Source organism: Lissotriton helveticus, chromosome 6 (genome assembly GCF_964261635.1).
Source record: "Lissotriton helveticus chromosome 6, aLisHel1.1, whole genome shotgun sequence".
Lineage (NCBI taxonomy): Eukaryota > Metazoa > Chordata > Amphibia > Caudata > Salamandridae > Lissotriton > Lissotriton helveticus.
This window is the reverse complement of record NC_136067.1, coordinates 1,625,489,317-1,625,633,495: the sequence shown is the minus strand read 5'-3', so window position 1 is coordinate 1,625,633,495 and position 144,179 is coordinate 1,625,489,317. Positions and strand designations below refer to the sequence as shown.

The 144,179-nt window shown below is 46.3% G+C and overlaps 1 protein-coding gene across 1 annotated transcript in view; it reads left to right on the top strand.

Annotated features, from left to right (window-relative positions):
- Positions 1–946, top strand: part of FOXRED1 (FAD dependent oxidoreductase domain containing 1) — a 2,228-nt gene extending 1,282 nt beyond the window's left edge. Inside the window, exon 1 of the mRNA XM_078649449.1 lies at positions 1–946. This exon is cut by the window's left edge and continues 1,282 nt beyond it. Coding sequence (XP_078505575.1) covers positions 1–240 — 240 coding nt within the window. The 3' untranslated portion in view covers positions 241–946.
- The last annotated feature ends 143,233 nt before the right edge of the window (positions 947–144,179 follow it).

The following is a 144,179-nucleotide window of genomic DNA, read 5'->3' as shown; positions in this document are numbered from 1 at the left end:
GCTGGTTACTACGATTACAATACTCATGACCAGAACGCCATCCTTGGGGTGCACCCTTTGGTAAATAATATGTACCTTGCCACAGGGTTCAGTGGACATGGCCTGCAGCAGTCTCCAGCAGTGGGCAGAGCCATTGCAGAACTTATCCTGAAGGGGAACTACACGTCTCTGAATCTCAGTGCCTTTGCATTCACAAGGTTCATCAAGGGGGAAAAAGCATTGGAAATAAACATCGTGTGATGGCACAAGGAGTGAACAAGTTGTAGGAGTCAGCGAAAAAATACCAAAAGAGATCTGGCCAAATCCTACTTCATCTGATAACCAATGTTTACCAGCTGGCTAGCTGCCCTTCATGGTACACTGATGGACAGAGAAGTGTACCATAGCCTAGCTTTCGACTACAAGCCAATCAAAAACAAAATCGCATGTACATTCAAGTTGTTACTGGGAATTAATTTTGAAATTTGCAATACCACAGAGGTATAGGAATTTATGACGGAGGGATTACTTCTGTAAGTCCAGATTGGCTTGAGTTGATGAATTATTTTAATCTTGAGTTTAAAATAATATAAACGACATTAAGATTGCAGTAAGGTGAATTTATATGAAGTGATAGTGATGCACCGATTTTTTATTAATTGATAATGACACTGTTTTAATGATGTTTTTGTAGTGTGATTATTTTGTAAATCTTGTTCCACTAAGACAAGCAACACTGTAGATTGTAGGTGACACAAGTCTCTTATTAGGAAACCATTAAGAGATCTACATCAACAGCGTAATATGGCAGAAGACCAGATAGTCTTCCATGCTAGGAATCGGACAGCTCCATTTAATCACATACATTTCTGCTGCAGCCCCATGTCCCCTGCACAATATACTGACGCTTCTTGTTTAAATTATATTTGGACTCGGTATGAAATCTTAAAAAAATGGAATACTGCAAGTAGTTCTCAAATAGTATTTTTTTATTACTTTGTTGACTGACTTAGAGAAGACCAAATGAAAAAGTATGTCACACTAGTAACCAGAGAGGTACCCTATGTGTACAATACACTCATGCTTCCTGAAGCTTAACCCCAAAATACATAAGAAATTACTGCAACTCTGTAGATGGTGGTCCTGAATTTATAAATGGGGTTGTTCACCCCTTGAGATATTACTATCGGAGATAATGCAACATCGTTTGTTGGGACAAGTATTATTTGACCCCCTTAGCTTTACTTTGAAGTTTATTAGCCTCAGAACAGAGCTAGTGCCTCTTTTAAATTCTAGCTGCAAAATATTTGTAATTGATTGTTTGAAAATTCTATTTGTATTGTATAGCATTAGTAATTGTGTAACATTTGCATTATTTTTATAGTGCTTCGTACCCCTGGCGAGTTAGTCAAGTGTTCTGTTTGCATCAGGTTCATGAGCACCCTTCGGAGTTCATTGCTGTTTATGGATTGGAATTTAGAGGGCATTTTGGTTGAGGTGCATGAGGTTTGATGACCTGGTAGGTGCACAGTACGCTAAGTATCACTGCACATAAGCATGGGTGTTGCATAGAGTTTGAAACCAGAAACAGCCATGCTAGCAGGTTCTTACCATCTTTGGGTTAGGCATCACCCTACATAGAAACAACTGCTGATATGCATCATTGGGGCCAATTGTGGTATATGCAGCTCACCATTTACCATCTGAGGAGGAAAACTCTTAGATGTGCTCTTAAACTACCAAGGAACATTATATTGAGTATGTTAAGAAGTTTCTCAAAATCAAGAGGGAAGGAAGAGCAAGATATTTTAACGAGGTCTTACTCCCAAGCTCCTCCCAAGAAACGGATCATATCAAAATAGGGGTAGTTCCTCCTTCGCCAAAATGGTCACAGAGAGGTTGATCCAAGTGGCTGGTAGTCCTGTCCCCGGAAGACTTGAAAGTTAGATCTTGGTGCCCTCACACCTGTTAGGGTGTCATGCTTCATCATTCCGCACTCCTCGTCAGGCCGGCGCTGCAATGCCTGACAGATCTGGGGGCTCTACGTTGGAGATCTTTTGATGCGAAGGTGCCGTGTAGATGAGTGCAAGTGAGGGAGCGAACTAACCGTGTAAATAGTGGTGTGAGTGAGTGGTGACTAGAATAGGCTCTAGTATCCTAAAAGCAAATTTTATTGACGAAGGGTAGGAAAGCTTCTAGTGAAAAGTGGTCAACGTGTTTCGTGCCTCTAGAGCACAGGGATCGGGCGGCACTTCATCAGGACCAAACAACAGTAAAGTGGGCCCCCCCATCTGGGGTTTAAGGTCTCCCTTCTAGTAAGGGATGACCTAACGGTGTTCACCTCCCTACCCCTGGTTATATGCCGGTCTATGGTTCCACCTCAAGAGAGGCAGACTAATGCTCCTTAGGAAAGATGGAGGGTCCTGTTAAATTTGAGGGACGCTTGGATGACGGGACTCATTAGTCTCACCTATCCTCATCCATCATACGTACGATTGCCCAATCCCTGGGCTCTAGAGGCACGAAACATGTTGCCCACCTTTTACTAGAAGCTATCCTGGTCCTTGACCACCACAGAATAGCACCATTGTTTTTACCTAGACCCGGTGCCCTTCGTCTATAAAATAAGCTTTTAGGATACCGGAGCCTATTTTAGCCACCACTCACTCACACCACTAGTTACACGGTTCGTTAGCTCCCTCACTTGCACTCATCTACACGGCACCTTCGGATCAAAAGATCTCCGACAAAGAGCCCCCAGGCACATCAGGCATTGCAGCACCGGCCTGACGAGGAGCACCCAATGATGAAGCATGACACCCTAACAGATGTGTGAGGGCACCAAGATCTGACTTTCAGGTCTTCCTGAGACAGGAATACAGTCTATAAAGAAGTGACAGGAGAGAGCAGCAATAGAGCGACCGACTTAGTTAAAAAAAATACCAGCTAGCTGTTCTAATTTGCAACTAGAGTGAGTCACCTGAATATTTTTTAGCAGTTTGTTATATATCCAAACCCTATGTGCTACCAACTCTATCCAATAAAAACAGTTGTAAGAGGTTGTTAGATTGGGAGCTCTGCGCCCGACGACCAGTACAGGTACGCAGCACACCAGGGTCAGGGTTGTAACACCTCACACACTGGATCCTCACTCCCAGCCTGTGCTCAGGGAGCAAAAGCATCATTGCTGCATGAGCACAACATTTCTTAGAGAGTTCCTGATACCAAAGGTATTAGAATTCTGGACAAAAACAACACTCTCGAAATAACTGAAAGGACAAGGAACTAACTGTATTAGTTCTTGACCCACAGTCACCGGGTGTGAAGCCGAATATGGTACTGCCACGAATGGCATACAAAACATACCCACTGACCATGATCGCTTACCACCTAAACGCAAAAGGAGGCAAGAACAAATGTTGATTTTTTGAGCTAAGTGAGGCCCTTAGAAAGTGTCCTGGGTCTCACAAAGGATCCATTTCCCCTTTAGATTTGTGTGCCCCCTTCTGTATTTAGGTATGTGCTGCTAGGGAGGATGGACCAATATTTTGTTAGACCACTCACTCCCGTGTTGTGATAAGGATTGCTGACCACTTCCAATCTTTGTGTTGTATGTTGGGGTTTGTAGACAACTTAATTTTTGCTTATTCACTTACTACGCAAACTTAGGCCCAAATGTATTTTGGGGCTAGAATGTCACAAGAGAAAATTTAGAGTGAAATTTCCCCTGAGTAGAAAATAAAGATCCTAAGGACATCATGCAAGACACTATATTTGGTGGTCTGCTGAAGGCCAAAACCCCAAGCCAAACTCATCTAAAATGAGGAACTATTAACAAAGGTAGGACCCCAAACACAAGGTAGAACAGAACATGTTGTGAAGCATTGAAGAGATGCACCTGTGCCCAAGATCATATAAAGCCCATTGAGTTAGTCACTGAGCTTCAGACTCTATCCTCTGAGCAACAGGGAGCCAATGTAGTAGTTGTCGAGCTTCGGAGACATGATCAAACATACGTAGATCAAAGAAAAGTCTTAATACCAAATTCTGTGACATGAAGTTTCTTTTCAGTCCCATTGGCCAGTCCCAGATAGCCTACATTAGCATAGTCCCCCTGCTCCCACAAGTTGGACTAGCAGATATTGAGATTTCAATGGAAAGACCTTCTTAAGAAGCCTCATCTGGTAAAAGAAGGCAGGAACTAGTGGGTTAATATGATCCCCAGTATGCATACATTGTCACACTGGAATCCTTGGTCAGAGGGTAAGTGACAAATCCATCTGTTTGAGCTAAAAAGCGAGCCCACAGTCACTCTTGCCCAAATATTAGGCCCTTTATCTCGCTGGCATTGAGCATCACACATTATTACTAATTGAAGCATGGATAGCTATTAAGCAAGATTGGACAGTGTGCTGAAGCTCGTATGGAATCCTTTCATAACCCAAGATCAGCTGTGTGTAATCTGCGCAAAACTTCAGCTTCATACCGAAAATTATACGATGCCACTAAAAGGTCACATATAAACAATTAATAATTTGGGTGGCTCCACACAACACAGTCATTGGTTTTGAGTGGATTGAGGGGTGTGCGGAAACTCTGATGGTGGCCTGTTGAAGCGCAAAATCGTCTGTGTGTTGTCTCCATAAGACATATACTGCACGCCAAATAATATTATTATACCAGTGAAAGTTCACATATAAACACTTAATGATATGAGGGGCAGGGAACATCTTATTTCAGACTTCCTTCCATGTCATGATCTATACTTCCTCAGCCTGAGATTAACGCTCATGATGGGCAGGTGTGTAGCCTGAATATTACTCAGTATAGCTTTAGGAGAACAGAATGAAGTGCTAGATGTTTCGATCTGAGACACACATTTAGCTGCAGAAGGGCACCCTTCCCAAGTGACCATGAAGACAGTGAAAACAGAGATGACCAATCAAATACTCTCCTTTCCTTGAGGCCATACGAGAGCCTGAGGCATGGTCAAAAGGTTACAACTCATGTACCATGGTACCCATCTGGGCCACTTAACCTCATTAGACAGTTCCCTGAAATCAAAGAGAATACCTAGAAGTTTAGGGAGGAGCTACAAACCTGTTTTGAATGTAAATATCCAAACTGGGACAATATCACTCAGATGCTGAGAGTTTTGATGCCTGATGAAATCCAAAATAGAGTAAAAGATAAAGCCAACTGGCAGCTGTGGTACCCCAAAAGTAGAGGTGCACTGGTCTCTACTAGAGATGCACTGCACAGTGCAATAACCGAGGCAAGTTCCTCCAAAACCGATTAAATGAAAATCAATAATTGCAAACAAAATGAATCACCTGCAGACTGCATTGACTGAAAGATATTTGATTGCCATTCTGGTATTGCACTTGCTTCTAAGACTGCCTAAAAACTATGAGGGCAGCTTTCCCTCAAAGTCTGGTGTCAAAGGCACAGGAGTAATTTCAAAATATTTGTGTTAGTTGGCAAACTAAACATTTGTCAGAATTTGTGAAGTCATAAACGTAGAATAGTCCCACCTGCGTGCTGGGCCCCAAGGGCACTTTTACATATATATAGGTATACATAATCTTCTGACCCTGGAGGTAGAGATCCCACTGTTGATCAGCACTGTTAACACCTCAAAAAGTCTTTGACAGGACAGCTAAAACTGTATTTTTCTGTAGAATGCTACACTGTTGTAAATAACATATAAACTACATTCCAGCATGTAGTGTATAAATGCTCTATGAAGTGAAAAGTGTGATGTAACTGTAAAGAACATTGAAGGGAAAAGTGCCTTTCAGGTCAAAAGTGCATTATTTGCAATCAGCATACAATGTAACGTTAGGAGGGCCAACAGCTTCCATTACCCAGCATGCACTGTACCAGCAGTTTGCCTCACAGCCTCCCTTTTCATTACAGGTTTTACAGAAGAATATGAAATGCCATAGTGTGAATTACATTGAAAACCAGGCAGGAGAGAGGTTATTTATGACTTCAGTGATAATAACTATGATGCAGAATCAGGATTAAAAGTAAGTTCCATTTTCTTCTACAGTGTAGGATTTTTACTGATCGTCAGAAACGTAGAAGAGAGTAGGAAGCATATCCCAACATTAAGGTAGTCAATGTAAGAGAAAACACTGTATGCAATTAAGGCATGTTGTAAAACTGCAATTAGTGTTTTATGTGCCAATAATGCAAAATATGCAATGTATCTTGACCCACCACTGAGTCAGCTCTAGAATTCTTTTTAAAAAAATATATTTTTATTAAGATCCTAAAACTGTGATAAAATACATCCATACAAAGTGATCATACACCCAGATACAAGTATCGAACGACAATGAAGAGCTGCACATGGCATAAATACGATAAACAAATCTAAACAGCTTCTTTGAAATTTAAGCCACCAAAAGAACATAAGTGCTAAATATGCAAAACAGAAAAAATGTATATATTACTCAGGTTTAAAGTCTAACCCTCTGGTTCATCTACTAACCGGCCCCAAAGTTTGTTGAATTTCCCTATCCTCCCATTACGCGCAAGGATGAAGGGAACATGGCGGCTGGTTAGTTTCCGAGCCAAGAGCTTGGTACTCTTCCTCTGGCTCCGGCCACGTGGGCGCTCAATTCCGGACTCGCTTACCTGAACCAGCATCCCGTCCTCGCTCCGTCTCCTGGCTTGTTTTCTGCGGACAGGAGTGTAGCTTTCCCAGCCTCGGCTCCATAACGGTGTGCTCAGCTTTCTGGCAGATGCCGACCAGGACTCACCACCTAGTGTTTTCTCCTTCAGGCGGGAGCAGCTGCTCCAGGCAGCAGCTGAAGTGCGCAGGGAGAGGCACGCTGCCTTTCAGGTTTCCTTCCGGGGCGCGCCTGAGCAGATCAGTTTCTGCAAGGTGCCCCTGCCTCTGCCTGGGACTTAGAAGCCCATCAAAAGCAAAGTAAATTGGGAAAACGGCTCCCCCGGGCCGCAATGGTGAACTTGCTGCCTTTTTGTTGCACATGAGCCCAAGACGGGCTTGACGTGGAGGCAAGGAGTCTGGGGCCTCTTTTGCATTCCTGGAGGCCAGCAAAGGAGAAAAGGAAGAGAAGAAGAAACTTGCGAAGGAGGGGCTTGAGTCATTTGCTCAAGTAAGTCTAGGGGTGTTCAGCTGCACTTCTGGGTGTTCATGCAGCTGGTAGTTGCATGATACAATATACAATTAGTGGAGGGTCTAAGGGGAGGATATTTAAAGACCAAGGGACATTATACCCCCATTCGTAATATAGCTAAACAACAAAAAATGTCACTGGTCTATCATTCAGCATGGGCGAGAAAACAGTAAGCTCAGTGTCTACCCAGAGTGTGTTCAAAAAGGAATAAGAAATAAATCCCATCAGCCCACCCAATGGCAGAGCTTCATCATCTGGGATTGCTGAAGAGATGGTCCAAATAAGGGGCGACACACCTGTTGGTATCGTGTGTTGCTCCAATCCAAAGGAACCACCAGTGATGGATCATACCAGAGAATATATGTTTTCTGTGGTGTGGGATCGAAAATGCAGTGTGAAAATAATCAAAAAGTGCAGTACAAAATTGGCTACCATGATATGAAGGATACATTTTATTGGGTAAATATCATGGTGTCAACATTAAAAACAGAGTTTTGGACAGTTTTAAATAATAACTGTCATCTTAAAAGTTGGAAATGGTCAACATGTTTCAGCCCTTGTAGGATATAATAGCCTACCTGGCTTTCGTCAGGACCAAAGTCACACTACTGCAAAAGCAAATAAACCAATGTGGAAAAAGTTAGCAAAAACCATACCATACATCCTACCATGTGCAGAATTTCCCATAAGGAGGATGTGTATTCAAGATAAAGGATTCTTTCCTATAAAACACACAAGTACAAAATAAAAGGGTAAATCACAGGTACACATATACATTGCGCCACATGCATCATCGCTTATACTTTGTTCATTATTGCGATCAAATATTGGTTTATAGTATATTTACTCACCCAAAGACTCTTGGGAGTATGCCTCCCCTCTCCTAGCCACTGCTCAGGGATGGAGGCCCCGCTCTAATTGTGGGTAAAAATAATGGATGACTGATTATGTCAAACCCCATCAAGTTCCCACCAGCATAACCGCTAATAACCTTGGCTTACATTCCGAGCAAAAAAGCAGCAGTATCCTACAAGTCCACCACGGGTCCATAACAAAGAACACCTTCACTCCAATTTTTACAGTTAGACTTCAGATATATAGTCACAAACGCTAAAGAGCCTGCTTTTATAAACATCATAATTATTACATAGATGGAGCCCAAGAGAAGAGAGGTATGGCATTCATCGCGTCTCCAAGAAGATTTTTATGTTTAAATTCCAAAAAGGGAGGTTCTCCATAACAGCTATTTGAAGAACAAGACGCCGCCGTACGAGCTGCCTCACCTGTCTGTCGGTACCCGTTGACTGATCCTAAGCCAAGGGGGAGGTACCTGACTGGACCCGGAAAGCAGCTCATAAGTACGGCGGTAGCCAATGAGAGCTAAGCACTCAAACACAGTATAGGCAAATGTCGGACCTGATAGGAAACACAACCCACTGTTTCCCACAGGCACAGGTGCTAGCTTGCAGACATGGCGGACCTGGTGGAAAGCCGCAACAGGACTCAATGTTGACACCCGCATGCGCACGATCAGCGGACCAGAAAGGCAACTTAATGTCAGCATGCGCATGCGCAGAGTCAGTGGGGGTGCGGACCAGAAAGGCGACTACCTTAGTGTTTTGAATACGCATGCGCGACTCAATCGGTGGTGATGCCAGGAAATGAAAGAGTAGTAGACGTTGTAAGTGACGTTGTAAACAGGGTAAGATCCGCTCTCAGAATAGTAATAGAAATAGAAACGAGCATGTTACCAAAGATGCGGACCAGAAGGGCACCCTGCTCCGGTATTACGTGTATGTGCACATAATATTAAGAAACAGTGACAGATAAACTGTATCTGAGTCTGTACACCATGCACTCGGGGTGTAGCCGAGCCCTCTAATGTAGTACAAAGCTAGAAAGCTCGTGCTCGATTAAAAGTAAAAAATTATTATATTTGTCTCGAGTGGATTATGAAGTATAAAGACCCCGGATCATTGGGAGTCCACAGCTCATTAGTCTAAAAAAGGGGGGGGGGCACTAATGTAGGTCACGTGCATGTACTTAGATGAACTTGAGTTTAAACAGCCGCATCTTTCCTTTTTTAGTCCTAAGGGATGCCGTGCTATACTTCAATAGAGGGTGCAGTCGGTATCAGTCAATATCACCATGAGCGGGCGCGTGATATGATGTGATGCTAACAGAGCAGTGAAACCACCTTCTCACGCGTCGATCTAGAAATAGATAACCCACAGTATAAGGGCAACAATATCTACAAAGTTACCCCCACCTGTTAAGCAAAGTTCGAGACGGCACATTCTTAGAAAAGAGATTATAGGTAGTATAATCAGAGAGACAAGTTTGTAACTATCCAGACATTATCGGTCTTGTCCAAATCATAATAGGGTGAGTCTCAGCAGCAGTAGTACTATTAGAGCATAACAAACAGTATTGAGACAAAAATGAGTGAGTAGATCATATATTTAAGGCTCCTGCCTTAGCCCCACCCTCTTTAACATCTATATGGCACCGTTGTCTAAGGTAGTGTAAGCCCTGTGGTTCGAAACTATTTCGTATGCCGACGACACTCAACTGTTGTTTAACATCGGCCCCAACCAGGAGGCGGATAGACTACGCTTTTCCACAGGTATCCTGGAAATCTCCAACTGGATGACCAACAACTCTCTCCAGTTGAATCCTGGAAAGACGGAAGTCATGCTGCTGGGTAAGGCAGCGGCTATCTGATCCAAGGATTGGTGGGCCTCACAGGTGGGTGCCCCTCCCGTACCTAAAGAGTGTGTTAACAATCTAGGTATTAAGATCAACCATTCTCTTTCAATGCAGGACCATGTAGCGGCTGTTGCTGGATCTTGTTACTTCAGGTTAAGACTGCTTAGGAAGATCTTCCCTTTTATCCCATTAGAGCATCGCAGAACCCTGACTCAAGCCATGGTTATCAGCCGTTTGGACTATGGCAACTCCCTTTTAGCAGAAGTTGGGCTAACATCCCATAAAAAACTACAGGTGATCCAAAATACAGCGGCCAGGCTGGTTTTGAATATGCCCGCCAGATCCTCTTTGCTACCACTACTGAGAAGGCTGCACTGGCTGCCTGTAAAGCAAAGATCCATCTTTAAAGTCTGCTGCCTGACGTTTAATGCCCTACAGGGTCAAGGCCCTAAATACTTGCAAAACAAGTTGGTAAAACATATTCCAAGCCGAACACTCAGATCTAGCTCACAATTACTACTACACGTACCCCGAATCAGACGTTACAGGTCAGGAGGAATGGCTTTCTCCTACCTGGCTCCTAAATATTGGAACAGTCTTCCTATCTCCTTGCGAGAAATTTCATCCTATCAAATTTTTAGGAAACACCTAAAAGCTTTCCTGTACTAAGGCTCCCTCCTCTCTGTTCATTTTTTCCCCTTGGGTTGTGCTCTGAGTAAGCGCCGAGATGCCTCATGGTGAGTCGTTGCGCTATACAAGAAGGTATAACATAACATAACATGGTAACCCAAGGAATTTCATCATTCAGGCCTTCTAGGTCACATTTCAATTTAAAAATCCATTTTTGTTCTTTCAGAAACAGCTATCTCGTGACATCACTCGCATGTTGAGGCACAAAGGGTCGCTCTAAGACAATCCAGCTAATTTCTTCTGGTTTATGCCTCATCTGTAAGAAACGATTGGTCAATCGAGTGGCTTGTCTGTTGAACCTAATTGTGCTCTTGTGCTCGTTTATTCTTGTTTTGACTTTCCTCGTAGTCATACCTACGTAACGTAGGGTGCACGGACAGGTGAATAAATAGATAACATTGTCACTATTACAATTCGTGTGATTCTTGAGGACCCATGGTCTATTGGTTCCTATGTCAACTGTGAGAGTCTTTTTAGTCTGGGGACAAACTGTTGCATGAGACAGCCTAACAGATATGCCTCAAGAAACAATAGTATTTGGACGGCAGAGGCCCCCAACCCACCCAAGTTCTTTTCTATGAGAAAATTGAGTGTAAGCAAGGGACTAGGAAAACTAAGTTCCAGAAATCAGCTAACACTAGTTTAGGTCCTACCCAAGCCCCACTCATAGTTACAGCACAGCTCTCTTCTGCTCCAGCCCTGCAGAAAAGGAAAGCGGAGCGAGTAAAAATAGCCCCCTCTTTGAGATCTTTCTTTAAGGTTCAGGCCAAGTCACAGAATAAAGTGCCCGACAACACTCTTCTCTCGGTCCCCCCACGAACAATTTGACTGGTTCTATGGAAGACAAGGCAACGAGTTCAGCTAATATGGAGTCCAAACTACAGAGCACAGAGGTATTATGTTACTACTGCTAATAGATTTCAAGTATTAGGTGATACTGGGACTAATGCTTGGGGGAGGGGGGACAAGATTCGATTTCTACAAGCGCAGTAACTAGCCCTAGATCAACGGAAGACACCCAGATGCAGCAGGGCCTGGTTGAGATGCTAGATGCCTTATCCACAGGAATTAGAAGCAAGTTTGCCATATCTGAGAGAAACCAAATTAAGATTCAAGAGACCTGCAAGACTCAGGAGGATAGAATGTCGGTTATCACAGAGAGAATTTACTCTATGGAAATCTCCCTGGAGACCCTTAATAGGGAGGTAGAGCTTAACCAGGCTGAAACTCAAACTAAAGAGTGGGGAGAAGGGGCTATTGGATAAAATAGAATCTTTGGAGCATAGCCCCAGGTAAACAACATTAAAATACTTAACATTCCAAAGGGCTTCAAGGGTGATAATATTCAAGGCTTTGTCATTCGCTTATTAAGATAATTCATCCCCTTTGTAGGCTCTCTGGAGTTGGAGGCGGATATCCAGAGGATTCACAAGACCCTTTCTCCAAGAACCCGACTAAGAAAAATCAGTGAAAAATCTTGGCCCACTTTAAATCCTACACTCTCAAAGACCAAACTCTCTCAGAGGTCTTGCAAGCCGTCTGTTTCACCTAAGGGGAATGGTAATTTTGTGTCCGGTCAGATATCTCTAAAATGACACTTGATTGACAGTGGGAGCTGGGAAAATTCATACCTGAGTTGCGATCGCCGGGTGCCTCAGCCCAACTGAGATTCCCGGCCCTGCTAAAAGTAATGTGGAACAACAATATGCATAGCTTTAGGGATCCTAAAGAGGCTGGTAATTTTTGTGAGCAAATAAGGGCTCTGCAGAATCATAAATAATAAATAGCCCCAAGCCGTACGGAGTAAAGAGCTCTAAAGGGTAGCAAAACAACTATACCTTTTTTGAGGAGGTTGGGGTCACTTGATGAGATAGTTATGTTTGGACTTCACTGGGTGGGGTGCAGCAGGGAAAAACAATAAAAAAAGAATTCAGTCCTCATTTATAAGTTTCTAGGCTTAGGGTTCAGAGGTACAAGGGGCATGAGTTAAATCAGCGGTGAACTTATGAAAGATCTATGTCAAGATGCCAAATTCTAGAGATCATACCTCGTTAAAAATGTTAACATGGAATGGTAACAGGATCAGAGTCGCTAGTAGAAGGAGACGGATTCTGCAATACTTGAAACAGGCTTACTCTGATGTAATGATTTTGCAAGAGACCCGTCTTTTACTCGAGTAATGGAAGGCCACCATATCTAAAGAGAAGTGGATTGATAAGTCAGTCCACACTAATCAAACATATTGCACTAAGGGAGTGGCCATAATTCTTAAAAAATCTGTAAAAGCCCTTTTGGGGGAGTGTAAAGTAGAATACAGGGGGCGGGGGGCCCTAGCCAATGTTAAATTACAGAACGTATGAAATGCGCCGGCAGGGTTCTACGGCCCAAATACTGATGATGACGATATGCCCCTGAAATCCATATATTATCAGTTATTAGAAGTTAAAACACCAATTATTCTAGGAGGCAATTTTAATGTTCTATTAAACCCTAAACTCGACAAATCTACGAGAGGGGAGAACATCGGTTCTCCAAAAATGAGACGGTTTATTGAACTATGCTGAGAGATCTAGGCCTAATTGATATATGGAGGGTTAAATCTAGGGGGCTAGCGGTAGTCAAAACTATACCTTCCAGAATAAAAAGCATGGGCATGCCTCTAGAATTGATTTCTTCCTGTTTGATGTCAGGCTGGTGAATAGAGTGAAAGGGGTGGAGCACGTCCCTGAGCACCTATCCGATCATTCAACAGTTGCTTTAGACCTGCAGCTAGAAAGGGGGTCCGCCAATAATAGTTGGACGCTTGATAGATCTCTTCTACTGGATCCAACAGTTATTACTCAATTGAAAAGAGATTCCTTGGATTTTTTTTACAGCTAACGATTCCTCAGTTCCTATCCATGTGATATACTTATAAGGCTTTCATCAGGGGCAGAATAATTAGCATTGTAGCAAACAAATTTAAAGAGTGTAGATATAGGATAAAAGTCCTGTAAAATAATATTTCAAAGGCTATGTATGAGAGAAGTTTGCAATTAGGAGAGCAGAGCCAGGTTGAGAAAGACAGCAAAGTAAAGCTAGCAAAATAAGCCTTAGCAGATCATTTAGATAATATCTTAAGGAAAAAATGGGAGGCAATTAAATTAGCCCACTATGATTATGGGGAAGGATGCAGGAAGCCTCTTGTCCGGAAATCTCACTCCTAATTTATGACAAACTTAATAAAAGAATTCATACCTAATGATTCGGGGAGGGTGTGCACTACTAACACTGCGATTGAACAAGCTTTTGTGGCTCTCTTTCACGACTTCTACACAGACGAGCTTACAGTCTCAGAGGGTCAGGTGAAGGACTATATTGATAGTTTAGCGCTTCACTCGCTCTGCGAAAACTCGGGCCTGCTGCTTAACCAGAGAATCACCTTAGAAGAGGTTCAGGTAGCTTTAAAAAGAGGCAGTGCTGCCAGGCTGGATTGATGGATTGATTGATAAAAATTTATAACGCGCAAAACAATAACCCGCAGGTATCAAGGCGCCTAACAATAACATCAAAATTGAAACCTACATCCTTACACATAGGCTTGCAGGAAGAGACGAGTTTTGAGGGCCCTTTGGAATTTCTGAAGGGAAGGTAGAGACCTGAGATCCAGAGGAAGATCATTCCACCATTTGGGGGCCAGGGTGGAGAAGGCCCTGCCTCCCCACTTGGCTCTTCGAATGCGGGGGACTGTCAGGAGCAATTTCCCGGAGGAGCGCAAGTTCCTTCCAGGGATATAGTGGGAAATGATGGACCCAACTCCCGTGTCACTATTTTTTGCAATGGCTCTATGGGTCATGCATAAAACCTTAAACCGTACTCGGTGTTCTACCGGTAGCCAATGCAACGCTTTCCTGGCCAACGTGGCCGAGGAGCGTCTAGGAGCATCCAGAGCAAATCTGGCTGTGGCATTCTGAACTACCTGTAAGCGCTGCAGGAGGCTCCTGTTTAGCCCCGCATACAGTGCATTACAGTAGTCCAGACGTGAGCCAATGAGTGCGACAGCTATTTGCTTTCTGGACTGCAAGGAGAGGTATTTCCTAATCCTTCGAAGGGTGTGGATTAGGCCCCAACAGGTGGAGATGGTTCTACTCACCTGGCTGCCCATATCCAGGGCAGGGTCTATCATCACCCCGAGGTTCTTAGCCGATGTTGTGGGGGAAGGACACACTCCTAGCGAGTCAGGCCACCAGCTGGCTGTCCAGATGTTCTCTTTCCCTCCAAACACCATCACCTCAGTCTTCTCCCCATTCAGCTTAAGTGAATTCTTGATCATCCACTGACCCACCGCCTCCATACAAGATCTAAATTTGGAGGCAGTATGTACATCTGAATGGGGGAGAGAGACGAGGATTTGGGTGTCATCCGCGTAAGAGACTACCTCCATCCCGAAAGATCTTATTAGTCTGGCTAGTGGGGTCACATAGATGTTGAATAGGGTCGGACTAAGGGCCGACCCCTGTGGGACCCCGCACCGCACAGGTCGGGATGGAGATAGGAACTCCCCCAGCTTGACTCTTTGTACCCTGCCGTCAAGGAAGGAGGTCAGTAGATCCAAGGCTGCGTCCCTCACCCCCACTTCCCTCAGCCGGGATGTAAGTACTGAGGGGGAGAGGGTATCAAAGGCCGCATGGTAAACTCAAGGAGTTCTGTATTTTCCATCATGAGGTGATCGTGCCTGTTTTGGCCAGATTGATTGATGGTATTTTCTTGGAGGAGATGTCAAGTCCAAAATCGTGGGACGAAGCGGCCGTTAGCTTAATCCTAAAACCAAACAAGGACCCTAAGAAGTGTGAGTCCTATAGACCAATCTCTTTGTTGAACTGCTATTATAAAATCTGCGTTCAGGTCCTTGTAAGGAGTATGGAGTCAGTGATTGGCCCTGTTGTTCAGTCCGACCACAAGGGTTTTATTAAGGGCTGTCAGCTCCACGACTTAATGCATGCATTGATAGGTGCAATTGACATAGCCTCAGTATACATCATGCCCCTTTCGGTTGTCCCTTTTGACCCTGCAAAAGCCTTTGGTAGGCTTAGCTGACCTTTTCTCTGTTACACAATGTATCGATTTAGTTTGAGTGAGAGGTTTGTCAATGCTGTTAGTGACATCTATTAGACACCTTCTTCTAAAAACTTGGTTAATGGGTCCCTTACTTAATCAATTCCCATAGAGCGTGGGACTAGACAGGGGTGTCCCCTCTACTTTTTGATATATGCATAAAACCGCTAGCATGTAAAATTAGGGCTGATCAAAATATTTTGCCATTTCAATGGAATGGATGGGTGAAATAAGTGGCACTTTATGTTGACGATCTGATGGTTTTTACAAGAGATTGCTTTCACTCCACTCCAGTGCTAGAACATTTGTTGTTCGATTTTGGGGAAGTCTTTTGTTATCAAATTAATGCACTGAAAACCAAGATTATGTTCTCGATTATTCAGACAAATAATCCTGTAATAAAGCAAGAGATTAGATATCTTGGAATACAGATAACTCAAAACCTTACTAGGCTGGCCCAGGTAAACCTTGATAAAAACTGAAGGAGGCTAAGGCTATGTTGAGGCTGTGGGGGGCCTACCACTCTCAATTATAGGATGCTCCAACTTGGTGAAGATGTCGATTCACCCAAAATTTGCGTTTATCTTCAATGCGATCCCGCTGATGTTTAACTCCCAAGTTAAATCTCTGCAAAGGAGATATATCAAGTTTTATTTGGTCCTGTAAAGGAGTGAGGATCGCCTGGAATAAACTAAGAAGGTCAACATTAGAAGGTGGCATCGCTGGGTCTGACTTTAGTTTCTACTGCTGGGCCTTTCTGTTGAAAAATACCAGATCTCTTTTTAGCAACTCAGCTTATTTCTCCTCATTCCATCTAGCCATGATAAATAATCTATCTTTCAGTGGCGACGGTTTCCTCTTTTAATTCGGCCGCTCAACTTTTTTTTAAGAAAGCCAAATTAATGACCTTGAGAGCGGCTAGTGAGAATTTTGAAGATCCCATATTACAGTTCTGTAGCTCCGATCTGGAATTCCAGAGGGACCCCAAATTGCCTACAAGATAAACTGGAAGCAAGAATAAAAACATGGGCTCAATTATTGCTGGACAACAAATTAGATGCCTTGGAGCTCTTGGGCATTATCACAAATTACAAAGTTTCTAGGTTCAAGTTTTATCAACTATCGAGTTGGGTACGTGGTCTAGGTCAGGGGTCTCCAACCAGTAGCTCGGGAGCTACTGTTAGCTCACCAGCACCCTCAAAGTAGCTCTCAGAGGTGAAGCCAAACCAAGCCAATCTGGGAGATTCTGTGTTTATTATAGAAGGCAGCACTGCTCATTTCACTACCCTTAAGATTTACAGACAGCCAAACCAATGGCAGGGCCTGTTGATAACACTCAAACACACACTTTGGTGGCCTATCAATCAATCAATCAGGGATTTATAGAGCGCACTACTCACCTGTGAGGATCTCAAAGCGCTGGGGGAGTGTGTGGGGGGGATTCGGGCAGCTCAGGTCTTTTGAAAAGCCAGGTCTTGAGGCTCTTCCTGAATGCTTTCAGTGTGGTGCTTCATCTGATGCGGTGGGGGAGTTTGTTCCAGGTCTTGGCCATGATGTAGGAGAAGGGTGTGCCTCCTGTTCTGGTTCTGTGGATGCAGGGGATCTCGTCAAGGCCTGGTCAGCGGAGCGGAGGTTTCTTTTGGGGGTTTAGAAGGAGATACTTTCGTTGAGGTATTGGGGTCCTGTGTTGTGGAGGGCTTCATAGGTGTGTGTGAGCAGCTTGAAGGTCACTCTTTTTTTCGACGGGAGCCAGCGGAGGTCTCGTATATGCTGGGTAATGTGGTCTTGTCGTGGGTTTCTGAGGATGAGTCTGGCTGTGGCGTTCTGGACGGTCTGAAGTTTGTGGAGTAGAGATTTGTTGATTCCGGCATAGAGGGAGTTCCCATAGTCCAGCCTGCTGGTGATGAGTGCATGGGTGACGGTCTTCCTGGATTCGGGGGGGTGGTCCATTTGAAGGTCTTGCTGAGTATGCGGAGGGTGTTGAAGCATGTGGAAGATGCAGCGTTTGCCTATAGGTCTGCCACATGAACCATCTTTATCCACTTTAAATCTACCTAAGAAAGAGATTGGCCATGTTATCCGCCCTACTCGATCAGTCGCACTGTATGTGACATCAAAGAATAGTAGCAGCAGTAACCAGGGCTGACCCACCAAAGGGTGTGACTGCAAGAACTAAAGTGAAAATGTGTTAGTTGGGAGCATGATCAACCAAAGAGCCGAGGAGAAGAGAGGCAGAGAAAATTAAAAGCATCACATTCTTTTTATGTGTGTGTGTATGACATTGTGTCCTTCCCAAATGCACAGTGTTGATTCCTTAAAGCTACTCCTAGCGTCAAGGACTGCCAAATATGTATGCTGGTCTCCATCATAAGAGTATTATCTCTGACGCAATTGTGTCCATTCATGGTATAATTGTGCCATAGCCATAATATTTTCGTCCTTGACTATTTTGGGCATACAAGTAGAATAATTGCATACTTGCTTCCATCACTGACATATTAAGAGCAGGACTGGCATGCTTTTAGCCATTCCTGACAGAGTGGCAACCGCTTCTTTCATAATAATGGCCATAACTGATATATGTTGGGCATTCAGCTGTGCAACAGTGGGAACCCTGGTTTAATGGTGGGCATTATTAGCATAACAGAGGCATTCTCAGTGTTATGGTGAGGAACCATGCCCTATGATTCCAATACCTGGGTAGTTGAAGCATAATTTGTCCATGAGAGGCATTTTTACATGGCGGTACTCAATAAAAACTAAAAGCTGATGTTTAGGGAATGTGCATTTTTTAACAATGAAAACTGATTTGATTTTTAAAGGAAACATTTTTGCTTTTTCTGAAAAGGTTTTTCTTCTGGAAAATTGAGTTTGATTGCTCAAAGTCGAAAGGGATTTTGAAAGAAAAGTATGTGTATTTTCAAAAACTAATTTGCGAATGAAGACAAAATATTGCAATTCTAAAACACATTTAAAGTTGTTAGCTGAATGATAATTCAATTTGAGTTGGGGAGACTTACTGCTGTGGTAATACCCTTTGTGGCACACAGCATGTGATGATTTGAATTTTACTTGATTACAAGCATTTAACATTATAAAATATGCTAGTAGCTCAGCAGGACTTTCCTAGAACAGAAGTAGCTCTTACTACAGAAAAGGTTGGAGACCCCTGGTCTAGGTAAAGACGGGGAAGGTAATTAAGAATGTGAAAATAAACTACTGTGGCCTCTTTATCAGTGTAAGGAGGTCTCCCAGTGGGACTGGACTCTGGTAAGGGGGGATATGCCATCATCGTCTTTGGAGGAGTCATGGAGGAGTGACCTGCCATCGACGGTATAACACACTTACGGCAAGTATTGATGCTCACTTTATGGTCAGTTGTCAAAGCCGCTCCTTTAAGAAGAAATCATGTGCTTACAGTCCACAGAGCATACTGGACTCCAAATAGGCTGTCAAAATTGAGAGTTGAAGGAACCAAATGCTGCCTAAAGTGTGCTGCGATGAATGCTGATGACATAGATATGTTTAGCCAGTGTCCTCAGATCCAGGTCTTTTGGGAAGACGTTGGTAAGGCGATTTCTAAAATTTTGGGAAGAGAGATCGAGCTAAACTTTGCTTTAGTGATTTGTGGGATACAGCCTGGGGAGGGGCCACGAGTTAAAATGACAAAACGCCTGTACAATTGTTATTTGTTATAATTTTAATGGCAAGAAGAGAGATCTGTTTAAAATGGGTCTCCCCCTTCCCCCCCAGTACTTCTGGACTGGGTTAACTCTGTCAGAAGAGTCAACAGACTTGATTGTAGATGCCTTTCAGAAAAAAGAGCTAGATTTTGGGAAGCTTGGGAGGAGTGGGCCAAAGAAACCATTTAGTTACCACAAACCCTACTGTCCACTGTTTATGTAATAAGAAATACCCCAATGGGTTAGAGGAGGTAATCCTAGGCCCCTGTTCTCCCCTCCGCCCGTCTGGTTGTCTTAAGACTGGCTCTAGAGGGACCATCGAAAGGGCTGGAAAATCTTATCTTTTGTTGATGAGCCCCTCTGCTGTCGGATCCGCATTGGAGCTCTTACCTCGTAAAGACAAAATTACTTATTGGTGAATGAGGACTGGAAAAACAAAGAACCTCCCCATTACGCATTGCATGTAGCTGCCCCTTACTTCTAAAATGTCATTTTTTGCCTCCATTCTCCTATTGTGGGGATAAACTATGTCTGCCACTTTTGAAGTAATGGAGATCTGGCTTCTGCCATTACCACGTATAACAATCTCACAAATTGACCGGTTAGAGCAGAAGCAGGATCATACCCCAGAACATTCCACCATATGGTGGGGGCTAATTTCATCTGCCTATCGTTCTCTACATATTGGAAAATTCCATTCCAAAATCTCTGAACAAGGGGGCACAGACCTATTACATGTGACCAATTTGCTGCCACCCTTGACATACATCTAAAACACTGATTTGGCATGCTAAGGGTGATTTAGGCGAGAAATTGAAGAGTCCTGTATACCATCCATTTACTAAAAAATAGCATTCAGCGTCAATTGGCACCTCTCAAAACACTGAAATCCACATTTTGTTTGTTAATTGCAACCCTTCATACTTTTCCCAATTAATAAGGTCTTTTTGTCCAAGGTAAGGGCCCTTCAGTGAGATGAATAATCTTTTCCATTCCCCAGGGCGTTTATGGTTGGAATCTTCAACCAAGGTGGAAACCACTTTTTGGACCCTGCTAATCCGGGTAACCTCTAAATCAGTGAATACCTTATTTAGGGCCCGATGTAGGTAATCCCAGATTACCGATTCTTAAATACCGAATCATACCGATTCGGTATTTAATAACAGGCAAATGGGATTTAGGTATTTTTTCTTAAATAATTACAGAATCGGTAAGTTTAGGTAATTACCGAATCGTTATTTACCGATTCGGTAATTGCCATTCATTCCTATGGGCCTGGTGGCCCATAGGAATGAATGTCAATTACCGAATCGGTAAATACCGATTCGGTAAATGGGGGAAACATTGAAGGGTGGCAGGGTGTCACTTTGACACCCTGTTGCACCCCTCAAATGTGTATGGGTGCACATGTTGCAGACATACATGCCCTAAGGGCATGTATGTCTGCAACATGGCACTGTAGGAAAAGCAAAAAAAATGCTTTTTCTAAGGTTTTCATTATTTACCACCAACTTCTAGTTGGTGGTAATTAACGAATCCTAAGATGGGAAAAGCACTCCTTTGAGTGCTCCCTACATTTCAGATTCGGTAATTTACCGATTCGGTATTTTTAAGAATCGGTAAATTACCGAATCTGAAATGAAGCCACCTACATATGAAAAGCCTAATTCCGGTCGGTAACGGCCGAAATTCGGTAATTTCGGCCATTACCGACCGGAATTACGCTTCCTACATCTGGGGGCCAGATGTAGGTAATTCTATTTTACCGACTCATAAATACCGAATTTTACAGATTCGGTATTTATGAATCGGTAAAATAGAAGGAGGGAGATTTAGGTAAATTCGGTAATTGAATTACCGAATCTGTAAAAATCGGTATTTACCGTAAATACCGATTCGGTAATGCCCATTGACTCCTATGGGCATTGAAGTCCATAGGAATCAATGGGCATTACCGAATCGGTATTTACCGATTCGGTAAATACCGATTCAAGCAAGGGTGCAGTGGGTGTCACTTTGACACCCTCTAGCACCCCAAATACAGGCATGTGTGCCATGTGGCACACAGACATGCCCTAAGGGCATGTCTGTCTGTCACATGGCATAGGTGTGCATGCACATCTGGATTCGGTATTTTACCACCCAATTGGATTGGGTGGTAAAATACCGAATCTGAAAGGCCCTTGGGACTCAGAAGAGTCCCACCTACATCTCGAAGTTACCGAATCGGTAAAAATACCGGATCAGTAAATTTACCGAATCGGTAAAATTGGCCCCCTACATCCCAAATACCCATTTACCAGTCGGTAACGGATGAAATCGGCCGTTACCGGTCGGTAAATGGCCACCTACATCTGGCCCTTAGTGTTTTAAAGTAGCTGAGAAGCAGACTTCAGAAAAACATATCCACGACTCACCAGAACGAAAATCTGCTAAGTATTTAATCCACAGTTTCGCCCATTTTTGCACTTTATCAGGTGCCATATTGATGCCAGGATTTATGACAATTTATTACAAATGAGTAACTGCATTAATATAGGGAATAGCATATCTGCTATAAAGATCCAAATGCTTCCGGAAAAAACACTTCAAACCTTTGTAGCAAACTTTTTGGGGTGGCTTTAATAGTTTTAGTACATCATGTATATCATATTCTTCAAAGATCAGCTGCATTAAATAGTTGTTAAAAAGCCATTGTGAAGTTTAGCATTAAACCATGACATGTACTGTGCAAAATATGCAAAATAATAATCCCTAAGATTAGGGCGCGCCAAACCACCTATTTTGTAGCTCTTCAGCAAGTCTGGCGGGTTTTTTTTGCCAGATAAATGATGAAAACATTGACTCTACTTGTTAAAAAAAAGCTGCTATAAAGACACACTGGATGGTTGAAAAAAGAAAAGGTAGAGAATTCCAACGTGCAAATTAGGGCTTGTATTTTTAAAAGCAGAGGGGGAAAATTAAGATTGTGCAAATCCTCAATCCGTGAAGAGAACCTGATGCCCAAGTATCTTTTTGGTGACACATTAACACAGGCGGCTATGTCTGGGTGTAATACATCAGGGTTACAACCACTTAAAATAATTTCTGTCTTCTTCCTATTAATTCTGTAACCCCCACATTTCTTCTAATTTGCAAAAATATCAAACATCTCCTGTGACCCTATATTTGTATCAAGAATTAGCATAATGCAAACAGAAGGAGATGGACGGAGCGCTGAAACTTTTTAGACACTCACCCCAATCACAGATCTGTGTTGAATCCATAATCGCTCTTGAGCTCACTTCGCCACCCCAGCTATATGCAAATCAGTCTTGACCCTGTGCCTCATGGGAACAGTCCAGCCCGAACTGCCAAGCCAGGTCTTCCGCATGTCATCCGCATATAATTTTATTTTCCCCATCTGTGCTAGAGGGGAACGGATGTTGGCACTTACCCTAATAACTTTTGCCAAAGGTTCAATGAAGAAGGCAAAGAGGAGCGGAGATAGGGGACATCCCTGCCTTGTCCCATGAAATACATGTAATTTCCCCACCTCTGAGGCGTTTATAATCATATTAGCTTCAGCATTGTGATAAATCCAGTGTCACAACCCCGTCATCCAGGATGAAATCCCAAATGTGGATAAAATACAGAACAAGGTATCCCGGATCATGAGGTCAAATGCTTTTTCAGCATCTAGTAAAAGTGCGATCGCTGGGGGCCTTATTTACTAAAAAATATTCCAGTGCTTCAGCTAAGTAGTGTATGTTTGTGCCCAATTGCTGTCCGGCGATAAAGCCATTCTGGTCCGAATTATTCAATTGGGATGCAATTAGATTGAAACTATTGGCTAATCATATTTTTATTATTTTATAATCGACATTTGATAAAGTAATTGGGTGATACAAATTTGGATCTGCACCATCTTTGCCCATTTTTTAAAAGCTTACAACATTCCCCATATGAAATGAAGCTGGAATAGGGCCCCCTTTCAGCATTGTGTTTTGGCGACGAGTAAAAAAATAGTCGATTAAAACATCTAAAAGAAAAATGTAAAAAGTTTCTTCTGAAAGGCCATCAGTCCTACAGGCTTTACAGTTTGGGAGATTCTTAACTACCTTCTCCAGTTCTTCTTTGGAAAACGGTTGAGTGATACACTCTTCCTCGGATACGATGGGTATTTTGCAATCTGCTAAAAACCTTTCCAAAAGTGCTTTATCTACAATTTGATTTTGGGTATGGCTCTGTTTATAATGTTCAAGCATAATTTTCCCCACTTTTTCCGGTTCATTACACCTCACCCCGGATACCAGGCACTTTCGACTATAATGACGGATTGTTCACGAGCCTGCCATGCTAAAAATCTCCCTGTGGAGTTGCTCGCTTCATAAACCTTTTGCTTATAGGCACTGTTTAAAACTTCACACTTTGTATAGTACACTTCAGTTAATGCCTGCTTGGCCCTCTCCAGTTCTTTCTTATTCGCCTTAGATGAATTCTGAAGGAATTTTTTGTGACCATACTGGATAGTCCTTTCTAGAGTTTGTTTTTGTAGTTTAGCCCTTTTGCTGTTCTCTGCATCCTTCTCCATCGCCAGCCCTCTAATGTAGGCTTTTAAAGCATTCCACACTAAACTTGGGGAAGTAAAGCTGTAATTTATCCACAAGAAATTATTTATCTCCTCGTTATAGATCCTAAACCAGCCTTCCTCCTATAAATACTGCTAATGAAAAACCCAACATCTTGAATGCTCTGTGACTTTTCCCAAGGATATCTCGAGAACAATCATTGAATGGTCTGAGAAACCATTAGGCAATGTCGCTGGTCTTTAAAATCCAGAGCTTTGAAGAGTAGAAAAAAATGTATACGAGAGGAGCTGCAAAATCGTCCAGAGAGACAAGTATTTATTTTCTTATTAATCTTGAGTTTTATATAGCGCTGGCTAGACCCGTAGGTATCAGAGCGCTTTACATAAGGAACAGCGAGTTGCATGTTACACATTAGTTACAGCTAACATGTTACATTTGTTAAAAGCAATCAAAACTTAGTAACCAAAGACAAAGGGCAGAGTTACAGAAAATTTTTCATGGGAGGGGGAGGGAAGGGAGAAACAGGGAGACGGGGAGAAACTGTGCCCAATATCCGGCTAGGTAGGTGATGGCTGAGGTGATGAACCAGGGCCGATCTCAATAGCTGAACCAAGCAGCTCCACCGGGCGTCGGACATAATGCTCGTACTCCGCTGTCAGGATAGTGAACAGGTGTACTCAGAGAGTGTCAGAGTACGCGTGGGGGGTTGAGAAACCATGGAACAGGGACACAAGAACAGCGAAGTTGCAATGTACGAAAATTACACATTAGTTGCACAATGATTACACAGTAAAAAACAAGTGTTACTAGTGAATAGCGGATAAGAGTAACTGATGAAAGCATAATTATTACAAAAGAATGCATAATTAGTAGGTGGCATGAACGGGGAAAATAGAAAATAAAATAAAATAAAAAAAGTAAGTATATTCAGTTCTTGTTGGAAAAGCCACCTTCTATGGATCGAATAACCCCAGAGTTTACCTATAGTTCTGTAACACCTTTGCGGTTTAATTTTACTGAGGAATCTAGTCTGGGATTTTGTATAAAAAATAAAATCCCTGCCAAGGATAATTTTACTCTGGATTTTTAAAAAGACTGGAAGAGCTCCTCATAAGATGCAATGTTGTCTTCCACTGGAGCATACAAGCTTGCAAACTTAAGACGCCTTGGTAGTATCCAACAACTCACCCAACACCAACGTCCACCTTTATCATTAGCAAAATCAGCTATTTCGGCACCAAGCCTTTGGGCTATGAAAATAGCTGTACCATAGGGTGCCTCCTGCGAAGAGGAAATCCCCTATAACCAGCTCAGGATTTAAACAATAAGAAATCCAGCAGTTTACCAGTGGGAATAAAGTAACTGAAGGATTCTCTGATTTAATCCAGGCTTCTGTTGCACGTAATTTCTTTTTATAATTAAGACCGTTAACATTAAAAGAGGCTAACTTCAAAATATTATTCAACATCTTAGCTGTCTATTCCCGGGGAGAAAAAAATAGAAGAGAAAAAATTAGGAAAAGCAGCTAAAAGTGCATAGTGTGTAATGGCATATTACCCATCTGTATACTACTGAACTAAACTGTGGCCAGTACCCATTACACCCACCTAAAGCACCCCGGATAAAGGAATAACTAAAGCATAACAAGCCTTCCCGGCTATGGCCTATAGCACCCTGCTCAATATTCCAATACATAAGGCGCGTGTGCCTGACCATTTCTTATTAAAAACCACATTGTTGAAATATGAAGCTGTTGTCATCCGAAGATATGGTCGACCCCACTCTGGCGCACCCCTAATCTACCTATGCCAAAGGAAGACTGTTTAGTGTTCTAAGACAGGTGCATGCTTGTACAAAACACACATTTGGATTTTTTTTTATCTCCCCCCACCGCACCGCTGAACCGCCCTAGACTCCCCTCCCCAAGCAATGGTGAGTGGCTCACCTTGCCACCCACACACGGCCTGCTTCACCCCTTGTGAGATAATGGCACTGTGACATTATGCCAAGACTTGGGGGCCCCTCTCCTCCAAACCCCTACAGCTTGACACCCCAGAGAGAAGAGATCCTAGAGGCCAGCATACAAAACAAACAAAAGCTTAAATAATTAGCCTATCCACCAGTACAGCTGACAGTGAAATCACACAAACCAAATATACTAAGCAGGCACATATATAAATGAAGTGAGAGATACTAGGACTTATTGGAGATCTGCTGTAAAAGCTCCTGCGTCTCTGACACATTACAAAATAGCTGGAACTGCCCTTTTACAAGCACCTTCAATTTGCTGTGGGATCATTTCCTGAGCCCCCTGATCTCTGAATAGATAAAGCATTTTTACAAATTCTTTCCAGCACCTTGCTGCAGAGGCTGACATATCAGGAAAGATACGACAAAGGGGAACCTCGGGCATGGTGAACTGTCTCTGCCCAAAAGCATTTGTTAGCACCAGCTCTTTAATGCGGAAATCCCCAAAATTTACCAGGATTGTATCAGGAAATTTTTAATTGGGAGGTAACTATGCTGGTACACAAAGTGTTCAAATGATAGTGAGGTTGCCAGAAAAATCCTGAAGGGCGTGGGTTTTTATAAATGAATCCACCCGTTGAACAGCATGTTGACCCTCACATCCCTCTAGTCCCAACGATGCGGAGATTGGAGCGATGGGAATGATTTTCCAACTCCTCCACCTTGCATTCAAGGGTAAGCTTCCGCTTGTGAATCATGTCCACCTCCTTCCACAGCGTGAAGACCTGATCCTCGAGTTTAGCCTCTTGGTAATCGGAGCTACAGTATCCTCAATCTCGAATAATCTTAACCTGCAGAGCAGTTATTTCTGTCGCCTGAGAGGTTTTGAGATCTCTAATCTTCTCAAGAACAAGGTTGAGCATGTTTTTAGCATCCCACTGCATAACCGATGTCCTGCTTCCCTGCTGAGATACTTTTCTAGGCTGATCTACTTCACATTCACATCGCCCTTCTCGTTGTCAAAGATGACCCCCTCATTAGTTTCTAATAAAGACAATGACAAAGGATCCTGTGAAGCTGGCGGTAGTGATTGAGCCGTAGTTGCTTTGTGACCATCTGAGGTGCCGAATTCAAAGAGCATGGAGTAGTAAACTGGAATCTCCCCCGGCACACAAACCCAATTTGTTTTTTGAAAATAGAGGATAGTCTTTAATTTTAGATGAACTTGCTTCATTCTCGTGAGAAGGCGTCATTAACTGTATTGCTAATAGCTGATTAAGTAGCGTTATTCCTGCTGCAGGGCTATTGATGCCTAATAGGTGAGCGATATTTTGCTCATCCGGATCTGCTTTAGGGGATTGGGATAACCCTGACAAACTAGAACTGCTTTCCTGGCTTTCAGCATTGGTAGTCATTACGAGATCTTTACGCAGGGAGGCAGAGCAGTTTGCATGAGCTGTAGCCTGTAGCACTCGCATTTTCACCCTGGGTGCCAGGACTGATGGATCCAAATTGGCAGAGGTGCCGGGCGTCTTTGAGTGACTTTGCATGCTTTACCCAATGCCTGATCTTTAACTGTCTCACGGGGTTAAGTTAGCCACAATTTCACAATGGTCTCTGGGATGGATTCACCAGAAAACACAGAACCATAATCACAGATTGCGAAAAATTGCCCTCCAAGCGACCTTCAACCGCTTAGCAACACCACGCCCTGCCTCAACAACCTACAGGACGAAACACACCCCGGCGAAAAACCTGGTGGCCGTGAGATGGTTCTGTTACGCTGGTTCACAGAGCAGAAATATAAAAATGTAGAGCTGTGACTAGAAAACGACCAGAGGACTGTCCAAACCAGAAGGCAGACTGTTCCCAACTTGCTGCCTAAATCAAATGTTGCCCAGGAGAAAATAGCACGTCTTACAAAAACTCTTGCATGCTGCCAGGCGTCTTTTATGTGGCCGCAAGTCAGAAAGAGAACAAAGCGTAACGGACCTGTGGGTATCCGGTAAGTAGCGGAGCTGCCATTACAAACCGCAACAGCCGAGTCTTAATGCAGGTAGCATCTGACGGGCGCAGGTAGAGGAACTCTGCTGATCAGCCGCGAGTCATTGTCGCAACCAGGCCAGATCTCATCTTACTGCATTCAGCTCTAGAATTTTCATCAAGCCTGTAATGTCTAGTGAAACAATGAATATATTTCCAGGTTGGTGTTTTACATATCTATGAGAGAGGGAGACATTTCTGACCCAAGTGACTGATATCACTTTTCCTCTCATGGAATGAGCTTTGGCTTTACCAGATTGAGTTTTGTTTACTAACTGATAACAGTATGTAATGCAGAATGCTATCTATTGTGCAACAGTCTGCTTGGAATAAGATAATCCAGTTCATAATGGACCATAGTTTACAAAGAGATGACAAGTTATTACTGATGGTGCTAGTCTTTTCTAAATAAACCTTTAGGGCTCTCTTTAGATCTAGAGAATGTAAAGATCTTTCTGCAGGGGGTTATGGAGTGGCGAATACATTTGGAGATAATTAGTTTGATTAAGATGGAAATCTTATATTATTTTGGGCAGAAAAGAGGTTAGTGTTCTTGATACTAAGCAAACACGAGATGATGGATGGAGCGCTGGAACTTTTAAGACACTCACCCCCAGTCACAGATCTGGGTTGAATCCATCATCGTTCTTTAGCTCACTTCGCCACCCCAGTTCAGACCCAGTCATATGCAAATCAGTCTTGACCCTGTTCCTCATGGGAACAGTCCAGCCCGAACTGCCAATCCAGGACTTCCTTGGACCAGAAACAAGGATCTTGGGACCGGTTTCGGGGTAACACCCCTCATCAGCCAGGCTAGCTTCAATCCAGAGGCAACGTGAGCAAGGGACACACATCTGGGCATACCCTTCCATCGTAGGGCGAACAAAGCAAACTCAATGAGATGATGGACAAAGCACTGTAACTTTGCAGACTTTCACCCCCACTCACAGATCTGGGTTGAATCCATCAATATTCTTTAGCTCACTTCGCCACCCCAATTCAGACCCAGCCATATGCAAATCTGTCTTGGCAATTTTGGCCCAGTCTCCAGAGATCTTTGAAGCCAAACATGTTCTATGTCCCAGGTTACAGGACATGTGAGGAGGAGTACACTTTGACACCAGCCAAGGATCCAGGACCTTCAGAACAGCACTTAGGCGTTAAGGCTCACTCCAGCAGAGACCAGCAGTAGTGTTCAGGGCAGGTCCATTTGGAACTGGTCTGCGGGGCAGTTCCAGAAAAAGGGCTCTTGCTGCCTGTTTTGTCCCTGTAGATTGAACAGGAGGTCTTCATTCTGACCCTTGTAGTCCACTTCTTTAATCCTGGGTACAAGAGAGAGATTAGGTGCATTCTTCTAGGCTCTTCTAAGGTCACACACAGCAGTTCTTCCACAGGTATAGAAAGCAGGGTACTGTGGGTGTCACATTTATGGCTGGCATCAGCCTGTGGGTGGGTAGACTTCTGTTTCCTCCCTATCCCATAGGGTAAATGTTCCAAGGAGCAATCCAACCCAGTTTTGCAGCACGTACTGTGTGCCTTAATACAAACAATCCCACAGTGTCCCTTTCTGCCTACATCCAATATGTTTAAACCCTTCTACCCTTGTTCAGAGCCTGTATTCCCACCCCAGATGTGTGGCCAGGGAATTGAGAAACACCCTCCTCTGTGATCACTCTAAATCAGTTCTGGGGAATCTGCTCTCCCACTGGGATTGGTGCCTACTTGACTGGGGGTACAAAGAAAGGCTGTGCCCATGTGCCAGCCTCCATTTGCCTGTGGCAGTATAGGCCTCTTTGAAGTTAATCAATTTCCTGGGCACAGCCCAAATGTTCATCCTGACCTGAACAGAACACCTCCCCACCCCCAAAGTCTTTGTCTCAGTTCTGGGAGCAAGTTCACACCTAGTCAATGGGGCTAATTAGCTCTTGGTTGACAGTTGGAGCGCATGGGCCTCCAGAGGCTGTAGGCCGGTAAAAGGTAAATTTCTAAAAGCACCTTTTTCAAAATATGTATTACAAATCAGACTTTAGTGAATCGGGCTTGTAGTAAATATTTTAAAAAGTCCACAAATTATATGTGTAGCCATTTCCTAGTCAGAGACAACATTATTAAATGTAATATTGTATCCCTAAGCTTTCCTACAGTGAAAATACCTTTTGGGGCCTTTCAATGTAAAAACATGTTTAACATTAAACGTTTACATGTCTTGCTTTTAAATAAAATGCACACGGCCCTATGAGTCACAAAACCCATATATTAATATTGAAAAGGAAGTTTAAGGCCTGTCAAAAGGGGTTATTTTGACAGGGCGAATTTGCAGTTTAAAATCAAGCTTCAGAGGGTAGGTCTGCAGACATGTTTGACAGCCACTAAAGTGGATTACACAGTTCACTTGTAACATTTAACTGTCAGGCCATGGGTACACTTTTGTACATATACTAGGGACTTATAGGTAAGTTAAATATTGGATTGTAAATTGCCAGTTAGGACTATGCCAATTTTATCTTGTTGAATGAGGGAGCACAGGCACTTTACCACTGGTGACCACTGAGCCCCTGCCATCTCGATTTCTTCTTTCATGGGGGCCGGTGGGTCATTGCGTAAGACAGATGGGTATGTCAACCGGGAATCTGCAGGGTCCCCAGGGTTTCCAAAGTTTCAGCCAATCTTAGGCCTCCAGTAACTTCTCAAAGAAATACCATTAGCATCACAAATGACATTCAGTTTCACAGGGGACAGGAGCATGTAGGTGAGGTGCAGTGGTTTCAATTTCTGATTAACTGTCATGAAGGATCTACTTATTTGTTGCATTATATCATGTAGTCCAGAAAGTTTCTGATCTATGCAGAGTCGATGGTGAGGTCAGGTTTGAGGCAAGATGATCAAAGAATTACATCCCTGCCTGTATAATTCAAAAAGCAGTCCACCTTAGCCCATGGCAAGGCTCTCAAGAGTGGGGGGCTTTGCTATCAAGGGCTGGTCTGCCCTTAAGATCACAAAGCTTGTGCAGACGATGTCCGACATCCAGGATCTCAACCAGGTGATTATGAAGGGTTCCAGATTATCCCTCCATCATCTTCCCAAATCAAATATTGTTTCTGCAGGACCCACCCTCGTCATCCTCCTTTCTTCACTTGAGGCAGCCAGTTACATCTGTGTGATATCTGTTAGGAGAGTTTGTAACAGGCCCTCTGTTGTGAAGATCCTAGTCTCCACCTCCATGACCCAGTATTCTATCTTCTTCAGGTCCTGTTGAAGGGGGCCACTTCGGTGACCACCTTCGTAATTCAAGCCTCAAGGGTTGTCTGAGTCACACATGGCTTGAAATACATTTTCTGGGGCAATCTGGGAATTCTTTGCCTCAGTAGTGCTTAGTGCGTGTTGAGGGCACTGGTTCTATCGCTGACTTTGCATGTTTGTATATTTTACTTTGCTATTTTGCTGCCATTGCTTGTGATGTCTGCATAATGTCTATTGTGGTGCGGTAGGTGGAGTAGGGGGAAAGGGGTCACCACCGGTGCAGTGCTAAGAAAGAACAGGAGGGAGGAAGCGAAGGGTCAGCGAAGAACCTCAGGCCCACAACAGGCAGACCCACCAGCACTCAATTGCAAGCTATTCCTGTAGCCACTATCCTCTATTGGTGAATTTTTACAGTGCTTTATTTGTGAAACAATAAGTGCCAGGGCTCTCGTCAGGAGGCCACTGCAGCTTGCACCACACATTGTGCCTGCCTTACTGCCAATGATAGCTGCAACACAACTACCAACCATCACGCTCCTACAAGTGTGACAATTTGGACTATTACAGGCCCCTAAAGCTATAAGAATGGTTTGGGCAGCAGATAATGCTAATTTTTTTTTTTTTTTTTTTTTTTTTTATGGTTTAAATCTTTTTTTTTTTTTTTTAAACTTTATTGACAGGAAGGATTAATGGTCACATAGTTGCATACAGTCGTCCCGGCAATCGGTACATAATGTGTAAATCATTAGTCTTACAATTGACGATCGGCCTTCCGGTAGCCCGGACTGCGCTACCCATGGCCTTTCGAGCTTTACATCCACAATTGTTGTTCGTCACAGTGTGCAATCACAACTTCCTGATAACCCTTCCCTCATGTATCAGTGATGTCAGCATCTCTTTGTCTGCAAAACATTATCAACAAACTTCCCAACTAACCCCCCCCCCCCCCCCCCCCCCAAGTCATCGTCGCCCCTAGTACATTCACATCTTCTAGTGTCCTGTGTCTCCACTCACACTTTGGAATACAGCCAGGTTAGTGCCACACATGTTTCATTATCCCACTATTGAGGCACCTGCCACGCCTCCATTCAGTCACTCCTCCTCCCCCTCCGAGTCTGAGTCCTCTCCTTCTGGTAGGGGTTCACATATCTCCCCTCTGTAGCTGTTCCATGCCGCCCAGACCTTGTTCCACTTACGTGGCGCTGCTCGAAGCACGTAAACTGCCCTTTCCGTCACCATTAGGACGTCCATGTTTTTGGCCCATCTACCGGCCGTGGGTACGTCTGGCGCTCCCCATTTCTGCGCTATATCCCGCTTAGCCACTGTCATAGCCAATGACGCCCAAATCAGTTCGTATCTACCCAGGTCGTTGGGGTCCCAGATGTTTAAAAGGCATTTGCGCGGTTCAGGTATTATGGAGAGTTTAAGGGCCTGGGAGATTGAGCGTAGTATCTGCCTCCAGAATTCGCGTATTCGCGGGCATTCCCATAGTGTGTGTATTAGTGTACCCTCCTCCCCACAGCCTCTCAAACAAAAGGGGTGTGGTGCTCTCTGTATTGTGTGCAGCAATGTCCTGGTATAGTATATGCGGTGTAGGATTTTTAGTTGTACCAATCTGAGCCTACTAGAAATTCCGACCTCCTTCGGGGAGGCCAGCGCCTCATTCCATTCGAAGTCGTCTGTCTCACCTAGTTCCCTCTCCCATTTTTCTTTAAGTTTTAGCGTTGGGTCTTTGAGATTGTTAAGCAATTTTTTATAAGTGAGGGAGGTGGCGCTTTGAAGCATGAATTCCGTTAGCAGTCTGTCCTCCAACGGGGAGGACTCCGGTAGAGTGGTACCTGAAGGGATTGCCTGCAGTAGTGCATGTCTAATTTGGACATATCGAAATGTCTCGGCAGGGCCAAGATTGTACTGTTGTTGTAGGTGCGGAAACGGTATTACTGTGTCATTAACCCAGAGGTCTCCCACTGTAGAAATGCCAATGGAATCCCATCGCTCAAACCCCTTACAGCCTCTCAGGTTCCCCAATGTCTTCGTGTCCCACAAGGGGGTCATTTTTGTGATTCGACCTGCCCATCCTAGACGGGCCTGTGCCATGTGCCAGAGGGTTGCCGTGTGTTTGGTCGGGCCAGTCAGGGTCTTCAGTTGTGACTTGTTGTAGAGCACAGACAGCATACAGTCCGTCCCAAGTTGCGACCAATCCGCCCGGTAGGCCGGGTCGTCTTTCGGGGCGTGAATCCAGTAGTTTATAACTTTGAGTTGGGCAGCCCAATAATATAGCTGAATGTTGGGGAGCGCTATGCCTCCCTCGTACCAGCTTTTTACAAGCTTGTCGTACGCTATACGTGCCGGACCCGTATTCCAGAGCAGGACAGTAACCAGTGCTGCAAGCTGTTGAAAGTAGCGCGGCGGCACCAGGTGGGGAGTATTTTCGAGGACATAAAGGAGCCTCGGGAGTGCCATCATCTTGTATAATGCCGCCCTTCCCAGTAGGGTCAGGGGCAGGGCCGCCCAATGTTTAACATCAGCTCGCAGGCGATCTATGGGTGGCTTCAGGTTGTGAACAAAAAAGTCTGCCTCCCCGCTTGTGATAACAATACCTAAGTATTTGAAAGAGGTCGATGTCGTAACCAGTGGGCAGTTTCCCTGTAATCTCGGCGCCGGGCCTTTTAATGTATATAAGGTGGATTTCGACCAATTTAGAGTGTATCCCGATGTTTGCCCGTGCGTGTCGCATAAGTCTAGAAGGGCTGGGATGCCGGTATCAGGTGTGGTCATGTAGATGAGCATGTCGTCCGCGTATAGCGAGACTTTGTCTTCCCATCCCTCCTCCCATTTGATTCCCGTGAATAGGGGTGTGGACCTGATCTGTATGGCCAGAGGTTCAAGCACCAGCGCGAAGAGCAGGGGGGACAGGGGGCAGCCCTGTCTAGTCCCTCTGCCCAGTGGGAAACTCGGCGAAATGTGGCCGTTGGCTACCACCTGTGCGACGGGTTTTGTATAAAGTAGTCGTACCCATGCTATGTATTTTGGCCCAAATCCCATACGCTCCAGTACCATGAAAAGATACTCCCACTCTACCAAGTCGAACGCCATTTTGGCGTCGAGAGAGAGAATCACAGCCTGCTCCGTGAGGAGGTGCGCTCGGGCCAACACTCCGTGTACTCGCCTTAGGTTCATTGCAGTGCTTCTATGGGGCATAAAGCCCGACTGATCACGGTGGATCAAGGTATGGAGGTGGGGCAGTAGGCGGGTAGCCAGAAGTTTAGCAAGTATCTTGGCCTCGATGTTCAATAATGATATCAGGCGATACGAGGTACATTCTGTCGGGGGTTTCCCCGGTTTGGGAATCGTTACAATCGTTGCTGTGCGTTGATCGAGCGGCAGCTCTAGTCTGTCCCTGCTCTCTAAGTACATGGCCAGTAGTGGAGCACTGAGGTCTGGGGCCATGGACTTGTACCACTCCACCGGTATCCCGTTAGGGCCCATTGCTTTACCGGACTGCAGCGCCTGGATCGCTAGCTGGATCTCTTCCTCCGTCGGGTCTAGTTCTAGGACGTCCCTATCCTCTTGTGCAATGTTGGGGATAGTAATGTCTGCTAGAGTTGCCGTTGCCATCTGTCGTGTGACCCTTCGTTCTGGTGTGTATATTGCCCGAAAGTGTCGCGCTAATTCGCCAACTATTTCTTCTGGGTGTACCAGTATCCGCCCTTCCTCTGTGTGAAGCCTTTGAATACCTCTCATTCCTCTCCCTCTCCTATCCAACCAGGCCAGCATACGACCCGCTTTATCACCCACATCGTACACCCTATGGCGAGTGTTTGCTATATACCCTTTCTCAGTCGTTTTGAGGTGTGCTAGGTATTGGTGTTGCCGAATCGTGAGGGTGTGTGTCGTGGACGTTGAGGGGTCTGCCATGTGGGCATTATTCGCTGTGTCGAGTGCCAGCTCCAAGGCCGTGAGGTCCCTCTGTGAGTCCCGTCTGTGTCCCGTAATCGTGGAAATGGCCGCCCCCCTGAGGACCGGTTTGTATGCCTCCCATAGGGTGGAAGGTGACACCACCGTGCCAGTGTTTTCCGCAAAATACTGCGTTGTCACCAGTTTTAGTTTTTTCCGTATCTTGGGGATTTTTAAAAAATTGGGGTAGATCGGGTAAATTCGGGCCGTTCTTTTCCCCCCGGTGTTAAGCGATAGGAGAATAGGAGAATGGTCTGAGATCCCCCTGGGTAGTGTATCCACTTTGTCTACCATATCCAGTCCCAGACCCAATGCCAAGAAGTAATCTATACGAGAAAGGCTATTATGGACCGCCGAGTAATAAGTGTATTGTGTGGTCTCAGTGTGCAAATGACGCCAGATGTCTATGAGGCCTAGTGCTTCCACAAAGTCCGACAGCGGTGCAGCATCTCGGGGCCGGGTCCTAGAGGGAAAGGCATCCTTAATTGGATCCATAATTGCGTTAAAGTCCCCCCCAACAATCGTGTCGCCATCGGGGAGATCAAGAAGGAACTTGCCCAGAGCTGGCAGGGCCACAGAGTGTAGGGCTGGGGGAACATACACTGATATTACATTAAGAGCCTTGCCCTCCCATTGTCCATGGATCGCAGCAAAGCGACCCTGGTCATCTGCCATACTGCGGGTTACAATAAAGGGGGAAGATTTTCTCACCAGTATGCCTGTTCCCCTGGAGCCGGTAGTGAAGTCTGCGTGCACCGCCATTGTATAGCCACGTCTATCTAGAGCTTTGCAGGTGGATCCCGCTAGGTGGGTTTCTTGCAGGAGGACTATATCTGGGTTCTGTCGTTTTATGGCCTGCAGAAGTAGTCCCCTCTTGATTTTGTCACCCAGGCCCCGGACATTCCACGTTAGCATGCGAAGTGGGGGAACCCTCCCGGCCGTGGAGGAGCCCTCATTGGGCGCATGATTAGGTGGCCTGGCCATGAAGCTGAAGAGGGAGTTGTGCACACGACGTGTGCAGTGGCGTAACCCATGTGCCGATCTGTGCCGCCCTGCGTTGGAGATATATAGACGTCTGGGCGATAGTGCAATGTAGGTGTGAAACGATGACTACAAACAAATTGAAACATCCCAACATGTAAACTTCAGTCCCATCCCCCCTCCCTGCTACCCTGCTCCACGGACAAACTCCCGCCCGCTTCCCCAACTGTGCAGAGTGCTTTAACCCTCCCCTAAACATCTCACTTGCTCGTGGGGTTGGTGAGTCTCCTTGGGGCACCGCCTGTGCCCACCCTACTCAGCCGCGTCCGAATCACGGCACCCGCGGCCCACACAGTCCCGAAAACAATATTGTCCAGTGTCACACCGGTTCCACTTGCCCAGAATCAAGCGGGTCTCTCTCAAGGTCCGATTCTATTTCGTCCTCGCCTCCCTGACGCGGCGGAGGGGAGGACTGACTGGGTGTCGGTCTTTCAGCACGGTTCCGTGGTCGGTCTCGCTGTGAGCGGTGTCGCTGTCCCGTCGGTCTCCAACCCTCCAGCCATTCTTGAGCCACTTCTGGTGTGTCAAAGAACCAGGTCCTTCCCTCAGCCACTATTCGTAATTTAGCAGGGAACATCATGGAGTACGACAATTCCCTGTCTCGTAGTGCCTTTTTAACCTCCGTGAAGGACTTGCGTCGCCTGGCCACCTCCGCCGTGTAGTCTGGAAAGAACGCTAAAGTCGCATTTTGAATCCGCACTGGTGGCGAGTTTCTTGCCGCTTGTAAAATTGCGTCTCTGTCTCTGAAATTAAAGAGCCGAGCCAGCACCGGTCGTGGCGCTGCCCCGGTCTTGGGCGGACCCCCCGGGACTCTGTGTGCTCTCTCTACCGAGAAGAAGTGAGACAGGCCTTTGGGCTGGAGCTTGCTTTTGATGAGGTCTTCTACATAGAGGTCCATGGCCCCTTTCCCCTCCGTCTCAGGAAGTCCAAGGATACGTACGTTGTTGCGTCTTGAACGCCCTTCCTGGTCGTCCAGCTTGTCGTGGAGGAGCTTGGTCACTTTCTGCATCCTTTCCATTGCCACTTGTAGCTCCGAGGTGTCCTCCACGAGCGATTTTGTGACCACTTCTACCTGCGAGACCCTCTCCACCATTTTGTGAAAGTCCGCTCGCAGCAGGGAGACATCCGAGGAGATGGCGCCCACCGTCGTTTTCACCTCCGAGAGCGTTCTCATGATGTCTTCCAGCGTTATTTTTGGCGTTTTTTCTGTTTCTTGGGCATTCCCTGTGGAGGATCGCCCAGTAGTCTGTTGTTGACCCTGGTGTCCATAGGCCAACTTGTCCAATTTCGCTTGCGTGGACCCACTCCTGAGGCCCTTGCCCGCCATGGTGCTGGGGTCTACGAAATCCAGTGATAGGCCCCGCGGGACCGCGCCCTGCGCTCCGTTCAGAGTCGCCGTTAGTAGGTGTCAGCCTGAGAAGCGTAGTTTGGTAGGCGGTGGACGGAGTGGCCCCCTCCGGTGTCCGCGGAAGCCTCTCTATGCGTCAGCGCGGGTGTCAGCGAGTCACTGGGACACTTCGAGTCGCTGCCCCCGATGCACTCTCCCAGGGCTGGAATGGCTCCTGTGTTCCTCACCCCCCCGTCGACAGCGTCGGTCCTGGGTCCGGGCAGCCGCTCCCCCGTTCACCGGGCCTCTGCCTCTGTGCCGGTGTCGGCAGTAGTATGCGGGTCTTAAGGGTCCCCTCTGAGGTCTATAAATGCTGCTGGCAAGGCGCCTCAAGACTGGGGCGGTAGTATTGTCCTCACCGATGGAGCCCCGTGGTGTCCCGCCGTCCGCTGGGTTCTCGCGGGGGGGGGGGGGGTTGTCGGTGCCGCTTCACGCGGCCGAGATTGGGGTCTCACTGACCTTGGTCCCGCTTGGTGGTCGCGGTAGTCCTCTCGCCACTGGATGACGCCGGGGGGTGTCAGGCTTGCTTCGGGCGTCTGGGCAGGCACCGGGGAGCTTCCGCCGTCCCCAGCCGGCTCGGCCTCACTTCCGCCGGGGCCTGGATGACACTCGAGACCGGTGTTGCTCCTCCGGTCCTAGGCCTTGACTTGTCGCACGACGTAGATCAGGCTCCGGTGCGCCGATTCTCTCACAACTTGGACCGGTGACACCGCTTGGGTCCCGGACCCGAACGCAGCCGCTTCAGGCGTGCTAGTTGTCGGATTAGTATGACGGATTTATCTGAATGCTACAGTGCCCTCGGGAGCTCTCACTCTAGGCGTCCGCCATGCTTGGCTGCTAGCCACGCCCCCCAGATAATGCTAATTTTAATGTATATTTGATTAACAATTATCTGTTGTTGTGGTCATCTCTAAATTAGCAAGACAGAGCCACCTTGCGGCAGACTGTCACAAGCGCCGGTTTTGACAACTAAGTGCCTGTGCTGAGCACCAGAAACCACCTGCTCAAATTAAGCCCTGCAGCCCACTCAGCTTAGCAGTCCTCTAAAAAAAGGGCTAAACTTAAGTATGTTCCAGTTGTTGAAGGGAATTAAAAGGGCCAGTGTACTGAGTTGAAGGAGCATAGCCCTGGGTTCCTCCGAGCTCTCCAAATGAGCGAGTGGAATATTTAGTTGCCAAAGGTAGTGGCATATACTGCACCGCAGCCTGAATCCATTTGATCATCATGTATGAGGCAACAGATCACTGTAATAAGTCTATTGGCAAGATATTTTGTGAGGACCTTTGTTTAAAATATAATTAAGGCAATAGGTAGATATAATGAGTAATCTAGAAGGTGTTTCCCTGGTTTTAGAATTACAGGAAGTAGTGTATCCCTTAAATGATATGGCAGAGAGCCTATGCCATGGGTTTCATAACACATTGTTAAATGGGGATGGTCAAGTGGGATGCATATCTCTTGAAGGCCCCAAGCACAAAGGTGTTGAGGTCTAGAGTCTTACCAGTAGATAGAGATTTAAGAGCCTGTGGTATCTTGTCAACCTGGAACTGTTAACATTTGCAGGTCTGCATTTGAGAGTACTGGGGATTATTAGGTTGTAAACAGTAGGGTTGTTACACCCAGCCAGAGATGGCAACCTAGCTGCTTATAAAGAATGGTAATATGAAGCACACACCTGCTCTATTTGTGGGGGATTTATTGGGTTATGTCCCATGGCGGTGAGAACATGTCAGATATCTTTTGGTGAGCTAATAAAGTAATTTTTAGCTTTTTCCCTTAGTTCAGATCTCTTATACTAAATGTTCAATATCAAGACAACCTTTTCCTCTCTATGGTGTTTGTAATGCCTCTCAGCTAACAACAAAGGCCTTGAAGCAAAGATCATAGCTTTCTCAGACACAGTGATAATCTGAAAGAGTACAGCGCCAATGCCCTCACCACTGGCATCAACTGACGCTATACAATATGCAATATGGCAAAATGGGGACAACAGAGGTGCTTTGCTAATGGAAGCTTTTAGTTAATTGAAAGCTTGTTTATGTTCTTCCTCAAACATAAATTCACACCTTTCTTTAGCAACTTCCTAAGACACGAAAAATGCAAAGTTTTCAAGACATCTGAAATAAAATGCACACATGCCCAAGGCGAATACTAGATTGGCCAGAGAACTTCCTCATAAAGGGGCATCCATTTGGCGCAGCAGGCACCTTGAAGATGGTACTTTGGAGGGGGGGGTTGTCCTTCGGAGGGGTCTTCTTGGGTTTGTGGGATTTTGGGTTGTGTTCAGGGGGTGGGGATGCTGTTTTTTAGGGGTGCAGTGGGAAGTGGAAGGGGTGGGTTTGTCCTTGGGAGTTTCTTTTGGTTTATTTTGATTTCGGACAGGGTTCTAGAGAGTGTTCTCCGGTGGAGTGGAAAGTGTGAGTCTGTGTGTGGGAGAGCTTTTTGGGACTTTGGGAGGGTGGGGTCGGGTTTCACAGGGGTAAGAACAAGGGCTAACAAGACATCATCACAGGGAAAACTGGTAGGATGTTCGGGGTGAAGTTCAGTTTGGAAGGAAGAGGGAGTGGAAGTGTGAGCTATGTCTGCTGTCTGCACTGTGTGTTGTGTTAATGTCTGTTGTATGAGTGACTGTGAGCATTTGCGTTTTGTGCTTGTGTGTGCTGTGAACGTGCTGGGTGTTGTGGAGCCCTCTGTGTGCGTTGCTCTGTTGTCTGGGGGTATGGTTGTGTCTGTGGAGGGGTCTGCGTATGTTGCTGTTTTGTCTGCAGGTATGGTTGTGTCTGTGGAGGGGTCTGTGTGTGTTGCTGTGGAGGGGTCCATGTGTGTTGCGGTCCTGTTAGTGGGTGTGGTTGTGTTTGTGGAGTAGTGTTGCCGTGTTGTCTTCTGGTATGGTTGTGTCTGTTGCTGTGTTTGTGGGTATGGTGTCTTTTGGAGGGGTCTGTGTGTGTTGCTGTGTTGTCTGCAGGCATGGTTGTGTCTGTGGAGGAGTCTGTGTGTTGCTGTGCTGTCTGTGGGCATGGTTGTCTGTGGAAGGGTCTGTGTGTGTTGATGTGTTGTCTTTGGGTATTGTTGTGTCTGGAGGGGTCTGTGTGTGTTGCTGTGTTATCTGTGGATATGCTGGGGTGGTAAAGGGTGTGAGTGTCTGGTGTATGCGTTCATGTTTGAGTTTTTTATGTTTTGTGTTTGTGTGTGGTGCTTGTGTCTGTTTAAGTGTGTGCTTGCTTAGGTGTGCTTGGGATAGAAATGGGAATAGGGAAATTGGATGGGTTAGGGTAGGGGCAGGAAGTGGGGTGGAGCGCAGCCGTGAGGGAGGAGGTGATAGCCTGAAAAGATTTCAGTAGGCCAGACATTGCAGAGTGAATGCCTTCTAAGTAGGCCACCATCTGGGTCAGCTGGCTGCCTTGCCCTGGATGTCTTTCAGGACTGCATTCTGACCTACAGAGATGCTCTTCAGGAGGTCAATAGCCTCCTCACTCATGGCAACAGGGCTAACGGGGGCAGGGGCTGAGGTGCCTTGATCGAAGGAGACTGCTCCCCTCAGGGGAGCGGGAACGGCCAACTCCTTGGGAAACAACAGGGAGGGTGACGATGGAACTGGGAGTGGAGGACAAGGATGAAGGTGATAATGATTCTGTGGGGCTCCACCACCACGCTGGAGTGTCCACCGGAGGATCACTCAGTAGATGAAGAGCTTGAGCTGCTGCCCTCCATGCCCTCCCCACACTCTCGCACTCTCGTGGTCACTGGGTCCTTCAGCGTCCGACATCTCCCACCCGTACCGCTGTGACCAGCTGTGTCCCCACCGACAATTGCCCCTTCTCCTTCACTTGCCCTGGATGTATCTGAAATGACATGTAACATGGGTTAATTGCAACTGCATTTCCACTCCTGGCCATCATAAATCATCAGAAAATGATTGAATAAGTTCTCATATCACACCAGTTTTATGGCTCACTCTATAGGCTTCAAATTGACATGAGCACTTGCATGCATGCTACATACCCTTCACAATGCTGGTACAACTCATGTTATAACCCCAGATAGGCCTAAATGTATTGATGGAGTTGTCTACACTCCATCCTTATGTCCAAATTAGGATAAGTTGCACCATACAACAGTCATATGTAAAATAATCAAACAATTCAGATCGATATCAAAGTGTATGTTCCAAATTCTTCTTTTATTCAAACATGTTCATTGTGAAAAATGGTTTACACAGCAGAGAAACAGCACAAGACTCCATACAGCCATATAACATTCCCAATCCTGCTTGGTACAGGTGATGACGCCAGCCAGAGATGCATATCCACAAGCCAAGACACCATTGAAGATTTTGGGTGTCCCTGATTATCTACGACATGAGGATGTGGGATCACTAGAGTCCAAACGGGCCGGCACATAACACCACTCTTTGGTTGTGTAAACTCCGATTGCCTTGTAAGGATGAGTATAGATTATTGCACCCTTAATCAGGTCCCAATTTAGAATCCGTATCCCTTATCATTAATTTCTAGTTTATTGTGCAAGTTGAAGGATGCAATAATCTATAAGAAGTTGGAGCTGTGGGATCTAGTCAGAGGGAGTGATGAATGAAGACAGTCCTTTGTGCTACATTCGGCATGTATGAATACCAGGTCATGCCTTTCAGACACTGCAACGCCCCTGCAGCCTTCCAATTCTTCATTAATGAGGTTTTGCTAGAATTTATCAATGTCTGTTGTGTGGTCTACATCAGCAACATTCCCAATCATTAACTGAATATGCAATACATGTTTGCACAATTCTTCATCAATTGCAAAATCAGACTTTGGATGCAAACAGGAAAGGATATTTCATATTACTTGAGGTGAGTTTTTAGAATATAGTCTCAGTCCAGAGGGAGTCAGTATAGACCAAAATCCATTCTTACCTGGCCCTCGCCTAACTGTACTTCAAGTACAAAATTTTCAAGGTTTGCCAATTTTTCCTTGTGATTTATCAATGATATTTCCAGTATTGTAATGCCTATTACACAACTTCTACATAAGGGGCTAAAATGTAACTGGTACTTAGAAGTCAAACCAGTTTTTCAAATCCTTAAAGATAAATTTTTGTCAGCACCTATTGTGAATCACTCGAACACTATTTACTAGTCCTTATAATGTGGAGGCGGATGTGTTGCAAACTACCTAGAAGGTGTGTGTTCCACCGAAAAAAGGACAAAGGGCAAATGCATCTTGTGGTCTTTTTTTATTATTTTTTTTAATGAAAACTCTTTCCAGAAAACAGAAATTATTCTATTATCAACTGCAAGCTTTTAGGCATTAAAGTATTTTTTGAAGAGTGACTTCAGTATTTGCTAGAAGCTACACATGATGTTACAATTTACACTGACCATAGGAACTTACAATTCCTTAAATCTGCTTGGGTCTTAATGGCAGGCAAAACGTGTTGGACCTAATTGTTCTATTATTATGATTATGTCATTGCCTATCGTCATGGAAAAGACAATGCCAAGGCTTATGCCTTAACATGCATAGGAGACTCAGACCCCAATACCATTCATACCCACTGAACGATTTCAAAGAATCATTTTAACCTTGGAGTTTCTGGACAATCTCTGTAAAACATTTGGCCAGAAAACTCAAGGACAGTGGTTGTTAGAAAATGCTCAGCTAACACAAAAATATGGATTGTATTTTTAGAGAACTGCCAGACACCCCTTCTCCATGCCAAGCTATTCAACTATGACATGACAATTTTTATTCGTCACCCATGTCCACAAAAACATTATTACTATTGAAACATAATTTATGGTGGGCACCTATGTCAAAAGATACTCATCATTAGGTATAATCATGTACTTCTTGTGCTCTAGGAAAAAAAGACACATGTTCCTATCTCCATAGACCTGTGTGACTGGTCTGACCATCCCTCCATATCATTCATTTTACCCGGGACCCGCAAGACAAAGTCGTCTCAACCGGTGATTCCCAAACGCTGGACCAGAGACACTAAGAACCTAGACTTTATGAAACTTGAGGCTCACTGCAGATCTGACCTACCCCCCCCCGCCTTGCACATAACCAAGGTTAGCAATCTCAATGAGCACTACTCATCATCGATTTCAAACATTCTGGACGACCTTGCCCTTCTAAAACTAAAAAGAACACACATCAAAGACAGAAATCCTTGGTTCACTAGCTCCCTCAACATGGAGAGGAGATCCCTACGTCAGTCTGAAATAAATTGGAGACAACACCCCTCCGCAGCGCATCTAAAACTTCTGCGCCAGGCGAGAAATGCCTACAACAAGCACATCATCAATTGCAAAAAAGAATACTTCAGATCGAAATTGGGGAACGCCAAGAATAGACCCCAAAAGCTCTTTGAACTGGTCAAATTCCAATCTAATAAACTGGCTAAAACACCGAAAGAATCCCCCAAATCACTAATATCGTCAGATGAATTCTCCTCCTTCTTCGCTGATAAAATCACGGCATTAGGAATTTAACTCAGTACCACACCTGCTCCCAACCCCCTCCTGCTCTGCCATACTCTTCCGCTCCTCTCATTCTGCCCTCTCCTAAAAACAAAGCCCGCTGGACTGACTTGAATACTATAATGAAGACTCCATCTCAAAAATCCTCTCTACCTTAAAACCAAACAACCACTTCAATGACCCGCTACCTTCCAACTGCCTCGCTGCTGCCTCCCAATCCATCGTTCCTTGCTGGACTACAATTATCAACGCCTCTCTCCAGCAGGGCTTGATCCCGGACCCTTTAAAAGCCGGCCAAGTCCTCACCATCTTGAAAAAACCTTCACTGGACCCAGCCTCCCCTGACAATTTCAGACCTATCTCCAATATCCCGCTACTAGCCAAAGTATTGGAGAAGTGTGTTCAACAGCAATTAAGCCAGCACATCAACAACTTCCACCTACTAGATGACTTCCAATCTGGATTCAGACCAGGGCACAGCACCGAAACTGCTATGCTCAATATCGTGGACGATGCCCTCCAAGCCCTAGACCAAGGCAAAACCTGCCTTCTAATCCTCCTTGATCTATCCTCCCCCTTCGATACAGTCAACCATGAAAAACTACTTGAACGCCCCAAACTCAGAATGGGTCTGGATGGCGTGGTACTAGAATGGTTCAGGTCCTTCCTCCACAAGCGCTCTCAGAGATTCCTCATCAACGGCAAACTATCAGCTCCCACCCCGGTCTCTGTCGGAGTCCCCCAAGGTTCAACCCTCTCCCCCACCCTCTTTAACCTTTAACTAGAGCCCCTCACTGAAGTTCTCCGCTCCGCCAACAGCTCCTACCATATGTATGCAGACGACACCTAAATATACATCAACATCTCCTCGCTCAATGAGATCCTCTCCCTGAACGAGACCCTGAAATTAACTGTCCTATGGCTAGCCAATAACCAACTCAAACTGAATGCAACGAAAACTGAATTTCTCCTAATCTCCCCATCAAAAGCCAACCCGGAGATTCAGATGTGGATTAAGGCCATCACATCCCTGAACTGCCCACCGACCATTGTGGACTCTGCCAAATCCCTGGGCATAATCCTCGACAGTAACCTCAATATGAGAGACCACATTAACTTGATGGCCAAAGCAGCCAGATTCCACCTGAGCTACCTCTGGAAGCTGAAACCTTTCATCGATGCACCGGACTTAAAAATGGCAGTTCAAGTACTTGTCATCTCCAGACTGGAATACGTCTGTTCCACCCTCACAGGATTACCTAAGACCTCCATAGTGCCTCTAAAAGCCTGCCTCAACGTGGCTGCCAGACTACTCACAGGTACCAGGAAGTTTGAACACATCTCTCCACACATGAAAGCACTGAACTGGCTCCCCCTGGAGACAGAATCCAGCTGAAATTGGCTTGTACTCTACACAAGGCTCTATACACAAACTCCCCTGCTTATCTGGCACAGAAATTTGTGATATCCGGAGGAAGCAGGAACTCCAGGTCCACCAGAAACCTCCTGCTCCAACCTGCCTCCTTTAAAAAAAAAAGAACCTACAACAGGGCATTCACCGGAGCAGCACCAAGAATTTGGAACTCTCTCCCACCTTCCATCAGGAAAACCCCTCATCTAGCACGCTTCAAAAATGAGACCAAAACCTTCCTCATGGGTAAATTCCTCGCCTAAGGCCTGCCCGCAACCACCTCATTGAGCGGGACTAATCTATGACTACCGCCTTCCCATATCACAAACTTCCCACAACGAGAACATTTAGAACCTTGTTTTTGCTTCTGACTCGGACGATGACTGTAACCATACATTTTGATCCTGTTTGTCCCTGCACCTTAATCATTTTGTTTGTTCTACAATGTATACTGTTTAAAGCGCTCTGATACCCTCACGGGTCATGTTTGCGCTCTTTAAAACACAAAAATAAAATAATAATAGTAGATTGCTTTGTTCCAGTCCATTACCAAAAAAGACCTGGCCACACAGTGGCTAGAGATTTTGTGGTGGAACTAGCAAAGACCAGACAGGTTTTACTGTCAGCACTGCCATTTCTGAAATTGTATTAGGTTTTATTGTCATCTTAACTACTGTGCGCCCTTTATCCAAATTATTTACTTAGTCCTGTTAAAAAAAAATCCTCCAGCAGAAGAATTGGTCCTCATGTTCATGAACAAAGTAGTACGATTGCATTTCTTGCCCTCTGTGTTGACTCCTGCTGTGACCGCCATGTGTAAATGTTTAGACATGGATGTCAAGTTATCTTCCAGCTATCATCCTGAAACTGAGGGTCAAGCTGAAAGAATGAAACAAACCATGGAGCAGTATGTATGATTCGTGTTACTTATCATTGAAGAAGATTGGCCTTCCCTTTTATGGACAGGAAAATGTGTTTATACCACCTCATCATCATCTTCAAATTTATTTATTCGATTTTACAAATAAAACTGTAAAAGACTTAAGATATCATTCAAATTAACATACAGTTATCATGGTCATCCTCTTTCAGGTTTGAAACCCCATCAGAAAATGTACAAGGTAAAAACTAACAAGGAGAGTTTAAGAGTTGTAAAAACAGCAGAGTTGGCCTGACTTGGGTAAAATTAATTGGCCTTAAAATCGGAAACAGGAACTTGTGCCGCAGATTATTGTATTTTGGGCAAAGCATAGTGACATGTAAAGTGTCTTTAGTAGTTATATTGTCACATTCACAGAGGGGCAGGTTTGAGTTTGAAAAACAACCGTGATTAGAGGGAATGAGGCTGGGAAATAGATTCAGCCTAAAATGGGTCAACAGATGACATTGATGGCGTGTCATATTGCTGGTTAAGTATGGTTCTGTATGGCTGGCCGTTTGCACTAACACTGCATGTCGCATAGAATATTTTTTTGTGCAAAGTCCTTGCGCTCTGATGCCAACTTACCCCTAAACGCTGTTGCAACCTTTTTGTCCACAGAGCGAGTTAAAACAAAGGGATTGTCATACAAATCGGACCACCCTAGGACTTGCAGATTACAAGCCACATAAGCCAGCCATGGGAGCAAAGATAATTTTTCCAATAGTAAACAATCCTGTAGAATTAACTTGCTAAAACTAAGTTCTTCCTTTAGCCAGATCGAGTTCCAGCACTTTAAGGGGCCGTTGCGTAGCTGGTCAATAAGAAAGTCTAAGCCTAGCTCCTCTCTTGGATGATTTCAGAGGGAACACTTTAAGGGACTCCTAATAGACCTCTTGTGGGCGTGGGAGTAGGGATGACCGTGACACCAGGTAACGTAGGTAATGAAGGTTTTATTTTCAGTGCACTTTTAAACACAAAAGTCTTTCTCCTCCGTTGGGTCAGTCTATCCCGGGAGAACGCGCTGGGATCCGTGGCTATGTTCTTCTCGGGTCCGTTGTAGGGTGTCGGGGAGTTGCCTCTCTCGTTGTCCGCCGGCTCCGCAACATGCAAGAGACCAACAAAAGAGGGAGGCCGTTAGTACAGATCCTCTAAGGGGAGTGCACCTAGAGGGGCCAGGGTAGTGAGGAAAGACCCAGTGTACAAGGTGCTCGTTTTCTACAGTGTACAGTGCTCCGAGAGGTGAGGACTAGGAGGTGAGGTACGGGGTTGGAAAGGGAGCTGGATGGGAAGGAAAGAGGCACAAGGAGAAAGGACGCACAGGGGTATTTACACTAATTACACACGAGCACTCCGGCTCCCCACCCAGGCTGCCCAACGCCGCCGTACCTGTGACAGCCACACTCCTCCCTCGGGAGTGTGGTACGGCGGTTCACGGGGTCGTTGGCCTCCTGGCTCTCCCTTCTTCTCTCCCTCTCCGTCTTCTCCTCGATGTTTTTCGGCTTCTTCGTTTTCTCCGCTCTGCTCCGTACACTCGCATGTCTTCTTCACCTCCGGGGTGTTCACACACACCGAATACAACACTTCCGGTCCTTTAACCAATCCGGTTTCGCTGACGTCTCCTGGGGGCGGTTTCTCCTCCTCTGTGGTAAACGCCCAGTTAAAGGGGCCGTGGTTCTCTTCCTCCTCTCCGTGGTCGCTCAGTCCGTCCTCCCACCGGTCCGTCTGGAAAGAAGGAGGTGGCGAATCAGTGTTGCGAGGACTCCACCATTCCCGTGTCTCCCGCCTTCCTGTCTCGTTACACCTCTTAAAATGTATTATCGGCTACTTGGAGAGGGGCAATCTAGTAAGTTGGTCCCCGAACAAGGCAGTTTCCAAGAAGTATTTATTCAAGAAGAAGAACAGCTTAACAGCCACAGCAGAGAACAGCATATATAACGATCCTCTTCCTTCAGTAATCGGTTCCTTCCACCCCAACATGTTCTATCATGACCTCACAGGTTCTAAATGACATAGGCATAGAATACCACACACCTCCCCCCTTTATGAAAAAAATAAAAAATAAAAAATAACAATGAAGAGAAAATAACAAAGTCCCCACCACAAGAAAAAAAACACTAAAAACAAACAAAATCCTTAAACTTCACAGGAGTATGTTTCACTCGTGAACTCCTACGTGAAGCACCAGAATCTTGAAAACAATTAGTAGAAACATTGGTAGAAACATTATCATGAACAGGATAATCAGAAATATTATCATTGGAAACATTTTCATGAACAGTAGAATCAGAAATACTATCATTGGTTGCATTATCATGAATGTTATCCTCGCACAGAGGAGAAAGATTATCAAAGACTTCATGAGTACCAGAAAAATAAGGATCATTATTTACAACATGTGGGTTCTCAGAAGACTCCAGATTAGAAGGTTGTTGCATAGGCTTAAAATCGTTGGATTTACATAAAGAAATGCGTCGAAAATTCCAAATCTTACCACCCTCAACTCTTACAGCCTTACTGAAAACTTCAGTAACAATTACAGGACTGATATGCATTATAGTAGTAGAGGGGGGAAACATGGCGGCCGCTGGCTAGGCGCGGCTCGCACGCTCGCTGATTCCTGAGCCCTTCGCTGCGAACTGGACTAATGCCGTAGCAGAAAACGCATGCTAAGAGACACTCGAGAGATACCTGTTGTGGAGCTTGTTGCGGGGATTTTGGGGAAAACTTCGATTCGTTCTGCACGAAGGTGAAGGCGGCTTTGGATGTGCCTGCCGCTTTCTCCGCTTGTCGCCGCCTCCAACTCTCCCCTCTGCTGGGGGCGGGCAGCCGTGGAGATTAGACGCGGCCGTGCGGCCGCCGCAAGGAACACACACACGGCGGCTGTAATCGGAGGCGGGAGAGGAGGAAAAGAGCTATCGAGAGCTGCTGTGTCAACCGCTTTGGAAGCTGAGAAGGCGAAGAAGACCTACGGCAAGATAGACGCTGACAAGGCTGGTTTGTCTAATCACAGGGGTCAGGGCGATTTCCCTCAAGAACCAAGTAAGCTCTTTTGTTTGTTTGGGGAGGCGCACGGCGCAGGATCGAAAAAAGAAGTGCTGGACATACAAACGAGGGTTACTAGGAGTAAAACAAAAGGTAGGGGTAAGGAGACTGTGCAGGAGGAAGAACTCCAACTCCCAGAGTGCACCTCGGGGGGAGCCAAAAAAAGTGTAGGTACAAAAAAAAAGTACTATCAGAATTAGTTAAAGATAGGCATAACACCCTAAAACAGCCTAAAAACAAGAGTAAGAGCAAAAAATCTAAAGCTCCTGGGGACATAACTCCGTCGTTGCGCTCATATTTCAGAGCTATGCCGCAAGTTTTACAGATCACACAAGACATGGCGGAAGCGTTGAAAAATCAAAATATACAGCAGGATAAACAGTCTGAAAATGGCGTGGCTGTCTTGAGATCAGATTTAACAGAGGCTACTCTGTCGGTAGGGGGGCTATCAAAAGTTCCCGTGGAAGTTTCTCAGCCTACTTTTTCTGAGACAGATACAGAGTGTACTGTAGAGAGTCTGACAATTGCACAATCAAAAGAAATATCAGAGAAAGAAACTCTAATAACAACTAAAACGGACAAGAATAAAAAGGCAACCCCTCAAAACTTAGATCCAGTGCTTGGAAGTGCGCTTGAGGCAATAGTTTCCTCTATATCAGAAATGAGAGAGGAGATAAGACAGGATTTTGTAATATCTAAAACTAACCAAGCAGAGATTAGAGCTACTTGTGAAGAGTTGGGGCAAAAAGTTGAAGGCCTTTGCGAGAGAACGGAGGCACTAGAAAGTTCAGTAGGCCTACTGACCACAAATCTGGATGCGGCTAGATCCAAAATTCATACTCTCCAAAGAGATGGAGATGACATGAGGGAAAGAATTGAAGGTTTAGAAAATTATTCTAGACGCAACAACATTCGACTCCTTAAAATACCAGAGGGGAAGGAAGGTGGAGACCTAAAGAAATATATGGTACATCTAATAAAAGATACACTCAACTTGAAAGAAACGGTTGAAGAGTTGGAAAAAGATATCCAGCGAATACATAGGGATCCGTTCCGCTTGAACCCGGCAAGAACTAAACCAAGGAAGATTCTAATTAACTTTTTGACATACGCTCTCAAGGAGAAAATTTTGAATCTTGCTCTAAAAGCTGGGTCAATAAAGGGTCCTGATTTCATGTTTGAGATACGATCAGACCTCTCAAAAACTACACTAGAGAGGCAATGGGAGCTGGGGCAACGTATGGACAAATTTAGGTCACTTGGTGCGACGGTGCAGATGAGATTCCCTGCATTCCTTCGAATTATGTACAACAACAAGATGCATAATGTCCGCTCTATCCACGACGCTGATGAACTACTTGACTCTATTAGGGACCATGCTCAAGCTCAGGCGCATAAGACAAACTAAGTAAGATAATCAATAGTCACAGGTTCAATGACAAAAAAAAAAGGATAAGAGGAAGATTAAAGGGAAAAAGAAAAAGGAAAAAAAAAGGGGGAAAAAAGGGGAAAAAAAAGAAGAGCACAAACACTTGCTTTGAGTAAGATAATCACAAGCACGAATATTTAGCATACTAAATTCACACTCTTTTTATATAGAGGCGACTTCTCACAACTATGGTTAAGACACGGCTACTTCTTCTTCTCTCTTTGAAAAATGGTAGCAGTGGAGGGGCTAAGGATAGGCTCCTGGCGGGCGGAATCTGGCTCAACACCAAGCCAGAATAAGTAAGGGGGGGTTTCCCAGGGGGAGTAGAGGGGGTGGGGGGGCAAGAAAACAAAAAATCCTCATTTACTTAAGGTTCTAGAAACCAACCTTTCTCAAAAATCAATCAACAACATGCTAAATTCGGAGAAATATCGAATTTCAAAGATAAAAATAATGGAGATGGTAAGGGACGAAACTAAAATATGACAAATTTAAATTTTATGTCCTGGAACGTCAATGGTCTGCGGGTGCGAGGAAGAAGAGACCGGATCTTACAATACTTGAGAGACTCGCAAGCACAGATCATTGTGTTGCAGGAAACTCATCTTCTGAAATCAGAGGCTACGGATATATTAAAGAAACAAAGGTGGATAGATAAATTTTGCTCCACTGACCATAATGTTAATGTAAGAGGGGTAATATTTATTTTCAAAAAATCTGTAAGAGCACAAATTCTAGATTGCAAGGAAGATAAGACAGGAAGATGGCTGATAGTTAAAGTTTCCCTTGAGGGCCAGACTATGATATTGATTGGATATTATGGTCCTAACTCTGATGACCCATCACATCTGGACGCCGTAAGGAACCAACTAATATCAGCCCAGGAGCCAATGATCTGGGTGGGAGATTTCAATATTGTTCTTGACCTAAGACTAGATAAATCGACAAAATCTAGAATCTCTTGCACCGTAAAATCAAGAGAAACTCTTAAATCAATCATGAAACATCTAGGTTTGGCGGACTTTTGGAGAGAAAGAGTGGGCAACAAGCCAGGAGTGTCCTTTAGAAATAGTTGTTTCAAACATAAATCCAGAATTGACTACGCTTTCTTTAGTTACTGTTTAAAGGACACCCTAATATCAATAGACTATCTACCGTCACACTTATCAGACCACTCTGCACTAGAATTTACTTTGAAAATAGGTAACCTAGTCAAACATCCTTCCTGGTCTTTTGATCGGACACTTCTGCTGGAGGAGGAAGAGGTCAAATTTCTGTCAGACGAGACCCTAACTTTTTTTGATATTAATAAATATTCTGCTACCCCTACAGTGGTTTGGGAGACCTTTAAGTCCTTCTTAAGAGGGCAGATTACTAACAGCTACAGTGGTTTGGGAGACCTTTAAGTCCTTCTTAAGAGGGCAGATTACTAACAGAGCCTCTTACAGGAGGAAAATATACAATGAAAAACTTAGGAAACTAGAAATGGACATGACACTTTTAGAATTAAGGTTGGACCCGAAATTAGAAACATCTGCAGAACATGAAAAACTGGCCGAATTGAAAATGCAAATGGAAAACACTTTACAAGAAAGAATAAATAAAAGGTGGGAAGTGAGTAAATCATCCCATTTTGAGTTCGAGGAAGCTGCAGGGAAAATATTGGCATGGAAAATTAAAGCTGATAAAGCCCTTAACTATATTAGAGAGATTAAGATAACAGGAGAGATTGAGATTAGATCAACCAATCAAGAAATAGGGAATGCCTTCTTTGAATTTTTTGAAGAGATCTACAAAGAAGATCTCCCCAATGACCAACAAGCAAGAGATAGGTGGTTAGATGCTATCACACTTCCAACTCTATCAATGAATCAGAGCAAATTATTAGAGGAGGAGATCTCTGTGGACGAAGTAATAAAAGCAATTCGCCACTCAAAAAAGGGAAAAGCGGCTGGGCCGGACGGTCTGCCCGGAGAAATTTACAGATCCCTTGAACATATCATAGCTCCAGAACTCATGGTACTTTTCAACGGCATTCTAATAAAGGGAGATCTGCCACCTAAATCTTGGGGAGAAGCCACCATAGTACTCATTCCTAAACCTGGAAAGTCTCCATTAGAGTGTGGGTCATATAGACCAATATCACTGCTTAACAGTGATTACAAAATATTTACAGCTATCATCTCCAAAAGACTGGCTAGTGTAATCAGTAATATTATCCACCCAGATCAAAAGGGATTTATCAAAGGGAGACAACTAGCGGAGTTAACCCATGAACTAGTGGGGGCCATAGACATTGCTACTGCCGTCTCTGCACCTCTGGCTACTTTGACCTTAGACGCAACGAAAGCGTTTGATAGAGTCAATTGGCTCTATCTAAACGACATATTAAAACAATTTAATTGTGGGGAAGGGTTTTGTAGAACAATTAAATTATTATATAATACACCCTCTGCCAGGTTAATGATTAATGGGGGTTTAACTGATGCCTTTAATATATCTAGAGGTACTAGGCAGGGCTGCCCGCTTTCCCCGCTCCTTTTTAACCTATACATCGAACCGTTCGCTCAACTTCTAAGGGACAAGGCTAATATTCCATCTTTTCGATATGGAGAGTGGGAAAAGCGTGTAGCATTATACGCAGATGATATTTTGGTTTATACATCTGACCCAGTCAAGGCACTTCCAGTTATCATTACACGCGCAGAAGAATTCGGCCAGATTTCAGGCTACGACATTAACTCCAGTAAAACGGAGATAATGGCATGGAACCTTCCAAATATTCAGCTAGGGGTAAACATTTCAACATCTATGCGTTACTTAGGAATAAGAATAACCCAGGAAGTGGACAATATTGGATCAAATAATCTAGAAAGAATACATATTGAAAGCAAAAAACTTTTAAAGTCCTGGTCTCATTTACCGCTCTCCATAACGGGTAGAGTACATTTAGTTAAAATGTGTATCCTCCCTAAGTTTACTTTTATTTTTAACACTATCCCAATCGCATTTGAACCAAAACAAATCGAAAAATCCCAAAGAGAAATTAATTATTTTATATGGAATTATAGAACAACAAGAATAGCATGGAAAAAATTAAGAAGAAGAAGGGAAAAGGGTGGATTGGCACTTCCAGACTTGCTGTACTATTCATGGGCTTTTCAGATGTCACACTCAAGAATGTTACTAAAAACGCCATCTAATCTTATTCCTAACTCCATGTATAAAGCAATATTATTGGGGGCGAACTTAACACCAGAGGGCTTTATGTTTAAATTTGGAAGTCACAAATTCTTCAAAAAAATTAAACTTAAAATGGCACAATCATGGGCTAAAAATTGGACTAACATAAGAAAAAAAATTGGCCTGTCATACTACTCTACTTATTCCCCAATTTGGGACTCACCCGGCTCACCACCTTGTTTGAAAGACAGCCTATCAAATATCATAAAACAAGCAGGTATTATAAGGTGGGGTCAATTGTTTATAGACGGGAAATTTATAGCCTGGAACGAATTATACCAACTTGTAGGAATTAGACTGTCTCGATTCAAATACATCCAATTAGACAGCCGGGCGAGATCACAGAGCCGTATAGACACCAACATTGGGAAAATTAGCACACTAGAACAAATGTTGGTAGAGCGACCCATTGGGGGGAAAGAAGTAGCTACATGGTATTGGCAGATGCTGGAGGAAAACGACGGGGAGTTTAAACTACCAGATGAGTTATGGGGACTAGCGATTGGCATTTCATGCGACGAGATATGGCAACAATCTTGTGGATTATTGTACAAAATTGTAAAACCCGCATGGTTAAGACGTAACCATCTATTTTCAATCCACCGTGCCTATATAACACCATTAAAACTGTCAAAATTCCTACCAGACCAAAAATGTAATAAATGTAACATAGTAGGAGCCAATGACATACATATGTTCATGGAATGCCCAGATTTTTCAAATTTTTGGGAAGAGGTAAAGAACACTCTAAATTCTATTCTACATACATCTTTGTCAATAACCCTTTCACTTATCATCTTTGGGCTAGAAGAGAATATCAAGGGCAAGGTGAAATCTTTCCTTTTCTATGCAATTTTATTGGCGAGAAGACAGATTTGTATACAGTGGATAGAAAAAACACCCCCATTACACTCTCGGTGGCTTTCATCCTTATATGAAACCTCCAAAATGGACCTCAAAAGAACAGCTAGTGAGCGTAATCTGGCCTTTTGGGACCTCTTAATCAACTGGAGGTGAACCCGGGTTTTTTTTTGGGGGGGGGTTCCCCGGGTCTGATGATTATGCCATCAACGCTCCTGGGCCAGGGCCAGCCTAGAACCGATTTGGTCCTACAGGTTGAAAAATACCTAGATGGAGTTAAAGATACCCTCTTTCCTTGTTTTGGGACAACTTTACCACCAGAAAACTAAATCACGTCTCAAAGTTGTACAAGCTGGTTGGTTGGTATTCCCCTTGCCGGAAAGGGAAGGCAAATGAGGACCAAAAAATTTTTTTTTTTTAAAATTACAGGACTAGACCATCTAGAAGCTCCTTTGCGAATTTGTCCACCAAATTTCACTCTCACAAAATCACCAACACTTAACTTAGGAGAATTGGTTTTCTGGACAGAATTCTGTGACACTTTCGCTTGGTATCTGCCAACACGATCTCTAACACCTTTCAGATCCAATTCCAAATAATCACTATTCTTAGCTTTCAACCACCAAGGCATGAGTTTTGAGCTCGGTTTCCTGCAACGCAACATCTCAAAAGGAGATAACCCTGTTACAGAGTTTGGAGACATACGGTAAGTGAAAAGAGTTGCTTGTAAAGCTTTCCTCCATTTCAAACCACTACGTAAAGCTAACTGACAAGACTCCTTAATTACTCTGTTTAAACGCTCCACTTGACCGTTTGCTTGAGGAAAATAATTGGAAACTCTCTTGTGCACAATACCACAGCTGGATAGAAAAGACGTAAAAACATCACTAACAAACTGCGGTCCATTATCAGAGATAATTTCTTCAGGCAAACCTTCTCTACAGAAAACCTCATTCAAAAATTCAATAATGACATCAGAATTGACCTTTTCAACAATTTTCAATTCTGGCCACTTAGAAAAATAGTCGATCAGAACTATAGCAAACATATCCTTCCCAGATTGGTAATTAAAAGGACCAATAATATCGATTCCTAACTTACGCCACGGACTCAGGACAAACTCAATGGGAGTAACGCCAACAGAAATCGGTTTTACAGTTTTATCACTTAAGGAACAAGGAGTACAATTCCTAACCCACCTGTCAATCATGCAATCCATACTAGGCCACCAGTAAAATTCTCTAATTCTCCTCTTAGTTGTGGACATCCCCATATGACCTTCATGTGCAAGATTGCAAATAGACTCTCTAATATCCTTGGGAGGAACAATTTTATCAGCTCTAAACACCATGCCAAAATTTTCCATCAATTCATCCCTAACTTTAAAGAAAGAGGCCAAATCACCACTCAATTTCCTCTCTTCAGGCCAACCTTTACTTAGAAAAGCTCTCACCTTCATCAGGACTTCATCTTGTTGCATGGCTTGTGTCCATAAGGTTTCAGAAATCAAATTGGACTGATCATTACCACAAATAATGTTTACATCACATATTGTAAAAGCAACATCACATTCCTCGGGGTGCTTTACCTCAGAACTATCGCTGATGGGAAAACGTGACATGCAATCCGCATGAACGTTAAGACGTCCTGGAACATAAACAACCACACAACGATATTCCTGCAACTTGGCAGCAAGCCTCGCTAGACGAGCAGTGAGAGTCCTACCACCATCCGCTGATAACATACTAACAAGAGGTTTATGATCTGTCCTTAATGAAAATTTTGTTCCCCAGAGAAATTGGCGGAAATGTTGGGCCGCCCAAGTACAAGCAAGTAACTCCTTTTCTATTGTAGAATAATTAAACTCTGCACCTCGAAGAGTCCTTGATGCATAAGAAACAACATTTTCTCCGAACTTATCTTTTTGCATCAAAACTGCACCTAGACCAACATTACTAGCGTCAACACACACATTACATTCTTTTGCAACGGAAAATGGTTTCAGAAAAGGAGCCTCAACAATTTTACTTTTGAGAAAGTCAAAAGAAACTTGTTGGTCTTTAGCCCATACAAATGTTGCCTGTTTCTTTAGTAAAGATCGCAGAGGATGAACAATCGTGGAATAATTTTGTACACATTTTTTTTTTTCTTTTCACACATCAGGAGGTATTGATTTATCCATATCTTGTATGTATTTTTCATTGATACATTTCCGGTCATTATGTACAACACAAGCATAGTTCAAAAAACATTATTACATATGTTAAAGCGACATTCAGTTATGTATGAAAAGGCATGCAATTTGTGTTCAAGTGAATCTTTACCTTTATCTAGCAATTAGTGTCCAATTAAAACAGAAAAGATTTATTGGACTCAAAAACATTGGAAGCAAGGAAACATTTGCAAAGACATTTGTGGCTCACTTTTTAAATGTTCAAGTTACATATTCCATAGATATTAAAGAGAACCCCTTCTTCCTTTTTTCATAATAAATTAAAATGTTCCCTTTGGGGTCCCCGGGCCCATGTCTCTTTTTGTTGTCAAGTGTAATCACCAAGGTTTCATCAGTGCGTTTTGACCCCCTATCGTACAATATACTGAGGTCATCATCAGGATAAGTACTGATCCTCAAAGAACAGGGTCTCCTCTTGTTTGGAATGAGATTTCTGAATTTTCATTCGTTATCCTTGCCATTCAATGGATATCACTGGCCCACTGTACGTTCTCCAAGCGTAGGCTCCTTGCTGCCTTGTTACCTTGATAAGCTGGCATGCCTTGTTTCGCCTTCGTTAGGATTTTACTCTGGATCTCAATTCCTCTTCTAATATAACAGGTCATCGTTGACACCGGACGCAGTTTATTGTGGACTCTGATGATCTAATGATGCTTATGATTCAGAAAAGGGGGTGGTGATGGACAGAGTATCTGAATTAAGCAGAACACTCCTACCCAGTCAAAAGATCAGGGCTTGATCCATCCCCCTTTTTTTAGCTCACTGCACCATCCCAGTTCAGAACCTGGCTACATGCAAATTAGTCTGTCCCTGGCCCAGTGCATCATGGGAACAGGGCAGACCAAACTACCAAGCCAATTCTTTACTGGAAAGGAAACAAGCTTCCGGGGACCGGTTTCTGGCATTTCAGCCGTCGTCGGCCCGGCTTGCTTGAATCCTGATGGTGCAGTGAGCAAGGGACTCACATCTGAGCATACCCTGCCACGCTTATGGTGGCCAAAACGATTCAGAAAAGGGGGTGGTGATGGACAGAGTATCTGAATTAAGCAGAACACTCCTACCCAGTCAAAAGATCAGGGCTTGATCCATCACCGTTTTTTAGCTCACTACACCAACCCAGTTCAGAACCTGGCTACATGCAAATTAGTCTGTCCCTGGCCCAGTGCATCATGGGAACAGGGCAGACCAAACTACCAAGCCAATTCTTTACTGGAAAGGAAACAAGCTTCCGGGGACCGGTTTCTGGCATTTCAGCCGTCGTCGGCCCGGCTTGCTTGAATCCTGATGGTGCAGTGAGCAAGGGACTCACATCTGAGCATACCCTGCCACGCTTATGGTGGCCAAAACGATTCAGAAAAGGGGGTGGTGATGGACAGAGTATCTGAATTAAGCAGAACACTCCTACCCAGTCAAAAGATCAGGGCTTGATCCATCACCGTTTTTTAGCTCACTGCACCATCCCAGTTCAGAACCTGGCTACATGCAAATTAGTCTGTCCCTGGCCCAGTGCATCATGGGAACAGGGCAGACCAAACTACCAAGCCAATTCTTTACTGGAAAGGAAACAAGCTTCCGGGGACCGGTTTCTGGCATTTCAGCCGTCGTTGGCCCGGCTTGCTTGAATCCTGATGGTGCAGTGAGCAAGGGACTCACATCTGAGCATACCCTGCCACGCTTATGGTGGCTAAAACGATTCAGAAAAGGGGGTGGTGATGGACAGAGTATCTGAATTAAGCAGAACACTCCTACCCAGTCAAAAGATCAGGGCTTGATCCATCACCGTTTTTTAGCTCACTGCACCATCCCAGTTCAGAACCTGGCTACATGCAAATTAGTCTGTCCCTGGCCCAGTGCATCATGGGAACAGGGCAGACCAAACTACCAAGCCAATTCTTTACTGGAAAGGAAACAAGCTTCCGGGGACCGGTTTCTGGCATTTCAGCCGTCGTCGGCCCGGCTTGCTTGAATCCTGATGGTGCAGTGAGCAAGGGACTCACATCTGAGCATAGCCTGCCACGCTGATGGTGGCCAAAACGATTCAGAAAAGGGGGGTGGCGATGGACAGAGTATCTGAATTAAGCAGAACACTCCTACCCAGTCAAAAGATCAGGGCTTGATCCATCACCGTTTTTTAGCTCACTGCACCATCCCAGTTCAGAACCTGGCTACATGCAAATTAGTCTGTCCCTGGCCCAGTGCATCATGGGAACAGGGCAGACCAAACTACCAAGCCAATTCTTTACTGGAAAGGAAACAAGCTTCCGGGGACCGGTTTCTGGCATTTCAGCCATCGTCGGCCCGGCTTGCTTGAATCCTGATGGTGCAGTGAGCAAGGGACTCACATCTGAGCATACCCTGCCACGCTTATGGTGGCCAAAACGATTCAGAAGCTTGTTTCCTTTCCAGTGAAGAATTGGCTTGGTAGTTTGGTCTGCCCTGTTCCCATGATGCACTGGGCCAGGGACAGACTAATTTGCATATAGCCAGGTTCTGAACTGGGATGGTGCAGTGAGCTAAAAAACGGTGATGGATCAAGCCCTGATCTGTTGACTGGGTAGGAGTGTTCTGATTAACTCAGATACTCTGTCCATCACCACCCCCTTTTTGAAATCTAATGATGCTTAGGCATGCACCTTCCAATGCTTCTTTCGCCGACTCCTCCAGCACAGTGACCGAGTTCCTGTAGCTCTGCAGACGGGTAGTGAAGCTGGACGTGGTTGGGGAGTTGTAGTCCTCAGTTGTCTCTGCGATGAACTCGGATACGGAGATCTGGTCCGGCATCCGATTCCACAGGGAGTCTCTTGAGGAGAAGCTGGAAAGCCTCGACGCTGAGGACCTCATGTCTCCTCTGTCACCAGCACAATATTACCAGCACGGGAACTCTCTCGGTTCTTTGTCCGAGTTTGCACGAGCGGCCCGAGTCCATTATTCCATTTTCGGCGGGGTCCCGTGTGTGCGCTCCCGGTGCAGACCGCTCTGTTCGTCCGGCGTGGGCCCCAGGCAAGGCCGTGCTCCGCAACCTCGAGTCACTGGGGCGAGCGGGGTCTCGCGCAGCGTGTCCCGGGACTGGCTGCAGCCGGAGAGAGGGCAGGAAGGAAAGTAATTTTGTACAAATTTCCCATAAAATTCGGTAAGACCTAGAAAAGATAACAACTGTTCTTTAGAAGTAGGAACAGGAGCTGAGGTAATACTTTTGACATGGTTAATTTTGGGCTTAATACCATCACTTGAGATTTCATGGCCCAAATACTCAACATTAGACTGTCTAAATTTACATTTGGAAAACTTCAAAGTTAGACCTTTACCTTGCACATTGCTTAAAACAGAACGTAGATTACAATCATGCTCTTCAAAATCTTTACCAAATATTAGGATATCGTCTTGAAACGCTATCGCACCACTACAATTGTTGAGCAGATCCTTCATCAACCGTTGAAAAACAGAGGCGGCACTAGCCAATCCGAAAGGCATCCTCACATATTGGAACATGCCTTCCGGGGTAACAAATGCAGTTAATTTTTTAGATTCTTCATGCAATTCCACTTGGTGGTATGCGCTGGCCAAATCAATTGTGGAAAATACAGTAGCACCAGATAAAGAAGAAATCAATTCATGGATATTAGGTAGAGGATGTTTATCAACCCAGATTTCTTGGTTTAAACTGCGAAGATCCACACATAAGCGGAGATCTCCTGAACTCTTAAGTGACAAAATAATGGGAGATACCCACGGGGAAGATTCAATGGGTTCAATAATTTTCTTCAAAATAAGGTCGTCCAAAATTTCTCTAAGTTTACTCCTGTAGGCTAAAGGAACATTCCTTACCCTATGTCTAACGGACACTGCATTGTCATTCAGAATTATTTTATATTTAAAGTCAGAGTATTTTCCAAGGGTATCTTTAAAGACATCAGGAAAATTCAGCTTGAGGTTATCTACAAAAAGTGAATTCTCCGCGACTTTACTTGAATTTGTTTCACCTAAACAATTTACATCCAAATCCATAAAACATACCGGAGGATTGGAATTTGGATCAAGTTTAATACCTAGATCGCGTTGATGTGGCCACCCAAGGATAGCTACTCCTTTGGTAGCTACATACACTTTTCCCTTGGTGATTCTATCTCTGATTTGGATAGTAGCCCAAAAGAAACCTTCCAGATTTATCTTTTGTCCGGTGTAACCTCCAGGTTGAATATCAGGAATTAACAAATTCCTGTTTCCCCATAAACTATTGAACAACTTCAAACCAATGATAGTATACCACGAAAAGGAATCTGTCATTAATTCAATAGACTGGTTGTCAATTAAAACAGGACAAGAGGGAAATTCTTTATGTTCAACTTCATCTACAGAGAGAATGCAATTAAAACTATGAAGAACTTCTTCTTCTTGTGAAATATAGTTGATTTTTTTAATAGAACGACACACATTGCCAAAATGTCCTTTTCTTTTGCATTTAACACAGACTCTATCCCAAGCAGGACACCCTCTGTAATTACCAAAATGGTTAGAACTTCCAGAACGATAACATGAAATATTTTTTTTTTGAAAAAAATTGTTATCAGAAAAGTTCTTATTGTCAACAAACTTCTTATCACTGTCTTTTTTAAATACACCCTTGGGATTTGAATTCATTTGGTTCTTAACTAAAGAGACCTCTGGTTCAGGAATCGGTGGTTTAGATGCAGTACCTCAAATTTCAGACACAAATAATTCTGATTGCTCAATTCCCTTGGCATTGTTGATTACGGCACTGAGAGAAGATTCTGTGCTTAACCAAAGCCTCTTTTGGATTTTCTTGCTCTTTGTACGCATCATAATCTGGTCTCTGAGAACTTGTTCATAAGAGATGGTTTCAAAAGCACAAGAACATGCTAGGGAACGTAGAGCGGAGACGTAATCCTCAATGGATTCATCTTGTTTCTGGACGCGATAATAAAACTTGAACCTCTCCATAACAGTATTAATTTTTCTGCCAAAGCGAATTTTCATCTTTCTGGTAGCCTTCTCAAAAACATCAATGTCTCCTGGATCATCAATAGGGGGAAGATTGTCAAATTCTTTGATGCCTGCACCCCCTAAACAATGTCTTAAAAGGGCTAATTTCCGCTTGGCAGAACAACCATCCTTCTCAAGTACATCAACATAAGCCACAAACATTGGGAACCATAAGTCCCACTCAATGTTAGGATCGCCAGCAATTTGTAGAAAATGAGGAGGAGCTGCAATGTTTGACATTTCGCACAAAAATGGTAAGGTCTTTTCTTAAAAAAAAATAATAATGAAGAAATACCTTGGAAAGAGTTATCAGATCCTCTGTCAGTGGAATAACAAGTAAAACTAGATTCCGAAGGAAAATACGAGTGAAAAGGTAAATATTCAAAATGAAGGCACGCACATGACGTCAGCGTGTCACTTGAGGTGAAAGATGACACCCATAATGCTTTGCGATCAACTCCCACAATGCTTAGCAAGAACGCGTCAGCGTTGCCGTGAGGGAACAATGGACGTCGCATGCAAAGAACTCAGAGACGTACTTGGAAGATTTTGAAGGATTCACTCACCAACGGCAAGGAAGGTAATGGTAAATTGAAGTATAATAAAAAAAAATGTTACCCGATCCAATGCCGAGGTAGAAAAAACAGCATGTAAAGTGAAAAATACGTCACCCGATGCAAAGTAGTTACGAAAGTTCGATTCAACTCCAGTTGAAAAGAAAGTCCAAAATGAATAGTAAGTGAACGTTGTTCTTCAAATCTTGAAATATTAAGATCCCAATCGTCGCCAAGAAGTGTGTAGTAAGTTGGTCCACGAACAAGGCAGTTTCCAAGAAGTATTTATTCAAGAAGAAGAACAGCTTAACAGCCACAGTAGAGAACAGCATATATAACGATCCTCTTCCTTCAGTAATCGGTTCCTTCCACCCCAACACGTTCTATCATGACCTCACAGGTTCTAAATGACATAGGCATAGAATACCACAGGCAACCCATCCATATCCCCATATTCCACTACCATAGCTTACTAAGGGGATGCACTTGGATGTGATTACGTCCTAGCCAACGGGAAAAATCTTTAATACTGAATGTCAATCTATTAAAGAAGAGAACATTCTGAGATATGAGTGAGTGCCACTTTATAAATAAATAAAACTCTGAATCTAATAAAAAAAACAAATACTTGAAATTGTCTACCTGACTAATGTGTTGGCTTTCGACTACATGTTTCATTGTTTTATTGTTAAGGGGGCCAAGTTTCATGACGTGTGACTTGGAAAAGTTTGTGTTTTCACGTTGCCCAAACAGATTGTTTAAAAAACAAGCAATAAGCAACCTTAACTTTAAGTCTCCTAATGGGGTAACTATCTTGTTCCGTTTTATATGAGAAGGATGAGTGAAGGTCTTGAGATGAGTCCAGAGAAGCACTTCAGATTCTGCCAAGCACTGACGTATTGCTTGGCAGAATTTGAAAGGCTGGGGACACTTTTAGCTCTGCGTCACCAATATGAAGTGAAATAGGCCAGACCAGCATAGCTGAAGAATAAATATTTATTACAGATAAGTTTCCAGCTGCCTGGAATCTGTGCCAGCCTGTTTAATAGAATGACATAACTGACACTCCAAACCTAAATAAACAGTCTTAGAAGTCAGGGAAACTGTCTGATTTTTTTTTTTATATCTTTATTGCCTTTTATTTTTTCTGTTACAGTGACAGTGCTGAAGCATTATATACAACAATCAAAGAGAATTCCTGCTTATAATCATAGCACATCCTGTATCTGCTTCTCATGATCCGACGTGCACTTACAGCATAACGTAGGGGTCAATAGCCCACACATCCTGTTGTGTCCACTTGAGGAGCGAGACGTAAGTATCATTCGTAACTTTTCTCAGTAGTGTTTATCATTGTACAAATACAACAGTGCCTATAGGGGTACATAGCTCTGCTGCATAGGTGAAAAGAGATTAGACATATGCCATAAACTGCTGTCAGGCATGCTCTTATTTCAACATTAAACCACAACTAAGAAAACAAAATAGAACTAAAAGAAAGGGAGACATCAAATATTTAAAGATATATGCGGCTGAGACATGGAATGCCGATCGAGTGTGGTCGCGTTTAGGTCTGTGTGGTCATATTGAGGGTGAGCTGTCATGCGTGCGCCATGCATGGTCATATGGGCATATGGGCATTAGAGTGTCTTTTGGCAGAAGTCATGTCCACGGGTCGTCGTTAAGGAGCGTGAGGGTGTTTCTCAGCCCAACAGCCGTGTCCGAGGGTTCCCTGGATTACAGCGTGTCTGCTACACTCAAGCGACACATGTTGTTGTATGGGCGGTGTGGCATTGGATTGTGTAAGGGCTTTGAGGACGTAATCCCAGGATTGTGCGATGGGGTACTTTCGCAGCCCGCCGTTTCCTCTCTGTGAAGGATGGTGCTTTCAGCCTGCACCCAAACCTCTAGGGATTTTATCCAGTGAGGTACGTCCGGGGGGTCTATGTGTTTCCATCTCTTAGCTATCAACCGTTTTGCGGTTATTAGGCCTAGGTCTCTGAATCTAGAGCTTACTTTGTTGGCCTTGGTCTGTTTGTAAAACCCCAGGATACAGACTTCCCCTGTGGCAGGCACCTCAGTGCCAGTGCAGTTTGTAAGTGTCTCTGTTATTGTGCTCCAGTAGGGTAGAACCAGGGGGCAGGACCACAGCATATGTAGTAGGTCAGCGCCAGGGAGATGGCATCTTGGGCACTCAGAGGTACTAATTTTGAAATATTTATTGATTTTATCTGGTGAGAGATACGCTCTATGTATCATATATGTTTATAAGAGTTTAACACACGAATTACGCGGCACATGTGCGGAGTCTTAGTAGTGGTTTTAACACATGAGTGAGCAGGGCCTGTACCAACCAGTGGACCACATGCGACCCCTCCCCCATTATATGTAAATACTGCAACAGCTGGTGCGTCGATGGCTCATTTGTCTGGTTTCCCCATGCTTGTGTCAGTGTCCGTATGATGGCTGCGTGTAGAAGGAACTGGCCCACCGGTAAGTCATTGTCCGCAGACAGGGTCGCAAAAGGTAGCAGGATACCGTCCGCATATAGGTCCCCCAGCATCTCTACTCCTGAATCAGTCCAGGTTGTTAATGTTGCGTCAGTTATAGTGTCTCTACCTCTGGGTGTCCCGAGAAGTGGCAATATCGGGGCATATGGAACCGTGTCTTTCGTGAGTGGAAGGCTCCTCCAGTGGCATCTATAGGCTAGTTCAATATGTATCTGCGACTGGCGGGGATGTTTTGCCAGTGGGTGAAACAGGCTATAAATCTGTGTTTGTGTCCATATCGATGCCTCGGTTGCCGTGTCTGTCAAATTTTTCCCGCTTAGCCACTTCGCAACCCACTGTAGTTGCGCAGCTAAGTAAAATAATTCCAAATGAGGAACTACCAAGCCTCCACATTCCGGTGGCGAATATAATTTCTGCAATGCTATCCTGGGCCGCCCTGCATTCCAGATCAGACCTCGGGTTAATCCCTCTAGCTCCCTAAATAATCGTACCGGGACATACACCGGAAGGTTGGCAAAATATTACAATAGTCGTGGTAGTACTAACATTTTGGTTAAAGTGATGAGGCTCATCACATTGAGCGGTAGGGTTTTCCCGAATTGCATCTTCGCTCTTATGAAAGAAATGGCGCGCACCAGGTTACCGTCCAATATGTCCACAGGGGAGCGGTAGATATATACATCCAGATACCTGAACGTGGTCGGGTACCAAGTAAGCGCAGTCCCGTTGAAGACTATATCCGCCATGGCTACGTCCTCGTGGAAGGAGTAAGCGCCTGATTTAGCCCAGTTCACCTTGAGGCCCGACACCTCCTCGAAGCTACGAAACAGCGCGGATATGTCCGGCGGCCCAGCATGCAGGTCTCTTATATACAGCAGCAGGTCATTCGCATATAGTGACACTGTGTGGAGACCATCCTGCAAAGGGATACCCCAATCCTCACCACCCTCTCGGAGAAGAGCTGCTAAAGGCTCCATGGCAAGAGAAAAGAGCAACAGTGACAAGGGGCATCCCTGCCTGGTACCTCGCCCAACCCTGATTGTTTCAGGAACTAGCTTACCCATGCAAACCTGTACCGTGGGGCTCCGATACAGCAGCTGCACCAGTAGTAAATATTTGTCTCCCAGTTCATATTTACGCAAGACCGCCGCCAGATAGGGCCACTCCAACAAATCAAAGGCCTTCTCTAGGTCAAGCACCAGACAGCCAGGCAATGGCCAGTTCCTTGTTGTGTTCTGCTGGACTCTAAACAGTCTACGAATATTAGGAGAGGTATTTCTGGTTGGAACAAATCGGTTCTGATTGTTGTGTACCAGAGTCGACACAAAGAGGCTATCCGTCTGGCTAGGGTGTAGGCCAGTTTTTTATAGTCTGTGTTCAACAGAGCCAATGGACGGTAAGTGCCCAACAGCTCAGGGTCTCTGCCAGGCTTTAAGAGGGAGAGCAGCGTTGCCTCATTCTGCGTAGGTATAAGCTCCGAGTCATGTAGTGCTGCTGCGTATACCCGCTGCAACTCTGGTATCAGTATAGCTGGGTAGGCTTTGTAAAATTCAGCCGGTAATCGGTCCGGGCCCGGATATTTGCCATTCGAAAGGGAGAAAATACTATCTCTCATTTTCTCTGGCAATAAGGGAGCACCCAGTTCTTCTTGTTGGTGTTCTGCTAGTAGCGGTAGCGTTAAGGTAGAGAGAAAGTCCCGTATTGTCGCATCAGTGGCTAATAGGTAGGATCTATACATTGTAGAATAATGTTCCACAAAAGAGTGGTGTATATCACTCTGGGTGTACATCGTGATGCCCAGCGTTTCCTGTGTGGATATCACAGGCACGGAGACTGCATCTTGCCGTATCAGCCACGACATTAACTTGTCAGGTCTGCCTCCCATATGGTAGGTGGTGGGTGCGTGCTGAGTGCGCCGCATAGTTCAGGTTACAAAGCCCTTCAAGCAGCCTGGAGTGTTTCTCTTTGTCTCTCTCTAAGGACCTAGCATTTCCCTCTAGCTCCTCCTCCTCGCCGCGGAGCAGTTCACATTCAAGGTGTGTGAGTTTAGCTTCCAACTGCCTCCTCATACTGGCTTGTGCACAGAGGCAATCCCCCCTGATCACTGCTTTAAAAGCGTACCATTCCGTCTGCGGCATCGCACCCTTGCCAGTATTTTCTTCAAAGTATTGAATGATATTAGTGGCCAGCAGACTACGAAAGGGTGCGTCCAACAGCATATTTGGTTGTAACCGCCAGGTTGGAATTGGCATGTGGGGATGTTCCCATGACACTTCTAATACATCTGGATTTTGGTCCGAATGTGTCCTGCCCAGGTAATAAACTGCAGTGATATGTGGGAATAGCTCTTCCGAAAGCATGTAGCAGTCCAACCGCACATGCAGATCATGGGCACCCGAGTAGTAGGAGTATACCCTGTCGTAGGGATGGCAATGTCTCAATGCGTCTCTCAGGCACCATTGTGTCGCCCAGCCAACTAATGCCTTCATGGCATTATGTGTGCTCGTACCTGGTAGGGTTGGGAAGGAACGGTACAGTGATACCTCTAGCACACTATTGTAGTCTCCACCCAAGAACATGGGGATGTCATGCCACGGCACCAAGACGCGCCATAGGTTGTCAAGAAAGGCAGCCTGTTCTGTGTTGGGAGCGTATAGTGATGCAAGTACAACCTGCTGACCATCTAGGGTGTCTCTGATTGCTAAGTTTAAACAGGACCCCTGGCCGTACCCAGATCAGTGTGCCTCGCGCAAAAGCCGAATACCCTGTGGCGTACAATTGGTCAAACCATCCGGCGGTGTAAGCGTTGAGTTTCCATGGCGACCAGGTGAGTCTCTTGTAAAAGAGCTACTTGTATATGGTGCCGTTTGAGATATGAATATATCTGATACCTGCGTGATGGCGAATGCATGCCCCTCACATTCCATGTAGCAAATTTAAGTGGAAACATAGGTCTTATAGGGTGTGAAGTGGACATGTGTCTGTAGCGACCCAGCAGACATGCATGATACACATGCCTCAGCAACGCATAACTCCCCTAGCATACTGGCTCGTGGCATGGCATAGTATATAAATCTGCTTACAACAGATGATGTCTCACAATAGATCCAAAACAAAAACATTTAGATAAATAATTCCAAAAGGGCGAATGTGCAACCAGCAATCGTCCAAACTCTCAATAGAGACAACAGTCAAAAGCGATCTGGGTGTGTGTGCTGCGTGCTAAACTTATATAACTTACAATTCGTACATCAAGTGTCTTAGAGGCTCCCCATCCACAGGCAAGGTACAGTGTGTAAAAAGAAAGCAGCCCATGTACACCGGTTCCAAAACATCTAGTAAATAAGCAGTGTGGACTGATGTGCACGTGACTACAATAGAGCATGTGTTCACATCCCGCACCTCCCTCCTACAACAGGATGTCTCCCCTTACCTCATGCGAACTTTCAGAATCTTAGCAGCATCTATCGCAAACGACTATGCCAACAGTAGCTGCATATTGCATCATACATATCACAATACCTCAAACCGTAGTTCAACCAGGGGTAGGTTCCCACATTGTTCACATTATTTGGTCAGCCATCTGCGGAGTGACATCTGGTTGTTCGGTTGAATCCTGTGAGTTCTGTAGGCCATATATCTGCTCGTCGTCGCTAGATAGGTCTCGTTGGCTAGAGTTAGATGCATCCTCAGTCACCAAGGAGACGCTGATTTCCGCTATTGCTTGCAGGGCGTCTGGTTGTCCGCTGAGAATCAAGTCAGAGTGTTTGTCCTACAGGCGGTGTACGCGCCCCCGTTGATTCCTGCTCTCTCCGGCGGCGGAAGGGTCTCCTGAGCCTCTGTAGGGTCGCTGCCGCAGCCTTATCTCAAGGTCCCGCAGTGGTGAAGGTGTCCGTCCAGCCAGTCCTCTGCCTCCTCTGGTGTGGCAAAGAAGTGGGTTTTATCGCTTGCAACCACTCGTAGACGTGCCGGGAAAAGTAGAGAATATTTCAGGTTGTTTTGCCAAAGGCGTTTTTTTCACCGCCATGAATGAGAGCCTCTGCCTCTGCACCTGGATGGTATAGTCTGGAAAGAACATTATTTTGTGATTGTCTATATGGATGTCGGGCAGCTTCCTAGTTTCCTGTAGGATGGAGTCCCTGTCCCGGTAGTTGAGGAGTAGGAGGAGCAGGGGCCGTGGGTTCGAGCCTGTGGGAGGGGGCCTCGCTGGGACTCTGTGCGCGTTCTAAGACAAAGTGTGAGGAGAGGGTCCCCTCAGGTAGTAGATCTGGGAGCCAATTTTCCATATGCGAGGTAGGGTCCCTTCCGTCCTTTCGCTCCGGCACGCCCACTAATCGTACATTGTTGCGCCGTGCTCGCCCCTCAGCATCCTCGGCGCTATCCTCCAGGAACTCCACGCGGTTCAACAAATCTTGAAGATGCTTATCCGTCTGGGTCACTTGTGGTTTTATTTCAGCAAGCGTGGTCTCCAAGACAGTGGTGCGGTCTGTGATATTCCAGTGATCTGCGTGTAGGTGAGTGAGCTCAATGGCCACTTTATCAATTTTGGATTCCAGGGAGGTGCGGGTCTGATTAATGGTTTCTTCCAGCCGCTCCACTGCAGCCAACACCACATCAAGCTTATTTGCAGTTTGGTCCGTGTGTCCCTGCTTCGCCATCTTGTCAGATTTTGGCTTGGACGGAGGTGGTATGGTCTGAGCTCCTCCCGTGCCAGCCCATGCCCTGGTACCACCCGACTTGAGCCGCAGTAGTTGTACCTCAACGTTGATCCTCACGTGGCAAGACCTCAGCGCCCCGTCTTCAGGATGAGGGCCCCACAACAGCCGCCTGTCACCCCAACAGTTCACAGATCTCGACCGCCCCGCAGTACACGACCCCGGCAGCTGGGCCTCCCGGCCTGCACAGGAACCCCCTCCGCAGCGCCGCCTCGGTGCACACCGCACAGCCCCTCAAGTTGCGCCAGATAGTGGTGTATGTCTTCGCCCCAAGGAGAGGTCACACAGTCTCAGCGTTGATGGCGTAAATATTGTTGGGGGGCAGCAACTCTCACCTATAGTCACTTCCCGGGTAGCCTGTGCGGGCCACTCCAGCTGTAGCACAACAAAGCAGAGACATGCCCATGTCAAAGGCGCAGGAACCACCAAAGTCCAAGAGATGCGTATCTCAGCACTGCCAGTGGCTGTGGTAGGCCTTGTGCCCAGTAGGGGTCTGGGTATCCATACAAGGTCAGCCTCAAGGGTCATCTGTGATGTGGGCTCGGGGCAGTAGGCAGAGTGACCTCAAAGCTCTCCCATAGGCCTCCATGCATTTCACAGAGGGGGATCAGAAGCACATCAACCACTGCTCAGGATGTCTCTGGCAACATCGCAGGTAGCATCAGAGGGGAGCTCGCAGGGTCAGAGCAGGCAGCTCATCATCAGTGGCACCCCTGCTGAATCACAAAGTTCGGTAAATGGCAAAGCAGGCGAGTCCAGTAGCAGCTGCACACACCGGCCCCCCCCTCTCCACAGTTGCAGCCAGTAGGTGGTCTAAAGGGCCTCAGGCGGTGGCAACACCAGGGCAAGTCCAAAAGAGCCCTGGGGGCACCCCAACCGCTGTAAGCAAACGACCATGGGGCAGCAGCAGTGCAAACAGTCGCGGGCGTCACGCACTGGCGGGGGGTTCATCTACTGCTGCCGTGCCGCTGAGGCAACAGCAGCTCAAATAGGTGGGATAGTGTAGTGGTCACCTCTGCAGACTCTCCCGTCCGCTGCGGCAGTCAAAGGCTGATTCCGGCGGTGCGCAGCAAGTTGCTCGAAGGTGGTCTCAGCCGCAGGCGATCAGGAAGCTGCAGAGCAGGCAGTTACAATTCTCTGCCGCAGGCGGGGATCCACTCACCGGAGATGCGCCGTGAAGGCAATGGCAGATCAGGCGGACAGGGCAGCGCCTCCCTCCATAGTGCTCCGTCTTCCAACTCGGCAGGCAGCAGTTCATTCATGTGTCGCGCACAGTATACAGCCAGGTACGTGGCCCATCAGGGGTCCCGATTTCTCGCCGCCACACAGTTATCAGTGCCCAGTCAGGTTACCGCAGGAGAAACAGCCACGCCTTGCCCCCGGCCGCCTATCCACTCCACGCCATTGCTTGCTGCCTGTGGGGCGAAGCTTAGCCCCGGACTCAATTTGTTGAAGCGAGCCGCATATGAATCTCATTTTGAACGGGCCATCCAGGCGGGACCCGAAAAATGGGGCTCGGGCAAGACGGGACTCGCAGCGGCACCTCAGATTGTTTTTCCGGTGGGGCTGCACCTGGTGAGAGTCCCCGTGGGAGGCTGCATTCGGAGAGCAGGGCCTGTTTAGGGGAGCCCCCGACGGAGCTCTACCCAGACACGTCTGCCTCCATTGCAGTCGCAGCCACCTGCAGGGAAACTGTCTGATAGCGTACACGCCCTAGTGAAATCCGCAAAAGAACTTGGACTTGGAAAGAAGAAAGTACTGAGGAAGGCGAAAGAACTGGGAAATGAGAAGACATAGATGTATGTGAATACCACAGGAACGAGTCAAACACACATTCTGCTTTCTCCATTGCATCCTAAACAGACCTGCCTTGTACTATGGCTGCCAAGTTTTCAAATAGTTTATGTGAGACATTTTCATAGATTCAATGCTCTTGTGAGTGACACAGAACTGCCATACACGTGACACGTCAAGTGACACTTTCACACGAGTAAAAACCAAGCAAAAATGTGCATTAAAAGAACTAAAATTTAAAAATAACAACCTTTTGATCAGTGAGAAGTTCTAAACGTATCTTGAAACAAATGCAAAGCTCCTGAAAAGGAAGTTCACTAATCTATAGCCTCTTTCTGGGATGACAAAACTGTAAAACAACTGCTGCACCATCATTCATTACAACTAAGACACGCCATGAGGAAGTTCACAAGGGGCCTCTAGGGCCATAATCTTAACCTGACAAAACATCAATCGTGGATCAAGAACATTCAATGGGGGGGCGTGGCCAGCAACATGGCCGAGTAAGACATGTGCCTGCGTTGCTCCGACTACTTACATTGATCCGATGACCTTAATGGCAGCCTGAAGTCCTGAAACTTGAAGTTTTGCCATCCACGGGGGTCCCTGCTCCCCCCAGACGGCAACGAGCGTTGTTCAAGAGCTGCGCCGTCCCGTTTTCAGAAGAGGTGACGATCGGACCGAAGGCCTCGGTATGCGACCCAAGATGGCGCCGACGGGGCGCTGGAGGTAGTCGCGGGGCTGCTGGTGGTACCGCTGATCACCGGACGCATCGCATCCTGAGTGGTGTTTCTCACCTGCCTGGTTGGGATCGCGGAGGCAGACTGAGGCTCCCGCGAGACGCTGCATCGGTCCCGGGGAGCCGTGGGGAGTCCGGAGGAGGAGCAGACGCAGGAGTTGGCCCGTCGGCCCATCTAGGGCCTGCCGCGTTGGAGGGGGTGGGCTGGCCCCGAGGTGAGCGGTGCGGTCTGTGGAGACCCTGGGGGAACTGAGGCTGCGACTGGCTCTGGCGTGCGGCAGCCGCCGCGTCTGCCTTCCCGGGCGGGGAGCGGAGAAGCAGTCGGGGCCCTGAACACTGAGTGCGGCCGGATGGATTCCCGGGAGTTGCGCAGTGAGAGGGGGGAACATGGAAGGCCGGCGAGTCTAGACGGGAGGAGGCCGACATACCAACGGGCTTGCAAGGAAACTTGGAGTGGCCCTTTCTCCCCCCCCCCTCGCTCATCTGTCCTTGTGGTGAGATTGGCTGTGGAGTGAGGAGGCCTTTGATTGTTGGGGAGACATCGGAGGGCGCTGCACAGGGAGGAGGCCCACATTGCACACACTTCTTGAGACTGCTAGGTTAGAGGGTGAGGGTCGGCCCCGGAGAGAGAGGCACGGACAGCTGGGGTCCTGAAGATCGCAGGGCTGCGGATGGACACGGCGTGTGGCGCTCGCCCCGTCTAACGGCTTGAGCGAGGGTCGGAGAGACAGCCAAGGCCCGGCAACTTGACGGAGTCAGGAGGTACCCGCGGTGACACGCCGCGGGTGTGGGAGAGCCGGAGGGTTGGTGCGGCTATACGGGTGGGGGCCAGCATCATTGCGGGCCTGATTTGGGAATTGGAACAGCCCGTCATCGTCCCCCCGCCCCCCTCGCTCCCCCTTCGCTCCCCTGTCATTGTAGCGTGGCTGATTGTGGAGAGAGAAGACCTCTGGTGTTTTTCGGTTGGCAACGGGGGTCGCTGCCCGGAGTGGTCAGTGTGGCGCCTGGTGGAGGTCGGGGGCAGAGGGGCCCTGCCTGCAGAGGACTTTGAATTGTGGTGTGAGGCGGAGGGATATTACGTGATACCTGGACAGCGTGGTCACTGCAGGTGTACGGCCAGCGCATAGAGCATCATGGGCAAGAAAAACACAGACCCTAAGCCCCCCAGACAGGGAACTCTGGACCGTCGCACCACGGCGACCCCATCCGGAGCTCGATCAGACACGGTCCTACTGATGGGTGCCATACAAGCGTCCCGGGAGGCCCTGGAGAATAAAATCGGAGAGGTGGGCATGGAGGTGACGCTCCTACGGCAAGACCTCTGAAATCTGGCGGAAAGAGTGACGGCCTTGGAGATTAGAATAGGGGAGGCCAAAGACACCATACTAGACTTGAAGAAAGGTATGGCGGACCTACAGTCCTCTCATAAGCAGCTTTTGTGGAAAGTGGACAATGCGGAGAACAGGGCGAGACGCAACAACCTCCGTTTTGTGGGCTTTAGAGAAGGAATTGAGGGTCAAACATGGCGGAGTTCCTGCACTCCTGGCTTCTCCGCACTTTCCCAAAAGGTACATTTTTTACTTGTTTCGTCATAGAAAGGGCGCACCGAGCACTGCTGGCAAAGCCACCGGCAGGAGCAAGGCTGCGGCCAGTCATTGCTCGCTTTCTGAGTTTTTTGGACAGAGACATGATTCTGCGGGAAGCTATAAAACTTGGGGAAATCCGCCTTGAAAATGCACAAATAATGATTTTTCCGGATTACAGCCAGGAATTGCAGAAGCAGAGGCGCTCCTTTGACTCGGTTAAGGCTAAACTGAGAGACCTCCGCATCCAGTACATGCTTCGATTTCCTGCAAAGTTAAAAGTGATTTACAAGGAGAAAACATATTTCTTTCAAAATCCGGAGGAGGCATGGCAGTGACTGGAGGAGCGCCCTCCTCTGGGGTTCCGAAGACATCAGCTACGGAACGACCCGGGGAAGGCCCGAGAGGATCACCAAAACCGCAGAGACGTGGCAGCCGAAACTTGGTGGTTACCCCATACCCCAAATCCGGATCTGTACGGAGGAGGCGGCGAAGCACTGTCTCTCTTGACTCTAATCAAACGACGGGTTACCGGTTCAGCTGACTAGCAGAAAAAGCACAGTCGGAAGGGGAGGAAGAGACTAGATGTACCTCATCCGAGGGAGAAGAATCGGAAGGGCACTCACTGCGTCCCCGAGTGGTGGCAATACACGATATGGAATAGGAAAATACACAAGGGACCCCCAGGACTCCAATTTGTGAAGATGGGACAGTAACGGCTAACCGAATATTGACTATGTGGCCAGGAGCACGCAAGTTGGACACCCCCTCCTGTTTGCCTTGTTCTTTTGGCCTGACTTTCCAACTTGTTTTTACCTGCTTGTGCCTCTGCCTTTATATGTTTCTCTTTTAGAAGTTTAGAGCGGGTTCTTCATTTTCTGGGGTTGAGACTGGGTGGGCGACAGACCTCCTTCCCCTGGACAACTATATCTCTGTCTCTAGGATGGCGATGGGACTGGAAGGGAGAGGGGGCTGGCGAGGAGGGAGTTACTGGGGTCGCTATGCATGGCTATTGGGGAGGGGAGGGGGGGAAGTTTGGGATGAGTGTTGGGGGGGTTCACTGTTACCTTTTTAAAGCATGTCGCAGACAGAAATGCTCCATACACCTGCATACCACACACCCGATGCCTGCCGGCGCAGGAGCAGGCCGGGAATGTTGCGCAAGACAGTGGTACTGCCCAAATCCTTACGTGGAACGTGAATGGCCTGGGCAATAGGATAAAAAGGGGGTTGGTTATGGCCTTTGTCAAGAGGGCAGCCCCGGATATAATCCTGCTGCAGGAGACCCATTTACATGGTTCCTGGCCAGGGGGTCGTACAAGGTGCTGGCACATGCAGGGTACACGTCGGGCTCTAGAGGGATTGGCATATTGATTAAGAAGTCCCCCCCTTTAACAGTCACACGAACATGGACGGATCCGCAAGGTACTTATGTGGGGATTACGGGAACATGGAGACGCCAGAAGATCACGATAGTTTCTGTTTACGCACCACCCAAACTCCAGGCTAGAACCCTAGCGGGAGTAACTGATATCCTTTTGAATACACCAGAAACACTACATGTGGCGGGAGGGGATTTTAATGATGTTATGTACGCCCCTCTGGACAGGTCAAGGGATTGGACAGACCCTTTGGCATTGTCCCCTTTGGCGAGGTTCATTGACACGTTAGGGCTGACGGACGGACGTCTGGAGATGGCTCCACCCGGACGCTAGAACTTACTCTTATTCTCCAGGGGCCCATAAGGTGTATTCTAGATTGGACTCGCACCCGTATTCTGAAGGCAGATATAGAACTGTAATAATTCAAGTCTTCTGATTCTTTTTAACTTGAATGTCTTGCAATACTTTTATAATGTCAACTGTAAAGTTTTTTACTCTTGTTCTACTGTATTGTACTACTTGTTAGTTTGATTTTAAATTGCTTGTATATCTTTTATGATCGAAAGATCGAAATAAAGATTGAAATGATGATTAAGATTGGACTATGTCTACCTTCCCCGCCATGCTCCTAGCACTGACGATCAGGCAGAATATCAAGAGCGGGCCGTCTCGGACCACTCGCCGCTTTTAGTAACAATAGGGACGAGACCTAGGACAGGGAGCAGGAGCTGGCGACTGACGGCATGGGATCGCCAGAATAAGGACTTGCTGCGGGGATTTAGGGCAGATGCGAAGGTGTACTTTGCGGAAAATCTAGGATCGGTACAGTCAGGGGTGACGCTATGGGAAGCTTTTAAGACTGTCATGCGTGATAGAGCCCAGAATAGGCTAGCGTGGGAGAGGAGGAGAGTGCAGGGTGACCTACACGACCTGGAGACTCGTATCTTAGAACTTGAGCGGCGGCACGTGGTAGATAGTGCGACACAGTCCCTTAGACTATTACTGGATGCACAGCAACAATACAAGGCACTGATAACGTATGAGGTCAAAACGCAGGCGCAGGCGACCTTGCATAGATTGTATGATGTGGGGGATAAGTCTGGAAAACTCTTGGCGTGGCTGAGTCGTAGAGAGCAGGAGGCGAGATGGGTGGAAAAGGTGTCAGATGCCCAGGGCCATACCAGGCGGACTGATGTCCAGATAACGCTGGCATTCGTAGCTTATTATGAGGAGTTATACAAGGCCAGGGCCCTAGGCTCGACGGCGGAGGTAGGGCAATATTTGGACAGCATTGAGGCCCTCATCTTAGCGGAGGAGGATCAGGTGAGTCTGGAGGAAGAGATAACAGTCAAGGAGGTTAGGGAGGCTTTAGCTAGACTTCGCCCGAGGAAATCTCCTGGTCCAAACTAGTTCCCCGCAGAATTTTTTTTTTAAACGGGGGACCTACTCACTAATCGCCTGCTGGCCTTGTTCGTGGGGGCGGTACAGGAGGGCACGCTGCCGCCAGATCTACGTATGGCCATAATTATACCAATCTATGAACAGGGTAAGCCGCTAGAGGAGTGCGCGTCCTATCGCACCATCTCACTTCTGAACGTGGAGGTTAAACTCCTGGCGACGATTCTGGTGCTGCGACTGAGACGCATGATTCCAGATCTGGTCCACTTGGATCAGACTGGCTTCCTGCCGGACAGGGCGACCAGGCTAAATTTGAGGAGGACCCATAACTGGCTGATGGAGGTGTGTGATCGTAGGGAGCCCTATGTGTTTCTGTCTCTGGACGCCGAAAAGGCGTTTGACGCAGTACACTGGCCCTTCCTGGAGGGAGTATTGCTTAAGTTTGGCTTCGGTCCGAAGTTTAGGAAGTGGGTGAACCTTCTCTATACTGATCCACGAGCAAGGGTTAAGGTCAATGGGTGTTATCAGCAGACTTTCCCATACAGAGAGGGACCCGGCAAGGGTGCCCTCTGTCACCTCTATTGTTTGCCCTTACCATAAAAATAGTGGCGTGTGAAATACGACATCACAGAGGGATAAAAGGGTTTAAAACTGACCGGAGCGATGCAGTCGAGGAAAACATTTCGCTAAACGTGGATGATATCCTCCTATATGTCACCCAACCAGAGGTCTCGATACCGCATCTATTCACCCTGTTGGGCCGATATGGCTCCCACTCAGGATATATGATAAACTGGCATAAGTAGGTCCTGTACAGCCCTAGGGGGGAGAGCATGGGGCCTGCCCTGCCTGGCGCACTTCGGGTAACGGATGAGGGGTTTACTTACCTGGGGATATACGTGACGAAGGACCGATCAATCTCGTACCAGAGAAATATTCAGCGAGTCCTCGCAAGTTTCGCTGGTGACGCTGCCAGATGGAAGACCCCCCCCCTTACGATTCTAGGACGTGCGGCAATGTTCAAGATGATAACCTTGCCACGGTTCTTATACGCCCTACAAAATGAGTATTTCCTCCTCCCCCAACAGGTTTTTAAAAAAGATAAATGAAGAGCTCCGGGCGTTGCTTTGGTTGGGGAAACAACCCAGGATAGCCCTAGATACACTACAGAGGAACCAATACAAGGGGGGATCTCCTTACCTAACATTGAGGCATGCTATTGGGCGGAACATTTATCGCCAATAATCGACTGGCTCTACGCCCCAGTGGACCACCCCACATATAGACTGGAGAGGGGGACAATGGCGCACTGTACGTGTCTGCACTACATATATGGAGGTAGGGGAAAAGAAAGACTACTCTCAGCAACGCGTGAGACTGTGGAGCTGTGGGAGAGGGCGACAAGGAGGACTGGCTGGGCACACAAACTGCCGAAACAAACCCCGATATGGCATTGTACATGGCTAAACGAGCTACATAAATTGAAAGGGTTTAAAAGATAGGATGACATTGGTATCTCTGTTTTGGGAGATCTGCTGAAACGGGGAGCTCTGAAGTCCTTCCAGGAGTTGAGGGTGGAATATGGATTACATCACACTCAGTACTTGAAATACGCGCAGGTACGTCATGCATGGAGGGCGGAGGGGGCGCTCTCAAGTTCGCTGCCGGAGTACGCACCACTTGAGGGCCGTCTGCTGCAGGAGCATGTCCAGACTAAACTGGTTTCCCTGACCTATAAAACTTTGATCAATAATATGCCGGATGGACTGGTGAAACTGAAAGATACGTGGGAATTAAATCTGGGGGAGATGGACACACTTGATTGGGAGACTGCCCTGATGCACCCTAGGGATGTTGCGATAAAGTCTCGGCTTCGACTCATACAATTTAAAATCCTCCATAGGGTCTATTATGATAGACATCGATTACTACGGATGGGGCGGGCCAGTGACCCAAATTGTCTGCGATGTGGGTGTGCGGAGGGAGACTTTTATCATACCATCTGGGTCTGCAGTGTGTAAAAACAGTTTCAATCGGGTCGGGGACAATCGATATTTGCCCGGCGGTATTGCCTCTGTGACCCTCTAGTTATTTAAATCAATGAAGAGGCAGGCGCTGGAGACTGGAAGGCAGGAAACAAGGTTTTTTATTCTCTCCGGAGGAGAACACAACGAAACGGACAGAAGGTATCGTTCTGAGGTGCTCTAACTTACGTTTGAGGCCTGGCCCCTTATATACAGTGTTTATGGTTTTTATTACAGTTTACATACATGTGACAAAGCTTTGATATACGGAAAGACATACCCGGAATCCCCCTTTGGGGCCCGTTCCCACACACATTTACAGTTGAAGTCCCCACCCTAATCACAACAGGTGATGAGCATCGCGCAGCTGGATAATCCGCCGATTCACGGAATGTGGGGAGTCTGATCGGATCTCATGGGGTGGGGGGCTTTGATCAACCCGGGGATTTCTTTGATGGGGGAAGCTTTCTATTGTACGGGGAGGGGCAAGGGTGGTATCGGCAGAGCTGGGTGTCGGCTTGGGAACGGGGAGGACAAAACGGGCACACGGGGAAAAAGGGGGTTTGCATCTAAGGGCCGGAGATCATGAAAGGAAAGCAGGGAGGTGTCGCGCTGGGAACAGGATGAGGGCCGGGGGCAGAGCAGCGCCGAAGAGGGGTTTATGACTCAAGGCAGGTGCAAGCAGGGGGTGGTCAGCGTGCAGGCTTAGTGAAGGCAAAGGGCTATGTCAGGAGCCAGCGGCATGCAAAAGGGTTTGTTCTGATCGGGACATCTTAAAATGGCGGGCGCGCACGACAAAAGTGTGGCATCAGGGGAAGAGGCAAGATGGCGCAGATAATGTTCACCAAAACGCACTAATTTTCCACAGTCCCCCCTTTAACATATTCAAGACATCTTGCTGGTTCATTTTCTACTCGGGTCTATTGTGGTGGGCATGAGAAAGAAACCGGTAGGAACCCTAGAAAAAGAGTTGTAAACAATACATTTTGAGGTTTCTAGTTTTTAGGAGGTGCACCTATTTGATAAACTTTGATAAATTTGTTCAGCAGGAAAGTCATAGGAATGAAATACAAAAAACGGCGAGCAGCAAGTACATATCATAACGTGAACTGGCAGGTTAATACATATCTCAGATTCGGTTTGGAGCAGGATCAATACAATGGCGGCTGGGAGAGAAATGAGGCAAAAAAAACGGTGATTGAGGATGTCAAATGTTCGAAGTTTACGAGTTCTCATTGTTCTTTGTGGTCTTTCGTTGGCGCTGTTGAGCACCGGCGGTGGAGCTACAAGTCCGGCTCTGGTCTAAGTTCTGCGTTGCAGGGCACGACCCTTTCCTCGCGTTTCTGGTCGGAAAGGTCCTTTTCGCCCTGTGTCCTTTGAGGTGATTGTCAGAAAGTTCCGATGGAAGAAGAGCGTTCAAAACAGTCCATAGGGTAGGTCAGAGGAAAAAGGGGGATGGAGCAAGGCCAAATTAGGAACAAACTAGGGGAACGAGAGACTTCAAATAGGCGGGCGTGTGACGGAATTCAGAGAGCGGGGACTTGTCGGCAGGCACTGGACGTCGAGCAGGGGCATCAGGTCGACCCTTTCTTTTCATGCTGTCGAAAACAGTGCCTCGTCCTGCAGCTCTTTTCAGTCGTGGTCTCGCCTTGGCTAATGTCGCAGGTGTCCCTTAGTCTGCAGTCAGGCCTCGTGCTCCCACATCCGGTCCTTCTCTCCTCCAACGGCAGTACCCTTAAACAAGTTTGAAAAGACAGTTTTTTAGAAAATTTGCGGATGAAGATAATCAAAAAAGTCTATTTCTCTCCCAGCTCCAGGCAAAGAATGAAAATGTCCGTCATATTTAACGTTCACAACTGGCATATGAATGACCGGTGGCGGACCTGTTGGATTTACTATGACTTTCCTTCATAATCATTTATTACAGGCATGACAGTTCATCTGATGGTAACCCACCTTCGGGAGACAAATCTGGCAAAGATATGCCGTTCTCTAGAGTTTCACATTTACACAAGGGTACAGTGAGTCGTCAACATGGTACTACACAGGTATTTTGCTGAGAGACGAACATGGCTAAACATTTCCTTTCTATCGGTGCATCCTGTTTTTCAACTACTGCGGGGTTCATTTTGATGATTTCTTTACCTTGGTCTAGTCTGTTAACCTTGTAAAACATCATTCTGGGTCCTACGTAACCTTTCACAGCCCGGTTACTTAACTAGGAAGGACAGGGGTTTTATGGGAGACAACCAGGGACATAGACAGGGGAGGTAACGGGGGTGATCGTTTTTCTGGTTTGGGTATTGCGACGATTCGGGGAGGGGAGGGTCGCGTATTCTGAGGTCCTTGTTTTATACTATAGGAGCCGTTGACATGTAGTTCCCTTATTTCGGGCCAGATTAGGGAACCTCTGTCGTCTTATCTGTCCTTTCCCTTACGGCCCAACCTGGGTTCATTGACTTCTAGCGGAAAAGGAGAGGTAATGACGCGGCCTCAGGGTGATTGTATTAAAGACAAATGTTTGTGCAAATACTGACGGTATTTGAAGCCAATCAGGTGGTGTGCTAGGGGTGGCAATCTGCCAATTTCGGGGCTAACCACTCGGAAGAGTGGTAGTGCAAAAAATAGAGAGAGAGAGATAGAGAGAGAGAGAGAGAGAGAGAGAGAGAAAGAGAGAGAGGGAGAGAGGGAGAGAGAGAGAGAGGGAGAGAGAGAGAGAGAGAGAGAGAGAGAGTGCAACGGCAGGCTAAATAGTACACGTGCAACGGAGAGGGCGGCAGTGCATTCAAGAAAGGCTATTTAGTGCATTACACAGTAAAGGGTATTCACGAGTCCACGGTAGAATCTTGTAATCATGCAGTTTGAGCATTAGACAGGGTAGAGGGGACGTGCTTTGAGAAAAGGAAAGAAGAAAAAGGAGGTACCATTTTGTCGCACTTTCTCGCATTCTCGGTCCTTTGACCAGTTGGGTCAACGCCTCAGCCACACACACACACACATTCCCTCACAGTTTCGCATCATACGTAACGTGGGTTCATTCGTCCGGTCTGGTTTAAGGGTGATCACTTTTTATCAGGTTGTGCTAATTTTTCGGGTTTGTTCGATACGTGAGTAGTTTGCAGGCGTGCTTAGACACCACCCTGCGGCGCTAGTCCGTTTCGCGTATTTAGACGTGGCAAGGTCTCAGATCTTCGCCACACCTTGGCTGTAATCTCTGATGTAACCTGCAGAGGGAGGAAAAAAAGGGGGGGGGGTGGGGGAGACAGCATTCGCGCGCATTCAAATACATGGATTCATAAGTCCTTTACTTACCTTTTACTCGTCTTTCCTCCTTGGGGCAGGGTCCCCGGGGATATGGTTTTCGGAGTCGGGGGGGGGGTAGTGTGTTCATGTAGGGCGTGTGCGGGGAAACATAAAAAGGAAACCAGGGGGGCCTAGTGCGAGGTATCTAGTCAAAGGATATATCTCACTATCGGGATCCTTAAACCTCTTTCAACGCCGTGGCGTTCTAAAGTTCTTTGGTTCTTGGGTCCCTGCTACTTTGGAACGTTGTACTTTACAATATTTACATTATTTCCTTTCACCCTCCTTTTACATTCCCTCATTTACACCATTCGTTTTACCCATCCTTGGAAGTCACGGTCTTCCTCTACGCGAGAGTTCATGAGTCAGTCGCGTACTTTTAAGACGGAGTGTCGTGTTGTCGATCCGATCCGTCCTCCAGGGCTGGGCAACCATCTTCCTTTAACCTTAAAGAGAGAGCAGAGTAGGGTGCACAGACACTTTATTTTGCAAATTCATTTCAGCATATGGATTAGGAGGGTGTGGTCGTATTTGGTCGGTCGTGGCAATGGCTAAAGTGCGTACAGTGGGGGGGTGTCGTTTGCAACAGAAAAAACATCGGAAAGTTTTACTCATTCATTTGTAAGAGACTAAAACGTCTATTAATTGGCTGGGGATTCGGGGGAATATATTTTCATAATTTAGAAACATAATCATAACAGTTGTAATCAGATTTCCTATATGCATACCGTACGTATGCATCGTAAATGAGGTTTACATCAGTTATAAAAATATAATACATTGTATATTCGTAATCATCATTTGTAACGGGGATCTTTTCATACTGTTCGTCGAGTGAGCTCTCCTTGTCTTTTCTAGCCAAGTGTACAAAGGATCACAAAAATCTCAGAACATCAAGTTTATATTAGTGCGAAGGAACACCACGAGGTGTTCGTAAGTTCCGATTGATACCAGCGCCATTTTGGGCGGGGCCGGCACAGTCCGGAAGCAGCATCAGGGGGAAATGTTTCCATTACTGGCAGTTTGGACCAGAGTCCTTTTCGGCAGTTCTAGAATTCACGCTAACAGAAGGTGTGGCAATGTCATGTTTGTTTCGTTGGCGATCGAAGCAGCCGTCCCTTACCGGAAACCTGCAAAGGCCGAAGGCTCCGCCGGGGACCTTTGTATGATCTTCAAGGCTGCGGAGATGCTGTCGGAGATGGGGGCTCGTGCTCCATGGGACAAATGTTCGAGTTGTATGGCTGGCCAAAGTTACTCTAGTGGCCGGGGCCCGCCTTCCAGCGGATCCAGACGCCATTTTGAGGCCCTACAGGGGCCACTCTCGTCGAGTTTGCAAGAATGGAAGAGACCCTTCGGAGTGAAAGGAAGAGGTCCCTGTTTTGTGAGAGCGGGACGTTCAGCTGGGGTGCAGCTGTGATGCCCCCACCTGGGGGGGCGAGGGAGACTCGTTCACATCGTCTCCTTCTCCCGGTGCACTCCATGCCGCTCCTTTTCATCGCCCCGCATGAAGGCCTCTCCACATCCGGTGTTCCCCAAGTGCCACCATTGTACGTTCGGTGCTGCGCAAATACTGGGGTGCCACCATTGTGTGTTCGGTGCTGCGCAAGTACCGGGGTGCCACCATGGTGTGTCCGGTGCTGTGGAAGTATGGGCACCATCGCCTGACTGGGGGTGTTCGGCGCCGGGCTGGGGGCTGGGAAACCTCCTACCGGTGGGGGTGGGAGAGGCTCGTCCGCGTCGCCTCTCCCTCCCAGCCCAACTTGGACAAATTGTTGTGGAGGTACGTGCAGGACATCCCGCCGTCCAGGACTGCTGCGGCTGTGACGGAAGAGAAAAGGAAGAGGTGCCTCGCTCTCCTCTTGACATGTGGCGGGACTACCTTAGTCTTTCCAGGCCCGTTGCGGCCGGCCAAGGAGACACGTGGCGGGACTACCTGCAAATGCCCAGGCTGCGGGCTCCTGTCTCTCCTCCGGCTCCCCCATACGTTAAGATTTCCTGACCAAGAGTTGGCGGCGGGGCTCGCCTTATATGGGTTGCCGTTGGTTGGGCGTAGCCGTAACCCTGCCCTACTTTGGAAGGTTCCAGAATGGGGGGGGGGCGAATGTTCTGTTTGACTTCCACTTTCTACAGTTTATCGTTATTATTCCTTGTTTGTTGTGTTAAATTAAAAGTTCAAGTTTATTAATGTTCTACGGATTTTGTTTTATCATTTCTTTCTTTCCAGGTTGCTTTTATGCTAAGTTTCTGCTAACAGGGGTCGAGTAACACGGAAACACGTGTAGAGGGGTGACGCAGATTTGTACATTACATACATACGAACTCAGACGGGGGACAGTACAAGTACGACATACAAAGACCCAAGACAAATATAAAAACAGTTATTGGTCATAATTATCTCTTTCCGTCTGTGAATTTTAAACAAGGCTGGGTTCCCGTCTTGACATTGCCCGACCTAGGAGAACTTGATCATGCCGCTGAGATTTTCCTGGCGAAATCTGTGCCATCGGGCATAATCAAACGTGGTGGTTCTGTCTGGTCTGTCTATGTAAGTCGGGTTCTTCTCTGTCTCGCGCCTTTTCTCGTACTGCCGGTCAGTCGTTCCTGTCGGCCCTTTGCCTTTACTCACGCTCAGTAGAGTCGGGCATTGGGCTTTCCAGTGTCCGACATACCTACAAAAAGCGCATTGGTCTGACCCTAAGTCTGGTCGTCCTTTGTATAGTGTCGGGGGATAAGTTGTGGGTAGCGGTGTCCTGGGGTTGTCCTGTCGGTATATTTCCCTACTTGGTTTATCCTCGTCTTTTCTCTGTCGTTTCGTAGCCTCTCTGCGCCACATACCGAGACTGTCGAGCATAATTGGCGTCGTCTTATTATTTCGAAGGGCTATTTCTAACGTTTCTATTTTATCAAAGTCGAAGGATCCTGCCAGTGGCCACTGTTTGTCTTGGCTATCTTCGGTATACCTGTGCCATAATTTATTATAAGCTATGGTGACTAACCCATAGTTTATGAACATGTCCTTATTAGGGGTGCCTTCTAGTGGAGCCATATGGTCCACCTCTAACACCCGGTCCGGGCTAAACAGGCTATTTATCAATGGGGAGAAGACAGACATGACGGCTCGTAACGAGGGACTAAAAAGTCAGCACTGCCTATCTTATCACTAGGTGCAAAGACTAGACAGAATATTTCTATTCTACGTTGTTTGCAGGCAGTGAATACCTCATGGATCCAAAAAAAACAAAAGACCAACAAAATAACAATGGGGAGAATGAGTAGGACCGCAAAGATCTGCGTCACCTACCCTTTTCACTATCTGCAAAAAGGATGGTCTCTTCCCTGCTTGCAGACAGAGAATCTCCAGGAAACAATAGTTTGTGAACAACAGTTCAGTTTCAAGCAATTATTGAGTGGGGGAGAAAAAGAACAAGCACGGCTGCTACCCTACTTATCCTCCACTGCTTGCAAAGGGAGAGAGAGCCTGTTGCTTCTCCGTTTGCAGACAGTGAATCTCTAAATAAAAATAAAACAAGGCAATACTAGTATTTTTGAACAATCAAGCAATCAAAACAAATTCTTTCGCAACTTGTCGTGGCAACACGACCTTACCCGGACCATGTGGACAGTTTCTTGTCTTCCGAATCCAGCGCCCGATCGTCCTCTTTTTCTCGTATTTCTCACGGCACTCCTGATGGTTCCCAGTCAGGACCGTAGATCACTCGAGAGAGGTCTGTTCGGAACTAGTGAAGTTCGGATGATCGGCTGCCAGACGAGGGTCTATTGGGCAAGAGCTCTCCCGATCGTTGCAGTCGTTCACTCTGTCGTCGGGACCTCTCCCACTGGATCCACGAGTCGCTGATGGGCCCCACGCTTGGGACGCCAATTGTAAAAACAGTTTCAATCGGGTCGGGGACAATCGATATTTGCCCGGCGGTATTGCCTCTGTGACCCTCTAGTTATTTAAATCAATGAAGAGGCAGGCGCTGGAGACTGGAAGGCAGGAAACAAGGTTTTTTATTCTCTCCGGAGGAGAACACAACGAAACGGACAGAAGGTATCGTTCTGAGGTGCTCTAACTTACGTTTGAGGCCTGGCCCCTTATATACAGTGTTTATGGTTTTTATTACAGTTTACATACATGTGACAAAGCTTTGATATACGGAAAGACATACCCGGAATCCCCCTTTGGGGCCCGTTCCCACACACATTTACAGTTGAAGTCCCCACCCTAATCACAACAGGTGATGAGCATCGCGCAGCTGGATAATCCGCCGATTCACGGAATGTGGGGAGTCTGATCGGATCTCATGGGGTGGGGGGCTTTGATCAACCCGGGGATTTCTTTGATGGGGGAAGCTTTCTATTGTACGGGGAGGGGCAAGGGTGGTATCGGCAGAGCTGGGTGTCGGCTTGGGAACGGGGAGGACAAAACGGGCACACGGGGAAAAAGGGGGTTTGCATCTAAGGGCCGGAGATCATGAAAGGAAAGCAGGGAGGTGTCGCGCTGGGAACAGGATGAGGGCCGGGGGCAGAGCAGCGCCGAAGAGGGGTTTATGACTCAAGGCAGGTGGAAGCAGGGGGTGGTCAGCGTGCAGGCTTAGTGAAGGCAAAGGGCTATGTCAGGAGCCAGCGGCATGCAAAAGGGTTTGTTCTGATCGGGACATCTTAAAATGGCGGGCGCGCACGACAAAAGTGTGGCATCAGGGGAAGAGGCAAGATGGCGCAGATAATGTTCACCAAAACGCACTAATTTTCCACAAGTGTTATCTAGGATTACTGGGCCAAGATATTAGGGGAGTTAAGCGACGTACTGGAAACGCACATCCTGGTGGAGCCTAAATTGGTTCTATTGGGAATAACAAATGAGGTGGATCTGAATCGCCCACACTTAATTTTCCTCTCGCTGGCTTTGGTGGTGGCCAAGAGGGATGTGGCTCGGACTTGGGGCGCTCCTTTACCCCCGCGACTAGATGAATGGAGAAGAGGCATGGATATCTACATGGCAGTGGAGAGGGTCACATACAAAGCTAGAGGTTGCCCCAAGAAGTTCAATAGAGTGTGGGGGAAATGGAGACGGTACTATGGTCTAGACGGGGGACTATGAAAGAGAGAGGACAGTCCTCCTTGCTGTCCCGACACATGTGGGGGGGTTATGGACGACTATGTGCAATGCAGCGTTAGGAGGCACATCACTGTATCCACGTGTAGTGTTTTTTACTGTGAAATTCTGGGGAGGGTGGGCGGAGGGTGGAAGGGGGGTAGGGTATGGTGGACGACCTTATGTGACATGCTTGATATGTTTATATGGTTTAAAAATGCAAATAAAAATATTTTTTTTTTAAAAAGATCATTCAATAGGCACCAAATAAGTTGTAGAGATCAGTGTGACTCCAAATATAATAACATTTAGAATGACTTGCCTCTGGTATTCAGTACCATATAACTAAAACTTCAAAGCCAGCCTAATAAGTTAATGCACATGCTGCAGACATGAGTGAAGTTCAGTTTAGAAAGAGGGCATGACTCACCTGACTAGACTAGGTGTCTCCAACTGGTCCATCGTGAGCTACCAGTACCTCAGAGTAGCTCAAAGTCTTGAGTGCATTATAAATAAGCACAGTGTTACATTTTTCTTTTAAAGTGTTTGTTTTACATTACTATCGTCAGGCTTCAGAAGGCAGGCCGGGATAATGAGCAGTGCTGGAGTCAGATTTATGACCTACGGAACAGAGGTGAAGAACTGAAGCACTGAGGTATTTAAATCTTAAACAAAAGTCACTGTCAACTCAATATGGGAGTGTGAGAAGATAATTATGTCTCTGGATGCTTTTAAATGAGAGAGAATTAAAACGAAGCGTTACCTTAATGATTACGTAAACTCTTCATTTTAATTTTCCCCCATTTTAGAGTGTCTGATTTACAAACAGCAGGCCTCTTGATCCCAGGGGCCAGTAGACATGCACCATATTTATATCTGACAAAGAGAGTAATTGTGTTTTTAAAAGGGAGAAATTTAAAGTGAAGAAAAATATTTCTATGAAACATGGAGTCAATCTTTTCTTCACTTTCAATTAAACCAATCATGTCAAATCAAACCTCTCAATAAATGGCCCACTATAAAGGCGTTATTCGATGTATGGGAGATTGTTTGCATTTATGATTGTAGCAGTATAAGGTTTATCGTAATGGCATGAAATTCACCAGTAAAACCCGGCATATCAAATCCAACAGGCTCACAAACAGCCAAAAATTCAGCCCACACTCTGACCTGTCACACCTACCCTTCGGGGACAGTACTGGCGGTGGGAAAGACAGGGACTTTGCCCCCCACCCAATACCATGTAGGTGTTTCATAAAATATGGGAGACTTTGTATATTCAAGGATGCAGCGGGTAAGATTTGTTGTAATATCTGGAAATCAACAATAAAACCCAGCGCCCCGGGCCCAACAGGCCTACAAAGAGCCAATAGAAATCATCCCTCACACTGCCCTGCACAGCTACCCCTCGAAACTGTACTGCACAGGCAGCAGGCGTGATAATGACAAGGGAAGCTGCTGTCCTCCACCTCATGTGCTCTATAGATGTTTTGCAAGGTATGGGAGATGTATACTATGTGCATATAAGCTTCCTACAGAAAGCTTTGCACTGCATAGATAGCAGTAAAACCCGGCCTACCAGATCCAACTGGCCCGCAAACAGCCAAAATAAATCAGCCCACAGTCCGACCCGTCACTCTTACACTTTAGGGACATTATTGGCAGTATGCGAGGCAAGTAAAAAGAAAGCTGCCTCCCATCACTTCGTGCATTGTATAGGTGCTTTCTAAGCACGTTATGTGTTTGAGCTTGCTGCAGGCAAGGGCCGGTTTAGTGTAATATCAGGGAAATCGGCAGTAAAGTCCGCGGCACCAGACCCAACAGGTCCACAAACAGCCAAAACCACATCAGCTTTCATTCTGTCCTGTCACACCAAACTCTTGGGACTGTACTGCACATGCAGCGGACACAGCAATGAAAAACAAAGCTGCTGCCCTTTACCTCAATGTCTGAAGGACCAATTAATACTGCATTGTCACAGCTATTTTTCTTTATATCACACACGGTGCTGATAGGCCATATGGCATGGGTGTAATTTAGGCACCTACAGCCCCCTTGCGTTGCGGGGGGCTGCGCTCCAGGGGCCCACTCTACACAGTAGTGCACCCAGTACTACACTCACTGACAGCAAAGTCCGTAACGTGCATCTGAGACAATAGTTTTAACGTTACACTTGCTGGTGTTGTCGCCTTGTCTCATAAATTAAAGGGCGCACGCGCGTACTGGCTACGTGGTGCGCAGCGCGTAGCTGCGTAGTCTTCACCCTCAGAGTGCGGCAGCACTGGGTAGGGCAGAGATGGTATTGTGATACACAATTGCAAATGCACGTGAGGCGGTCGGTGAGTCTGAGGCACTGAGAGGGACTGTGAGGCCATAGTTTAATAATTGCTAGCCGCGGTCTTCTGCTGCTGCAGCCCGCCTGTGCCTGAGACCTAAGCCGCAGGCCTCAGCCCTCAGGTGAGTCGGAGTCTCAGATGGAGACAGAGTGAGACGAGACGAATAGTAGTAGTCCCTCACTATTTCATGTTGACTTGAGTACTAATTGTAATTTCTCTACCTCTCTGCGGTGGGGCTGCTTTTATTTAGGGCCCCCAGGCTGCTTGTGTTGTGAGACTTGAGCCACTTGGCCACAGCCATATTTAATAAACCTTGTCCTCGTCGCATAATATTGGGAATGCATTTTCTGAGCATGCATTCAGCCCTGCGTACAAGGGCATTGGATTGATTGATGACTCTTTAATGGAGAGTCCATTGACTCCGGTCAGGTGCTTTCTGCACCGCCCGTGCAATGTTAAAAATGCGGGATGCGCCCGTCAGTGTGGCGGGAGCATCCTAATGGCCCCCACGGGACCGCCGCCCTTATGGCGGGCGGTCCCGTTTTACGTCGGGATGGCGGGCGGACAAAATCCGCCAGCCATCCTAATGGAGCCCTTAGTTTGCACATATTTTAAACTTATAACTAGCTACTATTTGAATTAATTCACGTGCCACTTATTTATTTATTTATTTGTGTATTTTATAAAGCGCGCAGCGGCCCCAACGGGGCATCCCGGCGCTGAAAACTCTGACAACCGGCTGAACAGGGTCGGGGTAACAGTCTAGGAGGAAAAGAGATGGGTTTTCAGGGATTTGCGAAAAGCAGGTTCTGCTTGACAGTTGCGTAGAGCTAAGGGGAGCTTGTTCCAATGTTGGGTGGCACAGACCTCGAAGGTTCTTCCGCCTGCCCGGGATCGCTTAAATCAGGGTGTTTCTAGGAACAGTAGGGAGTTGGAGCGTAGAGCCCTGGTTTTAACGTATGGACGTAAGGTGTTTTTCAGATGGGCTGATCCGCTGCCTTTGGATGCGCGGAAGGCCAGCGTCATTGCTTTGAAAACGCATCTCTTTGCGATGGGCAGCCAGTGCAATTTGCGGAGGTGAGGAGAGATGTGATGTCTAGCAGGGATTCTCTCCACCAACCTTGCGGCGGCATTTTGGACTGTCCGTAGTTTGTGACACAGGCCGGCCGTGATGCCAAGGTAAAGGGCATTGGCGTAATCAAGATGGGATATGATTAGTGCCTGGATCACAGTCTTACGGCAGTCCACCGGCAGGTAATTGATGAGCCGTTTGATTGTTCTAATTTTAGCGAAGCAGGAGGCTGCAACTGTTTATACCTGGGTGCTAAAGCTGAGATGGTTGTCCCAGCGAACTCCCAGATTTCTCACCGAGTCTTTAGGCGTGGGGGCTTGGCACAGGTCCTCTGGCCACCAAAGGCTCGAGTCCAGGGGAGAAGGTGAGTTAAAAAACAAGATCTCCGTTTTACCTGCATTAAGACGGAGGGAGTTGGCATCCATCCAATGAGAGATAGCTCTGAGGCAGGATTTCAGCGGTTCGAAAGCAGAGGCGGAGGGGGTATCGAACGTGAAAAGTAGCTGAATGTCATCAGCGTAGGATGTGGATTTAATTCCTGTCTGAGCAATCAGCTTGGCCAGGGGGGTGAAATAAACATTAAACAAAAGCGGGCTTAAAGAACAGCCCTGTGGGACTCCCCATTTGAGTGGTCTGGCTGAGGAAGTGAAGGGAGGGGTGAAAACTTGTTGAGTACGGTCGGACAGATAGGATGACAGCCATTTCAGGACAGAGCCACCCAGCCCTAAGTCCTCCAGCCTTCCCAGCAGGATCTTATGAGAGACGGTGTCAAATGCTGCTGAAAGATCCAGCAGCACTAACACCGCCCTCGACCCTCGGTCGAGCGTCCACCTCACAGAGTCAGCCATTTCGATAAGGGCCGACTCCGTGCTGTGGCCCGACCTAAAGCCATGCTGGGAGTCGTGGAGAAGCCCTTTGGACTCGATGAAGTTCGCCAGTTGGGAGTGGACCAGCCTTTCCAAGATCTTAGCTGGGGCGGGCAGGAGGGAGATGGGCCTGTAGTTACTGGGAAGGTTGGGGTCCAAGTTGGGCTTCTTCAGAATGGGGACTAAGGAGGCATGTTTCCATTTGGTAGGGAAGTTTCCTGTTCGAAGGGAATCATTCCAGATGTGATTTAGGTAGGGGTTAAGTAGGGGTGCCAGTTTTTTGTATTCCTTGGCTGGCCAAGGGTCGTTTGGCGAACCTGATTTACATTTAAGTAACTCAGTCATAGATTCAGCTTCCGATATCACTGCAAATTCAGACATGAGGGGAGGCGGCGGCGGCTGTGTGAGAGAATTGGAACGCTCGTCATCTCCTTCACTGATGGAGGTGGGAAAAAGGAATAAATGGTCTCAATTTTGTCCTCAAAAAATTGAGAAAGTTTATTGCAAAGCGCCTGTGAGGCTGGCTGAGATCGGGTCAGTGCAGTAGGATCTGTGAAAGATCTAACAATGTTGAAGATCTCTCTGGCGCCGTTGCTAGCGAGTTTGATTCGGGAGGCCAGAAAATCCCGTTTATGCTCCTCAATCAATCTCCGATATTGTTTGAGGGCAGTTTTGTAGAGAGCAGATTTGGATGCTTATTTCTAAAATATACATGCCTTTGGTTTTCTGGTTGCGAACCAATGCAAGGGGCTGCAAGACATCTTAGAAAAGGATTTGTGTATGTGGGTTTTGATGCCCCTTTGCCTGCAGAACTGTCTCTAGCCATCCTGCTACTTGCATTTACATGCCCAGCATTTTGTGATGGGATGCTATCTCCCCTCACACTTCATTTCACGCACAGTAAATTCTCAGCTCCAGTTCCATGCCAAGGCCCAGGCCTCATTCTAAGTGTTCGACCTTGTATCATGCTCCTGTGGGCCGCAGAAGTTAACAACGTTACTAATGCTGATGTAGGGGGTCTTAATAAGAAGTTGAATACAGCATGTTATCCAGATGAAGAGAGCAGCCCACAAGCGAGAGGGTCAGCATGGGAGGCTGAAAAATACGCTGAAGGTAATTCTGTCACAAAATACGCCTTTACAAAGACATAAACTAAATTGGGAAAAGGGTTCCCTGTTATAATAGTAGTGGAAACACAGCCCCCCCCCCCCTTTGTGTAAGGAGTGTTGGTGCCATCCCTGTAGGTAATAGCAAGTGCAACACCGTATTGACCTTCAAGAGGTCCCAACGATAGTAGCTTCCTGGCGTCCCACAATACATATTTAATTTGCAGAAACAGGTTATTTTTTATTACCACAGGGTTGGTCGGAAACATGCTACGTGTCTTTCCTTCTCCCTCCTGTCTATCTGGCTCCTGCTTCTAATCATAGGCCTCGCCTACCACCCCGCAGTCCTTCCTTTGCCAGGTCCCAAAAAGTTGATAGATGTCAGTGAAGTAGATCAAACTGACACTTCCTTACAAGAGTATGTTGATGTCAATTTAGGTATCTTCTTCTTTGTTGGTCCACCTCTTAATAGTAGGAACATACGCCGGCTCACCCGAGTGGTTGAAGCCGTGGTCAGTCAGACTGCAGCAGCCCTCTGCAACATTTCAGAGGAGCTCCAGGCCACCAGGCGTGTGGCTTTGCAGAACTGAATGGTTCTAGACGTCATCCTTGCTGAGCTCGGTGGTGCATGCCGTATTATAGGCGCTAGCTGTTGCGTTTATATACCTGATAATGCCCCTTCTGTTTACCAGGCTATTTCCAAGTTGCATAATACAGCTGCCGAAATACACCAGGACTCCGGCACATGGACATGGTCCAGCTGGTGCTGGAGCATCCTAACATCTTGGGGTTGGAAATTGCTGATTATAGCGGCCTGTATTGGAGGCGCTATATTGGGGTGCTGCCTTTGTATACAGTGCATGCCAATGATATGTTCCTTTTGCGCCTCTATGTACACATCCTGTCCCCCAAGAAGATAAACATACATGAGGTAAGCAAACAACTGATGTTTCGCCAGGAAGTGGATGACCTAATGAATACCGATGCAAGTAGTCTATACGATGCTACTGAAGTAAATGCACATGCAGCCGCAACACAACCACAGATTCTGCTTGCTCTCTCTTCTGACCCTAAATATACATGCATGCTTTCTCGTGTACAATCCTCATATCGGACTACCTCTTCTTACTAAACAAAATGTATTAGCATAGGCTAAAAGGAGGGACTGTTGAACGGTAAAATATTGTCCCATGTCAAGTGAGCCTACGCTACCATCCATTTTGTTTTTGTATTACGCCATTTCGTATATCCTACTTTCAGCGGTATTTCTCCAACCTGGGTGTGTTTGTACAAATTATCTGATCCCGGAGAATTGGCAGAAAAATTTTGCTTGTGGGCATAAATAAAGGCTTGACCCTGTTGGAATGTTCCAAGCACGCAGTGTGGAAATCAAAAATAATTGGCGTTAGCATGAGCTGAAGCCATCTTGTTTGTGGCATCCATTTTGTCAGATATGTAATTCTTCTGTCTTCACTGTTGCTTGCCTTTCTATTCTGCTTCTTTCATCAGCTTTAGTTAACTCCTGCTGTACTGAGACAAAGCAATGTATGAGAAAAGGTCTGTAGCTGCTAGAATGCACCTGGCTAAAGACGTAACTGTCGATCACTCTTTGCTACTGTAAGCAGTTCTGTTCCCCCTCCCATGTTGCTGACTTGGTGATCTCCATCTGCCCATGTTTGCCGGTAGTTATTCCTCTGTATCCTTGTACCTTCTATTTGTAACTACATGCTTACCAGTGCAGAAAAAGCAGTATATAAGACCTGTGTTCTGAGACTTCAATGTACTACCTCAGGCAGCACTCGAGGGTGCTGTGTGGATGGGGAAACATCCTTTACAACGCAACTGTTACTCCGCACTACCATTACGACGCAACTTTTACAACGCAAGTCATTACAACGACTTGGGCTGGGGTGCGCTCCAGGATAGGGAATAAGTTAATTTACTATCCAACACCTTCCCTACTATCCACGGGGACTGGAGTTGGAATAGTAAATTAAACTATTCACTATCCAGCACCGCCCAACGCAAGTCGTTGTAACGACTTGCGTTGTAAAAGTTGCGTCGTAATGGCATGAGTTGTAACGACGTACATCCTGTGGATGTAGTCCCACTCTTGAGTGATTAATAAACTTGTTCTTTGAATTCCAGCTTCAGTGCCAATCTCTATTGTGTTGGTCTAAGGCTCCGTGGACAGAGAAGGGTGACCACTGTGCTCATTAAAAAGCACATTTACACAGTTGGCGCCCGACGTGGGTTCTCATCGGAGACGCGGCCGCCCAAAGGAGTGGTCTTGACAGAAGATTGGAATTCTACTGAGGAGACGTCCTGCATGAGGAGACCCTTGTCATTGCAGCCAAAGTGATTTTTCCGGTTTTCTTGATCTGACTCTCCAGGTGGTGGCCGGTTCCGACTGAGGTTTCCTTTGGCTCAAGTATTTACAGTGACCAGTAGGAGGTTGGAGACTTTTGTTTGGTAAGGTCGCTGAAGCAGCACTCTTGATTTGCTTGGCCAAGATTCTGGTTTTGTTTGTTTGATGTATCCTTTGCAAATGATAAAGGCAGGTAATGTAGAGATTTTTCTCTACTTTTGAGTGTATTTGATAGGTAATATTTTACACAAAATTGATAGCAAGCCTGTTCCCAGCACACTCCGTAGGCTGTGTTGCTGTCTTGGAGGTACCAAAATGGATTTAGAAAGAAGTCAGCAGGCTCCCCCAGAGGGGACACTTAATAGGCATATGTACATTAAATACAGCATTTCTTCAATAAGGTATATTACACTGTGGAACAAATATACGAAAAAGGATCCTAATTTATGATGGGCTGTGAATGGGTCATTTGACTTTAAAAAGATTCAGTATGTAGAGCAGTGTTTGTTTAGACGTAAGAGTTGACAATATATGTTTGTGTTTGAATGTGGGAGAAAGAAGTGCAAGAGAGAGTGAGGAAAGAAGAAGCTATAGCAGAAAAAGGGCGTCATAAAACGATATATCAAAAAAGCATTGGAATTGAAAAATAAGGAAATGAGGGAAATAAAAGAAAAAGTGGAAAGGGAGCGTTGTTTAGAGGTAACTGACCAGTACCCTATTAGGCGCCCTATTATCTCCTATTTAATAAACCTCAAGATGATTCCATCTTGTTAGATAGACCTCCACCCCCTTATAAATTCCCTAGTGCCCCTAAGAATGAGGTTCTGACGAGGAGCATTTGTCTTCAGATGAAAAAATAAAGATAAGCAAGGTGGGCGGCAAACTCGCTCTACTTTGACCAAGGAAGAAAAAGATAAATTACGGGACATTGCCAGAGAGGAAGCGCGTTGGACTACTACAGCGACGGTCCTCACAGTTACAGTTCAGACTTGGGACAACTCCAAACAGTTATATTTTTTAGAAAAATTCTCTTGGGAGGTAATATATGGTTGGCGGCTTAATTCTAATGAAACAGAGCCAGATGATATAAGTTTTGATTATATACAGTTAATTGATGAGACTTTCCTTTTTTCAAACTTACCTGATATGATTAGGCGAGTGGTCAAATTTCGAGATGAAACATTGCGCTTACGGAAAGAGATAGAGTTCCTAGAAAAAATAACATTGTAGAAATAGCTCCATCTTAGACAAAGGAAGTAGATGCTTCAGTAGATGCGAACAAACCTAGTAGTAGTGAAGCTGTTATGAAACCAATCCGTGAAGCAGCACCTCTGTACATACCCCCAAAGGGAGCAGGAACAAATGAGGATAAAACCTCAGATGACACAAAGGGATATTTTATTTATAATTGGATCTATACCCCTTGGAGTAGAGCAGATGTGATGGCTCTTAAAGCTGCTTTGCCTGATCCGCGGAAAAATCTGGCCGCTTTTTATGAAGAAGTGAAGGAGCTATTAGCTCTTGCACTATGACCCTGAAAAATATTGATATGTTTTGTGGACTTATTTTACCCCCTGATATGTGGAGAACAATTCGGAAGGTAGACGATATTGCAGCTTATGGTGATACTAGGGTGCATTTAGAAGAAATAGATGTGGCTATAGAGCATGTGCAGAAACCTCAACAGGTGATATTAGATATTCCCAAAGCTAGTGTAACTAAGTTGAAAACTCTTATACCCCCGAAGAAAATAGATTGGACAACGTTAGCGTCTTGTAAACAGAAAGCAGATGTGTCAGTTTCTGATTTCTTTACGCAATTTGAAGAGACAATTCATGACTTTAGTGGGCAGTCATTGACAGATGACACGGGTAAGCATCTGTTGGTCGACAAATTTGCTAACATTTTGCCAGAAATAGCTAGTCGCCTAGAGTTCATGGACTATGTCTTACCCAGTCTCTCTTTTGACCATGGCCCAGTGTTATGAGCGTCAGGAATTGGAAGCAAAAGGCAAAGAGGATAAGAAGGTTAAGGATTTAAAGTCGAAAGTTATGTTGGCTCAAGTATATGGTCCACCATTCAGAGGTAGTGGTAGAGGCGGATGTGCAGCATATACCCCTGGTGTACCCCCTTTCTCTCAAACAACTTTGTCTTCTGATCAGTGTGCTTATTGTAAAGAGATTGAACATTGGCGTTCTGAGTGCACCCTTTTGCGAGGTCAGCAGTATCAACGGGGTAGAGAAAGCATGAGAGGACGCCCAGGGAATTCAGGACAAAGGGGAGGAATAGGAAATCGTACTAGATTTAAGACATTTGAATGCGGACCAAATTATTCTAATACCTTTGATAGAGGAAATCAATATCAAATATCAGATTTTTTGACTGATGGTCTTGGGGATTCTAATTATGTATAGGAATGCCTAGGATGGTGTAAGGAACCGGTTGAGGTGCCAGTAGATCAGAAAGGTCCTTATGTTGATGCAAATGTTTTGGGCTCTACTGATCAGCTTCTGGTTGATACAGGAGCTACACATAGTGCTCTATAAAAAAAATGGTTCCTAGGGATTCTAATTATGTATAGGAATGCCTAGGATGGGATAAGGAACCGGTTGAGGTGCCAGTAGATCAGAAAGGTCCTTATGTTGATGCAAATGTTTTGGGCTCTACTGATCAGCTTCTGGTTGATACAGGAGCTACACATAGTGCTCTATAAAAAAAATGGTTCCTAGGGCTTCCCTGTCTGGTGTAATGATAATATCGATAGGATTCGATGGGACACCTACACTTAGCCCACTGTCACAGCCACATGCATTTAGTCTTGATAAATGAACTGCAGCATTCCCATTTTTGCTTTCCCCTAACACGCCGGATAACATTGTGGGTATCGATATGCTTAAACATTTTCGTGCTACAATACGTTGTTCCCCAGAAGGTGTGCGTATTATTTTAAATGATAACTATCCAATGGTTGAGAGGTCTTGTCTCATTACAGAAGATATTGCTCTGGCATCTTTACCTAGTACTTTGTGGGCTACATCAGATACTGATGTGGGACAAATGGTTATCCCAATATTATCTCTAAAAGACTGTGAGACTTGAGAAACGCTCTATTGCCGTAAATCTGAAACGGCAATTGTTTTAAGTATCATTTTAAGTATTATTGAGCACTATGTTGCAATCCTCATAAATGTTATAAATAGGATGAAAATCCGCAGTCGAGACGGATAGTGTTAAAACTACTAATATGGAAGTCCTAAAATGTGTTCGACTTTTCGAGAAGATCGCGAGAGTATAGGACTGCACTATCGTTACTAACTCGAATGAGTCGGGTTTGTTGAATTATAACATCAATCTACAAACATGGAGGACAAAGAACTGTGGTAGAGATTCACAAAAGAGCACGAGACTTTAGAAATGTACTACTGTCACGGACCCGAAATGGCCGGGTTCTAAGAACTACGAGATTAAACTACAAATATGGTGCCCATTTTAGAAAGTGACCTAATTAAGAGGTTAATAGACGCTAATTATACAATCATTACATGGTGCCAGAGTATATATATGCTTGATGCACACAGTGGGGCCGATTAGGATGGCGGTTTTTCCGCATCCTCCGGGCCGGCGGAAGTGTCCGCCGGCCTGGAGGATGCGGAAAAACCGCTGCGGAGCCTCCAAAGACCCACCGCCAAATTAGGATGGCTGGTGGGTCTGGAATTCCGTCCGCCGCTTTTCCGCCGCGGTCGGCTTCCGACCGTGGCGGAAAAGCTATAACATGGCAGGCGGTGTCTATGAGACACCGTCCGCCATATTAGGATGTTCGTGAATACATGCTTTTCCACGGCGGCTTTTCCGCCATGGAAAAGCATACGGACATTCACTTTGGGGGCCCGTTGCGGGCCCCCTGGGTGAATAGGGGGTGGGGGTGCACATGGGGGGTACCTATGGTACCCCCCTGCATTTGCGTGCACAAAGCAGCAGGCACCGTGCGGTGCCGGCCGCTTTGTGCATGTAAATGTAAAACATGCTTTTTTAACATTGCGGCGGGTGCAGCTTGAAGCTGCACCCGCCGCAATGTTAAATATAGAGGATGTGACCGCCACCCTGGCGGTCACATCCTAATCAGCACGGAGGGAACGCCGCAGCCCCTGCGGACGTTCCCTCCTCCTCAAGGGTGGCGGACGGACGCAAGTCCGTCCGCCATCCTAATCGGCCCCAGTGTCTCCATACCACAGGAGACTGCAGATACGTCCGGAAGACACGCACGAACACACCCGCAGGTAAGGGGAATTGAGACGGTTACAAAAGTAGGACTTTCACTGTGGGGCTTAGCCCAAGGGACCAAACATGATTTATATCAGATGGGATAACCCGGCCAGAAGGATGATACAGGGTCCTTAGATAAAGCGTCTGAATCCTATCCAAGGGTGAGGCACTGTATGTTGGTGTCCTCATTAAGAGCCCGAAAAACTTGATATCGAAATGTATTAATAATTCATATTTAAGAAGGGGAACTGTGATCTACGCGTTGAGTGGAGACTTTTATACCACTACTTTTCCATCAAAATATAAGTAGTTCACCACTGGCAAAGGACTAACAACCCAGGAATGTATATCGCGGCCACATTATACGACGTGATAGATGGCCAATGATTTATAGTTAAAGCAGCGGGCTTCGTACAGGGGTGGTAGGCTTTTTTAGGCATTCAAAACTAGAACGTAATACATGCCCTTAAAACACCTTTTCATTTCCATAGGTGCCGAACGGGCCACTCAACCTCTTTGAAGGGGTAGCTCTATATCGATTGAGGTTAATTGACAAAAAAAACCTTCGTACGGCGTATCTGCACCAGTCATACGAAAAGGAGACAAAGAAGTGTTTTAAAGAAATAAAGGGGAAGATAAAGCACCCTTGCGCACAAAGTAAGTGCCATATTAAATATAGTAAGGTGACTAACTTCAGAATAGTGGGGAGACCCATGAACTAATATTAGGCTTCTGTTTATTAATACTACAGAAACTGAGGGGGTAACGGAAAACGAACTAAGGATCTAAAAATATTGAGAAGGTCCGCCACTTCAAGAGTGGAAGCCAAATACAGGCATTTAATGTAAGATTCCTAATGACCATCGTACCAGATATATGTAAAAATAGGTATATTAGCAAGCATAACACGTAGGCATTCATGAAACTAATTGTATGTATTTACTTTTAGATTGAAGAAGTCATGTTTTTAATTGTTCTGTCCTGAAGAAGGTGTTTATAAAATCGAAAAAGACACCGAAACGCGTCGACAAAAAGACCTAATTTTTATTCTATTTTTATTATATCAATTTATTATGTGCATATTGTTTGGTATTGTATGTAAAAGAAGGTACTTACAGTACTCTATTCGAATGAAATGTTGGACATGATAATTTTTTGTACTGTAAGGAATACTGTAAATTGAAGTGATTTTAATGTAATCGAATATATAAAGCCTTTCCAGAGCTTGATAAATAAGTTTAAAAAAAAATAAAATTTAGTAATGAATATGAACCTACGTGTGTTGAAATAATATGTGATCGGGTTACTAAAATCTTAGATGGTCATTTTTGGTGGGATTGATTACAATTCAATTGAGTAACACAGAAAGGAATCTTTGTTTATTACTTACATTACCCAGTCATTTCTGGTTTATCTGGGGAACTCTCTCTTTGTTGGAAACAAATGGTTATCCCACCAGTACATATTCAAGTGAAGGAAGGTGCTTCATTGCCTCGACTGCCCCAATATAAAATATCTCGGGAAGGTGAAGAAGCAGTAATACACATTGTTCAGGATTTGATCAGAGTGGGGGTTGTGGAAGAAGTCCCTTATAACATTTGTAATAGCCTTATTCTTCCTATTTTGAAAAAAGACACTGAAACAAAAATTTACAGATTCATTATTGAATGAAGTTAACAAAATCGTAGTGCCCCAATACTCAGTAGACTCTGACATCACAACACTTCTTAGTATGGTTCCTCCTACTGCCACTACATTTAGTGTCATTGGTTTGAAGAATACATTTTTCTCGATACCTATTCACCCTGACAGCCATTATTTGTTCGGCTTCACTTTGAATATTCGATCCTTCAGATTCTGTAGAGCATCACAAGGGTATACAGAGAGTCCTAGCATTTATAGCCAGGCATTAAAAAAGCCAGCATGATTATTTTCCTGTACCACAAGGGGTGGCTCTTTTTCAATATGTTGATGACATCTTGTTAGCTGCCGATACCCCTGAACAGTGTGAAGAAGGAACACTGTCCCTATTATCATTCCTTGCCTCTCATCATCGCAAAGTCTCTCGAAGGAAATTGCAATATTGTAGACAGCAGGTTGCCTACTTAGGTCACCACCTGTCTAAGGAGGGACGTGCACTCTCACCAGATCGTATTCAAACTATTTTAGACACTCCTGTGCCTCGTATTCAGAAGGATGTTCGTGCATTGATTGGCCTTACTTCTTTGTGTAGGCAGTGGATAGCTAGTTTTTCTCATATTATTAAACCCTTTTAACCCTTTTGACTAAAGACACTCCGATGCCCCTCCCATGGACCACTGAATGCCAGAATGCCTTTCAACAGATACGTCGCGCCCTTTCTTCTGCACCAGTATTAGGAACTCCAGACTATACTAAGGCCTTCACACTCTATGTACACGAAAGGGACGGTTGCGCTCTCTCAGTTTTAACACAGACACACGATGATAAGCAACGTTCTTGTGCATATTTTTCAGCTGTCCTAGCTCCACTTTCTCGTGCTTTGCCTGGGTGTTTTCGAGCAGTGGCAGCGACGGCTGTGTTTATACGTCAGAGTGAGGGAATAGTATTGTCACATAGATTGCTTGTGCTAGTACCTCATTCAGTTCATGCTTTGTTAAACCAAACGAAAACACAACATTTGACTAGTGCCCATTTGATAGGCTATGAATTGACACCTTTGGCTCCTCATATCACACTGGAAAGATGTTTGACTCTGAATTCTTCTACATTATTGCCATTCCCAGCTACTCAGTCTCAGTCACAAGAGCTACATGACTGTATCTCCCTTTCTGAAGAACAAACAAAGGGTCATGTTGACCTAAAAGATACACCTCTTTCTAGTGGGAATTGTGGGTTGATGGGTCTTGCCTGAAGTTGCCTGGTGTTACTATATCTGCTGCTTATGCAATTACAACACTTCAGACAGTAGTTGAGACAGCTCGTATCCCACAGAAGTCAGCTCAAGCTGCCGAGTTTATAGCACTGACAAGAGCATGTGACCTGAGTACAGATTTGATTGTTAACATTTGCACTGATAGCCAATACGCCTTTGGCGTGGTACAAAACTTTGCCCAACTCCGGAAAGAAAGAGGCTTTCTCACTTCACATGGGACACAAATAGTGCATGGGGAATTAGTACATAATCTCCTTACTGCCTGGACCTATCCTAAGAAAGTGGAAATTGTTAAATGTAGCGCACACAAGAAAGTGACCGATAAAATAGGAGCAGGCAATGCCTTTGCAGACTACACAGCTCGTAAGACTGCAATTGCAGCGAAGCACCACATCTAAGTATGTAGTTAAATCACAGGCTGAACGAAAGCATGATGCCAGGCAAGAAGTGCTGGACATGCAACAATCTGCTTCTGTCAATGAATTAGAGCAGTGGTCCAAGGAGGGAGCATTAGACGATGAGGGCTGTTGGAGGAATAAAGAAATGACCAAAAGGGAGCTACCCTGACCCTATCTACACCCTATGATTTGCATGGCACATGGGCTGGCACATGTTGGAGCATCCTCAATAGCAAAGCAACTTATGCAAGTATGGGATCATCCAGAGATTGTCAGTTCAGCTAAGAAACTAGTCCAGTCCTGTCTGATTTGTCTGCAGTATAAACCTGGAAAGGGAACACGAACTCTAACAGGAGGGTTTGCAATACCTACTCAACCTTTTGAGGTTCTGCAAATGGATTATATCCAGCTTGAACGCTGTAATAATCTGAAGTATGTTCTGGTAGTGGTGTGTGCCTTTAGTAAATGGGTGGAGGTATAGGCCAAGAAAAATAATACAGCTCTTAGTACCGCAAAGGTGCTCCTAAAGGAGTTTTCCCCTGATTTGGAATTTGTCGAGATTTGTGGTGTGACAACAGACCCCATTTCATTGGGCAAGTTTTTGAGTATCTCATGAAAGGGTTAGGAATCAAGCAGAAGTTTCATGCTGCTTTTTACCCACAATCAGCATGACTAGTGGAATTTTACAACTCTACCCTCAAATTAAAACTGGCAAAAATACAGGCTTCCACATCTTTGAAAAGGCCTGATGCACTGCCCTTTGCATTGCTATCTATTAGATCGATACCACATACACGATCTGGCCTCACACCGTATGAAGTGGTTTTTGGAAGGCCAAAGAATATTTGCGGGATTCCTAAGCCACGCCCTATACATGATGTACCCTATGTATTGATGAATGAGTATTTGTCTCAGTTGACTGACAGTTTGTCTTCTATTTATCAACAGGTTCGGGAAACTCTTCCAGACAGGTGGCAAGGTGAGGGCCACTGTTTGCGCCCTGGAGATTTCGTAGTGACCAAATCCTTCCAGAGAGCCAGTTCCCTAGCACCCGGATGGTGAGGCCCTGAGCAGGTGCTCTTGGCTACCAGGACTGCGGTTCGAGTGACCAACCGGAAGAACTGGGTCCATGCGACACATTGCCGGAAAGTGTTGCAAGACCTAGTGAGCCCAGCTGCGTTGGCCGATCACCGCGACATCCTGGCTACAGAAAAAAGGACAAGCTACGTCACCTGAAGGACCTGAGGAAGTCTTCCCGGACCACACGATCCCTGATACATCTCGATATCGGCTGCGATCCAGGAAGAAAACACTTTGTTGCTGAAAAAGACTGTTTGAGCCACTGTCCTGGGTGGTTTAAGACTGATTACAAAGGGGGGGTAGCCTTTTAGTGACTGCTCGTCTCAACTTCAGTGAAGAAACCAACGTCTGCCCAGGACCTTAGGGCGCCATCGGTTTTATTGTTCAACAACAAGATGAACATGCCTAAGGAGAAGAAGCAAACTGCTACAAGAGTCTGTGATCGAAAGAGTATGTTCATTTTTGGACTCACTTTGATTGTTGGTATTGCTACAATAACATGGGTTGTAGAGGGAGTAGCTCCTACTCGAAATCTGCTGACTGCTACTACCCCTGTCCCCATTGAACACCATTACTTTACTCTTCCTTATCAACAGAAGCACAGAATGTCCCACCTCAATAACACTTTTATTCAGATGTTGCACCATACACACAATGCTACTAATGTTACCAAATGCTGGGTATGTGGAATGATGCCAGCACATCAGAAAATGGGAGGAACGCCTTTTATTCCCTTGCCGTTTTAACATAACGGCTCCTCCAGAGCCTGGTTTGCATTGTTGTGGGCTTCTGAAGTTGCTAACATTACTTATGCTGATGTAGGAAGACTAAACTTTCAGTTGAATAAAGTGTGTTACCCTGACGAGGTAGGAGATCCACAAGCTAATGGAACTGTATGGGAAATGAAGGCGTATCGTTGAGGAAATTCCTCTGTGTGCTATGTTTTCCCTAACACTCGAATACCCAAGGGAAATGGGCCTTCTGTTATCGCTGTTACTAGAGCTCGAGCGGATCTCTGTGTGAGCAGTATTAGCAGTATTCCTGTGGGAAAAAGCAACTGTACTTTAGTATTGAACATTACTGGAGTAAACAATGGTAGTTTTTGGTCCTCACACAACACCTATTTCAGTTGCTGAAGTAAAGGTTAGTATCATGTATTTATTGGGTGGTCTGGAAGTGGTCATGTGTCCTTTTAGCTTCCACCTGTGTTTTGGCACCTGCATCTTACCATAAAGACTATAAACAGTATAATGACAATTCAAGAGGACATTAAACAATGATGAGGTGGATCAAACTGATACTGCACTGGAGCAGTATATTGACTTTAACTTGGGACTATTTTTTTTGTTGGTGCAGCCTTAAACAGCAGAAAGATCAGACTTTGAAACGTGTTGTAGAGGCTGTAACCAATCAGACAGCCATGGCACTTGGAAATATTACAGAAGAACTACAAATTGCGATAATTGTGGTGCTCCAAAACAGAATGGTCCTCGATGTCATCCTATCCGACTGTGGTGGAGCATGTCGCATCATTGGGAGCAGCTGCTGCGTATACATCCCTGACCACGGCCCTTCAGTTTTGAAGCGATTTCCAAGATGCACAAAATAGCCACTGAAATCCACCAGGATTCAGGGACATGGACTTTGACTGGATGGTTATGGAATATGTTTACTGTATGGGGCTGGAAATTACTGTCAGCCCTATTTATATTTGCTGCCATTCTTTTAATTTCTTGCCTATGTATTCAATGTGGCCCGATGCTCTGTTCTCTATGTATTTCTACCTGTAGCTCATGTATACCGACTAAACAAAATGCTAAGAATGTAAATGCCCACCTAGCAATTGACCAGGAAATTATTGAACTCATGAGAATAGATGTAAATGATATCTTTCATGCTCCTTCCAAATCATAGAGATGTCTTCAGCCAGTGCTAAAAGTGCAGTCTGTGGAAATCAAAATAATTGGCGTTAGCATGAGCTGAAGCAATCTTGTTTGTGGTATCCATTTTGTCAGCTATGTAATTCTTCTGTCTTCACTGTTACTTGCCTTTCTATTCTGCTTGTGTCATCAGCTTTAGTTAACTCCTTCTGTACTGAGCCAAAGCAATGTATGATAAATTGCCTGTAGCTGCTAGAATGCTGTTGTGAAGCATTTTAGAATCAAGTGTAATTTCCCGATTCATGCCCTTATATAGCTATAATTCACATTGCCCTTATATAGGCATAGAAATCCTGGCCATATTTAGGCATAACCCATCCAGTCCAAATACAAGCATGGCTACTTCCACTAGTTCCAAAAAGCCACAACGATTTCTTGGAAAACTCGACTTCAGCAGTAAGGGACGTCCCCTTACTTGAATATTGATTTGTCCTAGAAATCATGGCGTTTTCAAAGAACTACCATTCCCTTGGGGTTCTTTGGTGACGTTATTATGTCCGACTTTACATCACACTAGGCACCTTCAAGGTATAAATATGCCTACACTTGCCCCAGCAAACACACAGTGGTTCGGAGCAGCTCGACTATCTACTTGCCCGACGCAGCTCGCTACAAGCAAGTGCCGAAGGAAGCCGACCTTCCAGCTGACGCACTGACAGAGAAGCTGGCCTTTCTCTTGCTGAGAATCCAGCTCCAGTATTTCCAAGCTCCCCTCGCGGGGTGTTGGGAAATCGAGTCCCGAGACAGAGATACCAGACCTCCTTCATTCTAAAACCAAGGTACGGAGCTGATTAGACCCTAAGAGAAATCTTGGTTAGATTCTTGGCAAAGACAAACTAAACCTATGCTACACCTCACTTGCTTCTTCCCTCGTACTAGACTTAGGTTAGGTACATTGGGGTAGGCGTATTTTAGAAGGACCAGTTGAGTACTTTTAGCCTTTGTTATTTATGTATGTATTTATCTATGGTCTAGGAACCATACAATGCTTTTACAGTATTATTTTATAATACTCTTCTTACTGTGGGCATTATACTTTGCAACCAGTATTACGATTGTAGCAGTTCACTTTACTTGTCTGAGAAAGAAGAATGTTCAATAAACCCTTTTATTGAAAACGCCCGTATCTCTATTTCTGTGCACCTCTGTTGAAACAAAGCATGCACGATTGACTGAGTAAAATATCTATCTATTGTTTCCACGACTCTGAAGATCAGTTTTATTCTTGGGGAAATAAAGTTGTCATGTTTATGCGGTTGTCAAAAACTAATCCCTTCTTGTGTATTCGAGAAAGTTTCTAGTGACCTCTGAGCTAGCTGGCACTCACAATTAAGTCTAATATATTCAATAGAGACCTTGTCGACCTAAGTCCTACATCAAATCTATAGGATATATTATTCCAATGCGCAGAGCCTTTTGGGAATATAGGAACTACACTACATGGCGGCCAACCTTTGGTAAGGCACTAATTTAACACTAGATACTAGAGTAACTCAGTCGTGCTTTTCACAGAGACCCCTTTTTTCCCGTAAAATACTCTGGACGTCTGGAGTGGGTAAAAGGATAAAATATCCGCCATTACTGAGTAGGGCGAAAATCCTATGTATTAGTTTTTGGGTTGATTCAATGTTGAAGGATATAGTGTTCCAAAATATTGTGCACCTTATCTTTGTTTCCTTGAAACTTGCTCTGCAAAACTTTCAGTCAACAAAATGTTAGATAGCGACACCGAGAATGGTGGACCGGCAGGCAATAACGCAACCGGTGGGGCTGCAGCAACTGCAAACCAACCTGGTTTTAACGTTACCGGTTTCCAAGAAACCGACACGGATGCTATAAACATCCTGGAAAACTTAAGGAAAACCTTCGCTATAAAGCTTATACAAAATGGCCTGTCATCGAGAGGTGGTAGGGTAATTTTTGTCATAGAGGCACATGAATATCGGCAGACAGAGGTATTCTATTCATGGATAATCTTCCCGGAAGCAAATGCAGTATCGCATGTGTTTCACTTCTACAAAGTAGAGGATAATCCAACGGAATACACTCCTTTCAAGGACACTGAAATTCCACTAACTTAATGTAAGGCTGGGCGATCTGCGGGCCGGAAAAGCAGGCGAGGAGGCCGTATGTAGTGTGCTATTCTGTAGGTTTATTTATACAAGGAGCCAGAATCAATGTCCCAACAAAAAAAAGGAATGCAAAGAGAGTTCCGGGTTCGCAGTCCGCTCCGGGTCTTGGGTGCAGTCCTGGGTCTGGGATTCTCCAACGACAGCTCCGATGTAGGGGAGGTCCACGGAGGGCAGTAAGAGAAAGAAAGAAAGGACCGTTAGTCTTATCCTTATGCTCCAAGGCTATACCGAACACCGTCACCCGGGCCGTGAGGGGGCGGGAAGAGAAAAGATATCGTGAGGAAAGGAGGGCGTAGGGAGGCCGGAACACAAGGGGGGGGGTTGTAGAAAGGGTGTCGGGAAGGGAGGTGCGGGAACGGGGACAGGGGCCACTTCCAACAGTGCGAGTGCTATACAAATATGCTACAGTGCAAAGGACGTGATGCTAAAGAGAAGGGTGTATTTACAGGGCGTTACTAGGACTCCTAATGAGTCGGGGTAAGGAAGGCTTAAGACACTCACCCGGTCCGCCGTAACTCTCCAAGTGAGTTACGGCCGCTCTTCAGCCACCTCCTGTGGGCTCCACCACTCTTCGGTCCACACCTCTTCGTCACACGTCTGCTCTCCTACTCCAGCTCCGGTCTGAATCTCCTGCCACAAAACTCCGACGGGGTGTTCTACTCGGATCCCGCTTTTATCCTGTGCTGACTCTGCCGCCAAGGCGGGACTTCCGGGGTCGGCGGGATATACTTCCTCCGGGCTCGTGGTTCTGGTTGGCCCCTGGGGAAGAGAGAAGGGCGGAGCCTCGTGGGTTATGGCCGGATTGCCGGGTACTGTCTTCGCCCTAGGACAGGGGTTGCGCTTTCGTAGTCCCGGTGGTGGAAAAGACTGAGGTAGGTGCGGGGAAGTACAGCCCTCCTGGGGGGGCCGCGGGGGCGCCACCTCACATACCCTTCCCCTAGCTGTCCTTCTTGTATTGGATGGAGTATGAGGGTAGCGTGACAGATAATCGGCATTGCCCTGGTCTGACCCTTTCCTGTGTAGAGTCTTGAAGTGGAACGGCTGAAGGGAGAGAAACCAGCGGAGGACCCGGTCGTTCTGACCTTTGTTCCGGGCCATCCACTCCAAGGGAGCGTGATCAGTATAGAGGACAAAGTCCCTGCCCTCCAAGTAGTATCTTAGGTTGTCAATCGCCCATTTTATGGCCAGGGCTTCTTTTTCCACCACTGAGTAGTGTTTTTCCCTGGGAAACAGTTTACGACTAACATAGAGAATGGGTCTTTCGTTTCCTGAGGAGTCTTTCTGGGACAGCACCACCCCCAGCCCATGTTCGGAAGCATCTGTTTGAAGGATAAAGGGCAAGGAGAAGTCAGGGGGTATCAAAACAGGGCTTGAGGTCAAGGCGTCTTTTAGATCTGTAAACGCGTGCCAGGCTTCGGGAGAGGGGTTTCGTAACATCTTGTCAGAGCGGTTAGTCTTCTTTAGGAGATCCGTCAGGGCGGCGGCTGTCTGGGAGAAGTTGGGCACGAACCGCCGATAATATCCAAGAAGCCCTAAAAAGGCACGAAGGTCTTTCTTTGTCTGCGGAAAGGATAGGGACCTGATAGCCACGGTTTTGCTTTCCTGAGGTCTTATAAGTCCCTCCCCCAGAAGATACCCCAGGTATTTGACAGTCTTCGCCGCCAGAGTGGTTTTGGCGGGATTGATGGCGAAACCAAAAGAGCCCAGGGAAGAGACAACACTGCATAGATGTTTCACATGTTGTGGCCAGTCGTCGCTGAATATGACGATATCGTCTAGATAGGCGCCTGCGTACTGTGCATGGGGTCTTAGAACATGGTTCATTGCACGCTGAAAGGTGGCGGGTGCCCCGTGAAGACCAAAGGGCATAACCAGGAACTGGTATAACCCCTCAGGGGTGGAGAAGGCTGTCTTTCTCTTGTCTTGTTCCCTGAGGGGTATCTGCCAGTACCCTTTACAGAGGTCAAGGGTGGAAATATACTTCGCCTTCCCTATCCTCTCTATCATTTCGTCCACCCGGGGCAAGGGATAGGTATCGAATGTGGATATTTTGTTGACCTCCCGAAAGTCTATACAGAAGCGGACCGACCCGTCTGGTTTTGGGACAAGGACGATAGGGGAATTCCAGTCCCTAACTGAGGGCTCTATTATCCCCATCTTTTGCATGTCTTCTATCTCCTGCCTTATAACCGCCCGACGGGCCTCGGGTACTCTATATGGTCGCAACCGGACCACCCTTCCTGGTTCGGTTTCGATGGCATGCTCAGTAACAGTGGTTCGGCCTGGAGAAGAGGAAAAGACTCGCTGAAGGGATCCTAGGGCGTTGCGGAGTTCCTGGACTAGAGTAGGAGGTAATTCGGTGTCTACACAAGGGTCAAAAGGGAAGGGCAGAGTTTGGCTGGTTCCGGTTAACACCGGCCGGGGTCCTTCCCATTTCTTCAGCAGATTCACGTGAAAGATCTGGGAAGTACCGCGTGTGGCGTCCAGTTCTACCTCATAGGTAACCGGCGTCACCTGCTGGAGAACGGTGTAAGGGCCTTGCCACCGACCCAGAAGTTTCTGGTCGGACGAGGGCATCATGAGAAGGACCAAATCGTTGACAGCAAATACCCTGGGACGCGTGCCCCTGTCGTATTGCTTCTTCTGGCTGGTTTGGGCACTTTCGAGGTTCTGTCGGACTATGTCCCGTATCATGCCTAGGTGGGTTTTAAGGTTATCCATATATTCTGGAAGCGGCCTTGTGCGATCTGGCTCTGCTTCCCAGGCCTCCTGTGCCATGTCTAACAGGGTGCGGGGAGGTCGGCCATATAGCAGCTCATAAGGGGAGTAGCCTGTGCTGCTCTGCGTTTTACAGCGTATGGCGAACAGAGCCAGTGGCAACATATCCTCCCATCTTTTAGCTTCCAGACCCAAAAGCTTCTCGAGAGTTTGTTTGAGGATGGCGTTGTACCGTTCCACCAAACCATCGGTTTGCGGATGGTAGGCTGAGGTACGGATTTGCTTAATCCCCAGCTCAGCACAGACCCGTTTCATAAGGGCTGATACAAAAGGGGTACCCTGATCAGTCAGGATCTCTCTGGGAAACCCTACCCGAGAGAACAGGGTGATCAGGGCTTTTGCTATCGCCTGGGTGGTGGGTTGGCGCAGGGGTATGGCTTCCGGGAAGCGGGTGGCGTAGTCGACTATGACTAACGCATAACGACACCCGCTGCGGGAAGGAAGGAGGGGGCCTATGATGTCCATTCCTATCCGACTAAACGGGACGTCTATGAGAGGCAAGGGTTGTAAAGGGACTCTGGGGGGTCGGTAACGGCTGTTTTTCTGACAGACCACGCACTCTCGACAGTAGGTTTTGATCATTTGGTGTACCCCCGGCCAATAGAATTTCTCTAGCACTGCTTGGCTGGTTTTTTCATCCCCAAAGTGGCCCCCTAGAAGGTGGCTATGAGCGAGGAAGAGGACTTTGTCCTGGAAGGGGCCTGGGATAAGTAACTGTGCGTTCTGTTGAGTTCCCCCTCCCCGGTACAGCAACCCGTTTCTCTTGAAAAAGTAGGGACCTACTTGTAAGGGGTCTTCGTGGTCAAGGGCCCTTCCCCAGGCTTCCTGCAGGAGGGGATCCTCCTGTTGTGCCGCCCTGAACTCTCTATCAGTCTGCCAGGGGTGTTCTTCGGTTACCACGGGATATGCGCCGACGTACTCTTTCTTTTCTTTTCTCCTCTGACTTTTGGGTTTATGTGGTTTGGGTGTGGACTCCGGGGGAGACTGTCCCGGATAAGGCGCATCCTTCCACCATTGGGCTAGAGAGTCAGAGGTCTCCTGAAGTAGGGTGGGTAATCCCGGATAATCACTCCCCAGAATGGCTTGTTCAGGGAGAGCAGGCACGAGACCTACGGTGAGGTTGGTTCCTGGATCCTTCTGATGATGGATCCGCACTTGTGTAGTAGGGTAGTGCTTGGTGTCCCCGTGGACGCATTGGATGGCCACTACTCCCGTAGTGTGCTGGACTGGGTGGGCCAGATCTTGGGGTCTTACTACACTCTGACGGCACCCAGTGTCAGCCAGGGCCATCAGTCGTTGTCCATCCACAGAAACAGGACAGTGGAACGGCGGGGGAGCGGCCCCTGGAGGGTGACACAGGTAGTTCCGTACCAGGCCTATCTCCATTGGCTCCTCCTTCTGTGGGCACATCCGAGCGATGTGTCCAAACCCACCACATGAGTAACACTGGGGTCCTGGGTTGGGGGGTCGGAACAGGACCGGAGAGGGCAGAAGAGGAGAAGGTTCCGGTCTTCGTCCCGGTTGTGGACGAGGGGGGCGGGGGACCAATGGCGTGTGGATTCCTGTGGGTATGTTCCTCCTTTCCCCGCTGGAGCTCTTGAGCCCGGCTATAGGCAGAGGCTATCTCTATGGCGGTTTCAAGAGTGAGCCTGGAGTGTTGTCTCACCCACCGCTGGGTGGCCGGGTGCAAGGAGTTCAGGAATTGTTCCAGATATATCTTTTCAAGGATATTGTCTTTGGTGGATGTCTCGGGTCGGAGCCATCTGTTGGCGAGATCCCTGATCCGGAAGGAGAGGGCTCTTGGATTCTCCTGGGGTCTCTCCTTGGCTTGTCGCAGTTTGACCCTGTAGGTGTCATCATCGATACCCAAGCGTTCTAATATGCACCGTTTTATATCTGCATACGGGGTGGTGCCTTGAATGTTGGCCTGCTGGTAGGCCGCCTGTAGGTCGCCGGTCAAAAGGGGACCCAGGTAATGGCCCCATCGATCCACAGGCCAGTTGGCCGCTTGGGCTAGCCTTTCAAAGTTGGTGAAGAAGTAGTCCGGATCCTCACCTGGGACATACTTCTGCAAGACGACTGACGGAAAAGACGAGACCGGCCTAGGTTGTCCCAGGGCGGTAGTTAGCTTGTCCATGGTTTGCTCGTGGGCAACCCCCTGTCCCTTAAGGACGTCATGGAGCTGTCCCCTGTCGGTCTCAGCGGTCTTGAGGAATTGTTCCATAAGTTTCCCGAATAGTTCCTGGGATTCCGCCATCTGTTTCACCACGGCCTCCATGCCTCCAGCAGATCCCACTTCTGACACCAAATGTAAGGCTGGGCGATCTGCGGGCTGGAAAAGCAGGCGAGGAGGCCGTATGTAGTGTGCTATTCTGTAGGTTTATTTATAAAGGAGCCAGAATCAATGTCCCAACAAAAAAACGGAATGCAAAGAGAGTTCCGGGTTCGCAGTCCGCTCCGGGTCTTGGGTGCAGTCCTGGGTCTGGGATTCTCCAACGACAGCTCCGATGTAGGGGAGGTCCACGGAGGGCAGTAAGAGAAAGAAAGAAAGGACCGTTAGTCTTATCCTTATGCTCCAAGGCTATACCGAACACCGTCACCCGGGCCGTGAGGGGGCGGGAAGAGAAAAGATATCGTGAGGAAAGGAGGGCGTAGGGAGGCCGGAACACAAGGGGGGGGTTGTAGAAAGGGTGTCGGGAAGGGAGGTGCGGGAACGGGGACAGGGGCCACTTCCAACAGTGCGCGTGCTATACAAATATGCTACAGTGCAAAGGACGTGATGCTAAAGAGAAGGGTGTATTTACAGGGCGTTACTAGGACTCCTAATGAGTCGGGGTAAGGAAGGCTTAAGACACTCACCCGGTCCGCCGTAACTCTCCAAGTGAGTTACGGCCGCTCTTCAGCCACCTCCTGTGGGCTCCACCACTCTTCGGTCCACACCTCTTCGTCACACGTCTGCTCTCCTACTCCAGCTCCGGTCTGAATCTCCTGCCACAAAACTCCGACGGGGTGTTCTACTCGGATCCCGCTTTTATCCTGTGCTGACTCTGCCGCCAAGGCGGGACTTCCGGGGTCGGCGGGATATACTTCCTCCGGGCTCGTGGTTCTGGTTGGCCCCTGGGGAAGAGAGAAGGGCGGAGCCTCGTGGGTTATGGCCGGATTGCCGGGTACTGTCTTCGCCCTAGGACAGGGGTTGCGCTTTCGTAGTCCCGGTGGTGGAAAAGACTGAGGTAGGTGCGGGGAAGTACAGCCCTCCTGGGGGGGCCGCGGGGGCGCCACCTCACACTTACCAAGAGCATCAGCTCTGGTTTAAAGGCGCCGTACAACATCAAAATAACATTACCAGGCTTGGCCCACTAGGTAGACCAGGAGCAACATGGCTGGTACTAGCCAGCTATACACCACACCTTGCCATTGAAGAAATGTCAAGTGCGGAACTATACGTTCAACTAAAAAAAAACTAATAAAAATACATAGACAATTGGTTCAATATGTTATGTGGACTCTAACAGTCCATCCTCCTATAAGGATTCCACAACAAACCCCTCACCAGGGGAACAAAAATAAAATTACACCACAGACTATACAATCAGTCATTGGTAAGTGGCCCGCAAAAAGGGAACAAATTCCATTCTGGATAGCTCAAACAATTACTCAAATCGAAGCAGTATTTCCTGACAGTACATTTCATGAGAAACACACGATTTTAACAATCTGTGTACCTGTGGTAAATAAATAATTAAATACCGGTTCTATTTTTCAGGATACTCGTACAAACAGATAGCTCAATAAATAAGAGTCAGGATTCGAGGTATCTTGAGTTTTGCAGGTTTTAATAAAGCATAAGGGACAGGAACAGGACAACCTGTACGGGAATAGGATGGCAGCTGCCGGGGGCAGGATCTGGAATGGCTAGAGCAGCTTTAATAACAGTGCATAACATATATATACTAAAACAATTTACATTACATTCAATACAGTAGGCGTAGCAGTGGGCGGGGTTCGTAGCAGTCGCGAAAGATAAGGGTGAAAGTAGGTGTAACAAGAGGCGTGTACAGGGCGTATACATAGACATGTGATGTAAACGTAACAGAAGTGTCATGAATGGGGTGGAAACATGGAGGGGGCTACCGAAGGAGACGGGACCTCTAACCTAGTGGTGCGCGCAAACTGGCAATGACGTGTTACTAGGGAGAACTGGGGGCTATGACTTCTGCACTAGAAGAGGAGACTAAAGTCTGCGGGGTCAGAGCGACATGTACCTAAAGCCTATCTGGTATCTGGTGTTTAGAGAACATGTTGATAGAATCCAAAAGTTATCAGGGTAAAGGCTACTTGACACTAAGACTGGTGCATGCATTATTCTAAATGTATTGCGGGTCGAGGAATATTCTATGACCATTAATATAGTATTTCTCTTACATGGAGACATAAAGGCTAGACTATGACTGGAACTATTGATGCGATTCAGTAGCTTAGGAATGCAGAGAAGGAGAGCTGGACTGATAACTAGAAGCATAACATATTCTTGGCAGACAGGCAGGCAGAGCCAGGCCGAGCCGGGCACTGTGAGGCAGGAAGTAAGTGAAGGGTCAGGGATGCAGGTGGGGGCTGTATAGCTCCTCGGAGAGGTTTCAGGAGACAGGAGCTGAATCTGGTGTCCAGGCCCTTTTGAGGCCTAGAAAAACGGGTACTTCTACTGAATTAACGTGCACACTGTGAAACGTGGCAACATAAGTTTACATAGGCCTAATACTCGTAGTTTTCACGAGAACTGGAAACTGGCATACTAGAGTTGGACACAACTAGAATTGCGTCTTTAATCGATCATAAGGGAATACATATGCATATTGATCATGCACATATAACATAGGATGGGGAACACGTAGGGACACAGAACATGGCAAAATTTACTTTTCCACATTCCCTCCTTGTCACTACGTTTCCATCAGGAAACATCAATATTCATGATACCATCTATCATTTCATATAGCATCATTTGCTCGTCTCGAATTGGCTTGGAACGGGACTTAGGACTAGGACTTGGAATACAGGATGTAGCACAAATGCCGCAAATCGCAGGGCCACATTGTAAACAGAGGCAGCAACTGAATATGATCATTACTGCTATACCTAGGAATGACAATACTTTCCATCCCCAGGCAGAAATTATACTCCAGAGCCAACCGGACCATGTCCAGGTGCCTGGATTCTGGTGTATCTGATGGGCAATTTTATGAAGTCTGGTTATAGCTGAATAAACAGACGGCGCGTTATTAGGAATGAAAATGCAGCAACTAGATCCGATGACTCTACATGCTCCTCCTCTATCGGCCAGTATGACGTCAAGAACGAGACGATTTTGGAGCACAACAAATCTCATAGCAGATTGCTCTTCGGTTAAGTTACCTAGAGCAGAAGTAGTCTCATTCACTACTGCTTCAAGGGTTCTGGTTAACCTACGGATTAATTTACTATTCTGGATAGGTCCTATTAAGAAGAAGAAACCTTTATTGAAATCTTGATACTGTTCTAGAGTAGTTTCAGTTTGATCGACAATCGGGGACTCGATCTCCCTTCTATGTCTAATGTGTACTAGATGTGTGTTTCTATGATAATCGGATGGGGCTAGAAAAACTGGTGGCAGTAGGAAGGCAATATAACATGTTCCATCCCAATCGAGGGGCAGACGAACATATGCGGTCTGACCACAAACAAAATAAGAATGACGTGAGGCTTTGAAAATAGATTTCCCACTGTCACTATACTTGACAATAGTAGTACAATCACTATGTCCTACATGTGCGGAACCATTCTTTCTGACACATAATTCGCCTTTGACTGGTAGTACTGAAATAGCAGGCAAATCTGGAGTAGTATCGGACTGAACATTCAGGACCATAAAATTCGAAGAATAATTACCTAAATCATATACTTCATTTTCTAGATCTAACCCTGTTCTATGGGTGAGACCTTGCTTGTCTGGGAAACATGTACTATTCAAAAGGGACATATCAGTTGAGGATGACGTTAACGTGGACCATGCTCCACACGAACCATTATGCGAGAACGGATAAGGAAAGAGTGGCAGAACTCCCTTCGGTGTCTGGAAAGGGGGGAGTCGACCACACACCCAACAATTAGTGGCATTGCTGGTCTGGTGTGAATAGTGTAGCATTCTAATAAACGTGTTATTTCGCATAGCAAGACGATAGGATAGCTCGTGAGGAGGCAGATCACTAAATGTGTGCTCTACTGTAGCATTAGAAAACTTATTTACATGAGAAATTGGAAAACATAAATGTAATGCATAACTTGTGCAGGTAACCATTAAACTCAAAAACATAAGAAAACATAGAATAACGATACATTTGATAGAGTTTTGACTAACTCTCTCACTATGGGGGTCTATCTCATACATGTCAGAAACCTGTCTAACCGTTTCACCCGAGAGGGACTTAGACAATTAAACTGGCTGACTTATTTTACTAGACCTGAGTTTCTTTTTATACTCCTGCTGCGGAGTTTCCTCTAACAGGGGAGGCTTGGATTCAGAGTAAATTTTTAGGCAGTCCTTAGAAATGTTCTTGGCAAATGTTTTTATACGCAATCCATGGAATTTCTTGATGTGGGACAGATGGACCCATCCTTTGCGGCCCTCCAACTTGGCCGCGGTCCTTGTGGTAAGTAAGACTAGGCGTGGCTCCCTCCAGCGGGGCTCCAGCGGACTTGAACGATCAAAGTTCCGGACAAGTACAAGGTTTCCTGGAACGATTTCATGCGGTTTCACCTCGGTGTTGTCTGGAAATGCGGCGGCAACCTGTGAACGACAAGAGTGTAGGGCAGACATCAAGGAAGCTAGGTAATCTGTCAGCATATTACTGGAAACATCTGTAATACTTCGGGGTCTAGGTGTACCCCACATGTTTGGGGGGCGGCCGAATACGACCTCATACGGGGACAGACCTGATCTGGAATGTGCAACCATGCGCATATAAAATAGAGCAACTGGCAGGGCAACTAGCCAGTCTACACCTTTTTCTTTACAAACTTTGGCAATGCGGATTTTCAGAGTCTGGTTATGTCTCTCTACGAGACCGGCTGCTTCAGGATGGCGTACACAATGGAACTTCCACTGGTACCCTAACAGAAGGGACACATGTTTCATGAGTTCGGATGAGAATGGCTGGCCGTTGTCTGAATACACGACCCTAGGGAGTCCGTAACGGGGGAAGAATTCACGAACCAACTGCTTGGCAGTGGTCGCAGCTGTGTAATCTGGGACTGGATATGCTTCTGTCCACCTGGACAAAGCGCATACAACTACGAGAACATACTTGAAACCTCGACATCGCTCCATCTGAATATAATCCATCTGGAGGACTTCAAAAGGGTGGTCAGGAGGTTGGAATCCACCTTGTTCCACCGGGACACTTTTACCTGGATTGAACTGACAACATATCATACAGGTACGGACTTTCTGCTTGGCTGCAGCTCGTAAATGCTTGTTGAACCAAATGTTCTGGATACTGTCTAACATGGCTTTTTCTCCTAAATGTGCAGGACTATGTGCGGTATTAATAATGACTTGAACCATTGAGTCGGGGAGAAACCATGTGGCTTTTCCCTTCGTCAACCATCCTTGATCTGTCTGGACCCCTCCTTGTTCGGACCATTTCTTGATTTCATCGGGAGTAGCATGTGACTGGATATCTATGACATCTTGTGTGGGGTCCTTAACTGTCATACAAGTAGTCTGTTCTGGAGTGTGTGTCTGTGTCATGTTAACTGGAATGTCTGGAGTCTGGGCTGTGAGCTTGGCTGTTCGATCTGCTAGATCGTTACCTTGGGAAATGATGTCAGTGACTTTCGTATGTGCTTTGCACTTCTTAATAGCGATAGCTGTCGGTAAATGTATTGCATCCAACAGAGCTTGAATAAGAAGACCATGCTGAATCTTGGTTCCATGAGAAGTCATAAAACCTCTTTCTTGCCAGAGCACTCCAAAGTCGTGTACGACTCCGAATGCATAACGTGAATCTGTGTATATGTTTACTTTCAGGTTCTTGGCACGTATGCAGGCTTGGGTCAGAGCGACTAGCTCTGCTGCTTGAGCGGACAGGGTATCAATACGGTGTGTCTCTATAACTTCAGTTTCAGTAGTCACTGCATACGCGGCTACTAGTTCTCCTGTACTTGTTCTCATACATGAACCATCCACATAAAGTGTCAGGTCAGGATCAAGTAATGCAATATCTGTCAGGTCTTGTCTTGGCTTTGTCATGGTGTTAACTACTTCCACACAGTCATGTGTGGCCGGATTTGAAGTAACTGACGGTAACAGTGTAGCAGGATTCAGAATGTTGCAGCGTCTGATTTCTATGTGTGGCTGGAATAGTGTCAATTCATAACCTGTTAAACGTGCAATAGTCAAGTGCTGAGTCTGTGTTCGGTTTAAAAGAACTTCCACGGAGTGTGGAACTTGTACTGTCAGGGAGTGTCCTAACACTATGGAATCACTTTGTCTGATAGCTAGTGCTGTGGCTGCAACTGACTTGAGGCACGCAGGGAGAGCCTGGGCTACTGGATCTAAGGTGCTCGAAAAATAAGCACAGGGCTTGTACTGTCCTGCTTGATCTTGTGTGAGAACAGATAATGCTGTACCATCACGTTCTGTGACAAAGAGTGTAAAAGGCTTACTGTAGTTCGGTGTTGCTAGAACAGGTGCTTGACATAAGGCTTTCTTTAATTCATTAAAAACAAGTGTATGTTCCTGGGTCCAAGGGAGGACAGTCGATACGGCTGTCTCCTGTGTCGTTAACTGTATCAGTGGCTTGGCTAAAAATGCATACTGAGGAATCCATTGTCTGCAGTAAGAAGTGAGGCCGATAAAAGCTCGTACCTCTTTCTGGGTCTTGGGCTGAGGAAGACATGCTATTAACTGGATACGGTCTGGTGTCAACTGCCTACCCCTCTTGGACAGTAAGTGTCCTAAGTATACCACTTGCTGGACACAGAATTGAAGCTTCGAAGGGGACACCTTGTGCCCCATCTCGGCTAGGAAATACAGAACTGTAAGTGACGCACGTTCGCAGTCACGTTCAGAACGGGCTGTGATCAGTAGATCATCGACATACTGGAGCAGGGCAGTGTCAGTTGGCATGTGAATATTGTCTAGTTGTCTCTTGAGTGCTTGACTATAAATGCTAGGACTTTCAGTGAAACCTTGAGGAGCTCGTGTGAATTTATAGCTCCTTCCATTTAAACAGAATCCGAAAAGGAACTGGCTGTCTGGATGAATTGGGACACTGAAAAATGCGTTCTTGAGGTCTATAACAGTGAAGAACGTGGCTTCGGAATCAATGGCTGTCAATAGGGAAGAAATATCTGGAACTACTGGGTACTGGGGAATGATACATTTATTAAGTTCTCGAAGATCAATCACTAATCGATAAACTGGAGGTACATTTGGATCAGTACGTTTCATAACTGGAATGATAGGAGAATTACATACATTGGAGTCAGTTTCTACAACCACTCCTTGAACAATGAGCTCGCCAATAATTCTGGATAAGGCTGCTACAGCCTCAGGTGGCAATTTGTACTGTCGGATTCGTGGCAAAACTATACCTGGTTTCAGAGTCACACGGTGGGGTGTGATCTGCATACAACCAACATCAGTTGGACCTTGTGCCCATAGATGCTGCGGGACATTCAGTAATCTTGGATCAAAATCACGTAATACATAGTGACCTTTAAAGTCACGTAAAAACAATCGTACTCCTTCTGGGGAGCAGCAAATTACTGCACCTAATTCTTTTAATGTCTTGATGCCTAACAAATTTTCTGGACATGACTTCGTGAGTAACAAATCAGTAGTTCGGGACAATGGACCTACTTCTAGAGAAACTGGTTTCGAAATCTCGTTAACAATTGGCTTTCCTGAAAATCCAAGGGAAACATTTCTTGAGCCTGAGAGCGGAGCCCCTGGAACCTCGTCATGACTGATTGTAGTCCTACTTGCCCCTGTATCAATCAGAAACTTTCTGTCTTTCCCTAATACTTGACTGTGAACATAGGGACCCTCTTGATCTACAGGTATCTCGATGAGAGGCAAGCCTACCTCCCTCTCTAGGCTGTTTCATGAATACTGCTGGTACTCTGGATACTCAGACTGTGCGTACTGGTACATCTGCTGAGTAACATGCTGTGTTGCAGCTATAGGCTGCGGTACTGTAACTGTCTGTTGTGCATTCTGTGGTGACTGGGAAGTCTGTGAAACTTGTTCTTGTCTAGGCGGACGTGGTCTTTCTTTAGTCTTACCGGTAGCTATGTTGTGTTTCAGAACTGCACACTCGTTTATAAAATGACCTGGCTGTTTACAATAATTGCAGGTCCCTTTAACAGGAATTGCAGGATGACTGACTTGATTCGGACCCCTCTTCTGACTGTCTTGAGGAACAGATTGTGCAACTAATACTTTCATTTTCGTGTCTTTCATACGTCTCCTTTCGTGTTCTTGCTCTTCCCTGATTCTATTCTGGTGGTACTGAAGCATTTGAAGCATTTGTGACGGGGTATTAGCTTGCCAGGTACTTTCGACTTTCAGAACTCGATTTTTAACTTGTGGGCTTGAATTCTCGACTAGTTTAGTAACAAAAAGATGAGGGTATGACTCGCTACTTGTTTTCAAACCACTGTTAATAATAAAACATTTCTCGAATCTAGAATAAAAATCACTAGTATCTTCGTCTTGTTTCTGTTTACAGGCTGAGATGGCATCCCAATCTTCCTTTTTCGTGGCTAGTAATCTTGGCAAAACTTGTATCAATAACTCGGGTAATTCTTTACATTTATCTCCTATACCGGTACCTGGTACACGTGTATTATCTTCAGCTTCTAGAGCTGTCCAATCTATCTTTTTCTCTCCCACCTCCCATTCTTTTTCTTTGAGTTTTTCATATATGCCCGCAGGCAACAGGACCTTTAACATTTTAATGATATCTGGATACGTGTATTCTCCCATACGGAGCATGTCTTTTAATTCACGGTAGAACCCTGCTGGATCTTTATCGTGACAGGGAATTAATTTCTTCATCTCTAAGAGTTCCATCTTGGTAATCGGGGTATAAACAAATACTCGTTCTAGATCACCACCCGCTGTCCTAACTGGGTGTACTTCTCGTAACGGATGCTGTCTATCTATGTAGAATCGTTTACTTTCGGGGGGTGAGACATGAACAAAATGCGTATTCAGGAACGTTCGGTATTTGTGGCGCTGTTCTAGAATGATATTAATTAAATCGGTACCTAGACCTTTCCATCTGTACTGTAGTAACTCGTTTAATACATCATGTAACGGACCTGGATCAGAATGTTGACCCTCATACAATGTAATGAGGTGCTGGATCATATACATACCCACCAGTCGCTGCTCGGCTGGGGGCAGTTTCAGAAACGATTGTGCCACTATTTCGTCTGGAAAAGTGGTAGAATCAGTAGCCCATCGGACTGCTGATCGGGCTAGTTCTTGTTCATGCATAGTACTAAGTTCACTATAACCTATTCGTGATTTCAGAATTTTATCTGTAGCTTGGAATACTTGTTCTAGAGAACACTGTTCTGGTACTGGAATGGGAACAGTTTTCTTGTCGTCTGGACGTGAATGTCGGTCGGAAAGTCTAGTTCTACCTACATACGCTATTCTGGAAGGATTCTCGTCGTCTACCTCTTCAGTAGAAGAGTCATTTTCTTTCTCGGTTGCTTGTGTTGCTTCTCGTTTCTCATGTAACTTTATTATTTCTTTACGGATTTTCTTGTACATACTCTCTATACTACCTAGTGTCTTGTGTCTTCCCTCGGCTATATGGTCACTCCACCTGGTCAGAACTTTCATTTCTTCTGGATCTTTTCCTGGATAATCTTGTTCTCTTATTAAACAGTTAATTAGAAACTTTAAAATCATGAGTTGAATCTCGACTTTTCTTTGGACCATGGTGTCGCCAATACTTTCTGGATCTCTTCCTGTACGGATAAAATGATATATTCTGTCTAAATAACCTTTCATATTCGGCAGGGTGTCCAAATACTCGGTCACCCGTCTTACACGCAATGAATACAAGACCATATCATCATCGCCTGGGACTGGATCATAACGGCATTCAGTAAGCGCTCGCTTGATATCTGCAACGGACTGAAATTTGGGTGAACGCTGTAACGCTCGTTCATGTAACTCGAGTAACGTCATACGTCTGTGTTGAGGCGGGGTACGAGGAGAACCTCCCCCCGCGGCTCCTAAACTGGAATCGTCGGTGTGTACTGTACGGGCTGGGAGAGTGACTGATGTAGCGGGTACTTGTACTGTAGGCTGGACCGGGGGTACCGTAACAGGTGCTGTAACGGGTGCCCCGGTGGCTGGAGGAACAGGAATTACATTATTTACAGGAGCAGGCGGAACAGCATTTGCATATTCTGGGACTGTGTCGTCCAAATAGGACGAGAGAAAAATATCAGCTGCGGTCGGTTTATGACGTAGCTTGGTCGGAACTAGTGATGGCGGAAAATTACTGGATGCCTCCGGGGTTGCCTTTGGCAAGCCCTCGGCAAGAAGAGGGTACATACCCTTAATAAGGGCATTCCTCTGTCTGTCTGACTGTTCTGTTTTAACCCGTTCACCTATTTCGATTAATTCCCTTTCTTGGGCTCTTTCTGAGGATTCTCTACTTAATTCTGCTTTTCTGAATACTTTTTCGGTTCTTTTATGAGATTCTTTGCGCCATAACTCGATGGCATCTTTCTGGGACTGTCTGGATTTCTTTTTCCATAATGCTTCTTCTACTCGCATGATGCACTCGGCATCCCATGTGCCTGATACAGGCCATCTATATTTCTCTTCGAGATGTCTGGTATAATCAGACCATAAATCTAGATATATTATGGCACTTAAGCCATGCTTATGATACATAAAATGACCTGGACTGTCCCTAGGCGGGACAGGGACTGCTTCCTCGAGCAGCCCTTTTCTGGTTTTTAACTGACGTAACTTAGAGAACAGAGGCATGATTTAGTCTGGAATCTAGACACAATACAATATACGATAAACACAATAATGACTGAAAAAACAAATCATTCATACCACGACATTGAAAACACATTGAATGACATTAAAATAACAGTTCGGACAGAATATTACCTGGAATACTGAGAACAGAAACACATGAATTTCTCGAGAACAGAACTTACTAGAGTTACTAGATGCACTGCTGAAACAGTACGAAACATACCGGTCCCATAAAGAGACACGTCAGGACCCGCATCCACCTAAGTGGACACTTCGTGTTGGATTTGCGTACCCAAACCCACGGACCAGAGACAAATTAATTGACCCTGTCTAGATACTACCCCAGCAACGGTACTCACCGGGCAGCAAGAACGGAAGGCCTCGGACTGGACTGGACTGCTACGACGACGGACTACGAACTTCGGACTTCAGTTACGGGTGGGCCTCCGGATACCTCGGACCTTGAACTCTCGGCTTGGGCTCTGGTCGGGACTCGCCGCGTTCCTCCACCGCCTCGTCTGGATGCTGGACCGCAACCTCCGTCTCCTCCGTGGACCTGAGGGATACTTGAAGCAGAAATATCTGCACGTGCGCGGTATGGTTCCGTCACGGCTGCAGAGGGTCAGGGGGCTTGCGTGGCTTCGCCGGCGCGTGGGGAAAGGGCAAGTACCTGTTCGGGCGCCATTATGTGGTAAATAAATAATTAAATACCGGTTCTATTTTTCAGGATACTCGTACAAACAGATAGCTCAATAAATAAGAGTCAGGATTCGAGGTATCTTGAGTTTTGCAGGTTTTAATAAAGCATAAGGGACAGGAACAGGACAACCTGTACGGGAATAGGATGGCAGCTGCCGGGGGCAGGATCTGGAATGGCTAGAGCAGCTTTAATAACAGTGCATAACATATATATACTAAAACAATTTACATTACATTCAATACAGTAGGCGTAGCAGTGGGCGGGGTTCGTAGCAGTCGCGAAAGATAAGGGTGAAAGTAGGTGTAACAAGAGGCGTGTACAGGGCGTATACATAGACATGTGATGTAAACGTAACAGAAGTGTCATGAATGGGGCGGAAACATGGAGGGGGCTACCTAAGGAGACGAGACCTCTAACCTAGTGGTGCGCGCAAACTGGCAATGACGTGTTACTAGGGAGAACTGGGGGCTATGACTTCTGCACTAGAAGAGGAGACTAAAGTCTGCGGGGTCAGAGCGACATGTACCTAAAGCCTATCTGGTATCTGGTGTTTAGAGAACATGTTGATAGAATCCAAAAGTTATCAGGGTAAAGGCTACTTGACACTAAGACTGGTGCATGCATTATTCTAAATGTATTGCGGGTCGAGGAATATTCTATGACCATTAATATAGTATTTCTCTTACATGGAGACATAAAGGCTAGACTATGACTGGAACTATTGATGCGATTCAGTAGCTTAGGAATGCAGAGAAGGAGAGCTGGACTGATAACTAGAAGCATAACATATTCTTGGCAGACAGGCAGGCAGAGCCAGGCCGAGCCGGGCACTGTGAGGCAGGAAGTAAGTGAAGGGTCAGGGATGCAGGTGGGGGCTGTATAGCTCCTCGGAGAGGTTTCAGGAGACAGGAGCTGAATCTGGTGTCCAGGCCCTTTTGAGGCCTAGAAAAACGGGTACTTCTACTGAATTAACGTGCACACTGTGAAACGTGGCAACATAAGTTTACATAGGCCTAATACTCGTAGTTTTCACGAGAACTGGAAACTGGCATACTAGAGTTGGACACAACTAGAATTGCGTCTTTAATCGATCATAAGGGAATACATATGCATATTGATCATGCACATATAACATAGGATGGGGAACACGTAGGGACACAGAACATGGCAAAATTTACTTTTCCACATACCAACGGGGATCGCACCACACCTGGAGGACTGCGACACTTGGGGTACAGTCTTTGCTGCAATCTACACAAAAACACATGGTGTTCCGTCTACGGCGGTGATACCAGACGTCCTGAAACAGATTTTAAATGAATACGTGACAGAGCCTGCTTTAAATCTGGGCATGAAATTACTGAAAGATTTTAAACTGATCTCAGCTATAATATTAGCTAATATTAAAGGTGAAGCAGCATCCGTGGCGATCCGCCAAAAAATAAGAGAAATTTATATAACTGAGCAACCATATGAACTGGCCAGAATAATTGAAGAATCCTATGAAGAACTAGGTAGAGATAGTTTGGGTGCGAAACCAGTAAAGCCCCAACTAACAGAGAGTCCTGAAAAGGTCTTTATTAAACACACTCTCACTACTCCTAAAAAGAAGTGGGAAAATACTAAACAAACTTCTAATGAGAAGTGTTCTCAGTCCCGAGGTAGGTCTCCTCAAAAGGAGCCCTCTGAAAAGAGGTATAACCTCAGGAACAGGGATAATTTGAGAAAACCTGATAGATATCAAGATAAGGATACACGTTCCTCTCGTACTTTTCAGACTTCCTCACAAAAATCGGAAAGAAGAGGACGGTCAGAACACAAGGAAGAACGCGTGAAGTCCAAAGACGATCAACACGTTCCAAAAAATAAAAAAAAGTAATTCACCAAAAAGAAGGTAGCAGGTCTAAAAATCAGACATGCCCAGGATCTTGAGGACACAACTCAAGAACGGGGAGTGGGCCCAGACAATGCTGGACAGTGCAGCAGAAGTCACCATAGCTTGCAAGATCTTGAATGATCATCTGGAGACAGTGGACTTGAATGAGTGCATTCAATTTGAAACAGCTGATACCAGGGTTAGTGCACCCCATAAGTTATATGAAGTAACGCTCTGGATGGAGGGGGACATAACTAGGAAAATAAGAGCACTCTTTCGGGAAAAGCTCTCTAAGGGTTATGACATTCTCCTAGCTGAAAAATACTGCCCACCAAAATTTGACAGGGAGTGCCCACACGGCGAAGACATCATTATGCCAGCCTTCTCGAATCATATTCCAATTAATTTAAAGTACACCTATGCCAGAAAATTGCTGTAGCCCAGGATCCAGCATTATATAAAAATCATGTAGGATGGGATGAGGATTCTCCTCACCACAAACTCCAGTTAAAAACAACCAACTGCACAGAGGCAGTATCCAGTTAAGCAAGAAGCTAAACAACAGGTCAGGGAGATCTTAGATCAACTGAATACCAAGGGGTGATTGAAACATGCACCTTGTCAGTGAACAATCCTTTGTTTTCTGTCTCCAAACCAGACAATACATATCGTCTCATTTTGGACTACAGACATTTAACCTCTTGTTGCAAAACCTTTGCAGTACACAATGTACACAGTGCAGAACTGATAAATAAAGTCGTGCTGACAAAAATGTAAAACCACATTAGATATTTCTAGCAGGAACTTGACTGCTTTCTCAATTATGGGGACACAGGGTCACTTCTGTCGTCTACCCCAAGGATTCAAGAATAGTCCAGGTTTATTTTCAGCCAGAGTAACAGAATTACTACAAACGTATGATGATGAGGCATTATCTTATGTCGATGAAATCTATCTAAAGACAATGATTTGGACAGGCACTTGAACAGAGTGAACACCATAATACTTGGCTTCGCCTCTGAAGAGTATAAATTCAACTTTAAGAAATCAAGAATTGCCCACCTCAACGTCCTCTTTCTAGGATACGAGTTATCAAGTGAAGGCAAAAGCCTGGCAGCCAACTTTTTTGAAAAGTATGCGCTGCTCCAACCTCTAAAAACGCTGAAAAACTTACAGTCAATTCTAGGTTTCCTGAAATTCAGAAGAACATACATTCTGAATTACGCAGAAAGGGTTAAACCTCTCTACGAATTAATCAAACCTGATTTTAAAACAACTAATTGGACTCAAAAACACACAGAAGAAATTTTGTGTTCAGTGCAAACAGACATGTAACCTATGCTACCTTGTAATCAGAATAATCCAAGAAAGATTTACGTACTTAAATTTTAATGAAGGTGAAAAAGTACGAATTGCTTACAAATCACACTTGTACACACAAGCTGAAATGAAATTCACTTCAACAGGAAAAATTCTGACGGCGGTTCAAACTGCAGTAGCAAAAGAGAGAGCTCTGGCACAGGGTAAACGCATAATGGTTGTTACTCCTGTACCTGCCTTCAAAGCAGTGACAAAAGCAAGCATTCCGAATGCCAAGGCTTTACATCCAAGATGGATACAATGGGTTAACTCTCTTGCTGCAACAGACATTGAATACATTTTTGAACCCTACTTGAAAACTCAAGAATTTCTACAATACGAGCAAGAATGTCCTCTGCCCACTGAAATTCTGCCTCTGGAACAGTATGAATGTATAATTTATACAAATCGATCAGCACAACCCGCAATTGGGGGTAAACAAGCTTATAGTGCTGTGTGCTTGATCGTTAAAGGTCGCTGGCGCAATGGTAAATTCCAACCTATGGTCACGAAAACACAATCTCTCGGAGACTGTACAGCACAGCAAGCTGGACTACAGGCTTTCAAGATGGCGCTTGAAAAATACCGATCGCGAATTCCCCACACTCATAGTCTGCGATTCGTATTACTGCGTCCAGTCTTACAATGTATACTTGCAGAACTGGGTTCAAAACGGCTTCAAAGATGCAAAAGGTGGCACAATCAAGCATAAGTTGCTTTGGGAACAAGTAGTTCAATTACAGAAAGAACTACAAAAGACTCACGTGATCCATACACTGAGTCATCAGCGTGATGGCGTTCACGTTGCAGAGAATTCATTGGCTGATGAAGCCGCAAAGGCAGCTGTGCAAACGGCTTCCGTAGCTACAATCACTCATTCAAAAACAAAAATAGATGGCGAAACAATGCTATCTGTCAACGCCACAAGCAAAGGCAGAAGTGTGGTGTTACCTCTAAACTATCCATTCAAATATTCATACATAATTGATGCCAACTCCGTCCCTTTTGCTCGAATCCCTGAAGTGGGGGATTGAGTAATTCCAAACAGGAGACGTAGAGGAGCTTTGATACATTAAGCACATGTGGGAGAGGGTCTGATACATCAAGGGATCTTTAAATCCATTCTGGAAATAAAAGAGATGTACTGGTGGCCAGGGATGAATGCACACATTCACAAGTTTGCAATTAATTGCCGTGACTGCAACAGAGATCGCAGCAGAGAACGCCACCAGATACCTGACTACAGTCTAGCCAGCCCAGTTCAGACACAATTGTTAGACAGCATTAGGCTTTCTACACGCAGACATCGCTACGGACGAATGTGGTCCCACAACCATTAGGAAAAATTAGTTTTGATGTGGCCTCAGCGCTCGGCTGACGCCCGAACTGTTATAAAAGATTTGCGAGTCTTTATAGGCACATATGCAATCGGCACGCTACATTCTGACCAGGGTCCTGCGTTTAGCTCTCGAGCTTTCAAGGAGGCCATGGCCAATTTGAGCGTTGCATTGCGGTATTCAAGTCCATTCCATCCTGAGGGAAATTCTGTAGTGGAAAGAAAAAACCATGACATAAAGCAATATATAACAGCTAGGGTACTAGGCTCGAATGACGGGTGGGTCAAACATCTAGTAAGTGTCCAACGTAGTCTTAACAATCTGCCAAGAAATTCTCTGGGTGGAATCACTCTAAAGGAAATCCTTTTTGGTACTAGTATGCTTGTCCAGGACCTCGATCGTCACACTTCAGTGGTGGAACAAAAACCCTTTGATATCAAAAACTGTTTTGCTGTTTTGCAGGACTTAAACGAGAAAAGAAGAAGTCAATGCAACACAATACAGAAGCCAATGACCACTGAAGGAGGACCACCCGTCCCAGCAAGGCCTGTCTGAATTCCATAGATTGGGGATATAGTCAGAGAAAAGATCGCGAATAAGAAGGAATTTGGGCCTTCTTACAGAAAACCAGCACCTGTGCTAGCAATCCACGGATCAAGAACAGTGTTACTGCCGCCCCTTGCTGGAAGAAAAGAGAACAGGTTCTTATCCATTGACCTGGTCAAACCACATCATGTGGCTGATAATAAGTAGTAGGCCCAGTGGACTCCAAAGATGTAGCAGGAGACCAAATCTTGCTACTATCCAAGAGGTTCAGACTGAGAGACTGAAACTTTTGAAGACTCTACAGCACAAAACAAAGGACTAAGCAATAAAGCTATGAAACTTGCGCCGCTTGAAACCCAAATTACAGTTCGTCAAGACACTCCCGCCTACAATGATGAAGCATCGGACTATACTAATATGACAAAGGATCCGGTAGCCCCAGCGATTTCAAATAATCATGATGCAAATCCAACAATTGACAGAACTGCTTCTGGCTATTTCATCAACTTTGATATGTTTTCTGAGAATCCCAGTGAGCCTGAAACAACGCCAGCAAATAAAACTTTCAAAAAACAAGTAACAGAACTTTTTCAGCAACTTGAAAAAACTTATCTGGTTTCACCATGGGTTGAACTTTGGATTGTGCTTGGCGTACTTTTTCTCCTACTTTAGCTAATCATGGTATTAACTTTGGGGATGCTGATAAATGGAAAATATAGTAAAATGGACACAGCAAGTAAGAACATCAACTTGCTCCTGAAGCCACACAAATCATCTTATTGTGAACAAAGAAACTTGACATCAGTGAACATCACAGCCATCCCTATACCTGGTGGTATAGCATGGAACAGAACGGATTATGACATTTACGGTCCGGCTGAGCTGCTGAATATTCCATATCAATTTAAGGTGTCCTTGAGCGATTTTGTTTTACCCAGCACGTTCTCTAATGATTGGGACTTTGAGACTGTTAATAATATGATGTCAGATTTAGAGATGTCTGCAAAATGTACAAAACATGAATACTTAGAAGCTTTATCAGATTATGCACAAATGTATTGTTATAATCATTATGATCATCATTATTTGCACAAATCTGCAAACCCTAGAAGTATTTATACTTTCAATCAATGGGAACATTGTCCAACGCCACCAAAAGGAAGCTCAAAAACATTCTATGAAAACTTTCCATACTTCTCAGGTTTTAATGTCTCAAATCCAGAAACGTTTTACTTTAAAAATGTTAATAAGCCAGGAATGAAAAGTATGTTGACTAATGCAAATTTATTCTGCAGCCTTTTATGCCCAGCTGTCCTCATTAGGTTTCGACTTTTGGAGTGACAGCATAGAAACAAAAACTGTCTGGGGCTCAAAAGACTGGCAGGTGCAGGGAATAGAAGCTTTATTTTGAGCCTGCATTATCCCTGACCAAATAATGACACTGTGCAACAGACATCCTGCCTTGGCCTGGCCAAGATAAAAGATTTAAACAAACCGTCCATACCTACACCTACACCTGATAGTCAAAACACTTCAAAAGGAGGTGTCGACATAAAATCTTTCTAAAAAACAGAACTGATCCTGATTGGAAAAAATGGTTAATCTGGCCCACAGACACGAATAACTGTCAAGATAGGTTCCTGAACAAGACACAAGGGTTTACAGTAACTAGGCCAGATCCAAGATATGTCCAGAGACAACATCCAGGGATAGTAACAACATACAGTGTAGGAAAACTGTGCCTTGAGTGGCTACAAAAGTCTACTCTTACAGAGGTAAAACAACACTTATCTTTACTTAAAGATGGCGTTGATTTAAGGGACTTCTTTCTAGGTCCGACAAAACTACGTCATAAACGTTTCATATACGCAGATATATATGCCACTTATAATAAAGCTTGGAAAGAGACACAGGCAGAGACTGCAGAAAGAATACGGGAAATTGATTGTATTAATTCAGAGAAAGCACTCTCTGTAGTTTACAATGGGTTAATGACCCTGTCATCCAAAATGTATTCTTTGGACAGCATAGTATCCTCTGCCATAGACATAATGGAACAGGACGTACTCATGTTACAGCATGGACAGTCGCAATTACGTTCTATAATGCTTTTAGGCTGGACGTTACAAAATCTTCGTTCTGGATATGTGCCATGGCGTCTAATCAACACCATGTCATTGTTTTCTGTATTTATCCTTACAGATAAACAAATCACTTTGGCACAAAAAGGAGCAGACTATACGGTGCTGAGCATTGAAAAACGGGAAAGATTATCATTAACTGTTTCAGAAAAGCCTGCGACAGAATGGATAATACACGGGATAATCACTCTGCCTGTCACAATTTTTAATTTTCAATACTGTTTAAAACATATACCAGTTGCCGTGTATGAAAGGTTGGGTAAGGAATACATAAAGTCTGCCTGGGAATTACCATACACACACAGATGTTGGAGTGGGGGGAAAGAGGTATTTCTTAGTGGTACACAATGCAAAAGTGCACTAAGTGGTACACTCTTATGCCAGGGTATTAATTTACTAAGTATGGGTGAATCTTGCGGATTCGCGGTTTGTGAATTCGTGCAAAATGGCAAAATAATCCGCGAGTTTGCGAGATTTTTTTGCCATTTGCACAAACAATGTCACATGTGTCTGTAGCTTTGCCACTGCGCCGATAGGCGCCTCGAGTGAGCTGTCCATCATAGTGAGGAAAGGGTGGGAAAACGTTGCATACCCTAGTGTGTGTGGGGCGGGGCTTCTATGCGAGTTCACATGCCTCTTGTTTAGAAAGAGTCAGAGACTGATCAGAGCACCAGATGAGGAGAAAGCAGCCTCCTGGTTACTGGAAGTACACAGGGATTGCACTCGAGAAACTTGTGGATGCAAAGACCTCCATCAAGGATTACATCTAATTGTAGTAGGTAGATATGGGGAGGAAGCACACCTGCCTAGCCTCGACCGTGCTCACTAGTTGTTTGGGCGCCGAGGTCCCTCGAGTGAGCTGTCCATCATAGTGAGGAAAGGGCGGGAAAACGTTGCATACCCTAGTGTGTGTGGGGCGGGGCTTCTATGCGAGTTCACATGCCTCCTATTTAGAAAGGGTCAGAGACCGATCAGACCACCAGATGAGGAGAAAGCAGCCTCCTGGTCACTGGAAGTACACGGGGATTGCGCTCGAGAAACTCGTGGATTGCAAAGACCTCCATCAAGGATTACATTTAATTGTAGGTGGTAGATATGGGGAGGAAGCACACCTGCCTAGCCTAGACCGTGCTCACTAGTTGTTTGGGCTGATTATTTGAGCTTCAACTCGGGCATGTGCAAAACAATCTGCCCGGGAGCGAATGTGCAAATTTTTCGGCAATTTCGCGAGATTCGCTGATCGTGAAATTGCCGAAAATTCGCAAATTTCGCGAGCGGAACGGATTTTGCGCCCATACTTAGAATTTACACGGGCCTGTGAAGGTTCTTCAAACAAATTATCCTGCCACCTGCAAAGTTCTCCAATTTTTAGGCAGCTTTCCAACCAGGCCCGGACTGGCCGTTGTGGGCACCGGGCAATCCCCCGGTCGGCCGCAAGGGTGGGGGCCGGTTTTGGACCCTGGGGGCCGTTTTTGTTGCAGAGCCGGTTTTGCAGCATAGCTGCAAAATCGGCCCTGTAACAAAATCGGCTGAAAAGCGGCCCTGGCAAAGCCCTCGCCCCCCTCCCGCCCAGGGGGCGGGGTGGCCGGCCAAGCACTTTGCCAGGGCCGGTTGTGGTTCCCAGTCCGGCCCTGTTTCTAACGGGAGCTACATAATGTTGAATGATCACAGCTGTTGTGGAATGATGCCAGGAATAGCCTATCTCGTAACTGTGTCAGCCAGGGTCACTTGTTGTATGCAAGTATTGTTTCCTAAAGCTGAGACAGACGGGCAGTCGCCGCTATGGCCTTCACTGAACATCTCTTCTATTCGAATTGATACGTTAAGCAGAATGAAAGCCAATCTTTTACAAAAAACTGTGCCACTGACCTCGTCCAAAGAGATGTAAGAACTACAAGTTGCAAGGTCCTCTGCAGAAATACATGCCCTTTTATCCACAAACTGTCCAATACATTTCGTAGAAATGTTAGGTCGTATCTTAAACATGTCTGATACCAGTGGTATTGTACATGTATTCAAGACAGTTTTTTCGGGACTGTTAGCACCTTTTGAAGCAGTCTTTGGCATTTTTCCAAACTTCGGGCACTCTGTGTTCGGCGGCCTGCCTCTCATTTTGGGACTCATGGCAGGAATACTATTCTTGTTCCTTCTGCTCCGATATGGCAAGTCCGGTCAGCAACGACACCCAGATTACCATTGAGAACACTCTCCTGGCAATGAAGTGTCGTGAGCGCATGATACAGACCCTGGACCTGGCTCGTCTAAGAGATGTGAATACCACGTGGTTCCTATCATTCCGACCAATCTGGCAAGATTGCATCTTACCTGTTCTACGATGCCTGCTATGTGGAGACGAATGCATGTTGGACGTCTGTCTAACACTTCCGTTAGCACTGCCAACGGATGTTGATACCCTGCTTGGTTCGGTAATGGCCCATGCATCGTGTTGTCTCCAGCGGCTACCAATCCCGATGACAGCATTCATTGAGATCTCAGACGCAATCTGCTGGCAGTGAGATACGTGGATCAACAGGCACACAGGTACCACCTTCATCTCCAAATCCGACGAACATTGCTAATGCGGCTCATGCTGACGGCGATGCTTCACATTTTTGTGCTATCGGTTTACTTAATGAAGTGGTCCAACTCTCTAACTAACAACAAAGAGTAGCAGTGGGTCAAAAATTGTATATCTCTCACATATGTGTCTGGAACAATAGTGGATGGATGCAAGGAGTAGAAACTAAAGAAGGATATCTTTCCATTGTGGGAAAATACCCATCAGTTGTCGATCCTGTGCGCCCTGTTCATCATTTGGGTACCTTCACACCAGGAAGGTAGATATCAACCACTGTAGATGTTCAGGATAAACAGTGGGAAACAAAGATGTTGTACCAGAATCAGGGTGTGGAAGGACAACAACAAGAGTAGTGCATGTGAAAAAGTGAAAAGGTGAGCTGTGAATAATCAGGTAAAATGGGTAGAAAAGGGGGCGTGGCTAGCGGCCGAACATGGCGGCAGCTTAGAGGACTAGCTTCGATCACGAAGCGGCCTCTCCAACTATCCGTATATTAATCCGTGGCTGAATTGAACCTCAGGCGGAGGAACCGACGGCCCGGGGCCGGGCGGTGCGGGCGGCAGGTAACCGGATGAAAATCGGGTGCCGGGAAGCGGAGTTCCAGCCGAGTATCAGTGAGCCCGGAGCGCAGGCCTGAATCCGGGGGACCCAGTGGTCGGTAAAGCCGACCGGAAGTGTGATCGGCCCGGCGGCGGCGGACCGGAAGTGGCCGTGGCTGGAGGGGACCACCGCGAAGAATACGACGAACCTCTTTGTCGACACTGGCTGCGAAGGTGAACCGCACAGGAGATTCTGCGCTACTGGAGGGACGAGGGGACAGCTGAGGGCTGAGACGCCGTGCGGAGCCGACTGTGGCGGCACGGTGAGGAGCCATCCGTGTCGGCCGCCGGAGCGGACAAGATCCACGGGGGCTGTGGTAAGCCTGCGGAGCTCGCCCCCCCCCTCTCCGCCATCCGCGCGCATTGAGCCGAGAAGCAGCGCTGAACGCTGAGTCTGCGACATGGGGCTGCGCGGCTCGGGCACTGAGGGGCACGAACGTTGGACTTGTGGTTGACCGCCCCGTCCGCGTGGCGCGGGCCCACTGCGGTGCCTAGGGACGCCATTGTTATGAGGCGCTGCAAGTGATACTTCGTAGTACGACCCCGCGCTGTGTCGCGGCTGGGGCCCTGTGGCGCGTGAGCGGCGCGGAACGGTCGGAGGGGGCGGACCGCCTGGCTGGGCAAGTGTACTGTGGCTCAATCTCCACCATTGACTGGGACGCGGTCCCCATCTACATCCGGCTGATTGACCTGGCTGGACTGCGGGCGTGCCCGTGCCCGTGGTCAGCCTCTTCTCTTCCGATCCCTCCCTCCAGCTGGCTTGAGGTGTTGTGAGGTGGACATCATGGCAGGAAAAGGCGCCAAGGGCAGCACGACCCAGACGCGTATCGAACGGTACACCAGTGACAAACAAGCCTCCCCTCCGGCAGACGGGCGGCACACCTCCACGAGGTCAACGGACAATGCGGGGCCGAAAAAGGCGACCTTGGATGACGTGATGCGAGCGCTCACGCAAGTCCAGACTACGGTGGGTTCTATTTCGACTGAAATTACCCTCATTCGAGCAGACCTCCACAAAATGGCCGAAAAAGTGGGGCCCCTGGAGCTGGTTACAAAATCACTGGTGGAAGATGTCTCGGAGCTCCAGACGGCGATGGAGGCAGTCACAGCTGAGAACAAAATGCTGAAGGAGAAGCTGGATGACCAGGAAGGACGCTCCAGGCAGAACAACATCCGAATTCTTGGAGTTCCGGAGTCGGAAGGTACTAGAGCGACTGACCTCTTTGTGGAGGGACTCATCAAATCGCAGCTCCAACCAAAAGGCCTGTCGGCGTTCTTCTCGGTCGAAAGGGCGCACAGAGTGCCAGGTGGTCAGCCTAAACCGGGAGCGTCCCCTAGACCAATCCTGGCGAGACTATTCAACTTCCGGGATAGGGATGCCATCCTGCAAGCTGCGCGGGTGTCTCCACCAGTGAGGATTCAGAACTCCACCGTGGCGTTCTTCCCGGACTACACGGCGGAGGTGGCAAGAAGGAGAAAAACGTTCATGGACATAAAAAAGGAGCTCAGAAGGAGGGAGATCCAATATTCCATGATATTCCAAGCTAGACTGCGGGTGGTGGCAGAAAACAGGACTTGGTTCTTCGATAATCCGGAGATTGCCCGGGACTGGCTGGACGGCTGGCGACCAACCTCCCAATCCCGACGTCGGGGGCAACGTAACAAGGATCAGCTTCTGGTGAATCATGGCGAAGCTCGAGAGGACGACCTGGCGGCCGGAAGGAGTTCGCCGCTCAGAGACAATACTGATGCTGAACTGGAGGTCGATTCTTAGTGACACGGCAGGTACGAGACTCCTTTGACGGAAAGACTGTTGCCTGTGCTGCCATGGACGCTGGGCTGAGGGCCTCTGCAGAGGGTATGAGGGGTCGCTGACTTTGGAGTATTCCTCACCCCCAACGAGCAAGTAACTTTGTACTTTTACTTGGGTGGGTTCAAGCACTCTGCTAAATTGGGGCGGCGGGCAGTTCTGAGTCCGTGTGGCAGGGAAGCAGGGAGGGGGGGAGTTTTGGGTAGGGGAGGGTTGTTACGAATTATCGGTTTGTATTGTTTGACTCTGCTGATTACACTGACATCCACATTAGTCACAGTGTGCCTGCCCACGCACACCGAATGGCCTGGTACTGTCTCGAAGACGCTAGGCCAGCCACTGCTTGCAAATGAGGGGCGCCCTGGGTTTGGGTACACACCAGATACGACACTACCAGGCCCTACGGGTCATGAGTTCGCGACTACAGCTTTACAATGGCAGGACTGTCGCACTCCAGTAACGTGATCGATGGTCCCGGAGCGGGGCCTGTGCCACCGATACAGATCATGTCATGGAATGTCAGGGGTCTGGGGGATAAGGTGAGGAGAGGGCTGGTTCTTCAAAATATTAGGCATTTCCGCTGCGATCTGGTCCTCCTTCAGGAGACACATTTAGTGGGTGCAGCTAGCAAGGCTCTAGATAGACGGGGATACCGTATGATCACACATTCGGACTTCACTACGGGGTCCCGTGGGACTGGCATCTTACTGAAGAAAACATCTCGCTTTATTCTACAGACTACCAAGACTGATGGCTATGGGCGCTTTGCAGCAGCCTGTGGGCAATGGGAGGGAGTCTCCGTCAATGTGGTGTCTGTGTATATCCCACCGGCATTACATGCGACTGCGCTTCCGGACCTGGGAAAGTTCCTCCTGGAACTCCCCGACGGAGACCTAGTGGTGGGAGGAGATTTCAACGCGCTGGCCCATGCTACACATGATAGGTTCCCGACCCGGGCGCAGACACCTAGCCTGTCCAGATTTAGTGAGTTTGTTGAGGCACAAGGGCTGGTGGACATTTGGCGACACCTACACCCCGAGGACCAACAGTACTCTTATTACTCTGCCACACACGACTGCCTATCCCGTATTGATTACTTCCTTACACTGGGGGGCGGCCGACTTACGGTGCATGATGTGCAGATACGACCCCGAGGTATATCAGATCATTCCCCCTTGACTATGTCCATGTCCTGTGCAGCGATAACTCGTAAGAGGATTTACCCCGTTTACCCCGGTTATCTCAAGATTCCCCACGTCCGTAAAGACTTACAGAAAACAACTAAGCTCTATTTCACGGAAAACTCAGGCTCGGTGCCCTCCCCAACGACTTTGTGGGAAGCATATAAAACGGTGTTTAGGGGGCAGGCGATTGCAGCGATCACGCGACACAAACGTGAGCAGAAAACGGAACTGCTAGCTCTGGAGCTACAACTGGAGCAAGCTAATGAGGCCCATATGGCGCACCCATCGGAAGATACACGTCACTCACTCCACCTCCGCCAACAGTTACATGGCGATCTCCTCAAGAGACGAACAGTAGAAAACATTGAATCAACTGCGCAAAGAATCTATGATGTAGGGGACAAAGCCAACAAACTACTGGCTTGGCTAGATAAAAAAAGTGAGGGTAGCAGACATATTATACAATTAAAGGGTCCGGAAGGGACGTACCATACACGTCCCTCCGAGATTGTTGAAATCATGGCTGACCACTATCAAACGGTCTACACCCCACTAGAGGCGGTTACAGCTGAGGCGGCGACAGCAGCGCTGCAAAACATACCGGTCGTCACTCTACCGTCAGAGGCAATGACTGAACTGGAGGCAGATCTGTCGGAAGATGAGCTCCGAACGGCGATTGGTGCATTACGTACGGGTAAGGCACTTGGCCCTAACGGGATTCCAGTTGAGTGGTTTCAGGCAGCGACGGACACCCTGTGCTCGCCACTGCTGGCCATGTTTGAGGAGTGTCGAGAAACGGGGATTTTACCCCTAGATCAACGGGTAGCGACCATAGTAACTATCCCAAAACCAGGTAAATCGCCCACGGACTGCGCGTCCTACCGCCCAATCTCACTGCTCAATGCAGAAGCCAAAATTCTGGCGAAGCTAATTGCGAACAGACTGACCCCGCACTTACAAGGTCTGATACACCCGGATCAATCGGGCTTCATGCCGCACAGAAGCACGGCACTAAACCTCCGGCGTGTACACGGGGTGCTGGCGCGAGCCCACTTTCTGTTGGAACCGGCGGCCATTCTATCATTAGATGCCAGAATGGCTTTTGATATGGTGGAATGGCAATACTTATTCGCGGTTCTGGCTCGTATGGGCTTTGGTCCCAAATTTATCTCCTGGATCAAACTGCTCTACACGGAGCCGGTGGCGCACGTGGCGGCCAATGGCCACATCTCTCGAGCGATCCCCCTGGCCAGGGGGACGCGTCAGGGGTGTCCACTGTCCCCCCTACTGTTCGCCCTAGTGCCGGAACCGTTGGCTACTGTCATTAGGAATACCCCACTACTAAAAGGTCTAACATGGGGAGACGCCTGGGAGGACAGGATATCCCTGTATGCCGACGACATGCTGATTTACCTGTCTCAACCGGAAGCGGGCATTCCGAACTTGTTGGCAATCTGTGATGCGCATGGACTGCACTCCGGATACATGATCAACTGGACGAAATCAGTACTTTATGTACTGAAAGGTCCGGCGCCACTCCTCCCTAACAGTTGCCCGCTGGTTATAGCCGATTCCTCGTTTAAATACTTAGGCATCCAGGTCACCAGTGACTCAGATGCGTTCTATGACCTGAACTTGACACCTCCCCTTACCCGTCTGCGGGCGGATGTACGACACTGGAAGACCTTACCCCTCACACTGCTGGGGCGCGCGGCGCTGTTCAAAATGATGGCACTGCCGCGCCTCCTTTATGTGCTGGAAAACACCCCGGTCCTGATTCCACCATCATATTTCCGAAAAGTGACGGCAATGGTGACTGAGTTGCTATGGGGAGAGAGTCCGCCCAGAATAGCGCACGCTAAGCTTAACCGTGGGTGGTACGATGGAGGGATAGCCTTACCAAATGTGGAGCTCTACTACTGGGCATCACAACTCAAAGTTATTAATCACTGGATCCCTGCCCCACAGAATGACCCGGCATACTTTTTAGACAGAACACAATTGGGAACACACAGTTTGCTGGCCCCGTTATATACACCAAGCCTCGCGAAGAAACTACTCGGTCCGACCAAACGCACAGTCGCAATATGGCACAGGGCACTGGCACGGCTTAAATGGAAGGGAGTCATAACCAAACTCACTCCACTGTGGGACACTAAACAATTAGGCTGTCTTAGATCTAGTAAGGGCTTTACCCAATGGGACAATATAGGTATTTCAACGGTGGGAGACCTGTGGACTTCTGCTGGCATGATCCCTTTTCAACACCTGCAACAACAATATGCATTAAGCCCCAATGAGACTTACAGATATATACAAATACGGCATGCACTCATGGCGGTCATTGAACCGGGATCTACAGTCCCGGAGTCCTCACCTCTGGAGGACCGACTTCTCACAGACTTCATGCAAGCGCGCGCCACATCACTCACATACTGCAAGCTACTGCACAATTTACCGGATCCATTGCAACAGCTGAAGGAGAGGTGGGAATCTGAGCTAGGCTCCATGGATGACACAGACTGGAACACCGCACTGGCGTCACCACGGGAGGCGGGTGTATCAGCCCGATTCAGATTAATACAGCTCAAAATACTACACAGGGTCTATTACACCAGGACCTCGTTACACAAAATGCACAGGGCGGAGACCCCGTACTGCCTTAGAGGGCGTGGGGAGGAAGGAACATTGCTGCACACGCTCTGGGAATGTCCGACCATCTCGACTTACTGGCAGCAAATCATGCGCACCATTTCCCAGACTCTTGACACTTCACTAACACCGGACCCTCGTATGTGTCTTCTGAACGTATGGGAGGGGACTGACCTGTCACATCGGAAACAGCAATGGGTTACAATTGGAACTATGGTGGCCAAACGCGACATCGCGCAGAGGTGGGGAGTGGCGGAAACACCTACGCTAGCATTATGGTGTAGAACTATGGACAAACTGATGCTGATCGAACGTGCAGTGTACAGAATGAGGGCTAACCCGCGCAAATGGAACGCAATTTGGGTGGCATGGAATAAGTACAGGGGGGACCTATGCGAACCGCTTCCGGAGGATGAGGGCGACAGCTCGGACGATGACGGAGAACTGGAAGAATAGGCCCACGGGAGAGGGTGGACGGGCAGGGAATTAAGGGGAGTTAGGATCGCAGATACCAACTAAGCACGCGTGGGGAGGAGGTGTGGTGGTATCATAGGAACCTGGGCCTCACCAGTGACATTGGGGATGTAAGGAATGCATAATTGTGTCTATCTTTTTAGCATGAGTCTAAAGTTTGAGTTGTTTGTTTTATAAAGTAAAAAAGTAAGACGACGTACCAGCTACCGATGTATTCTGACTGCCTGTTGTAATATGCCAAACGTTTGCTGCCGGACCGGAAGGTTGTCGGCTGAATAGCTGTGTTACGCTATGGGACTGTGAATGTTTAAGAATTGCTTCCTTATGCTCTGCTGTACAAATAATGCGAACCTGGCAAATGCAAATAAAGTCTTACCAAAAAAAAAAGCTCTGTTTCCAGGACACTTCAGAATTACACAAAAATCTACTTCGTTTCTTCCTTCTTAACTGCAGAATGCATAGAGTTAAAAGACAGGTATTTATATTTTGCTGTGTGTTGCAAAAAATGACATCTTAAGACTGTTATATAATTAATTTAAAAAACTCCTCTCACTGTGCAGTCAGAGAAGGAAAACTAAATACAAATCCCATGTTAAAAGAATAAGCAGCAACTTGTCAGAAGACATAGCCTTACATTTAACCGGCTGTTGTTTAACACCGCAAATGTGACACAATAAACACAGAATTTAAAAAAATTGGGTAGAAAAAGGATAAACAACTTTATTAAACACCTAAATTCTCCCAAAACAATAAAAAGTGTGCGACAATAGTGGCTTTAACAAATAACCACTATTTACTACATGACCTCATTAAATTCAGCCCTGAAGAACTGCAGGTGCTTGTTGCAGAGGTTGTGAAACATTACAGCTAAATATTTGGGAAACAATCACTGCATGTTGCAGAGTCTATCAAGCGCACTACCTGGATTGATATTCAAGCAAAGGTAAATGCCATTGGTGTCACCCACCGTGAAATTGACGATTTAAAAAAAAGGTGGTATGACCTACGCATAATTACCAAGAAGAAACTAGCTGCCCACAGAAAAGAAGCTGCAGCAACAGGGGGAGGCAGAAACCGAGCACCATGACTCACCGACATTGAGGAGCTGGTGGAATCCACCCTTGAGCCTGAATGCATCCATGGCATTGGGGGCGCTGACAGCTCCGCAAGAGCTGCAAAGAAACAAGGTAAGATGCATGTACATCATAATTAACCCATTTACCTATTCCCCTTCCCCACTCTGTGTGCCTACATCACATTCCAGAACAGGTATTACTAATGCCAAGCAATGCATTATGGTAGACGTAGTCATAGGTAGATACCTCTATGCTGACGTTAGCACTGCCATACGCCATACCATACAGCAAGGGATGCGACACACTACTAGCATAAGCAAATGAGGGACAGGCAAATGTGTGATAGTAGTGTGATTTAATCAAGAGACACAGGTGAACTACTCCACTGACACAATGTCCATGTCTGTCCACAGGAGAGTCATCGCGCAGTACAGCAATGGATAGGGAGAAGAGGAGAGAAGAAGCTGGTCCCAGCTCAGTACAAGGAGGGAAGGACACAGAGCAGGCAGCCAAGACACCTGAGGATACAACCACACCACAGCCTCAGTCTCCTCTTTTGTTTGGGAGTCAGGAGTCAGGAGCAGCTGCACAGTCCCCCACACCGACAACTCCGTCACCTGTGCTGGAAAGGGCAAGGCGGCTTGATGTGCCCCCTCCCCGCATTCTAGAAACATCTGAGGAGGAAGAGGATGAGGGTGGCATGGCAAGCAATCCACCAGAGTCAGCCAACGCTGAGCAGCAGCCCACTCCAAGAGCTGTGCGGGCCAGTGTCCGAGGACGAAGGTCACGGGAGAGAGCTGAGGGGCATAACGGTCAGGGGGTCTTCTGCGGTCTGGAGGCCACCATGGTCAAGGTCCAGCGCCTGCAGGCAAAGGCAATGATGGGTGTTCAGAGGCAGGCACACAGCACCAACAACAAGCTGGATAACATAGACAAGGGCATAGGAAACATTTCTGAGAGCATGCAGTCGCTGGCAAATGGCATGACAGACATGACCCAGTGCATGATTGTCCTGTGCGACAAGTTGGACAGGGACCACTTGGAGAGGCGCAAGGCTCGTGTGGATGTGCGGCAGCAGACAAAAGCCTTAAACCGATTTGCGACTGCAACCTCCCTGCTGTGCAGACGGTCAGTAGCGATGCAGGATGCTATTGTTCAGTGCTGCACCAATTTATCTGTGGGGATGGGCAGAGTGACCTCTGCCATGGAGCTCATGCTCGCACAACAGACAGCCACTCGAGGCGACACATGTGTGGCTGAAAGTGAGGAATCCACCAGCAGGGTGGCGCAAGCCCTCCTGTCCCAGAAATACGCAGGAGCGGCAGGCGTCATTCGACAAAGACAGGCCACACCGAAAGCCATGACACACAGCCACATCAGTCCCACCCTGTAATCCGTGGTCGTAAACATTGACTATGCCCTCCACCCAATGGACAGGTCACGGTGGTGTTAACTGTGACCACCCAGTCATGGACATTGATATTTCGTGTAACCATTGTGTGATATCATTGCACTTGCGTAGTGAAAATTAAACGACGTACATCATAATCTTTGCCTGTCTGTGTCTCATTACTCACTCAGAAATATTGCTGTGTGATCTCTGCCCGTCTCAGTCTCCCATCTGTAGCTGGTGCTGCTGCTGTAGCATGGGTCTCTGCCTGTTCTGTGTCATCATCAATGTCCTCATGATGTGTGATCTCCACCTCTGTGCCTTCCTTGATGGCAAGATTGTGTAACATGGCACAGGTCGCAATGATTTTGCAGCACAGGATTGGAGTGTACTGGTGTGCCCCTCCACTCTTGTGGAGGCAGCGAAACCTGCTCTTGAGGAGTCCAAATGTGCGCTCCACAACGTTGCGTGTGGATCTGTGAGCCACATTGTACCGCCTTTCACTCCTGGTGGATGGGTTGAGGTAGGGGGTGAGCACAAAGGACCGCAGGGCATATGCACTGTCGCCTAGGGGGGAGAAAGATTGACATTAGTTGCATGTACATGATACATTTATCTACTGTGAGTGTCAGGGTGTGTCAATGTCATTTACCTAGCAGGTATCCGTTTCCAAATTCTCCAGCAACTAGGCGTGTGTATATCCCACTATTCTGGAATATGTACGAATCATGGGTACTCCCAGGGAATTTCGCAACGATGTCTGTGATGATGTTGCCAGCGTTGCATATGACCTGTACATTGATGGAGTGCGTTGACTTCCGGTTCCTGTATATGTGTTCTGTGGCTGCAGGTGGACAGAGTGGTACGTGGGTGCCATCTATGCAGCCTATCACGTGAGGGAAGTGTGCCAG